The sequence below is a fragment of the Notamacropus eugenii genome, chromosome 4 (assembly GCF_028372415.1).
Source record: "Notamacropus eugenii isolate mMacEug1 chromosome 4, mMacEug1.pri_v2, whole genome shotgun sequence".
Lineage (NCBI taxonomy): Eukaryota > Metazoa > Chordata > Mammalia > Diprotodontia > Macropodidae > Notamacropus > Notamacropus eugenii.
In genome coordinates, this window is record NC_092875.1 from 425927411 (window position 1) to 426071589 (window position 144179).

A 144179-nucleotide genomic window follows, 5' to 3' on the forward strand; every position below is an offset into this window, starting at 1 on the left:
TAGAAAGATAGACTAAAAATTCATTGGAAACTAAGCAATCAAATCCTAAAGAATGAGTGGGTCAAGCAACAAATCATAGAAACAATGAATAATATCATTAAAGAGAATAACAATAATGAGAAAACAGACCAAAACTTACGGGATGCAGCCAAAGCAATTCTTAGGGGAAATTTTATATCTAAATGTCTACATGGATAAAATAGAGAAAGAGCAGATCAATGAGTAACTGGGCATGCAACTTAAAAAGCTAGAAAAAGAAGAAATAAAAAATCCCCCGTTAAATACCAAATTAGAAAATCTGAAACTCAAAGGTGATATTAATAAAATTGACAGCAAGAAAACTATTGAACTAATAAATAAAGCTAAAAACAGATTTTTTGAAAAATCAATAAATCAGATAAAGCTTTTGGTTAATTTGATTTTTAAAAAGAAAGAAAAACACCAAATTACTAGCAGCAAAAATGGAAAGGGTGAATTCACCACCAATGAAGAGGAAATTAAAGCAATAATTAGGAGCTATTTTGCTCAAGTGTATGCCAATAAATCTGATAATCTCAGTGAAATGGATGAATAGTTCCAAAAATTTAAATTGCTCAGATTAACTGAAGAGAAAAATACTTAAATACCTCCATTTTAGAAAAAGAAATCAAACAAAGCATCAATGAATTCACTGAGAAAAACATTCTCTAAGACCAAATGGATTTACAAGTGAATTCTACCAAACATTTAAAGAACAATTAGCTCTAATACTATATAAACTATTTGGAAAAATAGATGAAGGAGTCCTAGCAAATTCCTTTTATGACACAAGTTTGGGGCTGATAACTAAACCAGGAAGAGCCAAAACAGAGAAAGAAAATTATACATCAATTTCCCTAATGAATATGATGCAAAAATTTTAAATGAAATATTAACAGAGATTACAGCAATTTATCATGAAGAGAATATACTATGCCCAGTTCAAATTTATACCAGGAATGCAGTGCTGGTTCAATACTAGGAAAACTATCACCATAATTGATCATATCAATAACAAAACTAACAAATCATATGATTACCTGAATGGATGCAGAAAAAGCTTTTGATACAGAACAGCACCCTTTTCCCTTAAACTTCATTAAAATGATAAAAATTACCTAGCTTAAACCATTAGTACACATTATTTGTAGTAGAGATAAGCTCAAACCTTTCCCAGTAAAATCAAGGGTGAAACAAGGATGTCCATTATCACCACTGCTATTCAATATTGTACTAGAAATGTTAGCTTTAGCAACAAAAGAAGAAAAAGAAATTGAAGGAAGTTGAACAGGCAATGAGGAAACAAAACTATCACTCTTTGTAGTCAATATGATGGTGTACTTAGAGGATCCTAGAGAATCAACTAAAAAAACTACTTGATGTAATTAACAACTTTAGCAAAGTGACAGGATATAAAATAAACCCACATTGCCAGCAAAGTCCAATAGCAAGAGATAGAAAGAAAAATTTCATTTAAAATAATTGTAGATAATATAAAGACAAACCCAGGAAATATATGAACACAATTACAAAACACTTTACACAAATAAAGTGAGGTTTAAATAATTGGGAAAATATAAATTGCTCATGGGTAGGGTGAGATGATACAATAAAAATGACAATTCTACCTAAGTTGATGTACTTTTTCAGTGTCATACCAATCAAATGATCAAAAATTATTTTATAGAACTAGAAAAAAATAATAAAATTCATCTGGAAAAACAAAATGTCAAGAATATCAAGGGAATTAATGAAAAAATGCAAAGGAAGGTAGTCTAGCTATACCAGATCTAAAACTATTACAAAGCAACAATCTTGAAAACTGTTTGGCACTGGCTAAGAAACAGAGTGGTGGATCAGTGGAACAGGTGAGATACACAAGACTATAGTAATCTATTCTTCAATGAACCCCAAAACTCCAGCGTTTGGGATAAGAACTCATTATTTGACAAAAGCTACTAGGGAAACTGGAAAATGACAAGGCAGAAACTAGGCATAGACAATATCTTATACTATATACCAAGATAAGGTAAAACTGAATACATGATTTAAACATAAAAGGTGATACCATAAGCAAATTAGGAAACCAAGGAATAGTTTAACTCTCTGATCTATGAAAAAGGGAAGTATTTATAACCAAACAAGAAGCAAAGAATATTGTGAAATGCAAAATGGATGATTTTGATTAAATTAAGTTAAAAAGGTTTTGCCTAAAAAAAATTAATGCAGCCAAGATTAGAAGGAAAGCAACAAGATAGAAATTTTTTTTTTGCGGCCAGCGTTTCTGTTAAATTCCTCATTTTATTTTCTCAAAATATGTAGAGAACTTAGTCAAATTTATAAGAATACAAATCTTTCCCCAACTGATAAATTATCAAAGGATATCAACAGGCAGTTTTCAGATGAAGGAATTTAAGTTATCTGTAGTCATAGGGAAAAATGCTCTAAATTACTATTTATTAGAGAAATACAAATGGAAACAACTCTGAAGTATCACCTCATACCTATCAGATCAACTAACATGACGGAAAAGGAAAATGACATTTGTTGGAGAAGATGTGGCAAAATTGGAACATTAAAGCATTGTTGGTGAAGTTGTGAACTGATCCAGCCATTCTGGAGAGCAATTTGGAACTATGCCTGAAGGGCTATAAAACTCTGTCTATGCTTTAATCCAGCAACACCACTATTACATTATTAAAAAGGGAAAAGGACCTACATATACAAAAATATTTATAGCAGTTCTTTTTGTGGTGCCAAAGAATTGGAAATTGAGGGAATGCTCATCAACTGGGGAATGACTAAACAAGTTGTGGCATATGAATGTAATAGAATACTATTCTATGTTCTATAAGAAATGATGAGCAGGTGGATTTCAGAAAAACCTGGAAAGACTTAAGTGAACTGATGCTGAGTTAAGTGATCAGAAGCAGGAGAACGTTGTACACAGTAACAACATTGTAATCAGCAATAACAGACTTAGCTCTTCTCAGCAATACAATGATCTAAGATAATTCCAAAAGACTCATAATGGAAAATGCTATCCACATTCAGAGAAAGAACTATGGTGTCTGAATGCAGATTGAAGTGTACTGTTCTCACTTTTTTTGTTTTTTTCTTTCTTATAGTTTTCCCCTTTTCTTCTGATTCTTCCTTCACGACATGACTAATGTGGAAATGTGCTTAACGTGATTGAACATGTATAGCCTATATCAAATTGCTTTCCATCTCAGGAAGGAGAAGGGATGAGAGGGAAAGAGAAAATTTTAGAACTCAAAGTCTTACAAAAATTAATTTTGAAAACTATCTTTATATGTAATTTAGGAAAAATACTATTAAGAGCATAAAACAAAATGAAGTAATTTGTGGCCAAGTGTTGGTGATCATATCTCCACATTTCTCTCCTCTCTTCTTACAGGTTTTCATTATCTCTCATCTATACTACTGCAAGTTTCCTAATTGGTCTCCCTGCCTCCCTTCTCTCTGTTCTTCAATCCAATATCCATATAGTAAATAATGTAGAAGGAGAATTCTAGATTTTTTACATTATAAATGAAAGGTGAGTCACAGAGCACCAGGAAGCTCTGATTTGAGGAAATGAAAAAGTGGAAAACCTAACTAGGGAAGTGAAGAAAGGAGCAGAAGAGGAAAATCTTAGCAAGGGGTGGAAAAGCCAGCAGTGATGGAGCTGTGTGAAGAAAACCAGCCAACAAGAGGTCTTCAACTTCTGACTCCTGATTGTCTGGGAAAAGGCTGAAACTTATTGGAAAACACTTGAATTGCCTTCTAGAACCATCTACAATTTGACAGGGGAAGCTTCTCAGAAGTGCTTTTTGCTCTCTGCTGCCCTCTCCAGTTTTGATAAGGGAAAAATGAAAAGATAAAGTGACTCTGAAGCTAATTTGCTGTTTGTTTAATTATATGCTTGAAAAGATTCATACTTCTTTGGGTTAAAGTGAATTTCTAGCCAATACAACAGCAAAACACTCTCTCAGTGTCTTTTAAAATTAATCACGAGTTAAAAGAGCTTGCAAATTCTTTACCAATTTGAGAGTAGATGAGAAGCATTTCCCATCAAAAAGTTTGAGGATCAGAAGGAGAGAATCTTCACATGGTACAAATTTTTCCAAATGGGTCAATAAACAGTGAATGAGCTAAAGCCTAGATTCTAAAGATGTATACCCCAAGAATATGTTTTTCTCCCTTATGTATAGCCTGTGTTATATTGATTATTAGCATATTTGATTATATTCAGTATCTGAGGTGTTATTATTTATTTTGCCTTATTATGAAGTAAATGATTATGCTTAAAATCTAATATTGTCATAATTGTGAGGGGCTGGAGTTTTTCTTTCGCTTTTTATAAATGGAAGCATATGAGTGGGGGCTCAAGGATTATATCATTGAATAGAAGGTATATATCCCCGACAAGGTCATCCTAAGAACCTGAGAGAACTTGAATGTGGATCAAATGGTGGTATTCCTCCACTGAGAGCTCAATTTCACAAGTGTTAGTCATTCCCCAAGCATTTATGAGCCAGTCCAGAGAGAGTAAATGACCCATGTAACATATGATGAGTTGCACTGGAGTACACTAGGCACATTTCACATACCTGTTAGGTGAGAGATATGAGAAGAGAACTTTTAAGGTTATGTTTTGCTCTACTGAGTGGATTTTTAAAAAAATTTTGATAATTATAAAGCACAGTGAAATCTGATCTTTTATTTCTTTCAGGAAAGCATAGATTATGCTAAAAAATCATATGTGAAAGTTTACCTGTTCCTATCTTACATTGTCACCATGGATACCTTTGATATATACAAAAACCATTTAAAAAAGGTTGAATAGAATCTATATATGCGTATTTATTATGTACATATTAGTTATGCATACCTTATATATGAATATATACATATGTATGTACATAAGTGCATGTGTATAATCACAGAATACTAGATTAAGAACTGAAAAAGACATTGGAGATCATTCAGTCCAGCCTCCTAATTTTTGCAGATGACAAAACAGGTCTCAAATGGTAAAGTGAATTACCCAAAATCAAAATACAGTAATTCACAAAAAGTAGGATTGTAACCAGGCCTTCTGAATCCATATCCATAGCTGTGTATGCTTTGTGTGAATACATAGACACATACACGTAAGAATATATATGTATGTGTATGTATGTGTGTATACACTTTGGCATAAATAAAGACGGTGAACATGCAAGCACACACATATAAATATCAACTTTACTTTTCTGCATCCACTGTTTATGGAAATCAGGAAAGCATGCTCAGAAAATAACTGAAAGATGTTTTTTTGCTCTGGTGAATCTTGCAATAGCAGAAGCTACGAAACTGGCATCTGACTATGCAAAAAATGATTTGGAATTATTTTTTTAAAACTATAGATCTGATTGTTGAATCAGAAAGTGGCTATGCATTATCTACCAGTATTTTAAAATTATCCAACAAACTTCAGAGCAAAAAGATGAAGAAGGAAGCTGAACTAGTGCTCCAAATGTTTGTTCAGGATAAGTGACTTTCAGGGAGACATAGGAAATACACTTTACACACTGGCTGAATCCAATCAGTCCAATCAGTATGTATATGAGACATAGGGCAGCTAGGTGGTGCAGTGGATAGAGCACCAGTGCAGGAGTCAGGAGGACCTGAGTTCAAAACTCACCTCAGACATTTGACCCTTACTAGCTGTGTGACCTTAGGCAAGTCACTTAACCCCAATTGCCTCATCCTGGGTCATTTCCAGTCATCCTGATGAATATCAGGTCACTGAATTCAGATGGCTCTGGAAGAGAAGTGGGGCTGGTGATCTGCACAGCCCTCCCTCACGCAAAACAAAGTCAAGTGCAAGTTATGTCATGAGTTCTCTGATGGCATGGTCTTCTTCAGCAATGAAGGAGGAACACACACACACAGAGTCAAGTGTAGGCAACGAAGGATGAACACACACACAGAGAGCCAAGTGTAGGGTAGATATTGTAATAAGACAGGGTGTGCCCATCCTCCAGCTACTTTACATCAAGCCACTAATACCTTCTTTGTCTTGAATTTTAGCCTTGACATTCTCAATGGTATCACTGGGCTCCACTTTGAGGGTGATGGTCTTATCAGTCAAGGTTTTCACAAAGGTCTACATCCTATACCTGAAATGAAGGACTAAGTAAAGATTTGATTCTTTTCTAGATTCTTTTCTAGATATGTTCCAGCTGCTTGCCAGCAAAGATTAATCTTTGCTGGTCTAGAAGAATGCCTTCCTTGTCTTGGATTTTGACCTTGGCATTCTCAGTGGTATCACAGGGCTCCACTTCAATGGAGTCAATGCCAATCAATGTCTTCACAAAGATCTGCCTCCCACCCCTGAGACAAAGGACCAAATTCAGAGTAGATTCTCTTGGATATTGTAGTCAGACAAGATTCATCCCTCTTCTAGCTGTTTCCTAGTAAAGATTAATCTCTGCTGATCTGGAAGAATGCCTTCCTCGTCTTGAATTTTGACCTTGATATCCTCAATGGTATCACTGGATGCCACTTCAGGGGTGACAATCCTGCTAATCAAGATCTTCACAAAGAACTTCAGTGTCAAGCAGTGTCAAGCAAGGTAATGGTACTTGCTGAACAACAGTCAATTCCTATCCTCAGTGGATTTCCATGATCTTATTTTCCTAATCTGTCCCAAATATCTCTACGATACTCATGCTCCTATGCAAATGTTTAAGTTCCATAGTTTGTTTGTTTAGCTATCATCCTAGAAACCTTCTCCTTCTTGGTTAATTTCTTGAGAAAAAAATATCTTCATAAGTTGTGTCCATTTGCTCTCCATTCACTCTCTTCTAAACCTTTTGCAGTCTGGCCTCCAGCCTCATCGTTCAACTGAAACTGCTTTCTCCAAAATTATTAATGATCTCTTAATTGTGAAACTCCTAGAACTTGACACAACACCTGGAACAAAGTAGTCCCTTAACAAGTGCTTCCCGATTTGCAATTTTATAGAATCACTGAAAGTAAGAGCTCAAAAAGACCTCAAAAGTCATCTAACCCAATCCATGGCTGACCAATTCCCACTTCTGCTACATATTCAACTACTCATCCAGCTTTTTCTTGAAACCTTACAATGAAGGAGAATGTTATCTACTACTGCCCAAATCTGACCATTCTACTTTTGAATGATTCCAACCATTAAAAAGCTTTTCTTTACATCAAGACTTAATCTACTTCTCTGTAGCTTCCAATCTGTTCAGGGGCAAGTCAATCTATACTATCTGTTCTTCCCTTAATAGCCTTCTAAATATTTTCAATAGCTGTCATATCTCTAAGTCTTTTTCCCTTAAATCATGTTTTCCCAAAAAATGGTGCCCAGAACTAAGCTTGTAGACTAGATGGTTTGGTCAGGGCAGAGTATAATATGAAATCCTCCCACCTTGTTTAACCTTGTCATTGTTCTCCACAACATGCTTCCCGGGACACCATGCTTTCTGACTCTATTTGGAAGCTGAGGATTAACTTTTTGAAGCGTGATGAAGATGACATAGAAGAAAAGACAAGAACACACAATAACGGAGAAAGGTTTTGCTCTGGCACTAGCATGATAAATCAGATATTTCCTAGTAGCCTCAATTAGGACATCATGACAACTCCTTAGAGAAAATGGTGGTATATATGAAACAATAATAATAATACTTATTTCTCAAGCACTTCTCTTAAGATTATAGGACCATACATATAGAGCTAAAATTGGCCTCAGAGGTCATCTAGTTCACCCCCTTTATTTTATGTATGAGGAAACAGATCCACAGAGATTATTTGACTTGCCCATGCTTACACAGCTAGCAGCTGTCAAATTTGGCCCTCCAAAAGGCTCTTAATTCCAAGGCCATCTTTTGTCACTGTTTTTTCTCATACCAACCCTATGAACTGTCTAATATAAGTATTAAACCTCCTATTTGCAAATGAAGAAAGACTCTGAAAGGTAAATTATTTGTCCACATCCACACAGTTGTTAAGCATTAAAAAACAGGAACAGAGCCCAGGTCTTTTTCTGATTTTAGGTCCAGTGTTTGAACAGCTAAGACATACTGCCTCCTTGTATCCTAGCAAAGCATGAAATTTGAATTTGCTAATATCCATGGTTAGGACTTTTTAGCTATGGCTATGGTTAATCTGTGAGAGAGTGCCCAAATCCTCTTAATAACAGAAAATGTTCGTAGGTCAAATTTGTTGTTGTTCAATCATGTCTGCCTCTTTTTTACCCTATTTGGTGGTTTATTCTTGTTTTTGGTTTTTTTTTTTTTTTTGCAGAGATACTGGAGTGGTTTGCCATTTCCTTCTCCAGATCATTTTACAGTTGCCTAAACTGAGGCAAACAGGGTTAAGTGACTTGCCCAAGGTCACACAGGTAACAAGTGTCTGAAGCCAGATTTGAACTCAGGAAGATGAGTCCTCTTGTCTCCAGGCCCAGAGCTCTCTGCACTGTACCAACTAGCTTAGGTCAAATACCCTGATATTATAAGCAGGCCCACGCTTGGGAGCCAGGTGCTAAAAACCAGCATTGTTGTATCTTGTCAGAAAGAATATATGAGAATACAGTGAGACTATTTCTGTAGATTTACTTGGGTTGGGTCTTTCCTCCTTTTACACCTTCAATTTAACTTAATTTAAATGTAGCACTTAACTGAACTGGGCAGGAAAAGGAGAGATCTGAGTTAGAAGGACCAAGTAATTTTTTCTGCTGCAATTGCTATAGACCATTTCTCTCAATGAGGTTCATCCTAGAAAGCTTTGAGTAAGTCTTAATATGGTAGCACTGATTATATTCTTGCCCCAGTGACACCCATTTTAAAATAGAAACAATACTTTTCTTTCCAGTTGCTCAAAATATATGGCAATTGTAGCCATATTCATAGTCTTGATATAAGTAAGAGCTCTTGCCATCCCTAATTTTTAGATGGGGAGACTGAGATATGGGCCACAATGGCCAGATTCTGTTTCCCCACGCATTGCCCTTTTGACCTTGTGATAAGGTGTTCTAAATCAACACAACTCTTCTGGTACCCAGACGCTATCTGGGCAGGAGGAAACTTGAATGAGGATAATCTGAATACTTCTGAACTGGGGCTAGATTATTTTCAGCCCGTTCCTGAAATCAGATGCCAGTTTATTGTAGATTCTTTGCCTTTACTTGTCAACAGAAAGTCTTTCTACTTCTTCGTGTTACTACATAACTCCTAACTTATGCTGCCAATTTTGTAGATATTAAGAAACAGATATACATTTCTAAGGCTCACCCCCAAAGAGCACAAAATTTTTAACATATGTGCATATAAAATTCTTGATGGAAATGATAAGGGGTGAAAAGTAATATTGATATCTTGCTGAGGCATTGAATCCTGCCTGAGCACACTTACTAGCTTTGTTATATATATTATATAACCCTTCATAAACACAGTATTCTCATCTGCAAAATGGGAAAATAATAATATAATTTATAATTATATATTATGTAATATGTAATGATATTATATATATGTATATATATATATGATACTATATTTACAAAAAATAATCCTGCCTCACAGGATTATTGTGAGGAAAGTACTTTGCAAACCTTTAACTTAATGTTGTTGTTACTGTAAATATTATTTTCTTTAGCAAAAGAGTTCAATAGATCACCATGCAGTAGTTGATAGACCACATTGAATCTTTCTCTGTCATTGTCTGAATTTAGACAAGTCATTTGCTCTTTCAGGGTCTCAATTTTTTCATCTGCGAAATGAGCTAGAGGAGCCCACCTGGCCTCTAAAAGCTCTTCCTGCTCTACATCTTATGACACAGTCCTTTAGGGAGACAGTTTTATGTTTCTGCTTGTTTCCTAACTAGCGTCTTCCCACCAGTTACATCAGAATCCTCAAGGATAAATTTATAAAACTCAGGGGTGAATTCAACCCAAACTACCCTTATGTGTTTTGCAATCATGTTTTTGTATTCAGATCAGGCATTTCAAATCTATGACTTTCAAGGCCGGCCTGTAAAGCAAATTGTCTTCATTTTCAACAGATCCTATATTTCCTCACTGAGTACCACAACAAAGGCTGGCCTTGCAAAGGGCAATCAGTTTAGTGCCTGCCCTGAACGAGACATCTGAATTAATTTTTATGGAGTTTGCAGGGGACTGCTGGGACTGTGTGAACCAGATTTAGGGTGACTATTTCAAAATAGTCTCCCTTTTAGGAGGAAACAAGCCTCTTTTATTCCTTTGTTCTTTTAGCCAAAAAATGCATGTTTTCATAATCAGAGTTGCTTAAGATATGCCTCCTCCTTATGTATTCAACGTTCTCTTGTTGGTTGACCACAGCAAGAAATATGGCCAGAAAACTGAATTAGCTTCAGATTCCACCTCTGATGCTTTCTAACTATGTGGTTACTGGCAAGCCACTAAACCTCTCTGAGACTCAATTTTCTCCTCTATAAAATGGGCATAATGACATCCATTGTCCCTATCTCACTGGGTTAGGGTTAGGGTCATTGTGAGGTTCAAATGACAATGTGTGAAAAGCACCTTGCATATTTGAAATCGTTATGTAAACATTAATTATTACTGTCAGTCCTGGTCTCAGAGACTTATTTCCATAGTTTTGGTTTGATTAAAATTCCCAAGGGCTGAAAAAATAGTTCTCAAGTTAAAAAAAAAGCCTTGTTTTTTTAATAGCTTATTCTTCCTTAATTTCAAAATATCCATCTCTTAAGGGAAATATAACCTTTTGTTTTCTATTCCTTTACACTCAGATCTTCAGAATATCATTTTAAGTGCTCACTGATGTTTGAGAAGGTATAGCTTAGCTGTTTAAATGAACATTTTAGAAATGTTGTAAGTGTGTTTGCCAAAATTAAATGCAATGTCTCACCTAAAAGTTTGCATTTGGGTAGTAAGCAGGGCACTTTCAATTATCTTTTGGGTGTGTTCATACCTTTTACCTCTCATGGAATTGAAACATCACATTCTCTTTTCTCATTCCCCATTTACAATCCCCTATCAAATTTCACCACTACCACCTTGTCCCACATCATAGGTATGTTTGGTATATGACAAACCATAAAGGACATGACCTGCATCAGGAGCCTGGAGACATCAACAACATTTTCAGATAGGAGCAATCCAGCTGTTCCTACTTTCGCTTTAGAGGTTGTATAGTTTATTTTTCACGATGTCCTCTGTCAACTTAATGAGAACCTTTAATAGAGCAAAAAGAAATACTTCAGAAGTGAAAACGCAAACCAGAAAGTTGACAAAGACTTGTAATGTTGGAGACTGACAAGGTCAAAGACTTTTATATTCTTGTACTTCATCTTCTGTGTATGTGTGTGTGTGTGTCTGTCTGTCTGTCTTTGTCTATCTCTGTCTGTTTGTCTGTTTTTGTCTCTCTCTGTTTCTGTCTCTTTCTCTCTCACTTTCTCTCTATCTCTCTCCACTAATGCTTCTCCAGATTTTCTGTCTCTATATATGTCATTCTCTCTCTTTCTTCTTCATCTCCAAGTGCAGAGGAGGAGACTTTTCCATGGATGAACTTCAAAGACATGAGAGGCACAATTGCATGTCCCATCATAGCATTTTAGGCTTTAGAGCTAGAAGGCATTTCAGGGTTCAGCTAACCCAACTCTCTCATCTTATCCATGAGTAAAATAAAATGGGATTGAAGTAACTTACCATGGATAGTTAACAGTGGAACCAGATGGCAAATCTTTTTTCCTAACCTCAAATCCACTGCTTTTTCTGATAGACTAACGAGTCTTTTGAACTCTTTCTAAAAAGTTATTGCCATATTTTATTTTTCTGTCATCTATATTTCCTAGTGAATTCATCTCCCTCCAACACAGCTATTCCTTGCAATAAGGAAGAAGAGAACAGAAGAAAAGTTCATAAAAATTAACCAACATATACCAAAAAGTTCTGCATTATATGCATACCCACAGTCCTCCACTTCTGCAAAGAAGTCTAGGGGGATTGGTGGGGAGAGGAACAAGCATGTTCTTCTCTCTTGGGCCTAAGCTTTGTCATTATAATTAAAGAATGCTTGGTTTCAGCTTTGGTTCTTGTTCAGTTGTACTTTCCATTCATTTTATTATTGTATGTATTATTTCCCCAGTTCTGTGGACTTCTCATTGAATCATTTCACGTTTTTCTTTTTTAAAATTTTTATTTTATTTTTAATTTATGGAATAAAACAAGCATTTCCGTAAGAGTATAGTTTAAAAAAAGATGATTGCACATGAAACTGCAAATCTATTATGTGCAATTTGCTATTCCGTTAAAATATGTAATAAATAAAAATAATAATAAATAAATGTATAATTTTTCTTCTTCCCCTGCCCCAGAGATGGCTATTATTAGACACAAATATTTATACGCATGTAAAATCATTGTATACATACTTGCATTTATCAGTTCTTTCTCTGGAGGCAGATGGCATCTTCCTTCATATGTCAGGATATAAAGTAAATACACATATAAGTCCTTCCATGTTCCTCTACATTCATATCATGCTCATTATTATTTATACCTTCGTAATATTCTATTACATGCATGCAGTTTCAGTTTATAGAAGGACTTGAATGCCAGGCAGATGAACTTGACCATGTTGGGGCTTCCTCGCAACCTCTGGTGCATTTACTACAAAGGTGAAAAAGGGTGAGGGAAGAGAATAAGCATGTATTAATATCTACTGTGTGCTAGATGCTGTGCTAAGCACTTTACACATATCTAATGTGATGCTTACAATAACCCTGCGAGGTAGGTGCTGTTATTATCCCCATTTTACAGTTGAGGAAACTGAGGTAGGCAGAGGTTAATTGACTTGGCTTGAGTCATATAGCTAGTAGAGAGGCAATTCTTACCATTTGGCCCCTCAGTTCCACAGTGTAAATCGTTTAGTTGTTCAGTCCCTTTTATGGCTCCTCTCCCATGATAAGAGGAATTTGTTTTGTATTTACTGCCCACATGTATCCCTTACTTAACAGGCTGTGATTCCCCTCCCTAAATCATTTAAAACTGGCAAGCTTTTACAAGCCTTTCACAGCACAGCTTTGAATAATTGGCTCATGATAGTCTATTTTAACCCCAAGTATTGATCTTGTTTTTTTTTTTTTTTAATTCCTGACAGTTCTCAGAAACTTGACTCCTCCAGGGCATTTGCACTGAACCCTCATGTTGAGTGTTCCAGTCATGTACAGTTGATGGAGGCTGGATTCTAAACAACTGCCATGTTGTTGTTTGTCCAGTAGAAGAGGACCATGACAACAGGAAGGTTATGGCATTTCTTGCAAGTGTATTAGATTTAAGTGAAGGAGAGCTGTGCAGTCACCAGCCTCACTTTCTCCTCTGGAGCCATCTGGGTCTGGTGGATGGATATGGATCAGGACATTAGGCAAGGGACATATAAACACAGAGAAGGCCTATTTTTGGAGGGGAAGTTCTAGCTCAGAACAAAAAAGACATTTGTAAAGATCTCACGTGTGCAGTACATTGTACAAGGTCCTGGAGGAGACAAAAAATTTATATAAGATGTGAAGCTACCTTCAAAGGACATGAGGTAGCGAGAGGCAAGACATACCAATGCAATAATAAGTAGATAATGGAGTTATGAAACCACATTTGGCAGAGGGTTATATGACCTGAAGATAACAGAAGACTTGCTACAGAGGTTGGGGATTGAACTGAGTCTTAAAAGATGATTAATTGGGAATGGGAAGATAAGGGAGGGATCTTTGGAGGGGATGTAGGTTAAGTAATAGAAGGACAAGTGAACAGGTAGAAGTAAAGTAGAGAAGTCAAGAAGGATAGGAAATAAGAGATACACACAAACATAAAAATAAAGATTAGGAGTAGAATCTGTTAGGGAAGTACGTATTTATATAAGTATGTATGTATATGTATGTTTATATCTATATATAAATATATTCATATATATATACATATCCATACTTAATTGTAGCTGGGGAGGGAACAGGGAAGAAGGTAAAAAGTATACAGCAGAGAACAAAAGAAAACCTACAAGGAAGCAAAGAAAAGAGGACAGCTTTTAATACAATGTACAGTATTTAATATACATCCTTTCTTGAAAGGAAATTTATTGCTATATATTTTTAATTCTCTCACAGTCTGTCATGCACATAGCATTTTTTTCTTATATTAAGCTAAAATTTTTAAGTTTATAATATTTCTCTTTCTTTTCTTATTATGTAGTTAAGTTTTAGTATTCAATTTTAAAGAAAAAAAAGATTAGGAATAAACAAGTAAGAATTGAGATAAAGGATATCCTAGGCTTGAGGACATAAAGGCACAAAGGCATGGGACCACTTCAGGCATTTAGAGAATGGCCTCTAGTTGGATGGCACTGAATGCAATGATGTTGAAAAGAGTGATTTCAGCTTACAGGAGGACTTGAATGCCAGGCAGATGAACTTGAACTTTACTCTGCAAGAAAGGCAAGAAGGTACTTCTGAAGAATTTTTAGCAAGGGAGTGACATGTCCAGATCTAAGCATAAAAATTATTATTCTGGAAGATGTATGAAGGATAAAAAAATATTGAGGCAGAAAAGACATATGAAGAGATTGTTGTAATAGTATAGACGGGAGTAGTAACTCTGTACCAATACAGTGGTTGTGGGTAAATAAGAGAAATATGTATAAGCGATACTGTAAAAGTGGAAGTAACAGTAAATGGCGCCCAAGTGACAGGCATGGGGCATTAGGTGAATGGTGATACCACATACAAAAATATTAAGCCAGAAGAAGTAAGAAGGTGAGGAAAAATATAATGAGTTCGGTTTCCAATGTATTTATTTTGAGATTTTAGTGGATCTTCCAATAATAAAGAGGAAATGAAAGTCTGAAACTTAGAAGACAGGTGATGACTGGATATATTCAAAGCTCAATCAATAACCATTTATGACGTGCCTACTATGTGATATTTGGGGGTCATTTGCATAGTCATAGTAAGGGAATAGGAGTGAATGATATTAGCAAGTATAGAGAGGAGAGGTCCACGACCTTTAGAAAATGCCCGGACAAAGGGATCAGGAAAAGCATAAAAAGATATAGAATTTAAAGAAGAACCAGGCAGAGTGTAGTGTCTTTGAAGCCAAAGAGAGAGAGAGAGAGTATCAAGTGAGTGTCAGTGGCCATGAGCCCCAGAAGCTGCAGAGAAGATGAGGGATGAAAAAAGTTCCTGAATCTAATGACTGAGAAGTGACAGGTAACCTCTGAGAGTACGATCTGAATACAGCAGTGTGGGCAGAACCAGGTTACAAGAGACTGAGGAGACAGTACATAATGAGCAAGTTGAGCTATTGAGCAAAGACAGAAGAAATTTAGCTGTGACTGGGGAGAAAGAGATGAAATCATAGTCATACAGGTTTGTAGGGATGATGAGAAGGCATTTTTAGGACTGGAGAGACCTGAGCATATTTGGAGATAGAAGGTACAAGAAGGTAGGGGGAAGGGGTTGCTGCAGCAGCTCCTTAAGGAAGAAGGAAGTGAATAATCATTTATTGAGCACCTAATATGTGTCAGTTACTTTACTAAAACTATATAAATATTATCTCATTGGATCCTCATGACAATCCTTAGCAGTAGGTGCTGTTATTTTCTGCATTATGATTTGCCCAGGGTCAGACAGCTAGTAAGTGTCTGAGACTAAATTTGAACTCAGGTCTTCCTCGCTGTAGATCCAGCACTTAATCCGCTGCATCTCCTAGCTTGGAATTGTGGGGGGAAAATGGGTGACTATTCTTTGAAGAGTAGGAATACCATATCTTGAGTAGTGAAAGCAAGTGGCACAAGCAGGAGTGATGATGCTTAGAAGTTATAAATTATGAAAGAGTGAAGCCTTAGGAATCTCATTGACTCTGGAGTCAGAAAATCTGAGTTCAAATTCTTCCTCTCTCCTTTACTACCTATGTGACCCTGGGCAAGTCTCTCAGAGTCCCAGTCAACTCTCTAAGACTAATTTGCAGAGTGAGTGCTAATCTCTACTGGTAAAGGGAGATTCCTCAGTGGGAGTTCCTTAGATCAATGAAACCATACATCAGATCCAAAAAGGAAAAAAAATTCTGAGTAAAATGAACTCGCTGTTATTGTAGTGTGAGTGTACATACCAAGATGTATAACTGAAAATCTTTTTTTTAACTTATTTAATATTTTGTTTTTTCCCAACTACATGTAAAAACATTCTTTAATTTTGAGTTCCAAATTTTCTCCCTCCTTCCTTCCCCCCCAAGAGAAGGCGCACAATTTGACATAGATTACGCTCACGTAGTCATTCAAAACACATTTCCATGTAAGTCATACTGTGAAAGAAAACACAGACAAAACACCCCAAGAAATATAAAGAAAGTAAAGAAAAAGTAACTTTGATCTACATTCAGGCTCTAATAGTTCTTTCTCTGGAGATGAACAGCATCTTTCATCATATATAATTGAAAATTTTGACAAAAACTGGCTCTATAGCTCTGATTACCCCTAATCTCACAGACTGACTGAGCTCTGGGTCACATTAGAATGAATGGTCTTTGATTAAGCTGACTCTCTCAAGCTTTTTGTGTCTTGACACATTGAGGCAATTTTATGTGTTCAGTGTTTTTTTTGTGTAGTTCTGTGTCTTCTCTGCTCAGTTGTTTTGTGATTGAGGGGTTACATGAGGGCAGGAACAGGGCAGGAAAAGATGAGCAGGTCTGTCTACAGCCATTTTGGCCTCATTTCTTACCTTGTGCTGATTTCAAAGGGAGCTTGAGACTCAATTAAGCCCCAATGGAGTTGAGATGATGAGAAATTGGGCTTTAATGAACTAAACAATCAGAATCATTACTGTGCTGCTGGGCAGCGTCATGGTGTGATTTTGATAAGATCTTATAAATGCAGACAGGTTTTGTTCACTACCAGCTGCAAGGCCCAAAAGAAGCAGAAGTCTGAGAAGCCCTAATGTATTTTACTTGAATTCGGAGGTTGGTTCTCAACCATGTAAAGTGTGGGAACCTCTTTCCATTAACTAAATTTTTTTATTGTAAACTTAATAAAAATCAACAAATTATTATTTACAATACCTAAAGATGAATTAGAAAGAGGCTTGAATATATAATCAAGCTTATGTCATGTTCAGTTTTTTAAAAGTATGTCTATATAACATTTTAAAAAGTAATCACAAAACTATTCTATTTGTCTCACTTTTGAACTTCTTTTTCTCCATGACTTTTAGAAAAATATTTTACTGATACCTTTTTTTTACTGTCTTTATCACTGTTAACCAACCTACCATCTCTCTTCTCCCAGTAGAATTAAATATGATCCAATTTGAACATTGATCCCAATATCAATATGAATCTGACTTAGCTTTTGTCCAACTTCCCTCCTCCTCAGTAGAAGTTCTCCCTTGTAACAAACATGTATCACCCAATAAAACAAATCAACACTTTGGTAATGCCTAAGAATGCATGTCTTATTCTGCATCTCAAAGTCCATTATCTCTTCACCAAATATCAAGGACCAGCTCTCCCTTGCCCCCCCACACAGGTGATAATAGTTGTTGTGTTAGTATGCAATGAAAAAATACATCATGACAAAAAGCAATGGTGAGTTCAGTAACACTTTTCAGTGAGCTTGTGGGTTTTTGTTTATTGTTGGGTTTTTTGTTGCTGATAGCAGCGTTTGCCAACATTGGGAAATGCAGTCATACATCTGATGTATTATTTCTTCAACCCATCAATGATACTGTCAATGTTTGCTATCTTTGGGATTCAGAGAAGGCATTCCTATCCTCTTATTATAATCGTGGGCTTTGCTTTGATCTCCAGCCCTTAAGAGTTCATAGCCCAGTGACTGAGAGCTGGAGGCATTTCAACCCTTTTTCTGAATTTTATTATGTCTGCCCTGAACCTGTCCCAAGATGATTACTAAATTTTATTGGAAACCAAACAAAGTGTAGGGCAGATTTATTTTGGCATTAAAACAAAAGTTCAAATTGAGTCACATTGAATTCTTTTCCACTAACATAGAGAGACAATATAACATAATAGAGAGAGGGATGACTTGGGATTTATGAAGTATGGGTTCAAGTCTTAATTCTGGCATATGCCAGTTGTGCTGTTGTATATGACATCTATAATCTCATTTGATTTCCACGATAACCATTTGATGAGGTAGTACAAGTGTTACTATTCTTATTTTACAAATGAAGAAACTAAGGCACAGAGGAATGAAGTGATTTGTCACAGGTCACATAGCTAGAAAGGGGCATAACTAGAATTTGAACTCAGGTCTTCTAACTGAGGTTAGTTTTATTGGGTGCCAAAAGAAGCAAGAAAAATTAAATGAAATATTTAACAGTAATATGCAGCATTAATATAATATTTGAGGTATACAAAATGTATTGCATAACGTATTTCATTTGATCCTCAACAATTCTGGAAGGAAAGTATTTTTATTGCCTCCACTTTACCAATAAGGAAACTGAGGCTGAAAAAGTTTAGTGATTTGCCTAGAGTCACAACACTCAGAAGTGTTTAAGGCAATATTTAAATTCAGATCTTCCTGACTCCAAGTCCAGCACTCTGCTCTTACCTACTATACCACTTTTTTGTTGTTGTTCAGTTGTTTTCAGTAATTCCTAACTCTTTTGTGACCATATTTGTGGTTTTTTTGGCAATGACACTGGATTGTGGTTTGCTATTTCCTTCTCCAGTTCATTTTGCACATGAGGAAACTGAGGCAAACAGGGCTAAGTGACTTGCCCAGGGTAATGTGGCTAGTAAATGTTTGAAGTCAGATTGAACCCAGGGAGGTGAGTTCCTGACTCTAGGTCAACCACCCTTTCCACTGCACCACTTAGCTGTCTCTTAAAGTAATAATATTGAGGAGAAGCACGTGGGAAAAGGGGGAGTTATGCTAATTGTATTAGAAATTCATCCTAATCTTTCAATGCTACCCTCAGGACTCTTAGGGAGATATATAGCCAGACTAGCACTGGAAACCTGACTCCACTGTGAAATTTGAAGTTGAAGATAAGGATACCTCAGATCTTGTATGGGCTCCATTTGGTCAAAGTTGTGCAGCAATCATGATAAGAATATGCAAACAGAACACCATGAAAATAATTGTGACTAATCCTCCACCATTTGTTGTAGATGATGAATCTCAAGAGATATTCATTGATTGGTTAGAGCAAAGGTCAAATTGGGTACTGACATCAAATGAGAAGAAAGAACAGAGACTTGAAGAAGATGCTCTATGTGATTATATCATCTGCAATCTGCTGTATTTAAAGAAATTGTCTCTAAAAACGAGAAATAGATAAAAGCGAAGACATTGATTCTATCACTACTCCTTAAGAGAAGTTTGATCAATGAGAAACATTTACACAAGTCAAAAATTAACTAGAAACTGCCTCAGCCAACAAACACTTGATTTTTTAAGCAAAGATATATGGCACTCAAGTGGAACCCTGAGTTCTAGTACAAATTCATTTGCAAAACATCACAGGGAAGGATAATGGGAGGTATTAACAACATGGTTTTACAAAATAGTTGTAGTCTGTAGAGGGGAAAAACAAGCTTGCAGAAAACTTTACATGAGATCCAACTAATACTGCTAACTTGAAGAACACATAGATCTGAAATGCTTTAATCTCTCCTCAACGTTTCTCCATACTTAACATTTTGCAGAAAGAAGTGAATGAATGCAAAAAGTGTTTATTAAACATTTGCTATGTGCATGCATTTTGCTAAGTGTTGGGATGACAATAGAAAAAAAGCAAGGTAGTCCCTGATCACAAGAACTTCACATTATAATTTAAGGGTTCTTCGTGTTTTTTGGTGGTTTGGATTCTTTTAGTAATGTAGAGAAGTCTGTGGACTTCTTATCAGAATAATATTTTTAAATGCATAAACTAAAATAAATAGCATGAGAAAAGAAACTGTGTTGAAATGCATTTAGCAAAATAAAAATTAGATTCATGGACCCTATGTGAAGAACCCTTTCTCTAAGTGGAGGAGAAAACACGTTAAAGGAGTTTCAGCTAGAGGCCAGATGGATAGACCCAGAAGTTCTAAAGGTGCAAACATGGAGCAGGTGACAATGCCTAATGTTCTTAAAGTGCCTAAAGTCACATCAGTAGATCAAGCGAGAGTGCCATGGATCTGGAGGCTATAGAGACAAGTCAGACAGTAAGTCCTAGAGACTCTTAGGAGGCAATGGCAGAGAAAATGGTAAGGTTTGGTTATCCTCCTTTTTAACAGAAGGAAAAGAATTTATGATTCCATGTTAGGAGGCAATGGCAGAGAAAATATTAAGGTTTGGTTATCCTCCTTTTTAACAGAAGGAAAAGAATTTATGATTCCATGTTATCTAAACCGTGTGAGCAGTCAAGCACCCCAGATGGGTTCTGAAAAATTGGTGACTGGGAGATGGAAAAAAAGGAAAGCAAGGGACAAAGTTAGTGACCTGCTATCTCCTATACATGTCCCCCCAACTCTGCTAATTGAGTGCTTATCCATCCACTAAAGCTCAGCTTAATTCCACCTCATCACAGTCTTCCCAGTCAATTCTGATCTTTACCTCCTTGAATCTCCTCTAACACTTTGTTTTATACCTTTCTGGTGTACTTTTCCTATTTTTTTTGTATTTTAATACAATCATTTGTCCCATCCAGACAGTGAACTCTATAAAGTCAGGGATCATATCTTATCAAAACTTCATAGTTCCCCTAGCATCTAGCATAAAACCATGCACATTGGTACCTAAGAGATGCTTATTAAATTGGATTGAATCTATAATATTTACTTCAACGTAGACTTGCCTTCAACTCCCACTTCATTCAGTTAATATGGCTCTCCCAGGTGCTCCCATAAATTAGCCACAGACGAGGTCCACCCAACATAATAGTGGCCTTTCTTGGATTCTTTAGACCTGATGGGGATACCAATGAAGCAATAATATACTAGGGATAATAAAGATACAAACTGCCCATGACCCAGGGCTGACATGAGGATCAAATGAGAGAAGAGATATGAAGGCACTTTGGAAAACCAAAGTGGCATACATTTGTAAAGTCTTCTTCTGTAGTTTCAAATCATTCTCTCTCAAACATTTGAATTGAATGTCTTGCAGTCGTTGCAAACTCAACACATCTGAAACCAAATGAACCAACTTCTCCCCCAATTCCCCTCTTTTTCTGGGTATTCCTATTTCTGTCAAGAAAAATGATACCACCGTTACTCAGGCTCCTTGCCTTAGAACTGCATTTGATGCCTCATTCTCTCTCCTCCCACATACCTAATTTACTTCAACAACATCTCTAGTATCTGTTCTCTTCTTTCTCTGTCTCCTCCCAATTACTTTGAATTTATTTTGTAGAGACTTATTAGTATCATAGTTCAATGGGAGAGAACCCTGTTCTTGACACCAGCAAACTCTGAGTTAAAATCCTGTCTCTGACACATACTTGATCTATATCCCTGAGAAAGTCACTTATCCTCCCTTAAGGCTCTAAGTTGTAGAGACTGTGCTGATATTGGTAGAAGTTGGGTTTTGTTCTTGTTGTTGTTTTTTTTAACCTGGAGATTCCGTACACAAATAAAATCATAGGTTCAGTTTCCATCCCTATTCCTATCCCTACACTATTAGTTCATACAACTCTTCCCGCGTTTCTCTGAAACTATCTCCATGATTTTTTACAGCACAGTAATATTCCATAACATCCATATGCTATAACCTGTTCATCCATTCCTCAATTAAGGGATATTTCCTCAGTTCCCAGTTCTTTGCAGTTCTAAAAAGAGCTGTTATAAATACTTTTGCAAATATGAGTCCTTTGATCTCCTTGGGATACAGACTTAATACTGATCTCATTGGCTCAAAGGGAATGCATAAATTAACAGCTTTTTGGCTAGAATTCCAAGTTTTTCCAGAAATAATACTCTCACTTTAAAGATGAGAAAACTAGGGCCTCAAGAGGCAAGGTAACTTCTCCGAGATCACATTGGTAATAAGTGACAGAGGCAAGATTTGAACCCAGGTTCTCTGAATCTAAAGCCAGTGTTTTTTTCACTGTACCATGGCTGCCTTCATATATGCACATATACATACACACACACATACACACCCATATAAATGTATATATATTATCTCTTCCTATAATAATATAATTAAGGCAAGGGACTCTTTTCTATACTATAAGAAATTCAGTAACCTCCACAATTCATTAAATGAAAAAGGCCCGGTGAACCTTAAAAGCACCTGACAAAGAAATCTAGTAACGCTATCTTAGTAAGACCAGCACTAATTTCCCAAAGCCCTTTTTTCAGGCAAAGTGCTTTTTCCAGTCCTAGGGCACTTAAAATATCAACGACTTCCAATTCGCCAGGAGCCTTCCCTCTTTCCTACTAGTGTAAATCAGCACCAGTCCCCAGGTCCAGCCTTCCTCATCCTCTTCGGGTGTATCAGTAGAATGCCCAAATCCACTAAGGCTCCCAGCATGATACACAATTCGACCTGGAGCCCAGTGGATCTAATCAGTTTCCATCATTTTCCCTGACTGCCCTATATTTTGTGACTATCTCTCCTTGGTAAAACTTGTTATAAACTCCAGTTTTCTTTGTACTAGACTGGATTCTCCAAATCTTATAAAGCTCATGTTAAGAAATATACTCAGTGTCTAGCACAGCAACTGACAAGTATTAGGTACTTGGTAAATGGTTGTTGATTGGTCAGTTGAAAGATAATAATTTGCGGTTGTGGGTTTCAGTCCTTACAAGGAAAGCCTATGTATCTCTTGTCCAGCTGATGACCTGTGAAGACTTCTGTCCTAGTAAATTCATAAGCTTCTTTCTTTTGAATATAAATAAAACAGTTTGCTGAATCTTTGGCATCTCTCCTCAAAGAACTAAAACTACTGATTTTGTGCAAGGAATGTTGAAAGTATCAGTGGTCTGAGGAATTATTGACAAGCACAATGTGGCTTTAGCCTTCTGGCCCAAAGACAAACTTATTTCCATTAACATATTCAGTTCTTCTCTTCCTCTGGAAGTTAGTGTGTGAACACATAGCACTTGGGAAGAAAAAACTTTTTAGAGAAATATATCATCCCAGTGATAGGGGTGGGAGAAAAAGACTTTCAAATGCCAAATGCTGAGATCACAGCTTTTCGTTACCTAATATGCCTCCAGTTTTGGAAAAATAGGTCTGTGTCCGAAATAAGATTTGGAATAATTACCCACATTTGCTAAACGTACACTCAATGTAGTTGTTCCCATAATGAAAATCTATCATTTCTATTTTGATTCTGAGGGACCCATAATTAAGTGGGCTTGCCCAGAGGTTTCTAATCCTTGTACCTTACAAGAAAAAGTATACACTTGATCCAACAAGGAGGGTATGATTTGTATTTGAAAATCAGTCATTTTGGAGTTTCTTATTAGGAAGTAAAAGGCTTTTATTCTCACTTGGACCAAAGAATACTTGTTTCCAGAAAACATTGTTCAATGGAACTACATGACTGGTAAGTCCTGGAAACTGTGCATCTCTCCACAGTGATTACCATTTTAATTGTTTCACCCAAATGTGTTTTACAGGTATTTGTTATTGCTGTTCTAGTTATACGTTTAAACAGCAAAAGTATTTGTTTTTACAACATCCACAGAATACTGTCAAATGTTAAATGATATAATTTAATTAAAGCTTTAAAAACATATTTTTTCTAAATGCATAACACATTCCCTGTCAGAATAATGGATTTCTATTACCACGTACATGTATATGCCATGTGTAGACTGGGCAGAGAACAGTTCTGGGGGGAGGAGGGTATGTATGTATGTATGTCAGAGAATCTGGTAGATTAACTGTCAAAGGAGATAAGCACTTTCACAAGTGCACACACACACAATATTCATACCATCTAAAAGTTTCCTTGTCTTTTACTGTAGCTTTGATATTAATTAAGATTATCTGTTTCAATCTACTTGTTTAATTGAGAAAGGTATATTCAGATTACTAGAATTTATAATGACTGATATAAGAAGTCAGGAATGTAAAGATTAAAATAACAACAAGACACACAAACTGGTCTATAATAGGCTTTTAAGAAGTTCTGGTTTGCATTGGACGACATCGATCCAATAGTTGTATTTAAATTTCAATTTGGAAGAAAATAGATAGCACGGGTGTAGTGACAGCACTGATTTTTGTTTTTAAATGGGACTCTATCCACAATTAGGTTGTGCCATGGATAGAGGGCTGGGTCTAGAATAAAGAAGATCTGTGTTTAAATTCTACCTCAGATACTTACAAGAAGTATAATCCTGGGAAAGTCACTTACCCGCAATAGCCTCAGTTTCCTCAACTGTAAAATGGCATCATTTTATACTTAGAACTGTAAAATGTGACCACCTAGGGTTGTTGTGAGGATCAAATATGATAATATTTGTAAAGTATTCAATATGGTGCCTGGCACATGGCAGGTGTTTAATATATGTTTCCTTCCCCATAGATAACTTTTGTCTTTTGACCTCTGGTTATAACAGTTTTGTGGAGATTTTCTAAGGCAGACTTTGCCACAAGTCTATTGTAATTAGGTCACATAATCCAAACTGCTTAAGCCCTTTAATCCACATCCTGTAATACTGGGGGAAGTACGTTAAGTGGGAAGAGTGAAAATCAGAATCACAGTAGGCAGTAATGTATGCCAGCTTCTGAATATCCTTAGGTCATTCTTAGATTTGGACCAGATTTGATTTGAACTGAGATTTTCTTTCATTACATGTTAAATACGTCAGAGAAATAAAGAAAAACTCACTCTGCTAAACTTCTCTAGGTGTTGAACAGGTAATGCGGTTAGCTAACAGTGAACATTTTCTTCCATCATGATTAAAAACAAGAATCATCTCTGGTGCTTTCTAAATCCAGAAGCAGAGCTGCGATTATTTTGGTGTGGACTCTCAGGTCTGGGTTGGAGATGGGCTTAGTTTCTGAAGTTGATATAACTCAATATATCTTAAGACATACCAGTCCTTTGGCATAATACACTATTTTGTTTTTACTTTTCGAACCAAATTTGACTACGTTATTCTTTTTTAGTTTGATTACTGCTTTTTTATTTTACATTACAGTTGGTTTTCCCTAACCCCCAAATGTGAGCCTCCCTTCTCCTTGTAACAAAGGAAAACATTGAAGTAAAACCAGATGATAAAGTAATCAGGTCTAACCACACATACTCCAGTTCCATTTCCACAGTCCCTCATCTCTTTACTGAGAAGAAGTAGATAGGCTTCATTATCACTTCTTTAGGACTAGGATTTGATCACTGCAATTACTCAAAGTGACAGCTTTTCAACATTATTTTCATTGACATGATTGGAGCTATTATATGTGTGTATATACAAATTTTATGTGTATATATGCAAACACAGTATATATACATATGTGTTGTTGTTTAGTTATTTTTCGGTCATGTCACACTCTTTGTGACCCCATTTGAGGTTTTCTTGGAAGAGATATTAAAGTGGTTTGCCAATTTCTTCCTTAGTTCATTTTATAGATGAGGAAACTGAGGCTAGCAAGGTTAAGTGACTTGCCCAAGCTCACACAGCTGGAAAGTGTCTGAGTCCAGATTTGAACTCAGAAAGAGAGGTGTTCCTGACTCTAGGTCAAGTGCTCTATCCACTGTGCTATCTTGCTTTCCCAGCACATGTGTAAACACACATATGTCATTCTCTTCATTCTGCTTACCTCACTCTAAGGATCATAGATTTAGTTCTGGAAGAGATTGCTGAGGTCATGTAGAGAACACTGAGGCCAAGAACAATGAAGTAATTTGTCAAATATCACATAGATAGGAAGTTTCTGAGGCAGAATTTGAACCCCATTACCCTGCCTCCACATTCAGTGGTCTAAGCAGTCTATTATAATTCCTCCTTTCATCTGTTCTAACAAGTCTTCCCATATCTCTCTGGGTTCCTCATATTCATCACTTCTTACAGCATAATTAATATTAATAATGATATACTCCTTTGATATGCTCAATTTGTTCAGCTTGTCCCCTGTGATGCAGTATATTAAGATATATGAGATACGGCTACAAAGTAATAAAACTTCTTTTAGATAGATCAGAAATGAGATATCTAAATGAGTATTACCCTATTCAAAGTGTCCACTTCAAGCCAGTTTTCCTTATTGATATTGCCAAGGCTGAAACAATCTTATTTCCTCTTGAGAAATATTTCAGGCGCAGCAGAAAAAAAATGTTGTCTCCTCATTTTAAAATCATATCTTGTTTTGGACCCAAGGCATTCTTAATAGAACTTCACCATGGATCTTACCCATCAGTTTTGGTCCTAAATAAGTTGAGACTGCTTTCAGAAATCCAATGCATACTCAAAGGGTCAAGATTCACCACTTCACAAGAATGTACCAACACAAACTTTAAAGGCAGCTCCAAAATAAGTGGTCCATAAACATTCGCAACAATTGGGATTGGGAAAGGCAATGAACTTATTATTTCTTTGACATAAGAAATTCTCATATGAGAAAACTTCATCAATCAATGTAGGTTGACATCCATAGTCTTGGAGAGTTGTGTAAAGCACAAAGGGGTGAGACGACTTTCTCAGATTCACCAAGATGATCTGTGTTAGAGGCAGGACTCAAACCCAGGTCTAACTGGTTTTTGAGACAGGCTCTCTTTTTTTGCTGTCACACTGGCTCCTCTTGTAACAATGACATCACCATTTTATTAACCATAATATTGGTAGCCCTTAGGAGTCAACAGAACTCAAGGAAAACCAGGCCACATTGAGTGAACCCTGGGGGTGAATAAATAAGGTGAAATAGATAAGACGAGCAGATATGGCATTAGAAAGCAATGCTCACATGGATGAGGTCATCGATTCCTGGGTGTATATGCTTCTAAAGCAGCTACTTTAACAAATAACATTTATTTAGACGTTTAAGACCTGTTTAGTAAATATTAGAACCTTAAAACTACAGATTGTGTATTAATTATTTTATTACATGTGGGTCAACAGAATTCTAAAACAAACAAACAAATATCCAAAGGTATGAGTCTGGGAAAAATTAATATATGATCGAAGAGATGATAAAGCTAGAAGTTCTGTCTCAGAGGTCCTGGGGAAAATTAGGGGCTGAGAGTAGATAGGTGTTAGAGACCAGCAGCAAGTTTTAACAAAGGGAGCAATCAATCGACAAGTATTTATTAAGTGCCTAACACATGCCAGTCACTGGGCTAGATGCTGGCACACTAGCACATAGAATGAAATAATCCCTCCTTGCCAGAGAAAGAAAGCAGTTGGAACTGGCTATATGGCAAGTCCTTATGTGGAAATGTTGGTGAGGCTTTCGGAAAACACGGTTGATGAGCAGTAACCAAAGAGAGGCAAAGGGAAAAAGAAGCACGAGGAATTCAAAACAATAGAAGCTTTGTCTCTGAGGGAAGGAGACAGAAAGAAGAGATACAGGGAAGGTGAAGAAAATTTTGCTCAATGAAGTGACTAAAAAAACAGGAATGGAAAAACTGGGAATTAAAGAGCTTGAAAGAAAGAAATGTGGTGGTGGTGCAATAGGGTGATGCTGGGGGAATGAGGCAATGAAGTTAGGTCAATATACAGATTCTCTCTCTCTCTCTCTCTCTCTCTCTCTCTCTCTCTCTCTCTCTCTCTCTCTCTCTCTCTCTCTCTCTCCCTCTCTTTCACCTGTGCCCTGTCCTACCTTCATCATCTCATTTCCCCTTCCTTCCTCTCTCAACATTGTTTCAATTTTTAACATTTTTGTTTTACATTACAGTTGTTTTCCCTTAACTCACCCACCCTAAATTTAACCATCTCTCCTCTTTGTAACAAAGAAAAACATTGAAGCAAAACCAGCTGATGAAGTTATCAAGTCTAATAATAGATACCCCAGTTCCAAATCCATAGACCTTCATTTCTCTCTCCTGAGAGGAGGGAGATAGGCTTCATCATCACTTCTTTAGGACTAGGATTGGTCATTACAATTACTCAAAGTGCTTGGCTCAGCACCCACAATGGAGATGGCAAGGGTGCTCTCAGCATTTAGCAATGTTGGCCCATGGGACAATGGGAGGTGGAAAAATCATAAAATGACGGTTGCTTCTATGCTCCCACCAAACAATGAGTCAGAAAGTCTTACAATGACAAAATGGATAGGGACAAGCTCCAGTGCACTCCATTAAAAAATCTTCAGTGACCCAGACACCATCTCAATTGATCTTTGGAGGAAAAAAATTTTAAAAGCACCTATTGTGTCCTATTACATAATCCTAGGAGCTGATGATATGAAAATAAAAGCAAAGTAATGTTTATAATCTACTGGAGGAAAACCACATGTACACACATAAGTAAATACACATACATATTAACCCAAAGTAATTGCAGGGAGAAGGGTAGCAATAGAAGCTGGAGGCATCAGGAAAGCCTTCATAAACTAGAAGGCACTTGATCAGAGCTTGGAGTGAACTAGGCATTTTGATAGGTAGAGGTAAAAAGAGAGGGCATTCTTATAGATGGAGGACAACTTTGTAAAGGCAAAGAGAGGCAGCAAGTAGCATGTAAAGAAGAGTAATGAACTTTGAACAAGAGAAGTAGACTAGATCCAGATCATGAAAGAGCTTGAATGCCAAGCAGAGAATTTGTATTTTATCCTGGAATCAAGAGATAACTACTACAGTATTTGGGGGGGGGGTTGTTTGTTTTTAGCAAAAGAGTGATGTGATCACTCACAATTTTAGAAAATGGAAGCTATACAGAGGAAGGCTCAGATGATAGAAAGACTTGAGGCAAATAGACCATTTAGGAGTCTCTTGAAATACTACAGGTAATGTGGACTCAAACTAGGGTGGTGGCCAGGTGAAGGAAGAGAAAAGGATAGATACAAGAGTTAGAATGGGGATAAAATTGACAAGACTCATTGATTGAATTTAGAGGGTGAAGATGAATGAAGGGTCAAGGAGGAATTTGTGATTGCAAACTCAGATGAATAGAAATATGGTGGTTATTTTAAGAGAAAAAAGGAAATTTGGAAGAGTGATGGTAGGTGAGGTGTGAAGATAGTGAGTTTGATTTTGGACATGTTAAAATTGAAATGTCAATATCACATCCAGCGAGAAAGTTTCAATAGTCATTTGGTTGTGTAGGATGCAACTCAAAAGACATACAAGGGCTGGATAGGTAGATTTGCAGGTGATTTTCATAAAGTGATCATCAATCTCATGGAGATAAGGTCACCAAGTCAGAGAGTGGAGAAAGAACAAGGGAAGGGAACAAGACAGAGGCTGGGAGACACTCACACAATAAGAAGGCTAGATGTAGTTAATGAACTCTGAAAGGAGATGAAAAAGATGTACCAATTAGATACAATAAACTGTGTTAGGCAATGAGGCACAAACATATGGAGGGCTCTTTCCCCCTAAGTTTACAGTTTTGTTCTCATTTCTCCCAGGACAAAAATAATGAAAGCAATTTAAGTATTTTTCTGTTGTTGTTTTAACTGACTGTTCAAAATGTTCTCACTCGATTGTGTAACTTTAAAATCTATCACTGAAACAAGTTCTGAAGAAATATTCTTTCAGAGGAAGTTTGTCCAGGCTAGAGGCAACCTCAGTGAAGTGGGCAACAAATCAGGATCCATGGATTTCACAGGATCACAGGGATCTTGAATGGGATCCTGGCAGTCATCTCATCTGACCATATGCAAAAGTAACACAGATCATGCCCCCTCTCACTATAACATTACCTGACCAGTGGTCACCCAGCTGCTACTCAAAGATCTTCAAAGAGAGGGGATCTCACACCAGCCCTTAAGTCAGGCTATTCTGCTTTTGAAATTGTAGCTGTAGAGGGCAGGTAGAAGGTGCAGTAGATAAAGTACCAGGCCTGAAGTCAGGAAAATTCATCTTTCTGAATTCAAATTTGGCCTCAGGTACTTAACTAACTATGTGACCCTGGGCAAGTCATTTAACCTTGATTGTCTCAGTTTCCTCATCTGTAAAATGAACTGTAAGGGGGCAGAGCCAAGATGGTGGAGTAGAAGGAAGGATCTGTAAAAACTGCCCCCATAGCATAAAATACCTGTAAAAAAATGACTCTAAACAAATTCTAGAGCAGCAGATGCCACACAAGACAGACTGAAAGAGATTTCCAACTCAAGGTAACTTGAAAGGCCGACAGGAAAGGTCTATCATGCTGGGCACAGCCCAGCCTTGGTTGTGCAGCACGAACAGGAGTGGAGCAGACCTCAGGACTCACAGAATCCCTGGCAGCAGCTTTGGTTACAAGATCTCTCAAACAACAAATGACAAAGACAACTGCAAAGGTTAGTGAGAAAGCTCTTTCACCTGCTTGAGAAGGGAACACAGTCTGGGCCTGGTGGACCCAGGGCAGCAGTGGTCACTGCAACACAGCATCCATTTTAGGAGCCCTCAACCTAAAGCCCCTGGGGGAATCATGCAGCTTATCTGGATCTCAGCCCTGACTGGAAGCCTTGGGGTGAGGAGGAGCACTGGCTGTTGGGGGAGAACTGGTGAAGGCTATGGAGAGAGAATTCTACACATAGATCCTGGGCAGAAAATAGTGCTTGTGGCTGCTCCCAGACCAGAACATAGCCCAGGAGAGGAGTAAACTCCTTTCCCTTGATTGTGTCACCTTGGAGGAACTGAGAATATACAGGTCCCCAGAGTATACCTTCCTCTTAACAAAGGACTGAAAAGTCAAGTGACTGGCTGGGAAAAGGCCCAAAAAAGGGAAAAAAATAAGGCTATAGAAGATTACTTTCTTGGTGAACAGGCATTTTCTTCCATCCTTTCAGATGAAGAAGAACAATGCATACCATCAGAGGAAGACCTAAAAGTCAAGGCTTCTGCATCCCAAACCTCCAAAACAAATATGCAATGGTATCAGACCATGGAAGAGCTCCAAAAGGATTTTGAAAATCAAGTAAGAGAGGTGGAGGAAAAATTGGGAAGAGAAATGAGAGTGATGCAAGAAAATCATGAAAAGCAGGTCAAGAGCTTGCTAAAGGAGATCCAAAAAAATGCTGAAGAAAAATACACCTTTAAAAATAGGCTAACTCAATTGGCAAAAGAGGTCCAAAAAGACAATGAGGAGAAGAACTTTTAGAAAATAGACCTAGCCAAATTAAAAAAAGAGGTTTAAAAGCTCACTGAAGAAAATAGCTCTTTAAAAATTAGAATGGAGCAGACAGAAGCTAATGACTTTATGAGAAACCAAGAAATTATAAAACAAAACCAAAAGAAGGAAAAAATGGAAGATAACATGAAATATCTCATTGAAAAAACAACTGACCTGGAAAATAGATCCAGGAGAGACAATTTAAAAATTATGTGACTACCTGAAAGCTATGATCAAAACAAAAAGAGCCTAGACATCATCTTTCATGAAATTATCAAGAAAAACTGCCCTGATATTCTAGAACCAGAGGGCAAAATAAATATTGAAAGATTCCACTGATCATCTCCTGAAAGAGATCTGAAAAGAAAAACTCCTAGGAATATTGTAGCCAAATTCCAGAGTTCTCAGGTCAAGGAGAAAATATTGCAAGCAGCTAGAAAGAAACAATTTGAGTACTATAGAAATGCAATCAGGATAACACAAGACCTAGCAGCTTCTGCATTAAAGGATCACAGGTCTTGGAATATGATATTTCAGATGTCAAAGGAACTAGGATTAAAATCAAGAATCACCTAACCAACAAAACAGTATAATATTTCAGGGGAAAAATAGTCATTTAATGAAATAGAGGACTTTCAAGCATTCTTCATGAAGAGACCAGAGCTCAAAAGAAAATTTGACGTTCAAACACAAGAATCAAGAGAAGTATGAAAAGGTAAAGAGGAAAGAGAAATCATAAGGGACTTACTAAAGATGAACCATTTACATTAATACATGGAAAGATAATATTTGTAACTCTTGAAACTTATCTCAGTATTTGGGTAGTTGGAGGGATTATATGCACATACATATATAGACAGAGAATACAAGGTGAGTTGAATAGGAAGGAATGATATCTAAAAAAATAAAATTAAGGGGTGAGCGAGTAATATATTGGGAGGAGAAAAGGAGAAATATAATAGGGCAAATTATCTCTCATAAAAAAGGCAAGAAAAAAGCTTGTTCAATGAAGGGAAAAGTGGGGAGGTGAGAGAAAAAAGGTGACACTTTCTCTCATCACACTTGGCTTAAAGAGGTAATAAAATTCACTCTCAATTTGGTATGAAAATCTATTTTACACTACAGGAAAGTAGGGGTGAAAGGGATAAATGGGTAGGGGGAAGGATAGATAGGAGGGCAAATGGGAGGAGGGGGTAATTAGAAGTAAACACTTTTGGGGATGGACAAAGTCAAAAGAGAGAACAGAACAAATCGAGGGCAGGATAGGATGAAGGGAAATATAGTTAGTCTTTCACAACATGGCTATTATGGAAGTCTTTTTCAAAACTATACATATATAGCCTGTATTGAATTGCTTGCTTTCTCAGTGGGGATGGGGAGGGAAGGAGGAAGGGAGAGAAACTGGAACTCAAAGTTTTAGGAACGAATGTTGAGAATTGTTTTTGCCTGCAACTGGGAAATAAGAAATACAGGTAATGGGGTACAGAAATCTATCTTGCCCTAAAGGAAAAGAGAGAAGATGGGGATAAGGGAAGGGAGGGGTATGATAGAAGGCAGGGCAGATTGGGGGAAGGGGTAATTAGAATGCATGGCATTTGGGGGGGAGGGGAGAGATGGGGAGAAAATTTGGAAATCAAAATTTTGTGGAATTGAATGATAAAAACTTAAATTAAATAAATGAACCTTTTAAAAAAATAAAATAAACTGTTAAAGGAAATGCTAAACCACTCTGATATCTTTGCCCAGAAAAGTCAAATAGGGTCATGAAGAGTAAGGCATGAATGAAAAGTGTCTGAAAGACAGCAATTCCTAGAAAGCTTTTGAACACATTAGACCTAAATTTGTTAATTTGCAAATTGCTTCCTTTGTTCTTGGTTTTATCCTTGGAGTTCAAACAGAACAAATCTAATGCCTTTCCACATGACAACTCTTCAGATATTATATTAAGTACTCGCTGAGTCATCTCTTCTGCAGGATAACTATTGAAGACACAGGGAAAAATGTTGAATGGCTTCTTTTTAAAAAGAAAAATAGGATAAAAAAGGAAGAATGCTGAGGCAGTACATTGCAATATGGTGATGGTTTGTTTTGTTTTGTTTTTTATCTCAAGCATATCAGTAGCCTCCCTGTGTTTATAGATTTCATCCCCTCTCTATATTTTTCCACAAATTCTCCATTGACAATCCAATCATTGTACTAGAGAGCTTTTTGTGTTGATTTTAATAGCATGAGGATATCAGCATATTACTCAGTTAGCTATAGTTTAATTCTCACAACATGACTAGCCTACATCCTTCCTTAATCACAAACATCCATGATGATGGAATTATTGTTCATCATATACTATTGCCTACTGACACACATTCTTCCTCTTTTCATTGTCCTTTGGATTACCTGTCATTTTGATTCCTCTGAGATCATGATATTTCATGTCATATTGTAGTATACAAAGAATTGATACAGTTAAAACTAGATATGTTCACTCTTTGCTGCAGGTTTCATATAACTTCTCATAAATGTCTTTTATTATGATAAATAATTTTTAGTAAAAAAGAAAACATACTTTTTCATATATGTGAAGATTCACTTATCCACTGGTAAAGGTGTAAAACTTCTGGGGCCATTTACCACCCCCTTATCTTAAGCCTTAGGGATCAGAAGTGTATTTATTATAAGCCCACAAGAAGACATGGTGAGACATGGAGAGAAGTCAGGAATTTGCCTGAGTTCTCCCCATTTTCCCTTAGAAATGAAGTTAAATCAAGCCTCTAAAAGGATTCTGGAGTGACGTAACTTATAGAAAGACAGAGTGAAATAATGTTCCATTTTAAGATATCTTAGAAGGGTTCAGGAAAGGTCTATCTCACTTGAGCAAAAGGGAGGTGCAACCCAGTGCAGATGCTGTCCAGACAAGCCAAAAGGAGGCTCTTAGCCACACCACAGATCAGCAACCAAGACCCCCTTGGTCCTGGATCAACAGGTTAGCTGTGAGGCCTCCAGTCCCAGCACAGAAGGCAAGTTGCCAGCTTTGGAAAACAGGCAGTAGCAGAAGTGAATAGGCTGGGGCATCCCAGCACAAGGAGCAAGCAGCTAGCACCTGAGGTCCTGGCACACAAAGTCAGTGCCCAAACCCCTGGCCCCCAGAACAAGAATCTTGAGATAGTGCTCACTGTACTCTAGGAGTAGAGTTCAATTTTAAAAGACACAAAATAGACCAAAAATGAGCAAGAAGCAAAAATGAGCATTGATCATAGAAAATTACTATGGTGACAGGTAAAATCAAAACAAAAATTAATAAGAGGACAATATTGTCAATGTACCTACATGTGAAGCCTCAAGGGGGGATGAGAATTTGTCTCATGTCCAAAAAGCCTTCTTGGAAGAGTTCAAAAAGGATTTTAAAAGTCAAATAAGTATAGTAGAGAAAACTTGGAAAAAGAAATGAGGGGTTATGCAAAAGAGAGTCAACAGCTTGGAAAAGGAAGGGAAAAAATAGTTCCTTAAAAATCACAATTGGTCAAATTGGGGGGGTATCCTCTGAAGAGAATAACTCCTTAAAAAGTAGAATTGGCCAAATGAGAAAGGAGGGACAAAAGCTAGTTGAAGAAAATAATTCCTTAGAAATTAAAACCAGGTAAGCAGAAGCTTAATGAATATAAGAGACATCAAGAATCAGTCAAACAAAATCAAAAGAGTGAAAAACATGAAGAAAATGTAAAATACTTATTGGAAAAACAACTGACCTGGAAAATAGATCTGGGAGAGATCAGTTAAGAATTATTGAATAACCTGAAAGTCACAATCAGAAGGAGGACTCTTTCAAGAAATTATCAAGGAAAATTGCCCTGATGCTGTAGAACCAAAGGCTAAAATAGTCATCGAAAGAATCCACTAATCACCCTTAGAATGAGATCCCAAAATGAACACTCCAAGGAATATTGTAACTAAATTCCAGAATGATCAGGTCAGGGAGAAAATACAGCAACCAGTCAGAAAGAAACAAATTAAATATCATGGAACCACAGTCAGGGTTACACAGGATTTAGCATTTTCTACATTTGAGGATCAAAAACTTGGATTATGATATTCCAGAAGATAAAGGAGCTTGGATTATGACCAAGAATCAATGACCCAGCACAATAGACTATAATCTTTCAGGGAGGAAGATGGACATTCAATGACATAGTGAATTTTAAATAATTTCTGATGAAAAGACCAGAGCTGAACAGAGAATTTGATCTTCAAATAAAAGACTTCAGAAAAGCATAAAAAGGTAAAGAAGAAAGAAATACAAGCATGTTATTCAGTAAGGTTAAACTATTTACATACCTATATGGGAAGATGACACTTGTAATTCTTAAGAATTCTATCTTTATTACAATATTTAGAAGATGTGTCCATAGACAGAGGGTGTGAGTATAAGTTGACTTTGATGTGATAATACAAAGATATTTAAGGGGTGAAATAGGATTGTGCTGCAAGAAGAGGAAAGGGGGCACAGAATAGGGTAAATTACATCACATGAAAAGATGCAGAAGACCTATTACAAAAGAGGGAAAGAAGGACGGATGAGCATTGTTTGAACCTTTTGATTTGGCTCAAAGAGGTAATAATACACACATTCAGTTAGACATAGAAATATTTCTTATGCTATAAGGAAGTAGGAGGAGCAAGTGGGAAGAAAAGTGGGATAGAAGGGAAGGCAGATTGAGGGAGGTGGTGGTCAGAAGGAAAACACTTGTGAGGAAGAGAAGAGTGAAAGAAGAAAGAAATATATAAACTGTGTGTGGGGGGAAATAAGATGGAAAGACACAGTTAGTAATCATAATTATGAATGTCAATGAGATGAACTCTCCAATAAAACAAAAGTAAATAGTGAAGTAGTTTAAAAACAATATTTTGTTTATAAGAAGCACATTTGAAGCAGAGTGATACACATAGAGTAAAGGTTAAAGACTGGAATAGAATATATTATGCTTCAGCTGAAGTAAAATAAAAAAGACAGAGGTAGCAATCCTGATCTCAAATAAAGCAGAAGTAAAAATAGATCTAATTAAAAGAGATAAGGAAGGAAACTATATCTTGCTAAAAGGTACCATAGACAATGAAATAATATCAATATTAAACATATGTGCACCAAATGATATATCATCCAGGTTCTTAGAAAAGAAGTTAAGTGAGTTAGAGGAAGAAATAGACAACAAAACTATAATAGTAGGGGACCTCAACCTAACTCTATAAAAACTAGATAAGTCTAGCCATAAAAGAAACAAGAAAGAAGGAGATGAATAGAATTTTAGAAAAGTTAGATATTATATACCTCTGGAGAAAACTGAATGGGGACAGAAAGGAGTATACATTTATTTCAGTGGTACATAGCACTTACCCAAAAATTGACTATGTACTAGTGCATAAAAGCCTCATAACTCAGTGCAAAAAGGCAGACATATTAAATGCATCTTTTTCAGATGATGATGCAATAAAAATTATATATAATACAGGGCCTAGAAAGATAAACTAAAAATAAATTGGAAACTAAATAATCTAATCCTAAAGAATGAGTGGGTTAAACAACAAATCACAGAAACACACAATAATTTCATCAAAGAGAACAACAGCAATGAGACAATAAACCAAGACTTACGGGATGTAGTCAAAACAGATGTTAGGGGAAATTTTATATCTCTAAATGTTTATATGAATAAAATAGAGAAAGAGGAGAACAATAAATTAAACAAGTAACTAGAAAAAGAACAAACAGAAAATTCTCACTTAAATATTAAATTAGAAATTTTGAAAATCAAAGAAGAGATTAATAAAATTGAAAGTAAGAAAACTATAGAACTGATAAATAAAATTTATCAAGAGCTAGTTTTATGGGGGGGAAACAGTAATAGATAAACCATTGGTTAATATGATTTTAATAAAGAAAGAAGAAAACCAAATTACCAGTATCAGAAATGAAAAGGGTAAATTAACAACCAATGAGGAGGAAATTAAAACAATAATTAGGAGATATTTTGCCCAACTGTATACACATACTTCTGGTAATTTAAGTGAAATTAATGAATATTTGCAAAAATATCAATTCCTTAGATTAATGGAATGGGAAATAAAATTACTTAATCACATTTCAGAAAAATAAATTGAACAAGACATCAACGAACTCCCTCAGAAAAACATCTCCAGGACCAGATTGATTTATAAGTGAATTCTACCAAACATTTAAAGAACAATTCACTCCAATATTATATAAGCTATTTGGGAAAATAGGTAAAGAAGGGGTCCTACCAAATTCTTTTTATGATGCAGCTATACTGCTGATACCTAAATTGGAAAGAGCCAAAACAAAGAAATGGAATTATAAACGAAGCTATCTAATGAATATTGGTGCAAAAAAATTTAAATAAAATATTAGCAAAGAGATTACAACAACTTATCATGAGGATAATAATATGACCAGGTGAAATTTATATCAGAAATGCAGGGCTGGTTCAATATTTGGAAAATTATCAGCATAATTGACCTTATCAATAATAAAACTAAAAGAACAGCTTCAGAAAAAGCTTTTGAAAAATGTAGCAACCATTCCTATTAAGCACACCAGAGAACATAGGAATAAATGGAACTTTTCTTAAAATAATAAGTAGCATCTATCTAAAAGCATCAGAAAGCAATATAAAAATGAAGATAAACTAAAAGCTTTTGCAATAAGATCACAGGTGAATCAAGCTTGTCCATTATCACCACCGTTATTCAATATTGTACTAAACATGTTAGTTTTAGCAAACAGGAGAAGAAAAAGAAATTGAAGGAATTAGAATAGCAGTGAGGAAACAAAACTATGACTCTTGGCAGATGATAAGATGGTATACTTAAAGAATTCTAAAGATTCAGATAATAACTACTTGATAAAATTAACAACATTAGCAAAGTTGCAGGATATAAAATAAGCTCATTCTTCATCAACATTTCTACACATTACTAACAATGACCAGCAGCAAGAGATGGAAAGAGAAAATCCATTTAAAATGATTGTAGACATTATAAAATATTTGGGAGTCTACTTACCAAGACAAACCCAAGAACTACATAAATATAATTATAAAACATTTTTCACACAAATAAAGTCATATTTAAATAATTGGAAAAAAATTTGTTGCTCATAGGCAGACCAATCTAACATAATAAAAATGTGTGACCCATAAGCAAATTAAGAGACCAAGGAATAGTTTACCTGTCAGACCTATGGACAAGGGAAGAATTTTTGATCAAAAAAGAAATAGGGAACATTATGAAATACACAATGGTTAATTTTGATTACATCACATTAAAAAGGATTTGCACAAACAAAATCAATGCAACAAAAATTAAAAGAAAAGCAGAAAGCTGGGAAACAATTTTTGCTAACAGTGTTTCTGAGAAAAAGCCTCATTTCTCAAATATATGGAGGAACTTAGTCAAATTTATAAGAATACAATTCATTACTCAGTTGATAAATGGTCAAAGGATATGAATAAGCAGTTTGCAGATAAAGAAATTAAAACTATCTGCAGTCATATAAAAATGCTCTAAATCATTATTGACTAGAGAAATGTAAATTAAAACAACTCTGAGGTACCACTTCACATCTATCTGATTGACTAATATGACAGAAAAAGGAAATGACAAATGTTGAAGAAGATGTGGGAAAATTGGAACGCTAATGCATTGTTGATGGAATTGGGAACTGATCCAACCATTCTGGAGAACAATTTGAAACCATGCCCAAAGGACTATAAAACTATGCATACCCTTTGATCCAGTAATAACACTACTAGGTCTGTATCTCAAAGACATCATGAAACGGGGGGTGGGGGAAAGAACTCTCTGTACAAAAATATTTATTGCAGCTCTTTTTGTGGTGGCCAAGAACTGGAAATTGAGGGGATTTCCATCAATTGGGGAATGCCTGAACAGCTTGTGGTATATTAATGTGATGGAATATTGTGCTATAAGAAATGATGAGTATGTGGATTTTAGAAAAACCTGGAAAGACTTACATGAACTGATGCTGAGTAAAATGAGCAGAAGCAGGAAAACACTATACACAATAACAGCAACACCAATGCAATGATTAACTTTGATAGAATTAGCTCTTCTAAGCAGCACAATGATCTAAGACAATTCCAAAGAACTCATGATTGAAAATGCTGTCCACGTCCTGAGAAAGAACTATGAAGTCTTTATGAAGATTGAAGCATACTCTTTTCTCTTTTGTTGTTGCTGTTGTTTTTCTTTCCCATGGTTTTTCCCTTTGGTTCTGATTCTTCTTTCACAACGTGACTAATGTGGAAATATGATCAATTTAATCATACGTGTATAGCCTAGATCATATTACACAACACCTTGGAGAGGGGCAAGGAGACAGAGAAAAGGAGAAAAAAATTCAGACCTCAAAATCTTATGAAAGTAAATGTTGCAAGCTATCATTATATGTAATTGGAAAAAATAAAATAATATTAAGTGGAGAAAAAAAGAATTGACTTACCCAGTAAAACCTCCGCTTCAGAAAAAAGTAAAAAAGAAAAGGTGGAGAATCCCTGGCTCTATTTTCATTTCCCCTACACTTTACAACCTTTTGCAATCTTCAAGGTTTAAGGTCTCTCTATCTCTCTCTCCACACACACACACACACACACACACACAGACACACACACACACACACATACACACACACACACACACACACACACACACATGAAAAAAATTCCTCTCTCCAAGATTACCAATTTTCTCAACTATGTTAAATTAATTGAAGCCTTATCTCTTTGACCTGGCTGAAGTTTATGATACTGTTAACCAACCCTTCCTCTCTGGGCTCTCTTCTTGACTGTCATCACAGTGCATCTTCCTGGTTCTTCTCTGACCTGTCTGAAAACTCCTCTGTCTCTATTGCTAGATCATCATCCATCTTCCATTCCAACAGAATGGCCATTCCCCAAAGTTCCTATCCCAGGATAGATGATAGATAGATAGATAGATAGATAGATAGATAGATAGATAGATAGATAGATAGATAGATAGATAGATGATGGATAAAAAGAAAGAAAGAAAGATGATAGACAGACAGATAGATAGACAGAGTCAACAGAATTTTCAATTCAGTTCAGACTGGACCAGTATCTAACCTGGAAATGACTGGAGCTGAAACCAAGCAGGCCAGAGGCAGGTGTGTCAGAAATCAAATAGGGATTTAATTAGTTTCAGAGTGAGGAAAATACTTGCAATTGCAAGTCCTCCTGAGTAGGAGGACTTAACATGCTGAGGTACAGAGAGTACTTATACATATATTGGGTTGAATTATGACATAGATATTTTTAGGTCTTAACTCACTATTCCCATGAATCCTGTGGGAATAATATTCTCCCAAGTATTGAGAGTTGTGATTACTTTGTGGGGTACAGAATCAAAGTTCTATGATGAAAACAGGGGTATAGTGCAAGGAACAGGAATTGTGAGCATGTCAGAGACATGACAGATGTTGGTTCTCAGGTTCCTGGGATATAGGGAGAAATGAACATCTTGTGCAATACACTTTATCAGAGAGTGAGATCATCCAGAGCAAAAGGGATTGTTGTTACACCAAGCTAAAGACACAGCATGCTTGCTGGGCTTTAGCTCCGAAAAACAGGACATTTCCAAAATATTATATCATTTTCCTCTTTTGGCTGAAGGGAAGGGGGTCTGAAAAAACCCTATTCTTACGGCCAATAAAGGAGATGCAGGTATATGCCTTGGGATATTGCCCAGGGGCTTAGTTCCTTAAAGGGACCTATTGGAGCAGTGTGACCCAGGTGTCATTGTTAACCATTATTTGAAAAGAGAGAGAGGGGTGGGGCCAAGAATGTCAGAGTGAGAAAATGCCAACACACACTTGAATCAGGGCATTTGTGGTTGGGCACATAACCAAAAAAAGGAGAGAGAAAAATCAGGGCAATAGATTCAGCCCTCATCCAGAATCTTAGGACAGCTGTCTCATCTGGATGTCAGCTGCTTCTGGGTCTGTCCACTGAGGAGCAGGAACTTTTTTCAGATGATCTAGTTTCCCACCCACACGGGGTTAGGTTTAAACAGTGCAATAAAATTTTTCTCACAATTCCCATAATTGTATAATTACATGAAGTCAGGTACAGATCAAATTACTTATGGAGTTCACAATGGACTAGTTTTAAAAAGGGAGATTTATACTCAGGACAGCTCTAAAAGGGGCTTCTCTGGTTCCAAATCAGAGGTTGCTGGATACCACAGTTTAGTACAATCACTTAAATTTGTTTCTCCAACTTTAAAAAGGCAGAGAATTTCAGTTTATATATCATCTGCTATTTTTACCTTACCTAAATCCTGTACCTAATATAAGAATCTTTTGAAAGTTTATGAGGGTCTAACTGTTCTTTAAGATTATCAGATAGATACTGCAGAAAATGGAAAAATAATTTTCTGTACCATTATCAATACAATTTTTGTGTAAAATCCAAAATTAATCCTTGATGAATAAATCCTTAATCCAATTTTGAGAACTTATTACCAAAACATGCTACTAAACTTAAAACTAAAACTCAAAATCTGAATTTCCATGATAGATAAACTTTGGAAGTCGATCACAGATATATACATATATATTTGTGTGTGTATATATATATATATATATATGTATACATATATGTATACATATATATAGTTCTTTAAAGAAACAGTCTAGAAAGCCAAGAGCCAAAATGACAGAGTAAAATCAGGGACTTCCTTGAGCTCTCCCCCAAAACCCTCCAAATACCTGTAAAAAATGGCTCTAAACAAATTCTATAGCTACAGAAGCCACAAAATGACAGAATGAAACAAATCCCCAGCCTAAGACAACCTAGAAAGTTGACAGGAAAAGTCTTTTGCACCAGACAAGGAGTGGAACACAGGCCTGCATAGGCCACACCTGCACAGACAGGCCACAGCAGGCCTCAGGGGACTGAATCACTGGCAGCTGTGGCAGTTTCCAGACTTCTTAACCCACAAATGCCAAAAAGGTCAATGGGAAAGCTTTGTGGGTGCTGGGTGAAAGAGGAGCACCTGGTCTGACCAAGTTGGCTCCAGCCTCATGGTGGTGGGGGTGGTGGCAGTGGTAGCTGGTGGTGGCAGTGGCAACAGCAGCAAGAGAGAGTGCTTCCAGAGCTCTGGGCTCACACACCACAGGTGATCGCACAGCTGATAAAAATCGCTGAAGCTTGGAACAGTATACCCATCTCCACCCCTACCCCCACTGGAAGCAGAGTCCTACCTTGACAAAGAGTTAAAAAGTCAAATGTTTGACTGGGAAGATGAATAAACATCATAAAAGACCTCAGGCTATAAAATTTTACTTTGGTGATAAGGAAGATAAGGGCATACAGCCAGAGTAGGACAGCAGAGTCAAAAATACTACATTAAAAGCCTCCAAGAGGAATATCAATTGGTCCCAGACCATGGAGGAGCTCCAAAAGGATTTTGAAAATCAAGTACGAGAAGTGGAGGAAAAATTGGGAAGAGAAATGAGAGGGATGCAAGAAAAGCATGAAAATCGAGTCATCAACTTGCTAAAGAAGACCACAAAAATATTGAAGAAAATAATACGTTAAAAATAAACTAACTCAAATGGCAAATGAAGTCCAGAAAGCCAATGAGGAGAAAAATGCCTCAAAAAGCAGAATTGGCAAAATGGAAAAGGGTGTCCAAAGGCTTACTGAAGAAAATAATTCCATCAAAATTAGAATGGAACAAAAGAAGCTAATGACTTTATGAGAAATCAAGAAATTTTAAAACAGAACCAAACGAATGAAGAAATGGAAGACAATGTGAAATATCTCTTTGGAAAAATCATTGAGTTGGAAAATAGGCTCAGGAGAGATGATTTAAAAATTATTGGACTACCTGAAAGCCATGATCATAAAAAGAGCCTAGACATTGTCTTTCAAGAAATTATTAAGGAAAACTGCCCTGATATTCTAGAAAAAGAGGGTAAAATAGAAATTGAAAGAATCCACCAATTGCCTCTGGAAAGAGATCCTAAAAGGAAAACTCCCAGGAATATTGTAGCCAAATTCCAGAGTACCTACACATCAAGGATAAGACACAAGCAGTCAAAAAGAAACAATTTGAGTATTGTGGAAATACAATCAGGAAAATGCAAGATATAACTACTTCTCCATTAAGGGATCAAAGGGATTGGAATATGATATTTTAGAGGTCAGGGGAGCTAGGATAAAAATCAAGAATCACCTACCCAGCAAAACTGAGTATAATCCTTCAGGGGAATAATGGATATTCAATGAAGACAGAGGAGTTTCAAGCATTCTTGATGAAAAGATCAGAGCTGAATAGAAAATCTGACTTTCAAATACAAGAATCAAGAGAAATATGAAAAGGTAAACAGGAAAGAGATCTCATAAGAGGTATTTAGTATTATTATTATTAAAGTTGAACTGTTTACATTCATATATGGAAAGATGATATTTATAACTCATGAGACCTTCCTAAGTATTGGGGTAGTTGGAGGAAATAGATATAGATAGATAGATAGAGAGATAGATAGATAGATAGATAGATAGATAGATAGATAGACAGATAGATGGATAGGTGGATGGATGGATGGTACAGGGTGAGTTGAATATGAAGGGATGATGTCTGAAAAATAAAGTTAAGGAGTGACGGGAATATATTGAGAGAACGAGAAAGGGAGAAATAGAATGGCTTAAATTATCTTACATAAAAAAGGCAAGACAAAGATTTCACAATGGAGGGAAAGAGGGGGAGGTGAGAAGGAATGAGTGAATTTTACTCTCATCAGATTTGGCTTAAGGAGGGAATAATATTTTCACTCAATTGAGTATCTTATCCTACAGGAAAGTAGGGGAAAAGGGATAAGAGGGAGGGGGATAAGAAGGGAGGATAGATTGAGGGAGGGAGTGATCAGAAGCAAACACTTTTGAGAAGGGACAGGGTCAAAGGAGAATGTAGAATAATTGAGGGGTGGGATAGGATGGAGGAAAATATAGTCTTTCATAACATGAGTATTATGGAAGTGTTTTGCATAACTATACATGTGTAACCTATAATGAATTGTTGCTTGCCTTCTCAGTAGTGGGTGGGGAGGGAAGAAGGGAGAGAATTTGGAACTCAAAGTTTTAAAAACAAATGTTAAAAATTGTTTTTACATGCAGCTGGGAAATAAGGCATACAGGCAATGGGGTATAGAAATCTATTTTGCTCTTCAAGAAAGTGAAAGAAAGGGGATAAGGGGGGGATGATAAAAGGGAGGGCAGACTGGGGGAAGGGATATTCAGAATGCATGCCATCTTGCGGTGGGGGAAGGAAAAGATGGGTAGAAAATTTGGAACTCAAAATCTTGTGGAAATGAATATTCAAAGCTAAAATAAATACATTTAAATATTAAGGAAAAAAGAAAATTATCTAATTCTGTTGCTTTCTCAAAATTTACCATTCCATTTAATTAGAAAACTTTAACATTACATCTTTGCCTTACTGTTTTGTCTAATCATTTCTTCCTTTGGAAGATATAATCCCTATATTATAATTTCATGGCAAATATACCTTAAATTATAAGACATTCATGCTTGCATCCTATTAAAACTTGGAGATGTCCCAGTATCAATCTATTACTTAGTAGATTTAGTGTGCTACTTACAAAACTTCTTGATTATAGAAATTTGCTATAAATTTGCCAAAAAGAGGGACATGGTTATATCATAACAGGAAGATAAGCTACCTTAGCTCTGTTTGATTCCAGGCATGAATTATATCTGACAGTCAATCATGTAGTCACACAGTGTTAAAGGCAAGGCTTAGGATTAACCAGGTGGGGACTTGTCCTTTTCAGCAAGGAACTGATGGGAAAATTGAGTCAGGAGGATCTTACCTATGCCATATTCTAAGCCATACCCACAACCCTTCTCAGGCAGGCACAGATATTTACCTTAGCAGTCCTGAGACTACCACGCATGTCATTTTTTACTATTGACTTCATGACAATTCAGACAACTATCCTGTTAATCAAAGCTCAAAACAATAAGTTACAGTCCCAGAAATCTTTACCTTAAATAGCAAAATTTCACTAATCTAAACTTAGAGTTTGAATATTTTTCCTGATGATTCCTAAACAGCTAAAATTTCATTAACCCTTCACTTACAAATTAAAGCTACCCATATTCTAGGGCTCCAGACATACAGCAAATATTTAATAGCTGACTCATCATTAATATGTTAAAGTTACACCTTTCAACCACCTTATATACTTTCATAATAATGCAGATTTTCAATTGAAAACCTGGAATTATAGTAAATATTATTATCATTATCAGTAGTATTACTATTATAACCTGTTTTATAACTAAATATACCTCATTATATATTTAACATTTTCATCATTTCTTTTTAAAAGTACCATTCATGTGTTACAACATCCAGATTAACAATTATTTTGTCTAACAGCACTTCTATTACAATAGTTTCTCAAATTTAGAATTACAATATAATTTAACAAAACAATAAACTTTAGGTGGTATTTATTGCATTTCCATATTATCATATATAAAAATCATAGATCTTATTAGCTTTGGCATTTTAAAACCACTTTAAGTTATCAGGTATGGAACAGTTACATTAAATTAGAGAAAAAAAAATACTGTAGTGCTTAGCATATGACAGTCACTGTGTCAAGCACTTTCCAACCATTATATCATTTTGATTTCACAACGACAACCATTATTATTTTTCTCTTTACAAATCAGGAAACTGGGACAAACACAGATAAGATGATTTGCCTAAGAATATACAGTTTCTACAGCTGAGACAGAGAAGGGTAGGCTTACCAAGGGCAAAAGCTGGCTGGCTCCCCCACTTTGTACTGCCATGGTAGGTACTTCTCTCCTAGGCAGTAGCTGGGTGGGACCTGCCACAGGTTGGCTCTGTCCTGGTTACACTGACTGACTAGGCTCTGGTGGGGTGCAGCAGAGGGTACTACCTAGGGAGTGGGGCAGCAGGTACCAGGACCTTTCCATTGGTGGTAGTTCCTGGTGGCAGGACAAAATGAATGCTGGTCTTGGGGTCTGACCACCCTGCCCCCACCACAGCTGTAGGTGGTCCTAGGGCTGGGGCAAGTTGCAGCTGCTAGAACACAGTGGGCAGGATGTGGAGGTAGAGAGCTTCCACACAATTCTCTAGCATTATCTTTTTGCTTGCCCAGGTTCTGGATAGTGGACAATGCTCTTGTGCCTTTCTGGTCATCAATGGAGTGAAACAGGGCTGTGTGCTTGCTCCCATGCTTTTCTGCATGATGTTTTCAGCCATGCTATCAAATGCTTTCAAGGAGGATGAACGCGGCATTAAGGTCAACTATCTTACTGATGGTAAGTTCTTCAATTTGAAAAAACTACAAGCCAAGACCAAAGTGGAGGGAGTGTTGGTGCATGATTTTCTGTTTGCAGATGATCGTGCACTAAGTGCAGTCTCTGAAGCTGAGATGCAGCAAAGTATGGATCAATTCTCTGCTGCCTATGCTAATTTTGGCCTAATAATTAACACCAAGGAAACACAGATGCTCCATCAGCCACCACTATGCCATCCATACGTGGAGCCATTGGCTACAACAAATGAAAAAGTTTTGAATTTTGTGGATAAGTTCATTGACCTTGATAGTGTACTTTCCAGGAATATATACATTGACAATCAGGTTGATGCATGCATTTCCAGAGCTAGCTCAGTGTTTGGGAGGCTCTGAAGAAAAATTGGGAGAGAAGAGGTATTACACTGACTACCAAACTAAAGGTCTATAGAGCCATTGTATGCTTGTGAAACATGGACAGTCTACCAGCACCATGCCAGGAAACTGAATTGCTTCCATTTGAACTATCTTAGGAAGATTCTGAGGATCCCCTGGCATGATAAGGTACCAGACTCTGAAGTCCTTGCTTGAGCTGAACTGCCAAGCATTCAAACTGTGCTTCAGACAGCACAATTCCCATGGGCTGGCCATATTGTTCAAATGCTAGCAAAAAAGACTATTTTATGGAGAACTCACTTGGGCCAGACAATAGTATGGTGGTCAAAAGAAGCGATACAAGGACACTCTCAAGATCTCTCTCAAGAGCTTTGGGTTTGACTGTGCAATATGGGAAACACTGACACAGGACCACTCCACATGGGTGCCCACATCAGAAAGGGTGCTGTGCTCTATGAACAAAGTAGAATTGAGACAGCACAAAGTAAATGTAGGATGTGCAAATTTGGAGTATCCACCCCAAATATTCATGCAGATGCTCGGTGCCCAACCTGTGGTAGAGCATTCCAAGCTCAAATTGGTCTGATCAGCCACAGTCAGACACACTAAAATTTCACTTTACCGTGGTGATGTCATTTTGACCCTCTTCAAGAACGAAGGACAACAACCAAGGTCTTGGGGGTGGAGTGAAGATGGCAGAGTAGAAGGACTGACCTGTAGAAACTCCCCCAAATAACCCATAAAATACCTGTATAAAATGACTCTAAACAAATTCTAGAGCAGCAGAAGCCACAAAGTGACAGAGTGAAAGAGATTTCAAGCATAAGGCAGTCTGGAAGGTTAACAGGAAAGGTCTATTGCACCAGACATGTAGCAGAGTGCAGTCCAGCCTTGGCTGCTCACACGGCAGGGACAGGACCAAAGCAGGCCTCAGGGCATGTGGAATCCCTGGCAGTAGCTGCAGTCCCCAGATCCCTTAACCCACAAATGTCAAAGGTAGCTTCAAAGGACAGTGAAAAAACTCCTTCACCTGCATGAGAAGGGAATGTGGTCTGGCTGTGGTGGCCCCAGAATGGCAGCAGTCACTGCAGCACAGCGTCCATTTTAGGAGTCATCAGCCTAAAGCACCTGGAGGAATCACACAGCTGATCTGGATCTCAGTCCTGACTGGAAGCTCTGTGGTGAAGAGAAGCTTTGCTTGGCCTGGTGGAGCTGATAGAAGCTCTGGAAAGGAAATTCTACTCACAGATCCTGGGCAGAAAAAAGTGTTTTGTGGTTGCTCCTAGACCAGAGCACAGGCCAGGAGAGCAGTAAGCTCTTCTCCCTTGATTGTGCCAATTTGAAGGAATTGAGGACTTACAGGTCCCCAGATTATACCCTGCTCTAGACAAAGGACTCAGAAGTCAAGTAACTGGCTGGAAAAATGGCCAAAAAGGGAAAAAAATAAGACTATAGGTTACTTTCTTGGTGAACAGGCATTTTCTTCCATCCTTTCAGATGAGGAAGAACAATGCATACCATCAGAAGAAGACCCAAAATTCAAGGCTTCTGCATCCAAAACCTCCAAAATAAATATGAAATGGTATCAGGCCATGGAAGAACTCCAAAAGGATTTTGAAAAGCAAGTAAGAGAAGTGGAGGAAAAATTGGGAAGAGAAATGAGAGTGATGCAAGAAAATCATGAAAAGCGAGTCAACAGCTTGTTAAAGGAGACCCCAAAACATGATGAAGAAAATAACACGTTTAAAAGCAGGCTAACTCGAGGGGTGGAGCCAAGATGGTGAAGTAGAAAGATGCACATATTCTAGCTCTTCCTCCACAGCCCATAAAATACCTGTAAAAAAAAAAACCAAAACTTTAAACAAATTCTAGAGCAGCACAAGCCACAAAATGACAGAGTGAAAGAGATTTCCAGGCCAAGGTAGCCTGAAAGGTTGGCAGGAAAGATCTGTCATAGGGACACAGAAGGGAAGGCAGTCTCAGAGACCAGCCCAGCCTTGGCCATGAGACTCTGGCAGGAACAAGACAGGAACAGGCCTCAGGGACAGAATCCCCAGCAGCAGCAGTGGTTCTCAGATCCTTCTACCCAAAAATGCAGAAAACAGCTTCAAAGGTCAGTGAGAAAGTTTTTCCAACTGGATGAGAAGGGAGTAGGGTTACAAATACAAAGTGGGAAATTAAAGTGTGGTTACCATACCATTTACCTATTTTTTTCCTTCACTTTCTTCAGTCTGGGCTTTCTTTCAAGCTAGTTACCTTCATTGCCCTAGAAAAAATACAAATTTTGACCAGTTCCAAAGGCACACAAACCAGAAGCATAAGCAATGAAATAGACCAGAGGCTTTTGTAGATTCAAAGTTACCAGATGCATGCAAAAAAAGAGGGATAGGGTGGGGAAGTATCCCTGTCAGAGTGATCCAGAACAAACCGGGTCAGAAAAGGGGAGCCCTGGAGTTTTTTCTCACAAAGAAATGTGAGAGCAATCAAGGGTGAACCGATAATGGAGCAGGATCAAGAGCAATGAAATTTCAAGATGAAGGGAGAAGAAGGGGCACATTTTGAAGAAACTCCAGTGACACTTTGTCCATCCAGGACAGGAGAGCTCAAGGCTTCACATCCATCCCTTAAGACTTCCATCACCAATTAATGTCAACACAATTCTGAATGCAGTCAAGACTGGATCTGTCTCTAATCTGGAAATGACTGGAGTTGAAACAGAGGAAGCCAAAGATAGGTATATCAGGAATCTAGTAGGGGTTTAATTAGTTTCAGAGTGAGGAAAACATTTGCAAGTGGAAATCCCCCTGAGTAGGAGGGCTTAACATGCTGGGGTACAGATAGTGTTTATACACATATTGAGCTGGACTGGGACATAAACATTTTAGATCTTGACTCACTATTCCCATGGGTCCTGTGGGAACAGTATTGGCCCAGGTCTTGGGAGTTGTGATTACTCTGTGAGGTACTCTGTGATGGGAACAGAAGCATAGTACAAGGAAGAAGAGATTGTGAGCATGTCAGAGACATGATGGATGTTGATTCTCAGGTCCCTGAAAAATACAGGGAGTAAATACCTGATGCAATACACTTTGTCAGAGGGTAAGATTATTCAGAGCATAAGGGATTGTTGTTACACCAAGCTCAGGACACAGCCCACTTGCTGGACTTTAGCTCTGGAAAACAGGGTATTTCTGAAACATTTTTATGATAGATAGATAGATAAATGATAGATAGATAGATAGATAGATAGATAGATAGATAGATAGATAGACAGACAGACAGATAAATATATAGAGACTCAATATTCATATTTATTTCTATGTATCTATGTATATGTGTAAATTTTTTTCACTCTCTTCTTCGGTGATCTCATCTGTTCCCCTAGGTTCAAGTTTTGTCTGTTGTTAAATGACTCTAAAATCTGTGTCTCTAACCCTAATTCCTTACCTGAATATCCCTATATGTCTTTTAAATGTTTCTTCCTGTCATCCTTCTCATCCATAGGCATCTTTTACCTAATATGTTAAAAATAGACTTTCTTATCATATTCAACAAACCTTTCCCTCTTCTAAATGTAACTGTTTCTGCTCAGGGTATCCCCATCATCTCAGACACTCAGTTCATAAAGCTGGAATCTTTCCCTACACTGTTTTTCCTCATACTGAATAGTCAAGAAATTCCTAAGACTTGTCAATTCTACCTCCATAATAGCTCTTGCTTCTGTTCCCATTTCTCCATTCAACCCTCCAGTCAATCATAATTAGAGTGTAGAGCTCTAACTTACCCTGCTCTAAGATTGATCTGGATGGCACCAAGAGAAACAGACCCGAGCAGGCTTCAGGGACGGGATCTCCAGCGGCCGCACAAGTCCTTCCGCCCACAGGTGATGGCGGTTGGTGAGAGAGTCTCTTTGGCGGGTCGAGAGGGGAGTGGGGTGCCCCCATGATTCGGGTCCCCCCCGGGAGGTAGAAGCTGAGAGGCGGCTGCAGGCCTGGGCTCCCCAAGCAGGCGGGAGCCTGGATCCATTGTGGAAGGTCTGTGCATAAACCCCCTGAGGGAACTGAGCCTGAGAGGTGGCCCTGCCCCGACCTCAGCACCTGAACTTAATTCTCACACTGAATAGCAGCCCTGCTCCCGCCCAAAGCCCTAAGGCTGGAAGCAGCATTTGAATCTCAGTCCCCAAACGCTGGCTGGGAGGATCAGGAGGTGAGGTGGGTGTGAGGAGAATATTCAGAGGTCAAGTCACTGGCTGGGAAAATGCCCAGAAAAGGGAAAAGAAATAAGACTATTGAAGGCTACTTTCTTGGAGAACAGACATTTCCTCCCTTCCTTTCTGATGAGGAAGAACAATGCTTACCATCAGGCAAAGACACAGAAATCAAGGCTTCTGTGTCCCAGCCCACCCAATGGGCTCAGGCCATGGAAGAGCTCAAAAAGAATTTTGAAAATCAAGTTAGAGAGGTGGAGGAAAAACTGGGAAGAGAAATGAGAGAGATGAAAGAAAAGCATGAAAAGCAGATCAGCTTCCTGCTAAAGGAGACCCAAAAAAATGTTGAAGAAATTAACACCTTGAAAACTAGCCTAACTCAATTGGCAAAAGAGGTTCAAAAAGCCAATGAGGAGAAGAATGCTTTCAAAAGCAGAATTAGCCAAATGGAAAAGGAGATTCAAAAGCTCACTGAAGAAAATAGTTCTTTCAAAACTAGAATGGCACAAATGGAGGCTAAGGACTTTGTGAGAAAGCATGATATCACAATACAAAACCAAAAGAGTGGAAAAATGGAAGATAATGTGAAATATCTCATTGGAAAAACAACTGACCTGGAAAATAGATTCAGGAGAGACAATTTAAAAATTTTGGGACTACCTGAAAGCCATGATCAAAAGAAGAGCCTAGACATCATCTTCCATGAAATTATCAAGGAAAACTGCCCTGAGATTCTAGAACCAAAGGGCAAAATAAATATTCAAGGAATCCACAGAACACCGCATGAAAGAGATCCAAAAAGAGAAACTCCTAGGAACATTGTGGCCAAATTCCAGAGTTCTCAGGTCAAGGAGAAAATATTGCAAGCAGCTAGAAAGAAACAATTCAAGTATTGTGGAAATACAATCAGGATAACACAAGATCTAGCAGCCTCTACATTAAGGGATCGAAGGGCATGGAATAGGATATTCCAGAAGTCAAAGGAACTAGGACTAAAACCAAGAATCACCTACCCAGCAAAACTGAGTATAATACTTCAGGGGAAAAAATGGTCTTTCAATGAAATAGAGGATTTTCAAGCATTCTTGATGAAAAGACCAGAGCTGAAAAGAAAATTTGACTTTCAAACACAAGAATGAAGAGAACCATGAGAAGGTGAACAGCAAAGAGAAGTCATAAGGGACTTACTAAAGTTGAACTGTTTACATTCCTACATGGAAAGACAATATTTGTAACTCTTGAAACATTTCAGTATCTGGGTACTGGGTGGGAGTACACACACACACATGCACACACGCACACATACATAGAGACAGAGTGCACAGAGTGAATTGAACAGGATGGGATCATATCTTAAAAAAAAATGAAATCAAGCAGTGAGAGAGAAATATATTGGGAGGAGAAAGGAAGAAATTGAATGGGGCAAATTATCTCTCATAAAAGAGGCAAGCAAAAGACTCATTAGTAGAGGGATAAAGAGGGGAGGTGAGAGAAAAACATGAAGTCTACTCTCATCACATTCCACTAAAGGAAAGAATAAAATGTGCACTCATTTTGGTAGGAAAACCTATCTCATAATACAGGAAAGTGGGGGACAAGGGGACAAGCAGGGTGGGGGGGATGATAGAAGGGAGGGCATGGGGAGGAGAATGCAATTCGAGGTCTACACTCATGGGGAGGGATAGGATCAAAAGAGAATAGAAGTAATGGGGGACAGGATAGGATGGAGGAAAATATAGTTAGTCCTATACAACACAACTATTATGGAAGTCATTTGCAAAACTACACAGATTTGGCCTATATTGAATTGCTTGCCTTCCAAAGGGAAGGGGTGGAGAGGGAGGGAGGTAAAGCAGTTGGAACTCAAAGTGTTAGGATCAACTGTAATGTTCTTACCACTAGGAAATAAGAAATACAGGTAAAGGGGTATAGAAAGCTACCTGGCCCTACAGGACAAAAGAGAAGACGGAGACAAGGGCAGAGAGGGATGATAGAGGAGAGAGCAGATTGGTCACAGGGGCAATTAGAATGCTTGGGTTTGGGGGGAAGGAGGGGATAAAAGGGGAGAAAATTTGTAACCCAAAATTTTGTGAAAATGAATGTTAAAAGTTAAATAAATTAAAAAAAAAAAAGATTTATCTGGCTTCTTCCAGTCTCCCCTCCTCAATCTATCCTCCATACAGTCACCAAATGAACTTCCCAAGGCATATTCTGACCATGTCACTTCCCTACTCAAAACCTTTTCATGACTCTCCACTGCATATGGAATAAAATAGAAACTTCTAAATCTGGCATTTAAAACACTCTTCAATATTTCTAGTGTCAACCTACTTTGCTAGTCTTACTTTATACTCTTCTCTTTTATATACTCTACATTTCAACCAAACTAGGCTGCTAACTAGTTCTCCAGTTTGACAATCTAACTCCATCTTTGTCCTTTCATAAAACTCATCCTTCCACCCACCTCCACCCCCATGCCTGGACAGCATCTCTTTCTCTTGAAATTTTTCCCTTTTCTCAAGGCTAAGCTAAAGTATCACCTCCTATCGGAAGCTTAGACTTCTCTCTGCCAAATTATTAAACTTTGAAGTTTATGACACCATTAACCATCTCTTCCTTCACTCTATCTTTAGCTTTCATAATACTGTTCCCTCCTGGTTCCTCTTCAACCTCTCTGACCTTTCCTCTGTCTCTATTGCTGGATCACTATCCATATCCTATTCCAGTAGCATGGATATCTGGTTCTGGGCCCTTTCACTCTTTGTCTCTCTCTTCCTTTCTCTCCTTATCTCTCTTTCTCTGCCTCTGTCTCTCTCTGACTCTCTCCCCCTGTCTCTCTCTATTTCCCTATCTCTCTATCTGTCTCTGTCTCTCTCTCTATGTCTCTGTCTCTCTTTCTCCTTCTCTTCTGTGTGTCTTTCTCTGTCACTCTGTCTCTCTGTGTCCCCCTTCCATATAGAGTTACTTTTCAGTTTATTTTTACTTGTATTTACTAATTTGGATTAATGTTACACCCCACTATAAAATGCTAACCCCTTGAGGGCAAAGTCATTTTAATTTTCCTTTTGTATCCCCAGCATCTGGCAGTGTTTTACTCATATCAATTAATTAATCAACCAACACAATTAAGAATCTACCATGAGCCAGACCTGTGCTTTCTTTGTTAGGTACAGGGGCTACAAATGTAAAAAGACAGTTCCTGTTCTCTAGGAGCTTACATTCTAATGGGGGATACAAATGCAAGGCAGTTTTTATCTGAACCAGTGCTCTTAAAATTTTTTGTGTCATGGACACTTTTAGCAGTCTAATGAAGTCTATGAACCTCTTTCCAGAACAATGTTCTTAAATGCATAAAATAAAATACATGATTAGTAAAGAAATATAGCTATCAAGGTGTCATTCTTTTTTGAAGTTCAGACACCTCAAGTTAATAACCCTGGCCTAGATGATCACAAAGACTGTGAGTGATTCCATAGTGCCACAGATGACCATGCTCTTCCCAGGAACAGTATTAGCACTGGTTTGATTATAGTCTTAAGAGCACAAGGTAGAAAATAGAGATGTGAGAGAGAGAATATGCATGCCACTATAAATCAGATGGCAAGATGCCAACAATGGAAAGGCCCTGGTATCTTGCTGAGTGGCTAGATGGTATATAAAGCATAGTCTGGGTCATAGATAAAATTGGTAAGAGTTTTCATTGGTCCCCTCCCAATCAGGGCAGCTTGGCCACAGGACAGAATCTCAAAGCTGATCAGGTCAGTTCCATGATGAGAGGAAGGAGCATCATTTCTGAAGGTCTAATTTGGAGGCTCACTCTTTTTGGGGGCCACAGTTGATCTGAAAAACTGAATTGAATGGGATGTTCTGCTTACTTGAGGGAGACACTTTGATCAGAATCTGCAAACAAAAGTTATGATCTCTGTACTACTTATAGGATATAAACAGTGTGTTCTGCCTTGTAATTTGGGAGTTTATATCTTTTGATCCTGGAATATAGTGTGAGAGTAGTACAGAGTCATTATTAACCAGAAAATGGCTCACATTTATATGGCATTTTAAGTCTTCAGAGTATTTTCCATACATTATCCTATTTGATCCTCCCAACAACGCTGTGAGGAAGGTAGTGTTATTATCCCTATTTTATTGAAAAATAACCTTCTGAGAGGTTGTAACTTGCCCATGGTTATACAACTAATAAGTGTCTAAAGAAGGATTCAAACCTACATCATCCACAATTCAAATCCAGCCGTCTATCCACATTGCTGACTTCTAATTTTTTTTAAAAAAGTAGATAATAGGGAAAGAAAGAAGACAATTAGATATAGTAGAAAAAAATAGTAGACATAGCAAAAAGATTTTTAATATCACTCCTTACATTTAAATCAAGTAACCATTTTTAACTTATCTTGGCATACACTACAAGATAGTGGTCTATGCCTAGTTTCTTCCAGACTACTTTCCAATTTTTCCAACAGTTTTTGTTAAATAATGTGTTCTTGCCCCAATAACTGGGACCTCTGCATTTGCCAAACGTTAGATTATTGTGTATATTTGCTTTTGAGTATTGTGCACCAAATGTGTTCCAATGATCAAACTCTCTTTCTTATTCAATGTTAATTAGTTTGGTGATTATACCTTTGTAGTATACTTTAATATCTCATATTGCTAATGCCCTTTCATTTCAATTTTAAAAATGATTTCCTTGATATTCTTGACTTTTTATTCCTCTACATGAATTTTCTTATGATTTTTTTCTAGCTCCATAAAGTAATTCCTTGGCAATTTGTTTGATACAGAACTGAATGAGTAATTTAATTTATTTAACATTGTCATTTTTATAACATTGGCTCAGCCTTTTCATGAGCAATTAATATTTCTCCAATTATTCAGATTTGTCTTTATTTATGTGAAGATGCTTTACAATTGTATTCATATAAGTCTTATATGTGCCTGTCCCCAGGTATTTTATACTATCCACAGTTATTGTAAAAGGAATTTCTTTTTCCATTTCTTCTTGCTAGATTTTTTTTTTTGGTAATATACAAAAATGCCAATGTTCTGTGTGGCTTTACTTCATATACTGTAACTGTGCAGAAGTTATTAATTACTTTTATTAGTTCCTTAGTTGACTCGCTAGACTTCATTAAATGAATTGTCATATAAGCAAAAGTTTTGTTTCTTGTTTGTCTGTGCTTAGTAATTCAATTTCTTTTTTTCCTAATATTCAACCAACCACATATTCCTGGCATAAATCCAACCTGATGAGAGTGTAAAATTGTTGCATCAATATCATTAGAGAAATTGGCTTATACTTCTCTTCCCCTGCTTTGACTCTACCCAGTTTAGGTATCAAAACCATACTGTGGGCCTAGCACATATGCAGAGCAGAGCACAGCCCAATGTGGGCCATGCCACAGCAAGGACAGGACTGGAGTGGGTTGCAAGGTGCCATGCCACCAGTAGTACCTACGGGTCCCAGATTCTTTAACTCACAAACACCAACAGATAGCTTCAAAGGAAGACTGAAAACTCAAGACTTCTGCATCCAAAATCTCCAAAATAAATATGCAATGGTTTCAGGCCATGGAAGAGCTCAAAAAGGATTTTGAAAATCGAGTAAGATAGGTAGAGAAAAAATTGGGAAGAGAAATGAGAGCGATGTAAGAAAATCATGAAAAGCAAGTCAACAGCTTGCTAAAGGAGACCCCAAAAGATGCTGAAGAAGTTAACACCTTTAAAAATGGACTAACTCAAATGGCAAAAGAGATCCAAAAAAACAATGAGGAGAAGAATGCTTTAAAATTTAGAATTAGTCAAATGGAAAAGGAGATTCAAAAGTTCACTGAAGAAAATAGTTCTTTAAAGATTAGGATGGAGTAGATGGAAGCTAATGAGTTTATGAGAAACCAAGAAATTACAAAACAAAATGAAAAGAATGAAAAAACACAAGATAATATAAAATATCTCATTGGAAAAACAACTGACCTGGAAAATAGATCCAGGAGTGACAATTCAAAAATTATGGCACTACCTGAAAGCCATGATCAAGAAAAGAGCCTAGACATCATCTTTCATGAAATTATCAAGGAAAATTGCCCTGATATTCTGGAATCAGAGGGTAAAATAAATATTAAAAGAATCCACTGATCACCTCCTGAAAGATATTCGAAAAGAAAACTCCTAGGAAGGTTGTAGACAAATTCCAGAGTTCCTAGGTCAAGGAGAAAATATTGCAAGCATCCAGAAAGAAACAATTTGAGTATTGGGGAAATGCAATAAGGATAAAAAAAGATCTAGCAGCTTCTACATTAAGGGATTGAAAGGCTTGGACTATGATGTTCCAGAAGTCAAAGGGACTAGGACTAAAACCAAGAATCACCTACCCAGCAAAACTGAGTAATGAATATTTCAGCGGGGAAAAAAATGGACATTCAATGAAATGGAGGGATTTCAAACATTCTTGATGAAAAGATCAGAGCTGCATAGAAAATTTGACTTTGAAACACAAGAATCAAAAGAAGCATGAAAAGTTAAAGAGGAAAGAGAAATCATAAGGGACTTACTAAAGTTGAACTGTTTACATTCCTACATGGAAAGATAACATTTGTAATTCTTGAAACTTTTCTCGGTATTTGGGTAGTTGGAGGGATTATACACATATATATTGAGAGAGGGCACAGGGTGAGTTGAATATGAAGGGATGATATCTAAATAAATAAAATTAAGGAGTGAGAGGAATATATTGGGAAGAGAAAGGGAGAAATGGAATGGGGCAAATTATCTCATAAAAAAGGCAAGAAAAAACTTTTTCAATGGAGGGGGAAAAGGGAAAGTGAGAGGGAAAAAGCAAAGTTTACTCTCATCACATTTGGCTTAAGGAAGGAATAACATGCACACTCAATTTGGTATGAAAATCTACTTACATTACAGGAAAGTAGGGGAGAATGGGATAAGTGAGGTATGGGGGGTGGGTGATAGAAGGGAGGGCCAATGAGAGGAGGGGGATCATAAGAAGTATATACTTTTGGGGAGGGATAAGGTCAAAAGAGAGAATAGAATACATGGCGGGGCAGGATAGGGTGGAGGGAAATACAGGTAGTCTTTCACAACATGACTATTATGGAAGTCTTTAGCAAAATTACGCATATATAGCCTATATTAAACTGCTTGCCTTCTCAGTGGGGATGGGTTGGGAGGGAGAAAGGGAGAGAAGTTGGAATTCAAAGTTTTAGGAACGAATGTTGAGAATTATTTTTGCATGCAACTAGAAAGTAAGAAATACAGGCAATGGGGTATAGAAATCTGTCTTGCTCTATAGGAAAAGAGAGAAGATGGGGCTAAGGGAAGGAAGGAGTGTGATAGAAGGGAGGATAGATTGGGGTAAAGGATAATCAAAATGCACAGCCTTTTGGAATGGTGAAGGGGAGAGATGAAGGGAAAATTTGGAACTCAAAATTTTATGTAAATAAATATTGAAAACTAAAAATAAATAAATAAAAACAAAAAAGAACCATATTGTGTCATAAAATAAACTTGATAGTATCCCTTCTTTACTATTTTTTCAAACTCTTAATATAGTATTGGAATCAATTGTTCTTTAAATGTTTTGTAGAATTCACTGGTTGAGCCATCTTGTCTTGGAGCATTTTTCTTTGGGAGTTCATTTATGTGTTCTCAGATTTCTTTTTTCTAATATAAAGTTATTTAAATATTTTATTCCCTATTCCGTTAATTGGGCCACTTATATTTTTATAAATATTTGTGCATTTCATTTAGGTTGCTTGTTGTATTGGCATTTGCTTAGATGAAACAGTTCTTAATAATTGCTTATATTTTTCTTTATTGGTTATGAATTCACTTTAAAAAATTTTTATATTGGTAATTTAGCTTCCTTCTTTCATTTTCTTAATTCACTTACATAATATATTTTGTGATACATTTAGTATTTCTACTTTTTGAATTTGTAATGTTTTTATGTCCTGGTATATGGTCAATTTTTTTTATTGTACTTTGCACAGGGAATAAATAGGTATTCTTCTTTCTATTGCCCCTCAGTGTTCTCCAGAATTCTATCTTTTCAAACTTTTCTAAAACTCGATTCAGGTCCTTAATTTTTTGCTTTTGTTTTGTTTGATTTATCTAGATCTGAGCAGTAAATAGAAGTTCTTCTTTATTATAGTTTTACTATTTATTTTTCCCATAACTTATTTAACTTTTCCTTTAAGAATATAGGTGCTATGCCACTTGGTAGGTGCGTGCACGCACACACACGTATATATACATATAAACATATATATAATATATACATATATGTGTAGTAATGATATTAATTCACTTTCTATAGAGCCTTGTAACAAAATTTAACTTCCCTCCTTTTCTCTTTTAAGTATATTTTTGCTTTGTCTGAGATCATGATTACCACCCCTGTCATTTATTCTTCAACCAAAGCAAAATGAATTATACTCTAATCCCTTATTTTCACTCTTCATGTATCTTTTTTTCTTGTAAATACATATTATTTGATTCAGATTTCTAATCTAGTCTGCTACCCTTTTCCATATTATGGATGAGTTTGTCCCATTAGCATTCACAGTTATAATTGCTGGCTAGATATTTCCTTATCTCCTATTTTCTTATACTAATCCTTTTTTATTCCCTTGTCACTTCTGTTTTGCTCCTGACTAATGTTTCCCTTATTCTACCTTTCTCAATCAGTTCAGATAAAAGTAAGTTTCAAGTGTCATCTGCTTCCTCCCACTGCTCTCTCCTTGATGTATAAACTCTTCCTTTTGCACCCTATTTTTGTCAGATAATTTTCCTCATTCTTCCTCTTTTTTTAACCTTCTCCCAGTGCATTAATTTCCCCACCTGTTCCATTCTTCTTTTGAGATCTTTCAAACACAAATCATTTTCAGGCTCTCTAGCTAATTAATTTCCTTTATGATCCCTGGTAACAATAAAGTTTTGAGGGATTACATGAATCATGTCACAATATAAGGATGAAACAGTTTAACCATATTTAGTCTCTTACTATTTTTCACTCATGTTAATGTTTTTATGTCTCTCTTGACTCCTGTATTTGTATATCAACTTTTTTACTCAGTTCTTATTTTTAATCAGTAACACTTGGAAGTCCTCTATTCCATTAACAATCCTCCCCTCCTCCCTTCCCAGAGGATTATCTTAATTCTTTCTCGATAGGTTATTCTTGGTCATAAGCCTAGGTCCTTTACCTTATGGAATATTATGTTCCAAGCCCTCTGCTTCTTTACATTGGTGGTTGTTAAATCTTGTTTTATCCTGATTGTGGCTTCTTTGTATTTTAATTCTTTCTTTCTAGATGCTTTCAATATTTTTTCCTTAACTTTAGAGTTCTGGATTTTGGTTATAATTTTCCTATGAGATTTTATTTGGGGATTTATTTCAGGAAGTGACTGGTGGATTCTTTCAGTTTCAACTTTCTGGTTTTATGAGAGGTGGGCAATTTTCTTTTATGATTTATTGAAATATGATATTTAAGTTCTTTGTTGTTGTTGTTTATGGCTTTCAGATAGCCCAGTGCTTCCTAAATTATCTCTCCTTCATCTGTTTTCCAGCTCAGGTGGTTTTCTTATGAGATATTTCCATTTTTTTCTCTATTTTTAGGTATTTTGGCTTTGATTTACTATTTCTTGAGTTTTTGTAGAGTACTTAAATTCTACACCACCAAATCTAATTTTCAAAGAATTATTTTATTAAATTATTTTATTCAGCAACATTTTATACCTCTTTTTCCAAACTTTAATTCTCTTTCTTTATCATTCTTCCCTAGTTCTCACCTCTTTTTCCATTCTTTCTTTTACTGTTCTGAATTTGTTTTTTAAAATCATTTCTGATTCCTTTAACTCATCTAAGAATTCTTGTTGGGCTTGTATCCAGGCTGAATTTTTCTTTGAGATTCTTCTTGTAGATATTTTCAAGTCATTTTCTACTGTGTTTATGTCCTGAGCTTCCCTGTCACTATGATAGCTCTTCAATGATAGGTAAATTTTTGTTTGCTTGTTTATGCATTCTTCCTGTCTACTACCTGACTTTAGATTGCATGTTAATTTTATTGCACACTTCTGAAGAGGCTGTCTGGTTTGAGCTTCTACTTTCTTGTGTCCTTCTATTGCTTTCTTACTGGAGATGGGGCTCTGAAAGTTATCAGTGCTTTCAAAGGAGTGTAATGCAGGGTGAGGTCTTTTCACTGCCCTTGTGGTCTGAGTTTTGCATGTTCTTGGCCCAGGTTTTGGTCTGTCAGCTTGTTAGAAATTGGAAGATTTAGTACATTGCTTCTTGAATCAGCCACTATTTGCCCCCTGGAAAGCTCTGAGGGTTCAGAGTGTCTGGCTCCATTTTTGCCTGGGATAAGGCACTCTGATCCAGAAATCAGAGTGACACAGCTGGAGTATGTTTCCTGGAAGTTCTTCCTAGAGCAGACAATGGTAAACACTCCTCCCTGGATGTGTGACCCAGCACATTACCAGATAGTATGCATTCCTACACCAGTGCTTACTTAAGGACCTCCTGAGATTTCTTTCTGATGTCCTGTCTAGGTCCTTTTCAGTCCCTGGGAACTGGAATGTTCCTTGCCACTGCTGCCACTGCCCTGACTTTCACAATACTCTAGTTGGGACCCCATATCCCAGTGTATGTAGACCTCTCTGTCAATCTCCTGAAGTAGTCTTGGGCTATAAAAATTATTCACTGAGACTTCTTGGCTTTTTTTGTCAGAACTCAGCCTGCTAAATACACTGTTTTTGTCAGGATTTCAGGAGAGATCTCAGACCATGGGAGAGCTCAAAAAGGATTTTAAAAATCAGAAAGGAAAATTCCCAGAAAAATTGACAAGAAAACAAGAAAATCATGAAGAGTCAACATCTGGGTAAAGGAGGCACAAAAAATTGAAGAAAATAATACTTTAAGAATAGGATAGGCCAAATGGTAAAAGAGGCACACAAATCCAATGAAGAGAAGAATGCTTTGAAAAGCAGAATTGACCAGATGGAAAAATATATACAAAAAATCACTAAGAAGAACTTCCTAAAATGTAGAATTAGCCAAATGGAAAAGGAAGCATCAAGGGTCACTGAAGAAAAAAATTCCTTAAAAGCTAGAATTGGGCGATTGGAAACTAATGACTTTATGAGACATCAAGAAACAATCAAACAGAATAAAAAGAATGAAAAAAATAGAAGAAAATATGAAATATCTCATCGGAAAAACAATAGACCAGGAAAATAGATTCAGGAGAGATAATTCAAGAATAATTAGACTCCTTATGTAAGTCATGATGAAAAAAAGATATCATTTTTAAAGAAATTATAAAGGAAAACTGCCCTGTTATTCTAGAATGACAGGGCAAAATAGAAATTGAAAGAATCTAGCAATCATCTCCTGAAAAAGATCCCAGAATGAAAACTCTCAAGAATACTATAGCCATATTCCAGAACTCCCAGATCAAATTCCATACCTCCAGACCTCCCACAGAAAACACTGCAAGCAGACAAAAATAAACAATTCAAATATTGTAGAGACATGTTCAAGATAACACAAGATTCAGCAGCTTCTACATTAAAGAATCAGAGGGCTCAGAATGTCATACTCCAGAAGGGGGAAAAAAAACTAGGATTGCAACCAAGAATCACCTGCCCAGCAAAACTGAGTATAGTCCTTCAGAAGGGAAAATGAACATTCAGTGAAATAGAGGACTTTGAAGCATTTCCAATAAAAAGACCCGAACTGAATAGAAAATTTGCCTTTCAAATACAAGATTCCAGAGAAGCATATAAAAGTGTTCATGAAAGAGAAATCATAAGAGATTCAATAAGATTAAACTATATTTCTATGTGGGAAAATAATATTTATAGCTCCTAAAATTTTTCTCATTATTAGGGCAATTAGAAGGAGTATACATAGACAAAAAGCAGAGGTGTGAGTTGAATGTGATGGTATGGTTATCTAAAAAAATTAAAGAATGAAAAAGAAGAATGTACTGGGAGAAGGAGAAAGGGAGAGGTAGAATGGGATAAATAATCTGACATAGAAGAGGTCTGAAAGATCTTACAGTGAAGGGAAAGTGGGGCAAGTAGGAAAGAGAGCGTGCAAACATTATGGTCATCATAATTGTCTCAAAGAGAGAATAATACACATTCAGTTGGGTGTAGAAATCTCTCTTATAAGAAAGTAGGAAAGGAAGGGGATAAGAGAAGTGTGAGGGAGTTGACAAAAGGAAGGGCAGTTTGGGAGAGATAAAATTTACAAGTAAAACATTTTTGGGAATGAAGAAGGTAAAAAGAGAGCAAGAGTACTATATATGTGGGAAAACAGCATGTAGGGAAATGTGTACATGGTAATCATTAATGTGAAAAAATTTTTACAGTAAATTTCTCTGATAGACTCCATTTCTCAAACACACAGAAAAGGGAGTCAAATTTATAGAAATAAGACCCGTTCTTCAAATGATATGTGGTCAAAGGTTATGAAAAAAGCAGTTTTCAGGAGAAGTAATCAAAGCTACCAAGAGTCATATAAAAATGCTTTAAATCAATATCCAGGAGAGAAATGCAAATTAAAACAATTCTGAGCTACTACCTCACACCTGTCAGATTGACTAATATGACAGAAAAGGAAAGTGACCAGTGCTGGAGGGGATATGGGAAAATTAAAACACTAATGTACTATTGGTGAAGTTGTATACAAATTTAACCACTCTGGAGAGCAATTTGGAACTATGCATAAAGAGGTATACCCTTTGACCAAGCAATACCATTACTAGGTCTGTATCCAAAAGAGATTAAAAAATAAAAATGAAAAGGTTTTGTGTGAACAAAAACATTTATAGAAGCTCTTGGTGGCAAAGAATTAGAAATTAAGGGGATATCTATTAATTGGGGAATGACTGAATAAGTTGTATGTGATTGTGATGGAATGCTATTGTGCTTTGAGAAATGATAATCAGGATACTCTCAGAAGAACATGGAAAGACTTATACATACTGATACACAGTGAAATGAACAGAATCAAGAGAACATTGTACACATTAACAGCAATATTATATGAAGATCTACCATCAATAACTTAGCTATTCTCAGCAATACAATGATTTAACATAATGATGTAGGACTTACAAAGAAGTCCTATTAAGTATGACATCCAGCTCCAGAGAGTCTGAAGGCAGATCAAAGATACTTTTTCTTTTATTTTCTTTATTTCTCTTGCTTTTTGTCTGTGTTTTCTTTCACAGAATGACTTACCTTAAAATGTTTTGTATGACTATGCATGTATAAACTATGTCAAATGGCTTGCTTTCTCAGTGGAGGGGAAGGGTTAGGAATAGAAGGAGAGCACTTGGAACTCAAAATTTGAAAAAAAAGGAATATCAAAAATATTTTTGCATGTAATTGGGGAAAATAAAGCATTAAATAAGATTTTTAAGAATATATTGTATTACTTAAAATAAAAAGATGTCAGGAGAGAGGTAAATCCTATTGCTTCCTCTCATTCTGGCATCTTACATTTTATGTAATTTCTCTAATTGATTTTTAAAATCATTTTTTCCATCACCTTTCTCCTTTCCATCCCAGTCCACACCTAACTGAGAAAGAAAGAAAAATAAAACATGTATACAAACATGAAAAGTCAAACAAAACAATTTTCTGAGATGGTGACATTTTTTTTAGAAGTCTCATTCTGCACTCTGAGTCTTTTACTTCTCCTTCAAGATGTGGGTAATTTGGTTCCTGATTAGTTCTCTGGAATAATGGTTGATCCTAATGCTGATCAGAATTCTTAAATATTTTGAAGTTGTTTGATTTTCTAATGTTATTGTCATATAAATTGTTCTAATTCTGCCCAATTCATTCTACAACAGTTTATACCCCTTGGAGTTTCATTAGACTGCTACTAGACTCATTCACTATACTCCAGCTAGAAATCTCTGCTGGTTCAGAGTGACAAAACTATGGACTTCCCTTAGTCTGGAATTCTTGCCCTAGTTATTCCTTTATAGGCTTCCAATTGGACTGGAAGCTGGAACACTGACCCTACTCTACTCCTGGGGCCTGAGCCACACAGCTACTGTCTACTTCTGAATTTGCTCCTTGCTCAGACTGCTCCTCACCTGGAATACCATCCTAAGGTACAGGTGCCTTCTTTAGTCTACCCTGGATCTATGACCTAGAACTAGGAATCTAGGAAACTGGAACATATAATCTTCTATGCTGTGTCTAGAACTTCTTCTTCCCCTGGTTCAGTTTCTTTCTTCATTGGAACGCTCTGCAAATGCTCTTCTGGACAGATTTCCACTTCATTGTCTGCAGACCTCTCTGTCTCCTTATGCTGTTCTGGGCTGGAAAAATAGCTCACTGTGGTGTGTTTTTATATTTCCCAATCAGTATTTGGTCTGGTGAATTTTCTAGATCTTTGTGTAAGAGTTGGGGGTGGAGGTGGAATTCAGCCGTATTTTTTGTAACTCTGCCATCTTGGCTCCACCTCTCAACATGCCCATCCTAGAAGTACTGATTTACAAAATTGTGCTTGTTTTATTTAACCAAAGGTTCTAATCTCTCATATTTCAGCCCACCTTTGGATTTGAAAGGGCAAATTTGAGTAGGTTGATAAGCAGACTCCTCACTTTATAGAGTTTACCTTGGAAGTTTTGCACAAACAATAATCAGATCTGAACTAACTAGTTCGAGATAACCTCTCAGTAAAGTTTCTAAAAACGGTCTCCCTCCCTTTCCCAAGGGCATATTTTAGAAATTTGTAACACAAACACTATTTGTTTTAAATTAATTTATAGCCTTTGGAATCGGTTGGCTCAAGTCCAGTTACACATCAGACATTGCCTGAAGAAATCAAGAGAACAGGCATCATACTGAACCATCATACTGTGATTACCAAAAGCTTGAATAAATGCTGCTGTGGGAGAGGTGCAAGGCCAGTATCTCTTATTGTGTGTCTGCTTTAACTGCCAGGTCAAGTGAGAAGACAGCATCTCAGCTGTTCCCATGAGTTATATCAGCTTTGAGTAATATCAGTGTTTCTTCCTCCAACTGGGAATGAGGTAAAAGGGAAGCTGGACCAGGGTGAGGTGTGGGGAGTGCTTTCAGAAGATGGATGTGTATTTTCTACAGCAACAGTTGGAGTACTTGGAGACGATGTCCAAAAGACATAAATATACTGGCGTCCTAGTTTAGTCCTAACCTCCCTCTTCATGTCTGTTGGTTTGACTTTTATTCTTCCTTTTATGATGGATTTATATGTGGTTTTCTTTTTTCTTGTTTTTCCTCTGGCTGCTTTTTCCCTAGCAAGAAAGGATGGGCAATGGCTTATCAGCAAAAAAGCAGAATTCTTTGTGTTGAAATCCAAGGGATTCCTGAATATAGAGTGAACCTTGCTCTCTTTTGACATTCCATGATGGCATTTGCAGAAACCATATTTGATAGGCCCTTTAAAGCAGTGCCAAAGGTCTCTTTTGGCCTTGGTGACTATAAGCCTCCTAAGATATGCACCAGTGATTACCATTGCACAAATTCTAGATCTTAGTCCAATCTGTGACACTTGGGGTCACCATGCTATGACTCTTGAAAGAAAGCAGTAAGAGATTACTTGGATGGAACAAGGGGAAGGGGAAAAGCATTTATTAAGTGCCTACTATGTATCAAGCACCACAATGAGTGATTTATTGATATCTCATTTGAATCTCACAATACCCCTAGGAAATAGGTGCTATTATAATCCCTATTTTACAATTGAGAAAACTGAGGCAGACAGAAGTTAAGTGACTTGCCAAGGAGCTAGTAAGTGTCTGAGACTGGATTTGAACTCAGGTCTTCCTGACTCCAGACCCAATAATCTATTACTCTATCCAATTACAACCTCAATGTATACATTTCAGTTGCTTTCGGTGTACCCCACCAGGCCATTCAGAGCAAAAGACTGTCAGGGGAGAGTCCTTCTTTAAAAGAAGCTCTCATCAGCATGCATTACTCTGAGAAAACTTATAGCCAACACTGTTCTCATGGCATTACTTCCCTGCATGAGGTGCTTTGTCTTTCACAATGAAGAACTTGAAGCCAACCTTACTATCTATTAGTTAATTCATCATCAAGAATATCAAGTACCTACTATGTGCCCGGCACTATGCAAGGTGCTGGAAATACAAATAAAAAGAATAATAGTTTTGGACCAGAATGACTTAGAGACCATGTAATCCGACTCTGTCCTCATATAGAAAGGAAGTTGAAACCCAGAGACGATAAGTTTCTTGCCCAAAGTTATAGATGTTGTAAAAATGCTGTTCCTCTGATTCCAAAGTTAACACTCTTTCCACTGCACCATGCTCCCTCTCACAGATTCTCAAAGATGGTGGAATTCAGAGGTCATCTCATTTAATCCATCTGTGAATCAAAAATACTCTTTAGCATCCCAGCAAATGGTTATTTAACTTTTGCTAGAGGACCTCCAGAGACAACTCCTTATCACTTGAAGCAGTCTATTCTACTTTGGATAGCTTTGATTACTACTAGGCTTTTCTTTTATTTGGATGAAATTCAATTCTACAACTTTCACCAACAGCCCCTGTGTGACCCTTGAGAGAAAGAGGAGCAATCGAACCCATCTTCCACAGAGAAGCAACAATTTAGAGCCAGAAGAAACTTTGAAGAATCCAATCTTCCCATTCTAAAGATAAGGAAATAAAGTCCCAGGGTAATTCCAGTGGGTATCGTGGTTGACAGTAGAACTGACCTTCCTATGTTTTATTCTTTCTGTTCTACCATCCCTTTGGGGAAGAGTGAAACTGAATCCTTTAAAAGCCTTGCCTATCTTCTTTTGGAGGATGGTTTAGAACAAAGGTGGAGAACCTGTAGCCTAGAGGCCACATGTAGCCCTCTAGGTCCTTAAGTGAGACCCTTTGACTAAATCCAAACTTCACAGAAAAAAATTATTGTATTAATCCTTAACAAATAATAATAATATTCCAACATAACAATTATAACGTTAACATAATATAACCTAAATAATAATAATATTCTAACATATGATATAATTATATTAATATAATTATATAAAATTAATGAATAATTCTTAATTAAATAATAATATTCCACTATATACTATAATTATATTATGATGTTAGTATAACTATATGATATAACAATAATAAATAATCCTTAAAGTATTTTTTCTAAAGTTTGGGTTCAGTCAAAGGACTGCCCTTGTGGGCCTCGAGGCCACAAGTTCCCCACCCCTAGTCTTTTTTTTACTAATCTGTCTTGTCTTTTTTGCTCCCCTTTCTTCCTTTCTCTTCTCTTCTCATCTAATCAGCCACATCTTATGGTGAAAATTAGCTTTTTTTAGTCCAGGGCCAAAGCAATTTACCCCAGGTCCATGTAGTTTCTTCTTCATAGAGTTTATATCAGAGAAAAAAAATGCTATTAAAATCACAATAACAGAGCCCCCAGACAGGAAAATTTCTAACTTTTTTTCTCTCTGTCCTACTTCAAATTTTGTATTTTTCACTAATCCCCTGCTTCCTTCATTCCTGTTTTGTCAACAAGGACTAAGTATACAGCACAAACCTTCATGTATAACCCAGGTTTCTGCATATGTTGGGATTGCTATTCATTCATTCAATTGTGTCTGACTCTCTGTGACTCCATTTGGGGTTTTCTTGACAAAGGTACTGGAGCGATTTGTCATTTCCTTCTGTAGGTCATTTCACAGATGAGAAAACTGAGGCAAACAGGGTTAAGTGACTTGCCCTGGGTCATACGGCTAGTAAGCATCTGAGGATGGATTTGAACTGAAGAAGATGAGTCTTTCTGACTTCAGACCCAGCACTCCATCCATTACACTACCTAGCTAAAGAAAAAACCAGGATGGAGGAAACGTTTAGACAAAAGACAACAACAAAGAGTGCATAATAGTGCCTGTTACTGAACAGGAAAAGGCAAACATTTTGGAACTTCCCTCAGTCCTTGCAGAAGTGATCACAACTAGCCATTTCAGTCTGACTTTTGTGTTTTAAGATACTTGTAGGGATCCGAGAGTTCACCTCAATCGCTTCCTCTCTGCTATAGCTCAACTTTCCTTTTTTTTCTTTTTCTTTGCCCATTGTCCTTACATCACTGTTTCTTACCAAATTAGCTCATTAAGTTCCAGATGAATTAAAAACACCATGACCCCTCCCCTACAATTGCCACTACTCCTCAACTCATGTATTTCTCACTCCTTTCTCTCAATTTGTCCTCTCACAGACTGCCACTTTCTCAAAACTACTGGAAGTGACTCAAGTCTTATCTTCTACCCAAAGATCCTGATACTGGGCTGAAAGGAAATGTTTGTCCTTATGAATTACAAATCCCAGAATTCCAGCAATTCTCAACACCTTATTATACAGTTATGTGGTTTGCCCACCACGGAACAGAATCAGCATTCAAGCCCAGGTTCTGTTACCTGAATCTCAGTGTTTTTTCCAGTGAGCGTGTATCTCCTGAAGACAAAACTTCATACACTTGCAGGCAGCCATCCTAGCTTAACCCTTCCTGAGTCTTCCCATTTCCAAACTAAGCAGCCCTAGGTCCTCCAACTGATGTGCGCGTTGCACCTTTCACCATCCTGATTCTCCTCCTTTGGGTAAGTGCCAGCTTGTCCTAAAATGTGGTATCTAAAACTGAATACAGACCTTCAGATGTTTCCCGATCTGAGCAAAGCACAGCAGGATTATAACTACCCACATCTGGATAATTCACTTTTGTTGTTGGAGCCTAAAGTCACATTACTTTTTTGGCTTCCATATAGCCCTGTTGACTCATAAAGACTGCAATCCACTAAAACTCTTAAGCATTTTGCAGGTGAATAATATATTGCCTAGTCATGCCTCCCACACTTCTGCAATTAACTTTTTGGGTTGTTTTTTTTAAACCTAAATACAGGACTTCATATTTTTCCCAATTCCATTTCACTAGATTAATTTTGGCTCATTATTCCAGCATGCTGAGATCTTTCTTACAGCATCATTTTGTTGTCTTTATAGCTTTTTCTCACAGTTTCACAGTTATCTGCAAATTTGATCAAGTCTATGCCACCTATTAGAGAGAGAACGTTATAGGAAGACCACCAGACTTTGAAAGAAGATATAGGTTCAAATCCTACTCTGGACTCTAACAAGTCATAATTATGAGCAAAATACAACCTCTTTGAGCTTCAGTTTTTCATCTATAGAATGGAAATGTTAGTATCTGTAATATTTACTTTACAGGGTTATTATTAGCATCATATCAGATACCATAGGTATGTTTACACATGACAGCGTATGTTTACCTATATAAATAGAGTTTCATAAAATTTAACATTCTATATAAATGTCAGTGATTGTTGGTATCATCAATCTCTTCAAATCATTAACAAAAATGTTTAAGAGAATGTAGTGTGGTGTGAAAAGAAGAGCATTCGATTCAACCTCAGAGAAATTGTGTATTACTATGATCAAGTCAATTGACCTCTCTGGCTTTCTGCATACTTATATGTAAAATGAGGATGTTGGACTGGTTGATTTCTAATATTTCTTCAAGTTCTAAATCCTATTATCCCACAAACAAGTCCAAGGATGTGTCTCTAGCATATCCCACTAGAGCTCCTCTTCCAAGTGGGCAGTGATTTACTAATCAAATGTGTTTGAGTACTATAATTTCAACCAATTCTTAATCCATCTAACTATTCTACCATCATCTTGTTCACAAACATATCATTAGAGATTTTGTCAAATATCTTGCTAAAATGCAATTTTTTTTGGTGTTTCCTAAGTTACGTGCTTCTTAATCTAATAAGATAGATTTATCAGTCTAACATGACCTCTTCTTTTTTAAAATTCTATTTATTTTATCCTGAACTTAAGAAACAAAACAAGCATTTACATAACATAGCAAAATAGAAAAGAGATGATTATACATAAAACTACGAATCTATTGTATACAACTTGCAGTTCTTTTTAAATATATAATAAATTATCATGCAACTTCCTTTTTTTCTCTCTCCCCCCACCCTAGAGATGGCTACATTAGACACAACTATGTATATATAATATACACATATATGTGTATATGTAAAATCATTGTATATGTACTTCCCTTTATCAGTTCTTTCTCTGGCTGCAGATAGCATCTTCCTTAATAGGTTCTTTGTAGTTAATCTATTTCCTCTTTTGTTAATCTAGGTAGTTTGTATTTTTGTAAATATTCTTCCATTTCATTTAAATTGTTTAATTTTTTGGCATATAGTTTGACAAAATAACTCCTTATAATTGATTTCATTTCTGTTAGTGGCATATTCACCCTTTTCACTTTTATTATTAGTGATTTGATTTTCTTTTCTCTCTCTCTTTTTAATCATATTAACCAATGATTTATCTATTTTATTTTTTCACAAAACCAGTTCCCAATTTATTTTTTTTATTCAATTATTTTTCTACACTCAATTTTATTAATCTCATTTCTATTTTTTAGGATTTCTAATTTAGTATTTAATTGGGGACTTTTAGTTTGTTCTTTCTTTAGTTTTTTTATTTCCATATTTGCTCTTTATTTCATTGATTTTGAGATATATATTTTCATCTGATTAATACTTTTGCTGTATCACATAGGTTTTAATATAGTGTTTCATTATTATTATTCTCTTTAATGAAACGATTGTTTCTATGATTTGTTCTTTAACCTATTCATTCTCTAAAATTTGGTTGTTTAGTCTCCAATTAGTTTTTAATGTGGTTCTGTGGCTCCTTATTAAATATAATTTTTATTGCATTGTGGTCTGAAAAAGATGCTTTTAATATTTCTGCTTTTCTGTTTTTGACTATAAAATTTCATGCCCTAATATATGGTCACTCTTTTTAAATGTACCATGAACCACTGAGAAAAAGATTTAGGTCAAAAAGATTTAAGCTCTTCTGTATAAACTTTCCCATGCTCTCCTTCCCTATAAAGGACAACACCATCCTCCGAGTCCCTCAGACTCAAAACTTAGAAGTCAACCTTAATTCCTCACTGTAGATCACCCCTCATAGCCAACTGTCACCTGAGTTTGTGGATTTCACCTTTTTAACATCTCTCAAATATGCTTCCTTCCCTCTTTTGTCACTACTACCACTCTAGTACAAGCCCTCATCCCCTCATGCCTTGATTACTGCAGTAGCCTGTTGGTGAGTCAGCCCACCTCAAGTTTCTCCCTGCTCTAATCCATCATCCATTCAGTCAACAAAGTAATTTTCCTAAAGCCATAGGTCAGAATATGTCACTAGCCCTACTCAATAAATTCCAGTGGCTCTCAATTGCCTCCAGGAGCAAATACGAAACAGAATTCAAAGCCCTTCATAATCTTTCTCCTCCTACTTCTTACCTCCTATCTTTCCAGTCTTCTCATACTTTATTCCCTGCCACTTTTTGATTCCAGTGACACTAGCCTCCTTGGCTGTGCCACAAACAAGACATTTCATTTCTTGGTTCCAGGCATTTTCTCTGGTTGTCTTTCATACCTGGAAGGGTCTCCCTTTTCAGCTTTGCCTTCTATCTCCCTTGGTTTCTTTTAAAGTCCCAATTAAAATCCTTTCTTTTATAGAAGGTCTAATGCAAATCCTCTTAATTCTAGTGTCTTTCCTCTGGTAATTATTTCCTATTCATCCTGTATATGACTTGCTTTGTATGTATTTATTTGCCTGTTTTCTTCCCCATTAGATTTTAAGATCCTTGAGGACAGGGACTATCTTTTGCCTCTTTTTTGCATCCTCGGAGTTTATCAAAGTACCTGGCACATAGTAGATGTTTAATAAATGTTGATTGATTGATTGATTGATCAACTGTGAACCTCAGGAGATAGAGTGTAGACTTTCAAATAATATAGTTTGCCTGAAATAGAGTTTGTGAAGGAGAAATAAAGCTGGAAAGTAGGGTAAAAACCTAGGTAAGATTTTTATACTTTATCCTAAAAGCAATGAGGAGTCACTGATGGTTTTTAAGTAAGAGAGTGTCATGTTCAGGTCTAGAGTCATCTCTCCTTTCTAATTTTTCTTATGGAGCCCCAAAGAAAAATAATCCGCTGACTCCCGTCTCTCCCCTCCCCATTCTACCTTCTCTACAACTCTTCCATACAATATTCTGCATGTAACAATTCTTCTATAAATCAATGATTTTTGTGGTAAGTAATCCAACACTACAGAAAGAAAAAAAATATCCCATTCACAGAAGTTATGTATCCTTATGAGGTTTATTGAATAATTTTTCTTTATTCCTAACGGAGATTTTAGGAGGGTTGGAGATGGAGGTCTGTGTCTCATATTAGGTCTTCACCAGTTCTTTGGATAGTGCAGAGGCCTACAGTCTCATCTCAACACTTTGAGGGTGTTTCTGAGAGTTCCCAGCAACATTCAAGATGGTTCATGGAGTTGGTAGCACCAATGATGATATTCCCTTTCTGAACAGGAAAGGTCTCTGTGCCGGTGGTGTTCAGTTTTCCAGTTCCCTGGGATTCTAGGGTAGTCATTAGGTAAATGAGATGACTGAAGTAGGATTGAAACATTCATCTGTCTTGTCTGTACTCAAAATCTCTTGAGAAGTTACAGAAATCCATTTTATATAGTCTCAGAAATCAGGTGGACAAAAGACTACTCCATTCAAGTTGAAATGAACATTATCAATTTAGTCCTTATTTTGGGAAACATGGAAAGCACTTTTAACCAGTTCAAGATGTAAGTCAAAATAGTAAAAAGCAAAGAATTACATAAGTAAGCAAGAAAATAAACAATTGGTAGCAACTCAGACTCGTGGAGTTTTCTTTATCTCTAAATAGCTTGACTACTAACAAAAGAAATGTCCTGAAGGAGCGTCATTTGGTAAAAAGACTAAAGGGCATTTGCTTAAGGAGTTTATAGTTTTCTATTGATACATTTTCTAGGCAGTAATGCCAATTCATCCGCAAAGTATAGTTTTTGCTGTCACAAAACTCCTAAATTGCAAATATTTATCCTTGGTATGAAAGAAAGTGTGGCAAGCATAAACCAGGAATTATGGGATGTATCGTATTAGTTAGAATTTAGCTTAGACAAACTGGAACACAAATTTGAAATAGGAGATGAATAAAGTAGTACTGAGAATAGGTAATGAGGGCCTAAATGAGGAAGATGAGCATGTTAATGGAGAGGAGAGAGGTAGGAGGTATTGTGGCAGTAGAATTGACTTGGCACATTTAGATGTGGAGGCTGAGGGATCTGAATGAAAACTTTTCACCCTCATAAAACCCACTTACGGAACCTCCTTTTTCCCTACTCCCTCAGCTGAAGATTTTGCTTCATATTCCCCACCCCACTCCCAAATAAGGTTATTCATTTAGAGATTCTTCTCTACTCCTTATCTCATATTCCCCCTCCATCTCTTTCTTCATCCTTATCTCACTTGAAGAGGTGGCCCTTCTTGTTGCTAAATCAGACTTCTTTATATACACAAGTAATCTCATTCTATACCACCTTCTTGAGTAAATTGTCTTTCTATCATCCATCTTTCCCTCTCTATTGGCTGTTCGCTGTTCCCTAAAACGTGTTCATGCCTCGTCCTCCCCTCTATAAAAACTCCCAACTAAAGAAAGGCTCTTCTTAATTAATGTGTATCAGTTCCTTAGTTATGTTAGATATTATCTTCATCAAAAATTTTGCTGTCAAGATTTTTTCCAATTATTTGATTTATTTTACTTGTGCAGAAGATTTTCAATTTTCTATAATTGACATAATCCAGTTTATCTTTTATGAGCATCTTTATCCCTTATATAAGTAAGAATTATCTTTCTAGTCATAGTTTTAAAAAAAACCATCTTTTCCCCCCTCTATTTTCAAAAATATGACATTTCATATATATGTATCCATTTGGAGTTCATTGTGATTTATTCAATAAGGTGTTCATCTAAACTTAGTTTCTGTGACTACTTTCCAGTTTTCCCAACATTTTTTGTCAACTAGAACATCCTTATCTCATAGTTGTTATCTTAAAGTTTATGGAACATTTTTCTACTAAGTTCATTTTTTCTGGGCCTTTTTGCATTCGTCTTTCCTTTTTTAACCAGTACTAAATATTTTTGAAAGTTGCTGCTTTTTAGTAGAGTATAAACTTTGGTACTTCTTTCCTGACTTCCTTTTCCTTTGTGAGGTAGTTAGGTGACTTGGTGGACAGAGTCACACTTTAGTCACTTAACCTCTACCGGCCTCAGTTTCCTGAACAATAATAATGAGGAAAATAAATAGTCACTAACTACCCCACAGTGTTGTTTTAAGGATCGAATGAGAGTGCCTGACACATATGTAGTATTTAATAATGTTTATTTCCTTCCTTTTAAAAAAGTATTTCCGTCATGGTTTTTGGTCCTTTGTTTTCTCAGATGAATTTTGTTATTACTTTGTCTAGATCTATAAAATAACTCCTTGGTAGGATGATTGGTATGGCACTAAACCTATAAATCTATTCAAATATTATTATGAATTTAATTGTATTGGAATGGCCCAACTCTAAGCAATTAACATCTCTTTAATCATTTGGGTCTTCCTTTATTTCATGTCAGTCCTAGGTGTTGGATGCACAGAAATTTTTATTAATTTTATAGTTGTTTTGAAGGGAACCTCTTTCTACTATGTTTTGTTAGTAGTATGCAAAAGGCTGAAGGTGTTTATGTTCCTTTTTTGTTTTATATCCTGCTACTTTTATAGCAGTTATTATTTCACTCGATTTAATTGATCTATAACAGTTCTCTGAGTAAACCTTTATATCACTCACAAATAACTTAAACCATTATAGCCTCTATGTGTGAAAGTCAGTAAGACTGTGCAGCTCCATGCTCAGATTTTACTGTTGTCAAAGGTCTATTTGTTTTCTTCATAAAGTATACAGAGAAGAGGGCAGCTGGGTGGTGCAGTGGATAGAACACCAGCCCCTGAGTCAGGACCTGGGTTCAAATTCAGCCTCAGACACTTGACATTTACTAGCTTTGTGACTTTGTGCAAGTCACCTAACCCTGATAATCTTGTCAAAAAAATATACAGAGGAGAGAGAGGAAGGGCAAAATGACTAACGAGGTTGCAGGAACGGTCTTAAGATCCTGAAATGAAGGCAATTATCCTCCCCTCTATTAATAGTGTGACAGGCAGAATAAGACCTCATATGTCTATTCGTATATGGTAAATCCCATCTAGGCACTGATCCCCAGCATTATATTCCTGAAAACACTGCCTAGAAGAGAAAGGTAATCTGTCAAGAATGTCAGAAGGTGGTTGATTGCTGAACGTTCTATTGCCTAGTCTGGATCCTTATTAAACTTATTAAGAGTTTCCTGGATAAGATTTTATGCCTGCTGGGACTTAGAGTTCTCTTATTGTCTGCTCCTCCCTGCCTTTGCTGGCCTTTATGAAATTACCAGGTAAAAAACAGGAAAGGTGCAGGACAGGCCCTGGTCAAGTGTGTTTTAAATACATGTGTGTGTGCTTACTGAGTGGTGAAGAAACCAAATGAAACAACTCTGGGTTGTTCCGAGGTCCTTTCTTAGCCGCTCCCCCCCCCCCCCCCCCCCCCCCCCCCCCCGCTCCACAAGGGGTATTTTGAATTTGTTCTCCCCCTTTGCCCTTTTTCGGATACTTAAGACTCTGCTAATGGGCTCCGGCTACTTATCATCAGCAAGCAGAGCACCTTCAGCTGTGGCAAGATTCCATTTTCTGCTCTTCCTCACTTCAGGGCTGATTCTTCAGGTGAATTTTTTTTGGTGGCTTCTCAAAGCTCGCAAATAAACACCCTGAGCTCCTGGACCAGAGGAAGAATTAAATTTGCTGAAAAGAAACATTCGTGAGCCAAGATGGTGCAACAGAGGCAGCAACACAGCTGAATTCTCCCAACGTTCCCCTGCAAATAACTTCAAATCAAGTTGAGGGAGCAAAGTCAATGAAAGGTCAGGCAGAGACATTTTTCTAGACCAAGACAACTTAGGAGGTCACAAGGAAAGGTCTTGTGGGTGGCTGCTGACCTGGAGCCTACATATGGCAACACCAGCAATGGGCCATGGTGCTGGCAGCAATAGCAACAGTGGCAGCTTCAGGAACTCTCAGCCCAGAGGTGGTAAGAGGATTGAAATAGTGGTCAGAAAGAGTTTATAGGGGACCCTGAGGAGATCCTGGGCACAGGGCCAGCAGTTGCAATTTCATTGTCCCTATGAAGTTCTGGATTGCTGTTCCAAGGCAGAGAGAGGCCATAGCACTTGCAGCTGCAAAAGAGAACTTGGTCACAGTTCCAGGGCCAAGAAATGCACTAACTCTTATTCCTACAAAGGAGCAGAGGCCCCTCTGGGGTATAGACCAGGAGAGCAGTGATGACATGTCTCCCAGAATCACTCTATCTTGGAACTACCAAAAACTTTCAGACTTCCAGACCTAGCTCTGAAAATAGCAGCATAAAAATTTCTGAAGCTTGGGAGAATATCTCCCCACTTCCAAGGGAGCTGAGACCAATTTTAACATGAAATTCAAAGTGAAGAAAGAGTCTGGAGAAAAGAGTAAACAAGACCAACAACCAAAGAACCTGACCATAACAATTGTCTGTGGTGGCAAGGAAGATTAAGACACAAACTCAGAAGAAAACAACATAAAATAGGTACAAGTAATGATGCAAATTAGACACAAGCCAAACTCTTGGAAGAGTTAGAGATAAGAATGATAAAAGGAAAAAATGGAAAAATAAATGAGGGTGATACAAGAAAATTGTGAAAAGAAAATTAAAAACTTGGTAAAAGAGGCACAAGAAATATTGAAGATAATAATAATTAAAAAAAATAGAATATGCCATCAGTTTGTATGGAGCCCAGCTGAGAGCAGGATGCCTGAAGCTCCACCTGGCCAGCTGCTATGTGAACACCAGGTGCAAGGACCTAGTGTTTTTCGGAATGGGTGGAGAAGTCCAAGGTGAGCAAAAACCCTGAGATGCCTTTTGAGAGCAGCACCTACAGTATCACAGCCACCTCTCAGGGCAAGGAGGTGCGGCTGACTGAGCCTACTGCTGGAGGCCCAGCCCACACAGGCACCCCTAGACCTTGTGTTCCCCTTTGGCATGTCCAGCTCCTTTCAGCTGGTCCCAGTGGACTCTCTGCCCAAGCATGCCCACCTGCACTTCTACACAATCTCTCCTCTGCCTAGCCAAGCCCTCTGTTTTGTGGACATCTGATGCTTTGGTCACTGGGAAGTTCAGGGCACATGGTAGCCTGGGCGAGGCCCCTGTTTTCTACTGGAGTATGAGAAATTCAGGGAGAACGTGCTCCAGAGCTTGGCTGACAAGACTTCTAACAAGCCCATTTGAGCAGCTCTCCTAGACCATAAATTCTTCAAAGGCACCAGCAACTATCTTTGGGTAGAGATTCTTCACCAAATGAAGACCCCTCTCTTGGAGAAGGCCAGAACTGTCTTGGAGGCCCTGAAGCATCAGAAGCCAAACTTAGAACCGACCTTGAGCAAGAAGGTCGAGGCAAAACTAGAGAACCCAGATTTGCTGGAATTGTGCCACTTGGCACCTAAGGAGGTGATCCAACTAGGGGATAAGGGTCCAACAGGAAGGATGACTTCTCAGCTTTCTGGGTGCAGCTACACTGGTACTCTGTGTCTGGCATGAGTTTCCTCCAGGATAGGCATGGAAGGACCATTTGGTTCCAGGGAGATCCTAGACCTCTGGCCCTCAAAGGAGGGAAATCCCATAAGAAGCATGTAAAAGAAAAAATCTATCCCTGATGTTACTGATTTAGAGGACCCTTTGTCTATGCCAAAGAATAAGAGCCCCACTAGAGCAAGGAAACCAGGCAAGAAGTCACAGAGGCAGTCTCTTGACTCAGGAGCCAAAGGAAATGTGGAATCAGTCAGAGGCCTCAGATGGCCAACTAAAGACTTCTGCTCCAACATCCCTGGAGAATGATCCAGGAGTTCTGGAAGGAAAGCAGTAGTTGGTGACTGGAGTAGGAAAAGACAGAGTCAGGAAAGGGAAAGCAAATTCCAAGGCCGGGCTCTTTCCACCTTTCTCGCTGCCTCCATTGCACAAGGGAGCTGGTGTCCTTGGTGTATCTCCTCCTTAAACCCCAGGGAAAGCCTGGGGAAAGCTCCCCTCTCCTGTTCTTAGTCCCTCCCAATGTTGGGGATAAGAAAGTGTCCATGGCAGGATCAGGGCAGCTAGGAGACTCTAGCACAAGCCATGTGCTTCAGATTTTAGAACATTCAATGCTTTTCATATGATGCTCCATCCTGCCCCTAATGTTCAATAATTGATGTCTGAAAATGATTGATTCAAGAGCTGAGAGAAATGGGCTGGTGTCAGTTGAGGCAGGGAGAGCTCAGCACCTAAAGGTCCTGGACAGTCAATTCCTCTCCTTCAAGAAAGACCCTCTGCCACACCCCATCCCAAGGTGGAAAGGAAGCCCAGGTGCCTTTCACCCCTCTCCTTTCTATCCCACCCCAATCACACTGACTGCTTCATCTCCAGCAGAGATAGGAATACAGGGTCATTTTAGAACTCTTGAACCAGTCTGGGAGATGCAATATGTTTTATATCAATAGCAAAATCCAACTAGAGACCCTAAAAAAATAGAATATGCCAAATGGAAAAAGAGGCACAAAAAATTCATTAAAGCAAAGAACTCCTTAAAAAGCAAAATTGACCAAATGAAAAAAGAGGTACAGAAGCTCTTTGAAGAATAATGTCTTAAAAAGTAGAATGGAGGAAGTGGAAAGTAATGACATCATGTGACATCAAGAAACAATAAGACAAAGTCAAAAGAATGAGAAAAATAGAAGAAAGTAGGAAATATTTCATTGGAAAAACAACTGAACTAGAAAATAGATTAAAGAGAGAGCATTTTAGAATTATTGGACTACCTGAAAGCCATGATAAAAAAAAGAGCTTAGACATCATATTTCAAGAAATTATAAAGGAAAACTACTCCAATATGTCTGATCCAGAAGGTAAAATAGAAATTGAAAGAATCCACTGATTACCTCCTGAAAAAGATTGCAAAAATGAAAACTCCCAGAAATATGATAGTCAAATTTCAGAGTTCCCAGGTCAAGAAGAAATTATTGCAAGCAGCCAGAAAGAAACCATTCCAATATCATGGAAAGAAAGTAAGGATCACACAAGATTTTGCAGCTTTCATATTAAAGGAACTGAGAGCTGAGAATATGATTTTACAGAAGACAAAATAGCTAGGATTACAGTCAAGAATAACATACCCAGCAAAACTAAGCATAATACTTCAGGGGGAAAGTATATTTAATAAAAAAGAGGACTTTCAAGCATTTCTGATGAAAAGACCAGAGCTGAAGAGAAAATGTGACATTTAAACACAAGATTCAAGAGAATTATGAAAAGATAAACGAAGTAGAAATCATAAAAGATGCAAGAAGCATAAAATGTTTACATTTGTGTATGGGAAGATGACATATGTAATTCCTAAGAACTTTATCATTATTAAGACAGTTAGAAGGAATCTATGTAGATAGAGGATATGGATATGACTTGATGATGTTAGGGTGATCTCAATGCACTAGGAAAAGTAGGAAGGAAAAGGAAGAATGGGAGAAATTATCTCATGTAAAAGAGGCATGCAAGGAAGAGCTTTAATGAATGACAGAGAAACTGATGGGGTGGTGGGTAACACTTGAACCTCACTTTCATCAGAATTGATTCAAAGATGGAAGCCTGCATATATACACATTGAGTTGGGTATAGAAATCTATCTAATTTAATCTAACCCAGCAGAGAAGAAGAAGGAGAAGAGAAATCAGAGGAGGTAATAAAGGGAAAGGCAGATTAAGAAAAGCAGTGGCCAGAAGTAAAATAGACTTTTAAGGAGGCGCAAGGTAAAAAGATAGAGGATAAATATAAAAAAAGAGGTTGGAGAGAAATTCACAGTTAATAGTCATTACTGTGAATGGAAATAGGATGAATTCATCCATAAAACAGAAACAGATAGCAGAATGAATTAGAAACCAGAATCCTGTGGGAGGGGCAGGAGGGGTGGAGCCAAGATGATGGAATAGAAGGACAAACCTGCTCTAGCTCTCCCCCCATAGCCCATAAAATACCTGTAAAAAATGACTCTAAACACTTCTAGAGAACCAGAAGCCACAAAACAACAGAGTGAAAGAGATTTCCATCCCAAGGCAACCTGGAAGGCCAACAGGAAAGATCTATCACACTGGGCTCAGAGCAGGTGCAGCCTAGCCTTGGCTATGTGGTGCGGCACTGACAGGACTGGAGCAGCCTTCAGGATGCAGAACCATGGGCAGCAACTGGGATTCCCAGATTTCTCAACCACAAATGCCAAAGACAGTTCAAAGGTCAGTTAGAATGCTCTTTCTCCTGGGTGAGAAGGGAACATGGTTCACCCCAGGTCCAGCCCCCAGCCTCAGGGCAGCAGCAGCCACTGTGGCACAGCATCCATTTTAGGAGCTCTCAACCTAAAGACCCAAGGAGAATCCATCAGTTGATCTGGGTCTCAGCCCTGAGTGGCAGTCCTTGGATGAGAAGGAGCACTGGCCTGCCGGAATAGTGGAGGCTCTGGAGAGGGTATTCTACTAACAGATCCTGGGCAAAAAAGCTTATGGTTGTTCCCAGACTAGAGCACGGGCCAGAAGAGGAGTAAACACCTCTCCTTTCATTATACCACCTTGGAGGAACTGAGAACTTACAGGTCCCTAGAACATACACTCCACTTGACAAAGGGCTTAAAAGTCAAGTAACTGGCTGGGAAAATGCCCAAAAAAGGGAAAAACTAATACTATAGAAAGTTACTTTCTTGGTAAATAGGTATTTCCTTTCATTCTTTCAGATGAGGAAGAATAAAGCATAGCATCCGAGCAAGACATAAAAGTCAAGGCTTCTGCATCCAAAACCTCCAAAAAGATATACAATGGTCTCAGGCCATGGAAGAGCTCAAAAAGGATTTTGGAAATCAAGTAAGAGAGGCAGAGAAAAAATTGGAAAGAGAAAGGACAGTGATGCAAGAAAATCATGAACTGTGGGTCAATAGTTGCTAAAGGAGACCCAAAAACTGCTGAAGAAAATAACATCTTTAAAAATAGACTAACCTAAATAGCAAAAGAAGTCCAAAAAGCCAGAGGAGAGGAACACTTTAAAAAGCAGAATTAGTCAAATGGAAAAGGAGGTTCAGAAGCTCACTGAAGAAAATAGTCCTTTAAAAATTAGAATGGAGCAGATGGAAGGTAATGACTTTATGAGAAACCAAGAAATTACAAAACAAAACCAAAGGAATGGAAAAATTGAAGACAATGTGAAATATCTCATTGGAAAAACAACTGACCTGGAAAACAGATCCAGGAGAGACAATTTAAAAATTATGGGACTACCTGAAAACCATGATCAAAAAAAGAGCATAAACATCATCTTTCAAGAAATGATCAAGGAAAAACTACCCTGATATTCTAGAACCAGAGGGTAAAATAAATATTGAAAGAATCTAACAATCACCTCCTGAAAGAAATCCTAAAAGAAAAACTCTTACGAATATTGTAGCCAAATTCCAGAGTTCTAAGGTCAAGGGGAAAATATTGCAAGCAGCCAGAAAGAAACAATTTGAGTATTGTGGAAATACAATAAGGATAACAAAAGATCTAGTAGCTTCTACATTAAGGGATGAAAGGGCTTGGAATATGATATTCTAGAAGTCAAAAGAACTAGGATTAAAACCAAGAATCACCTACCCAGCAAAACTGAGTATAATACTTCAGGGGGAAAAAATGGCCATTCAGTGAAATAGAGGACTTTCAAACATTCTTGATGAAAAGACCAGAGCTGAATAGAAAATTTAACTTTGAAACACAAGAATCAAAGAAGCATGAAAAGGTAAAGAGAAATCATAAGGGACTTAAAGTTGAACTGTTTACATTCCTACATGGAAAGATAATATTTGTAATTCTTGAAACTTTTCTCAGTATTTGGGTAGTTGGAGGGATTATATACATATATATTGGCAGAGGGTACAGGGTGAATTGAATAGGAAGGGATGATATCTAAAAAAAGTAAAATTAAAGGGTGAGAGAGGAATATATTGGGAGGAGAAAGGGAGAAATGGAATGGGTTAAATTATCTCTCATAAAAGATTCAAGAAAAAGCTTTTATAATGGAAGGGAAAAGTGGGGCGGTGAGAGGGAAAAGGTGAAGCTTATTCTCATCTCATTTGGCTTAAGGAGAGAATAACATGCACACTCAATTTGATATGAAAATCTATCTTAAACTATTAGAAAGTAGGGGAGAAGGGAATAAGTGGGGTGTGGGGGGCATGATAGAAGGGAAGGCAAATGGGAGGAGGAAGTAATTAGAAGTAAACACTTTTGTTGAGGGACAAGGTCAAAAGACAGAATAGAATAAAAGGAGGGCAAGATAGGATGGAGAGAAATATAGTTAGTCTTTCACAACATGATTATTATGGAAGTCTTTTGCATAACTACACATGTATAGTCTATATTGAATTGCCTGCCTTCTCAGTGGGGGAGTGAGGAAGGTAGAGAAGTTGGAACTCAAAGTTTTAGGAACAATGCTGAGAATTGTTTTTGCATGCAACTGGGAAATAAGAAATATAGGAAATGGGGTTTAGAAATCTATCTTGCCCTACAAGAAGAAAGAAGATAATGATAAGGGAAGGGAGGGGTGTGATAGAAGGGAGGGCAGATGGGGGAAGGGGTAATCAGAATGCACAGTGTCTTGGGTGGGGGGAGAGGGAAGAGATGGGGAGAAAATTTGGAATTCAAAATCTTGTGGAAACGAATGTTGAAAACTAAAAATAAGTAAACAAATTTTTACAGAAAGAAACCAGGATCCAACAATATGTTCTTTACAAGAAACATACTTGAAAAAGAAAGACAGAGTTAAAATAAGAGACTAGAGCACAAACTATTATGTCTCATCTGAGGTAAAAAGGACAGGGGTAGCAATCATGATCTCAGATAAAGCAAAAAAAAAAAAAAGAGGCAATTAAAAGAAATAATTGGAAAACTACTTTTTGCCAAAAGTATCATAAACATTGAAGAAATATCTAAACATTTTGCAAATTTCACTAACAAAAGCTTCATTCCCCAAATATATAAGGAACTGAGTCAAATTTATAAAAATAACAACCATTCCCCAATTGATAAATGATCAAAGGGTACAAACAGGCAATTTTCAAAGTATATCAAAGCTAGCTATAGTCATGTGGGGAAAATCGCTCTGACTCACCTTAATAATTAGAGAAATGCAAATTAGAAGAACTCTGAATTACTGCCTTATACCCATCAGATTAACTAAGATGGCAGAAAAGGAAAATGACCATATTGGAGGAATGTGAAAAATAGGGACACTAGTGCACCATTTTTGGAGTCATGAATTGGTCCAACCTTTCTGGAGAACAATTTGGAACTGTACCCAAAAGAGTATAAAACTGTGCATGCCCTTTGACCCCGCAATATCACTATTAGGCTGGTATCCCAAAGAGTTAAAGACAAATGAAAAGGATCTATGTGTAGAAAAATATTTATGGCAGCTCTTTTTGTGGTGGCAAAAAATGGAAATTGAGAGGATGCCCATCATTTGTGGTGTATCTGACAAATTGTGGTATATGATTGTGATAGTATACTATTTTGCCATAAGAAATGATGAATAGGATGGTTTCAGAAAAACCTGGAAAGATGAATTGATACAGAGTGAAGTGAGCACAACTAAGAAATCATGGTACATTGTAGCAGTATTGTAATTGTAATCAACTGTAAAAGACTTAGCTAAAATGACCAAGAAAATTCTGAAGGCATCATGGTGAAAAATGCTATCTATTTCCAGAGAGAGATATTACTAACTTTGAGAGAAAATTCAAATTTTTTTCACTTTATTTTTCTTTTTTACAACCTGGCTAATATGGAAATATTTTATACGATTTCACATGTGTAATTGATGTTTTATTGCTTGCTTACTCAATAAATGGGGAAGGAGATAAATAATGACAGAGAATTTGGAACTCAAAAAAAAAATCTTTAAGTGTTAAAAAGAAAAGAAACATTTACCAAAAATGGATTCAATGCCAAGTTTCAGTTTAAATAATCCTAAAATAATAGAGTAGTTGGATTGGAAGGGTCAAAGAGGCTGTCTGAATTGTGGATGGTCAATACGGACTTCTTGTTGTTCAGGCATTTTACAGCTGTGTTCATCTCTTCATGACCCCACTTGGAGTTTACTTGGCAAAATACTGCAGTGGCCTGCTATTTCTTTCTTTTCTTTTTTTTTTTTTTTGAAAGTAATATGTTTAATCATTATAGAAAAGTAAATGGAAAGAACATAAAAAAATTAAAATGAATTTTGCAAAATTAAAAAGAATAAAGTTTAAAGAAGAGAGATGAAAATTTCCATTCTTTTCCTTTAAAGAGGTATGGAATATTGCATATATTTTCAGATTTTTCGAAATTTGATAGATTTTCCTGATTTTTCTTTTTTCTTTTTTTTTTTTTATTAATTTTTAACATTTATTTTCACACAATTTTGGGTTACAAATTTTCTCCCCTTTTATCCCCTCTCCCCCCCCAAACCCAAGCTTTCTAATTGCCCCTGTGACCTATCTGCTCTTTCCTCTATCCTCCCTCCCTGCCCTTGTCTCCGTCTTCTCTTTTGTCCTGTAGGACCAGATAGCTTTCTTGACCCCTTAACCTGTATTTCTTGTTACTCAGTGGTAAGAACATTACATTTGGTCCTAACACTTTGAGTTCCAACCTCCTTAGCTCCCTCCCTCTCCACCCCTTCCCCTTGAAAGACAGGCAATTCAATATAGGCCATATCTGTTTAGTTTTGCAAATGATTTCCATACTAGTTGTGTTGTATAGGACTAACTATATTTCCCTCCATCCTATCCTGTCCCCCTTTACTTCTATTTTCTTATGGTCCTTTCCCTCCCCATGAGTGTCGACCTCGTATTGCATTCTCCTCCCCATACCCTCCCCTCCATCCTCCCCCCATCCCTGCTTGTGCCCCTGTCCCCCACTCTCCTGTATTATGAGATAGGTTTTCCTATCAAAATGAGTGTGCATTATATTCTTTCCTTTAGTGGAATGTGATGAGAGTAGACCTCATGTTTTTCTCTTGCCTCCCCTCTTTATCCCATCACTAATAAGTCTTTTGCTTGCCTCTTTTATGAGAGATAATTTGCCCCATATAACTTCTCCCTTTCTCCTCCCAATATTTCTCTCTCACTGCTTGATTCACTTTTTTTTTTTAATATATGATCCCATCCTCTTCAATTCACTCTGTGCACTCTGTCTTTATGTATGTGTGTGTGTGTGTGTGTGCATGTGTGTGTGTGTGTACTCCCACCCAGTGCCCAGAAACTGAAATGTTTCAAGAGTTATAAATATTGTCTTTCCATGTAGGAATGTAAACAGTTCAACTTTAGTAAGTCCCTTATGATTTCTCTTTGCTGTTCGCCTTTTCATGGTTCTCTTCATTCTTGTGTTAGAAAGTCAAATTTTCTTTCCATTTTTTTTCTTTTCATCAGGAAAATTTGAAAATCCTCTATTTCATTGAAAGACCATTTTTTTCTCCTGAAGTATTATACTCAGTTTTGCTGGGTAGGTGATTCTTGGCTTCAGTCCTAGTTCCTTTGACTTCTGGAATATCCTATTCCATTCCCTTCTATCCCTCAATGTAGAGGGTGCCAGATCTTGTGCTATCCTGATTGTATTTCCACAATACTTGAATTGTTTCTTTCTAGCTGCTTGCAATATTTTCTCTTTCACCTGGGAATTCTGGAATTTGGCCACAATGCTCCTAGGAGTTTCTCTTTTTGGATCTCTTTCATGCGGTGTTCTGTGGATTCCTTGAATATTTATTTTGCCCTCTGGTTCTAGAATCTCAGGGCAGTTTTCCTTGATAATTTCATGGAAGATGATGTCTAGGCTCTTCTTTTGATCATGGTTTTCAGGTAGTCCCAGAATTTTTACATTGTCTCTCCTGATTCTATTTTCCAGGTCAGTTGTTTTTCCAATAAGATATTTCACATTATCTTCCATTTTTTGAATCTGCGCGGTATGTTCTGAGATATCTGTCTTTCTCATAAAGTCCTTAGCGTCCATCCGTACCATTCCAGATTTGAAAGATCTATTTTCTTCAGTGAGCTTTTGAATCTCCTTTTCCATTTGGTTAATTCTGCTTTTGAAAGCATTCTTCTCCTCATTGGCCCCTTGCACCTCCCTTGCCAACTGAGTTAGGCTAGTTCTCAAGGTGCCAATTTCTTCAAGATTTTTTTGGTTCTCCTTTAGCAGGGAGCTGATCTGCTTTTCATGCTTCTCCCTCATCCCTCTCATTTCCCTTCCCAGTTTTTCCTCCACCTCTCTAACTTGATTTTCAAAATTCCTCTTGAGCTCTTCCATGGCCCGAGCCCATTGGGTGGGCTGGGACACAGAATCCTCGATTTCCGTGTCTTTGCCTGATGGCAAGCATTGTTCCTCCCCATCAGAAAGGAAGGGAGGAAGTGTCTTTTCTCCGATAAAGTACCCTTCAATAGTTTTATTTCTTTTCCCTTTTCTTGGCATTTTCTCCAACCAGTGGCCTGACCTCTGAATGTTCCCCTCACACCCACCTCGCCTCCTGGTCCTCCCAGCCAGCGTTTGGGGACTGAGATTCGAATGCTGCTTCCCGCCTTAGGATTTTTGGCGGGGGCAGGGCTGCTATTCAGTGTGAGAATTAAGTTCAGGTGGTCAGGGGCAGGGCCGCCTCTCAGGCCCAGTTCCCTCAGGGGGTTTATGCACAGACCTTCCATAATGGATCCAGGCTCCTGCCCGTTTGGGTATCCCCCGCCCGCAGCCGCCTCTCAGCCCCCACCTCCCAGGGGGTCCCGAGCCATGGGGGCACCCCACTCCCCTCTCAACCCGCCAAAGAGATTCTCTCACCCACCCCCGTCAGTCACCTGTTGGTGGGGGGGCCCGTGCCGCCGCTGAAGATCCCGCCTCCGGAGCCCTCTCAGATCTGTACCTCTCAGAGCCATGGCTGCCGCCGCCGCCGCAGGTCCGGGCTGGGCTCCGCGTCTGCAGCGCGATGGACCTTTTGCGAGAGGTTTGCAGGTCCCTCTGTGGGTGGGGGGACCCGCATGGCCGCTAGAGATCCCGTCCCCGTAGCCCTCTCGGATCTCCTCCCCTCAGTGTCGTGGCCGTGGCAGGGCCGCACTCCGCTCCCCGTCATGGCGCCCAGTCGGCGGCGCGAAGGACCCCCCGCGAGAGGTCCGCAGGTCTCTCTGGAGCAGAAATCTCCCTCGCTCCAATACTCCGTGGTCTCTGGGTGCAGAATCGCCCTGGCTTGGTCCCCTCTAGCCGTTCTGTGGTTTGTGTGTTCGGAGCTATGTGTATGTGCGTCTTTCTACTTCGCCATCTTGGCTCCGCCCCCTATTTCTTTCACTGGTTCATTTTACAGATGAGGAAGCTGAAGTAAACAGGGTTCAGTGACTTGACCAGGGTCACAGCTAGTAAGAATCTGAGGTCAGATTTCAGCTCAGGAAGATGAGTCTTCCTGACTCCAGGCCCAGCACTAGATTCACTGCACCAGCACACTATTTTTCTCAAAATTTCTTCTATCAAGATGGCACAGAATAACAATAAAGATTAAATGATTTTATAAACATTTCTTTTAGAGCTGGAGGGAAGAGTGTAGTAAAATGGAAGGAACACTGGATTTAGAGTAGAAGAACCTTGATTCAAATTCTGGCCCTACTCCCTCACTCCTCGTTTATTCTCTCTAGCCTTCAGTTTCCTCATCTATATATAAAGGAGTTGTATTAGATGTTCTCAAGGGTTCTTTCTAATTCTAAATCTGTATTTCTATGAGGATCATGAGATCTCTTCCCTTCCTTTTACAGAGGAGGAGACTAAGACCCACAGAAGTAAAGGGATTTGCCCAAGATTTATTGTTCATTCATTCAGTCATGTCTGACTTTTCATGACCCCATTTGGGGTTTTCTTGGCAAAGATACTGGAGTGGTTTGCCATTTCCTTCTCCAGCTCATTTTACAGATGAGGAAACAAGTTAAGTGACTTGACCAGTAAGTACCTGGAGCCAAATTTGAATTCAGGAAGAGATGTCTTCCTGACATCAGACCTGGTACTCTGTTCTCTGCACTATCTAGCTTCCCAGGATTACATAGGTAACAAAGAAGCCAGAATTTTGACCAAGGGCTACATGATTCCCAAACCCATCCCATTTCCATTGTCATGCTGCTCCAGGGCAGAGAAGAACCTGAGGACTTGCCACAGGGCAAACGTGAACCTAAAAAAATCAAAGAACATTCTTTCTCATTCTTGGTCACCAAACCAACTAGGGCCAGGCAGCAAACCACTTAGGTCTCTAGATTTTTAATTCATAGCATCCTTTCCGTAGAAAATAAAATAACTCTGAACTCTTCTGTCAACCAATAATCTAGGCCATATTATCTCTATTAGGTTGAAGTCTGTCGCTTACTGGGACTTCTCTCATACTTTTCTGAATTTGAACTAGTTCTTTCAATCTAGCAATGCTGCCAATCATCGTTCACTTTCTTAAACCATTATAAAATAACATGACTTTTTATGTCTTTACTAAGATTCTATTTTCAGAACTACTTTGTCCAATTCAGATGAAAGGTAGGATTTTTCTTATCAAGAATAGCAACCAAAAGTGGGCCCCTGAGGCCCTTATGCTCTAGGGAAAGGGGTCATAAGATGCTTGTTTGGAAGCTGAAAAATGCTGTTTTCCTTCCTTCCAATAATAAATGTTGTAATATAACGTTTTGCTAATAAAAAAGTCTTCATAATGGTATATTAAAAGATAAAGGTGACAGCAAGCATTTTTTTATATTTACCACAAAGCTAGGAGAGGAAATTGTTTCAAAGATTTTCTTCTCAGTGTTTTAATTATTTCAAATAATCCTCGGTAGTTAAAGACTTCTCTTTTCAATAGTGTCTGCACTTAAATATAGAACAACTAGAATCCTTCACCACTGACTTCCTATTCACCTGAGGGAAAAGCAGGAATTATTTTAATGCAGTTTATGACTGGGGTTTGGTGCCTGTTCCCATCCTGTCTTACTGATCAGTCCTTGATATAGTTAGAAAAGTTATCCTATTGACAACAGTAAGGCTTTTAAGAATTTACTTAGGCACACTACCTTACTTTCTCTTCATCCCTGATACAGTCTGTTCTCTAAGATTTTTGTCAAAGAAAAATATTTAATACTAATATTGTACATTTGTGATATTATTATAATACTGTGATTTAGGTTCATGTAGCAGAAATAATTTAATTTATCATTAACTACTTATTATCTAGCTATACGTAGACATATGTGTATGTTTGTATGCATGTATGTATGCATGTATGTATGTGTATGTACACTCCTACACAAATACAACATACGTCATTTCTAGCTTAGAGGGAGAGTCAAACTGGCATGGTTCTCCGTGCCCTCTGACATGATCTTCAATCCCCAAGAAGTGAACAGTCTGAGCTGCCCCACTGGGCACAATTCAAGGAGAACAAAGGCAGTCATTTTTAAAGAAAAAAACTGGAGAAAACTGGAAAATTCTGACAAAGCAGTAGAAAGGAGAGAGGATGTTACAGGCACAGGGATCAACCAATATACTGGTCCAGTGAAAGGAGACAGAACTGTGTGAAGGTCAAGTCGATCAGTTTGGCTACACAATGGAATATGACCATAGGAGTAAATTTAATGACATTGGAAAGGGAAGCTGGAATCAGGTTGGGAAGGATTTCCCAATTTGATTTGATTCTCAGGGGTAAGAGGGGTCTACCAGAACTTCATGAGAAAGCCTGTGTTTATAGAACTTCATCTCTGCCTTCCTTTTGATACAGGTGATGTAGTCTCACAAGGAATTTTGGATACCATCACTGTCCAAAATACAAGCAAAAGAGAAACCAAGTACGCAGGTAAGGTTAAATACATCAGTACCTTGGAGGCAGGGAGCTCTCAGCTCTCAAGCCTCAGTTTATTTCAAAGTGGCTTCCTTATTGAGGAGAAATGGAAGGGGAGAGGGAGTGATTTCCCCCAAAGGGGAAAAGTGCAGGGAAACTACAAGTACCTTTGCAAAGCTAAACTTACTTGAAATTCTATCTCGTCCCATGAATTGCAACACTTTGTATTTTCTGTTCCTTCCCAGAGTTTAACAGATAACAATTTTGCATCACAAATGCACAGTGTAGAGCTTTGTATTCAAATTTTAGACTGGCCAACACCTAGAGAATTATCATGTCAAATTAAGGTGTAAAAGGAGTCATTGATTCAGTTTTATAATTAGGAAATTTTATGCTTGGTTTGAGCAGTGGATAGAATGCCAGGCCTGGAATCAGGAAGACTCATCTTATTGAATTCAAATCTGGCCTCAGAAACTTACTAGCTGTGTGATGCTGGGCAAGTCACTTACTCCTGTTTGCCTCAGTTTCCTCATCTGTAAGATGATCTGGAGAAGGAAATGGCAAACCACTCCAGTATCTTTGCCAAGAAAACCCCAAATGGGGTCATGAAGAATGGGACATGACTGAAAAATGACTGGACAACCACAACATGATCAATAATCAACCATTAAGTCTTTTTAGGCACCTGTTATGTGCTGAGCTTGGTGCTTAAGCACTGTGGGAGAGTGCTGGACTTGGAGTCAGGAAGACTCGAGCTCAAGTCTGGGCTCCGAAGCCTGAGAGCTCTGTGATCCTGAGTAATCTGCTTAACCTCTGTTTGCTTCACTTTCTTCATCTGTAACGGGAAGATAGTGATCGCATCTATTTAACAGAGTTGTGGTGATCAAATATAACATGAAAAATGATAGCCTTTTGCAAATTTTAAACTGCTATATACCAACTATTAATATTATCAGCAGAATGAAACAAGTACGTATCAACATACACATATATGTGTGCATACTGGTATATCATAATAAAAAGTGAAAATATATTATTTTTCAGTCATTTTTCAGTCATGTCCAACTCTTCCTGAGCCCATTTAGGGTTTTCTTGCCAAAGATATTGGAGTAATTTTCATTTCCTTCTCTAGTTCACTTCACAGATGAGAAAACTGAGGCAAATAGTGTTAAATGTCTTGCCTAGGGTCACATAGCAAGTGAGTGTGGGGGACTTGAAGTGTGGGGGATTTGAACTCAGAATTCTTGCATATTGGATGCTAAAAGCTGATGTTTCTGCCCTGTGGAAGGGCTATAGGTGTTCATGATGCCCTCTAAATTCACTCCCCTGGGACAAAGTTCTAGTCTTCTCATCTTTGTTATAACTATCCATTAATAATAATTCACTGAGTTAAGTTTAGATATCAGTTCTCCAGAATGCTCAGCCTGGGTTCACATCATTAGAACACATTAATAATTATGAGAAAACCCATAACTTAAATTTGTACATTTAGTACAAGTGTTATGAGTTGTGTGAGTCTTGTTTGAAAATGTTTCTGTCAGATGGCTAAATAGCTAAAGGTCTGAATACATATTAGGTTATATGCCTGTGAATCAGTGATGCTTAGAAACTGGTCTGATTTCACAAAAAAAGGCTATAAGAGAGGGGAAGTCACCATCTAATAGTCATAGGATTTGAGTCAGCAGGGATCTAAGAGATCACCTACTCTCAAACCTTCATTTCACACGTTAGGAAGACTGAGACCCAGGAAGAGAAGTGACAAAGGTCATGTGAAGTCAGTAATCCAACCCAGGTCCCCTAACTGTATACCTGGTATTCCTTTGCTTATGCCAAGATACCTTTTACCTTAGTTTCCACATCTGTAAAATGAGCTAGAGAAAGAAATAACAAAACACTCCAGAATCTTTGCCAAGAAAACCCCAAATAGGGTCACAAAGAGTCAGACACAGCTGAACCAAAACCTCTTAGTTCTGAGCACCCAAATACACTGTTAACAAAAGAATCTAACAAAGGAAACAAACTCTGTCCACTGGATGTCAATGTGACACCTCCCTCATTCTCAATTTTAAATACTACTCTCGAAAGGGTAATGGGGGAATTCCCCTAACTGGTCTTGGGGCTGTCCTGAGAGAGTGGAGTTGCAGACTTGAACAACTGTTTGGGGGAGTTTATACAGACAGGGAGCCAAACTCCCTTTCTCCCAAAGTTAGGACCCTGGCTTCTCTCCTTCTAATCATTGTAAAACACCCAGCCCTTAAACCATCGAATGAGAAGCCCTATCTTTACTCATTGAAGCTTAAACAAAGAAAGAAGGAAAGAAAGAATATTACTAAGACTTCTCAACCACAAGAAAATCCTACCACATTTCTTTATTTTTCTTGTTTTGGTACAGTCTACCTGAGGGCTACCAGAGGAAAAGATTTGAGAATCTTCAATAAAGAACCCAAGGACAGTCCCAGAATATGCTCAAAGGTAAGACTTTTATAAATCTCTATCTATCTATCTATCTATCTATCTATCTATCTATCTATCTATCTATCTATCTATCTGTATATATATATATATATATATATATATATATATATATATATATATATATATATATATATATATATATATATACACATGCAAACATTCCTTACTATGTTCCCTCTCTGTGATCTGGTGACCATTTTGATAATTTTATGCATCTTAAGCCTCTCTCACTTCTAAAGTTTGGAAATGGGGGAAGAAAAAAGAAAGTTAACCTTAGCATTGATAAAGGTTTACAGTTACACCTGCCTTTTTAAAGAACAGTCCTGCTTGTGAAAATCGAAACTCTTAAAACATATAAACTCCAGACAGTTTATTCCCATGATGAAAGGAAGTTTAAATAGTGAATACTGAACTAGTGAACTTCAGTGTTTGTTTATGTAGAAGAGGATGAGATACTTGACTGGAGGGTTAAGGTATTTTCTTGTTATTTAGTCTTCTCAATTATGTCCAACTTTTTGTGACCCCTTTTGGGGTTCTCTTGGTAAAGAATTTTCTTCTGCAGTTCATTTTACAGATGAGGAAATTGAGGCAAACAGCTACCCTGTCTTTCACCCAGGTGTCTGAGGCCAAATTTGAACTCAAGGAAGATAAAGTCTTCCTGAGTCCAGGCTAGGCACTCGGTCACTGAACCACAGAGCTGTTTCACCTCTAAAGTACTTTTGCTTTAAGTATGTTACTTTTTTTGAAGGGAAGGAAAAACAAATAGAGACAGAGAAACAAGGAGAGACAAGATTCAGGGAGAACAAAGACAATAACTTTTTAAAGAAAAAAAACCAAGGGAAAACTGGAAAATTCTGACCTTAGAGTAAGGACCTTCAGAGTTGAACAAAGTCCTACAGATGCTGTCTATTTTATTATTATTTGTCTGTTACTATGTAATTTGATCATTAAATCAGCATTAAATGTGTTTCCAACAAACTTTTATCAACATAAGATGTTTTTTGAAGTCCATGGAATCTCTCTGTTATATCTACTGGTCATTAACTAGTTAGAGAAAGACGGAGCTATGTCCATTACATTTGGAAAACTGAGATTATGAGGTACTCAATGTCCCCACCATTTTAGAGAGTAGCTTTTATTTTCTTTTAGGTCGATTGATTTACTTCACCTTTTCATTCTCGAGACAGTTTATTCTACTAGCAAAAGAGAAAATTCTGTGATTTAATCACCCTTCTGTCTAGCCTGTCTTCAATCTTGTTGACATTCAACAAAGTCGTCAAGATAAAATGTTTGTTGAAGTAATTTGACCCCTGGTCTTAGGTGAAGAAGTAAATTAATATTCCATCAACCCTTAGGACCTCAGAATTTGGCAACCCGGTGGATCAATCCCCTTCTGTTGCAGTCTGCCTAAGTATAGCTCTTCCGATGGGCCTATCCTCAGATCAATGACCTGCATCTCTAAAGTTCTCTCATTAGTAAAATGTCCTGAACAAAGCTGAAATATGCAGCCTGTGGAAAGGTAAACTAAGGAAGCCTTCAAATAAACTCATGGGTTCCTTAGAAAACTTTAAATTGTGATGAGATGAGCTAATAACTGATTATATCTCATCAAATCTTAGCTACTTTTCTTTTAATCTCATTTTGCCAGAGGAAGCCTTCTTTGGAAACCTGTTCACATTCATTTCAAAGGTTTCTCCATTTCTTCCAGTGCCAGCTCTGTTCAACAAGCATTTTTGCTGTTTAGTTGTTTCTCTGCTGTGTCCAACTCTTTATGACCCTATTTGGGGTTTCCTTGGCAAAGACACTGGAGTAAGTCTGCATTTCCTTCTCCAGGACATTTACAGAGGAGGGAAAAGGGGCAAACAGGGTGAAGGTCACATGGTAAATATCCAAGGTTGGATTTGAACTTAGGAAGATGAGTCTTTCTGACTCCAGGCACAGTACTTTATCCACTATGCCATTTAGAAGTGCCAATTATGTGCCAGGCACTAAACCAGGTGCTGAAGATATACCAAAACAAAAAGAAAAACAGTCTCTGATCTCAAGGAGGTGATGCTTTGCTGACCATCCAATTTGCCTCACATTTCTCCCTCTCATCTTTATTCCCTGGGAAGCTAATTGGAAAGTTGGGAGGCAAACCACAATAGCAGCCAAAAACTGCACACTTCACCTGTAAGGTAGATTTCTCCTAGACACATTTCCCCAACACATGACACAGTATCTGGCACATAGTAGGTCTGTGATAAATGTTGTTTGGTTTGGTTTTGGTTTTGTTTGTTTTATCTGTAATAGGAACCCAATAAAAATGTTAAATCATAGATCTGCGGGTAGAAGAGACCTCAGAAGTCATGTAGTCTGACTCTTTCCTTTTCCAGATTAGGAATCAGGACCCAGTAAGGTTAATTGATTTTTATTCAAGATCAGAAAGGTAGTAAATGGTAAAACTGATTTAAATTCAGGTCCTTTGACTTCAAAGTCAGCCTTCTTCACATGGTTCCAAAGTGCTACTTATAATGATGCCCTTGTCTGTTCATCTACCTTTATATTCAGCCAAAGAAGGACCTAAAACCTTGACTCCTTTTCCCCCCTCTAGATTATTAAAGCTTAACCTGAAACTGGTAACACTGGAAGGTCATGGTCAAAGTCACCTGTTGCATGGATCCAGCACTCAGCATCCTTGACTTGTACCTAGTAAGTGTGCATGATTTATATATGTTGAATATGAGCTTGAGCCTTTTTCTACCCTCCTTTTTTGGGAGAGGGGGAGAAATACAAATAACAAGGCAGGCAGATATATGTGATAAGATGACAGCTTTCTTTTTGAGTGAGTGATTAAGTAAATTGTTCAGTAATTTAGAGAGACCACAACCCCACCCTTCTCACCCACCTTTACCCTGGGTTCCAGTCATTCTGAAATTTGGTGGAATGTATGTACAGGTTAACAAATAAACATCAAAAAACCCCATGTGAAGCATCTTGTTTCTCAGACTCTATTTTTGGTAGCTTTCATTATCAAGGGGCTGCACTGATTTGATCAAGATGACAGCAGCCAAGCCAAGGCAGTCAGCCACAGGCTGAGATTCCCCAACTTGAAGTCCCTACATCCCAAATGTCATTTTTAAAGGAGTTTGTGGAAAGAGTTCACCCGGTATCCTTTCAACTCATTAAAGACTGAAAGAGAGAAGAGCTGCTTTTGGGGCCCAAGCTTTGGCAAGAGTGTCACCAAAAAAATAAAAACAAAAACAAAACATCTCCTCTGTCTTATTCAGTTAGCAGAACTTGCCGAAAGCAGCAGACAAGCTCTGAGAGGGATCTGGGTTGGCAGTACCATGGCAACATGCGTGCTACAGGTTGGTAGGGGAGAGAAAGCCACAGAACAGTTTCTAGATTCTCACCAAGCACTCTGGCGAAGAGGTCTCTGAAAATGCTAGCCCAAGCCCAATTTCCAGGGGGAATCACTGCCCATCCCCCCACTAACTCTGACATTAACTGGTATTAACAAAAGAAGGCAAAGCGGATTTTAGATAAAACAGTATGATGAAAGAGACTGGGGGGAAAACACCGAAGAAATCATGGGTGGTTCCTTCCTGGCAAGTGGGCAAATCACTCTCTGGTGATTCAGGTACCTACTTCATGCTGAGCTTTGAGAAGGAAAGCAGGAGACTCTGCCAAGAGACAGACCAAAGAATGGGGCCAACTGAATGGTCATTTAGAAATGCTCTTCTATAGAAGAACATAAGAAGAGGAAGAGTAGTGTAGTGAGTGTGGCTCTGGACTTGGAATCAGAAGATCTAGTTCAATTTCCCCCTCACACACTTACTAGCTTTATGAGCCTAGAAAGGTCACTTAATTTCTTGGGGCCTCGGTTTCTTCATCTGTAACAGAAGGACATTGGCCTTGACCTCAAGGTCTCTTCTAGATCTAAAACTATGATCCTACAAGTAGAGTAATTTGAGATTGCAACCGACTCTGTACTGATCCCTCCACTCTCCACCAAGGTAAAATGCTTTCTTTCATTCTTTCTTTGGTGTATTCTTCCTTCCTTTCTTCCTTTAATTCTCTTTTCTTTCTTTTGTACTTCTTTCCTTTCTTTTATGCTCTCTTTCTTTCTTTTCCAAAAAGCATGAGGCATTAGGATTCCAGAGTGAAGTAGGAAATTGAACATATCAGGTGTCCCAGGTCAAGCAGTTTCATCATGAAAAAAAGTAACTCTGAAAGACATGGACCCAAAACTCAAAACATGGCCCGAAGTAGTGGCCAGACAGTCTACATGGCAGGAATCAAGAATGGATGCAGAGGCTTGATGGGTGGTCAGCAGCTACTGCCCCAGAAACATTGGAGTTATCGGTAGCCCTGAAAGCTATATTTATAGTGCCTTACCCAGAGTAGGTTCTCAATACAAATTTGAAATTAATTCATGATGAAGTACATCAGATTCCTGTGGCAGATGAAAAGAGTCCTGACTTGAGAATCAGAGGACCTAGGTGTACAAAAATGTGACCTTGGGCAAGTCACTTCTCTACTATGGGCTTCTGTTTTCTTACCCATTCCTTTGAAGACTCCTTATACTCTCAATCTATAATCCTATGAAGAATTGAATTGAATTTAGAAGGTTGCTGCATGATGCAAGCAGGCTTACCAGCTCCATCCTATCCTCAATGGCCCTCCTCCTTTGGTCCCAGAGAGTCCTTACTTGTCTGTGAACAAGGACACTCACTGTCCATGTTAGTGCTTGGCCGATGGAAATGGAGGAAAGAGGACCCAACTACTGGTGAGTTTGGTTGCATTGCCAAGGGTGTGCTGGTAAATGTTTAGCAATCTGTTCTTACAGGGAAAAAGAAAGTGTGCCACACATCTTTAAATTTAATTTACATTATTAACATTTCTCCACTTTCTTCAATCTATTAAATCAACAAAACAATAAATTAAGTTCTGATTTGGAGCATTTGCTGATTTCCAAGATATAAGTGCTCACACTGAACATTTAACAATTGGTTCCAGTGAGCTCTGTCAGAACCAGCTCCAGAAAACCATAAAGTCTGCATCTAACAGGAGGCCCAGCTAGGCAAAGTTGCTCAGACAAGGACTTTCAACATCTGTTTGGAAAACATGGATCCAAAGCTTGAGTGACTCTGAATAGTTCTCTAAGATTCTACAAGGTAGAATCAGGAAGGGAGTCAGGAAGGGAGGCAAAGACTGATGGACAGACTTGAAAGAAGAACACATCACCTCTAGGCTCTCTGTCATCTCTACTTAACATTAACTGAGTTGAGGAGATTCTGGTGCTTTCAACAGGATGGGCCTTGGATGGCAATGTCATGGAGTTTAGTTTGTAGCAAAAAGGTTTGCAGCTTCATTTAGTAACTGAATTCAGTAAAATCTTGACTTTTTTACAAAATCACTTTAGAAAGGGACCCTCCCCATTCATTCCCACCAACTTACCACCTAATTCAAACAATCTTCTTTGAAAGAAATATCTGCTATTTTAATTTGCTAGCCATGGCTTGTCCTCAGCTGAAGAGCTGATGAAAGTTTAGGAAGAAAGAAGCTGTTAGAGTTGGAGGTGAGGAGGAAATTCACCATGAGCAACAAAAATAGATGACAGGCTTCCAGTCAACCAATCAGAAAGCATTTATCAAGCACCTACTATGTGCCATACACTGTGCCAGGAACTGGGATACAAACTTTAATAATATTAGTTAGAAATGCCCAGAAAATACTTCATCCACAGTTGGACTGGAACAGCTTCTAATGTATCTCTCTATAATAAAAAAAGGATTCATAAGCTTTTGGGGGTCATAAACCCCTTTTAGTGGTCTAGTAAGGCCTATGGACCCCTTCTCAGAATCAAATTTTTAAATGCTTAAAATAAAATGTGTAGAGATATAAAGAAACAAATTATATTGAAATACAGTTCTCAACATTTTTTAATTCATGAATATTAAGAACTCCAGTCAACACTGAGGCTTTCTAAAAAATTATCAAAAAATAATTAATTAATTAAAAGAAATGATAAATAAATAAATAAATGTTCTATTTTTCAAAGGCCTCCTGAGAAGAGGTTTCTGCAGTCTCCACTGTCAAACTATTCTCATGGTTAATGTCACTTATTTCCACAAGTTTTCTTGGGTAGACCACAAAATTTTGAGCCCAATTTCTCATGTGCATCCTCTTCTCCAGGTCTAGAACCACTCCAGCTCAGAAATATGTCCCTCATAACACCTTACTTGTCTTCACAGTCTACTATTTAGTGAGTAGTCTTCCCTAGCTCATCAAAGACCCAGGTTAGATTTGTTGTCTGATCTATTCATATGTTCCTAGATAACTGCTCAGGCCTTACTGAGATGGTCAAGTTTACCATGATTTAAGCAGAAGTGAATGTTGAATTTTGATTCTCAATTTCAGTTTTCATCTATCCCTTTTCATAAATAAAGGAGTAGATCAATATTTCATAGCCCTCAGGTACAGAAGTGATTCCATTTCACCAATAGTTGTCTTCTAGGTTCAGCCACCCTAGAAGGTGACCAATAATTTTTGTGCCTTTCTCTGGGGACAGGCAACAAACGATATGAAAGGGGGTGTCACTTTTTTTTTTTTTTGCTTTCCCTTTATTTTTATTTTATTAGTCATGTTGCATAGAAGAATTAAAATGAATGGGAGAAATCATGAGAAAAACTCAGGCTAAAAGAAAAACAACATAACACAACAGAAATTATTCTGCTTCATTCTGCATTCAAATTCCATAGTTCTTTCTCTGGATGTGGATGGCATTTTGCCTCCAGAGTCCTTTGGGAATGTTTTAGGTCTTTGTGTTTCTGTGAAGGGCTAAGTCTACCAGAAAAATTCCTTGTACACTGTGGTTGTTACAGCATACACTGATCTCCTGGTTCTGTTTCCTTCACTTAGCAGGAGTTCATATAAGTCCTTCCGGGCCTCTCTGAAGTCTTCCTGTTCATCATTTCTTAGAGCAAAATGTATTCCATTACATTCATATACTACAACTTGTATAGTCATTCCGCAATTGATGAGCATCCCGTCAATTTCCAGTTCTTGGCCACCAAAAAGAAAGGTGGTATAAATATTTTTATACATGTGGGACCCTTTCCCATAATTATAATGTCTTTGGGATATAGTCCTAGAAGCAATATTGCTGGATTAAAGGGCAAGCACATTTTTTGTAACCTTTCGGGCACAGTTCCAAATTGCTCTCAAGAATGGTTAGATTAGCTCACAGCTCCAACAACAATGAATTAGTGTTCCAACTCTATCACATATTCTTCCTTTTTTGTCATGTTAGTCAATCTGATAGGTGTGACGTGGCACCTCAGAGTTGTTTTGATTTGTATCTTCCTAATCAATTGTGATTTAGAGTATTTTTTCATATGACTATAGATAGCTTTAATTTCTTCTTCTGAAAATTCCCTGTTCATATCCTTTCACTATTTACCACTTAGGTAATGACTTGTATTTTTGTACATTTGACTCAGTTCTCTATATATTTTAGAAATTAGGCTGTTATCACAGACTCTAGTTGAAAAAAATTCTTTTATCAGTTTTCAGCTTCCCTCCTAGTCTTGGTTGCATTAGGTTTGTTTGTGCAAAACCTTTTCAATTTAATGTAATCAAAATTATCCATTTTGCACTTCATAATGTCCTCTATCTCTTATTTGGTCATAAATTTCTCCATTCTCCATAAATCTGACAAATACACTATTCCTTGCTCCCCTAATTCGGTTATAGTATCAGTCTTTATATCTAGATCATGTATCCATTTAGATATTATTTTTGTTTATGGTGGCAGGCATAGGTCTATGCCCAGTTTCCACTGCATTGTTATCCAGGTTTTTTCAAATAGTGAGTTCTTATCCCAGAACCTGGGGTCCTTGGTTTATCAAACAGTAGATTGCTATATTCATTGACTAATGTATCTTGAGGACCTAACTTATTCCACTGCTCTACCCTTCTATTCTTAGCCTGTACCAAGTGTTTTTGATGATTACTGCTTTATAATACAATTTTAGATCTAGTAGTGCTAGGCCACCTTTCCTGGCATTTCTTTTCATTAATTCCATTGATATTTTGGACCTTTTGCTCTTCCAGATGAATTTTGATATTCATTTTTTCTAGCTCTAGAAAATATTTTTCAGACAGTTTGGTATGACAGTGAATAAATAAATTAATATAGATAGAACTGTCATTTTTATTATATTAACTCAGCCTACCCATGAGTAAATGATGTTTTTCCACTTACTTAGATCTGCCTTTATTTGTGTGAAAAGTGTTTTGTAATTGTGTTCATATAGTCCCTGGGTTTGTTTTGGCAGGTAAACTCCCAGATATTTTGTAGTGTCTACTGTAGCTTTAAATGGGATTTCTCCTTCTATCTCTTGCTGTTGAGCTTTGTTAGTAATATATAGAAATTCACGTGATTTATGTGGGTTTATTTTGTAACCTGCAACTTTACCAAAGTTGTTTATTATTTCAGGTAATTTTTTACTTGCTTCTCTAGGATTCTCTACGTATTTCATCATGTCATCTGCAAAGAGTGATAACTTAGTTTCTTCTTTGCCTATTCTAATTCCTTCAATTTCTTTTTCTTCTCTTATTGCTACAGCTAACACTTCTGCACCATATTGAATAACAGTGGTAATAATGGACATCCTTGTTTCACCCCTGATCTTATTGGAAATGCATCTAGTTTATATAATGCTTGATGATGGTTTTAGGTAGATATTTCTTATTATTTTATGGAAGGCTCAATTTATTCCTATACTTTCCAGTGTTTTCAATAGCAATGGGTATTGTATTTTGTCAAATGCTTTTTCTACATCTATTGAGATAATCATATGGCTTCTGTTAGTTTTGTTGTTGATATGATCAATAATGCTAATACTTTTCCAAATATTGAACCAGTCCTGCATTCCTGGTATAAAACTCACCTGATCATAATGTATTATTCTCTTGATAAGTTGTTTCTTTTTGCTAATACCTTATTTAAAATTTTTGCTTCTATATTCGTTAGAGAAATTGGTCTATAATTTTATTCTCTGTTTTGGCTCTTCCTGGTTTAGATATCAGAACTATATTTGCATCATAAAAAGAATTATATGGGATTCCTTATTCACCAATTTTCTGAAATAGTCTATGTAGTATTAGAATTAACTTTTCTTTAAATGTTTGACACATTTCACTTGTAAATCCATCTAGCCATGGAGATTTTTTCCTAGAGAGTTCATTAATGGCTTGTTCAATTTTTTTTTTTACTGAGATGGGGTTATTTAAGTATACAACTTTCCCTTCTGTTAATCTGGGCAATTTATATATATTTTTAAATATTCATCCATCTCACTTAGATTGTCAAATTTATTTGCATAGAGTTGGGCAAAGTAATTTCTAATTATTCTTTTAATTTCCTCCTTGCTGGAGGTGAATTCACCCTTTTCATTTTTGATATTGACAATTTGGTTTTCCTCTTTCTTTTTTAATCAAATTGACCAAAGGATTATCAATTTTATTTGTTTTATCATAAAACCAACTCTTAGTTTTATTTATTAGTTCAATAATTTTCTCAATTTCAATTTTATTATTATCTTCTTTGGTTTTCAATATTTCTAATTTGGTATTTACTTGGAGATTTTCAATGTGTTCTTTTTCTAGCTTTTTCAGCTGCATGCCCAATTCACTGATCTCCTCTTTTTCTGTTTTATTCATGTAGGCCTTCAATGATATAAAACTTCCCCTAAGAACTGCTTTTGCAGCATCCCATAAGTTTTGGTAGGTTGTCTCATTATTGTCATTCTCTTGAATGAAGTTATTGATTGTTTCTATGATTTGTTGTGTAACTCACTCTTCTTTAGCATTAGATTATTTAGTTTCCAATTAATTGTTGGTCTATCTTTCCATGGCTTTTTATTATCTATAATTTTTATTGCATTATGATCTGAGAAGGATGCATTGACTATCTCTGCCTTTTTGCACTAGATTGTGAGGTTTTTATGCCCTAGTACATGGTCAATTTTTATATATGTGCCATGTACCTCTGAGAAAAAGATATAACCCTTTCTATCCCCATTCAATTTTCTCCAGAGATCTATCATATCTACCTTATTCAGAGTTCTATTCACCTCCTTAACTTCTTTCTTGTTTGTTTTGAGATTAGATTTATCAAGTTCAGAGAGGGGGAGGTTGAGGTCTCCCATTAATATAGTTTTGATGTCTATTTCTTCCTGTAACCCTTAACTTCTCCTCTAAGAATTTGAATGCTGTTTAGTAATGATATTGCTTCATTATCTATGGTGCCTTTTAGCAGGATATAGTTTTCTTCCTTATCTCTTTTGACTAGATCTATTTCTGCTTTTGCTTTATCTGAGATTAGGATTGCTACACCTGCTTTTTTTTACATTAGCTGAAGCATAATATGTTCTGCTCCAACCTTTAACCTTTGCCCTGTGTGTATCCCCCTGTTTCAGATGTGTTTCTTGTATACAGCATATTGTTGTATTATGGTTTTTAATCCATTCTTCTATCCACCTCCATTTTATGGGAGAGTTCATCCCATTCACATTCACAGTTATGATTACTATCTGTGTCTTTCACTCCATCCTATTTCCCCTTGCTTATGCTTTTAGTCCTCCCTTCTATTAGCCCCCTTCCCTTTATTTCCCCTTTTTCCCTCTATCAGCCCTCTTCCCTTTATTTCCCTCTTTCCCTTATTATTTCTTCCATCCCTTTTATCCTCCCCTTCCCTTTATTTTCCCTTTTCCCTTCTAGCCTATAGGGCTAGTTAGATTTCTATACTTAACTGAGTTTGTTATTCCCTTTTTGAACCAAATCAGATGAGTGCAAATCTCAAACAATGCTCATCTCCCTCCCCTCTTTCCCTCTACTGCAATATGTTTTTGTGCCTCTTCCTGTGATGAAATTTACTTTTTTCTGCCTCTTCCTTTTCACTTCTGTTACCCCTTCACATCCTTAAATCACATTTTTTTATCACATCATTTAATTTATACTCACTCACTTTATCTGTGTATGTCCCTTCTATATATCATAATAAATATGCAATTCTTAAAATTAACAAGTATCATGTTCCCTAATAGGAATGAAAACACTTTGCCCATATTGAATAACCAATTGTTTTCCCCCCTGTTTACCTTTTATGCCTCCTCTGAGGCTTGTGTTTGAAGATCAAATTTTTGATTGACTTCTGGTCTTTTCATCAGGAAGGTCTGGAAGTCTCTTATTTCATTGAGTGTCCATCTCCTTGCCTGAAATATTATGCTCAGTTTTGCTGGGTAATTGATCCTTTATTGTAGTCCAAGCTCTTTTGCCTTTCAAAATATATTCCAGGTCCCTGATCTTTTAATGTAAAAGCTGTGTGATCCTGACTGTAGTTCCTCGATATTTCAACTGTTTCTTTCTGTCTACTTGCAGTATTTTCTCCTCTACTCGATAGTTTTGGAATTTGGCAACAATATTCCTTGGTGTTTTCTGTTTGGGACCTCTGTCAGGAGGTGATTGGTGGATTCTTTTGATTACTATTTTGGCCTCTGGATCTGGGGGTGTTGCTTTTGAAAATTTTTGCTTAGTGTCCTGAATTCATTAGACTTGGTCTCATTTATTTAGTGGAGATTATGCAATTCTGGTTAAAGATTAACATTTCTCAAAAGTTCATGAACTCATGTAAGAGTTCATGACTCTATACCTCCTTTGTAAGATCAAACTGGAAAGGACCTTAATGTCCATGCAGTCCAACATCAGCATTTTATATATGAGGAAAATGAGGGACAGAGAGATTCAGTGGTTTGTCCAAAGTCAAACTGCTGATTCAAAAGGGCTTTATTTGATTATATTCAATGCCAGAACTCAACAGTGAACAAAGGAGATACCTTCTTCCAATAATATCTGTTTTTACCCCTGATATAAACCATTAATCTTGACTCTGTAGTTATGAAATGGAGGAACTAAGTTATCTTTCTGCCCTTCAAATAATGTCTTATTATAGATAGTTAACATGAATAGGATAAATTAATCAGGTTTGACAAATGCCATCACAATTGGTTGCCTTCTAGGGTGGTCCAATCTTAAAGATATGGAGCAAAAGCATGTCACCTCTGTATGTCAGAGCAAGATATCAAATGTATCAAGCATTACTTGTACTAGAAAGGACATTTGGAAGCCACCTGAAGCCAAATAATTCCTAATAATGACCATGGATCTCCTTATACAACCAGAAGACTGACTTCAGTATGTTCATTCATGGATGCAAATAATCCAGTGAACTTTCTTTACCTTCCACGTGATAGCATCCATATCCCCCAGGTTCACATTTAAGGGTTTCCATGAAATATCCTGTTAGTCATAAGGAACATTCTTAGAAAAGCTATAGCTTTAATCATGAAAAATTGTGAAATATGAATGACTCCACCCTTATTTGATAAATTTCCCTCACATGGCGCTTGTTTTGGTTAGAAGTTTCTTAGGCTTAAAGTGTGCATTCCATTATCCTCTGTTCCATCAAAGTGGTTCTAACCTTCTTCACTGTCACAGGGATACTCCAAGCATGTGCCGTCAAGGATTTATAATCACCTTTTAATACTGTACATTGTTAAACTTGAAGCAATTTCAAGAGAAATGTACTAGGCAACAGGAAAAGAGTGGAAAATAGTAAATGAAGAGGTTAATTCCTCCCTGACTAGTTTAGCAGTTTTAGTAACCCTTCTTTTTAATAACATATGGGACCTTTGTGTCAATAGCTGTCTTATGTTTTGAAAGGTCCAGGTCTACTTGGAGGTATTTGTGTATAGATTCCATCCAGAAAAACTAGGAAATATAAGCATAATGTACTCTTCCTTCCCACCTCTGTGAACCCCAGAATATTGACTCTCTAGTGGCAAACAAAAGACCAAAGTATTACAAAAGAAAGTTTTATTAAGCCAAACCAACTATTAAACCGAAACGAAACTCTTGCCAAAGTCATCCCTCCCAAAGACATCTTTAAATCCCTAGTCACTTACCATCCAAAATAAGGGACTTTTCTGACAGAAAACTGCCAGACCCCTTCTTCTTTCACCTCTCTAGTATTTCCCAATTATCATCCCCATTCATCTATATATTTGTATCTATCTATCTGGTTATCTATCTATTTGTCTATGTATATGTACATAGATATAGCTATATATATATATATGTGTGTGTGTGTGTGTGTGTGTGTGTGTGTGTGTGTGTGTGTGTGTGTATCTTAAAGTGAACATACTTCATTTTTCATTTGAAACTATAAACATGCATTCTATACCTAATTGTAATATACTAATTGTAATGTACTGGAGATACAAATCCAATACCTTACTCAAATAAAAACATGAGTCACTGATGGAGAGAAATGTATGGATGAACTCACTAACTATAGTGTCAAAGCTATGAAGAGCAGAGAATGAGGCCAAAGAAGGAATAGTGTATTAAACAAACAGGGAAAATCAGAGGAAATGGAGATCATAAAGAAGCTAAGAATAGGTTTAGAAAGAATGATGCAGAAGGAGAAATGGAAACCTAGTGTATTAATCCAAGGATTCTGATAAACTTAATGATAGTAAAGGGACAAAATATTAATCAGAACTCCAATTATCTTTAAAAGACTGTATCTTTTAGAGAAATGTTTTGCATCTATGTGGATTAATTGAGTAGGCATAAAGTCTTTGATTAAATATCCCTATCATGGGATAGCCAGAGACATCTCTCTCATCTAGAGAAATTTCATGATAGGAGTTGAAATCCTTTGTGCCAGAATAGACTCTCTTGGATTGCTAGCAGAAGGGGAGAGGCAGCATGTTGGTCATGAAGAGAGAAAGAGTTTACATTTTTGAGAGAGCAAAGAAGCAAGTTTTAAGAGAGAGAATGAGAGGGAGATTGAGAAGGAATGAAAGTTAGATTGGGAGCTTAAAGTCTTTAAGCCTTGAGGCAGCTGGTTGGTTAGCTATATATCTGAATATATGCAATCACCCTAGCCTGAGCAGTCTCAGAGGAGGAGTGTGTCTGCAACAAATTAAAGCTTTTGAAACTCTTCTCTCTAGAAGACCACATAAAGAATGTTGGCATATGCTTTTTTGCCTTCATCTCCTCTCTTTATCTGCCAAAGATGGAGGACATACCCTCCAAAGTATTTTTTCCCTGTTCTTCAAGTCTGTTCATAATTCCTGTTTTAATTAGTGTATAATTACTGATCTAATTAGTAATTCTGGCTTAAGCTCGATGAAAATATGACTGATCATGATTTCTTTTGTATGCTATTTTATTTGTAAATCTGGATACAGGCTAAGGACCTGTCACGTGGGAGCAATATGATAGAAAATGGAATTGATTAATTCATTTTTATAGATGTTCCAAGGTAAGTAAAACTAGATCTAATCTAGGGTTTTGCCCTAAAGTCAAGTGAGTCAGTTGCCATGTATATGTGATAGGAGGATGGGCTGGCAGGTCTCACTTCTTTCTCTATTGTTTACCCTCTCCACCCATACATGCACAGAGATATCTCTATGGAAGTGTGACAAGAGAAGAGGTCATGACCAGTGGGAGAAGAAAGGAAGCCCATAATGCCTCCATTCCAAGGGTTGGGGATGGTGGAAAGAGTAACTAAGTGAATATTCATTCCTCCCTTTCACTTCCTGTCCTCCACCTCAAAATCTAGGTGGCACAAAGAATACAAAAGGATTGTACATATCCTTAAACTCTTCACTATGGAAAAGTGAGGCTTAGATAGTTATAGATCAAAGTCACTCCTTAGTAATAGGAAAATAATGGGAACAAATAGACTTATGGACCAATTATCAGTCATTCAGAGAAATCAAGAGAGATTCCAATCAGAGACCTGATGTGGGGCAGGTCTGACTCAGGCCAATACCCTGTTAGTTGAGATTTCATGTTGGAATGAAATGAAGCACTTGTAGCCACTTAGAAGTTAACAAAAGGTGATTTACTTAGCCCAAATATGGAAAGATTTAACAAGGAGACAGTGGTGTTTAGCTCAGGTAGACATGGTCCCCCTCTTCTCCATATAAAAATGTATCTGGTGGGGCAGCTAGGTGGTTCAGTGGATAGAGTACCAACCTTGGACTCAGGATGAGTTCAAATTCTGCCTCAGATGTATACTAGCTACATGGCACTAGGCAAGTCACTTAACTCTGATTGCCTCCACATTAACAAAAAAAAGTAAAAAAAAATATATCTAGTCAATAGGATAGGGCAGTGACCCAGGTAGTCTTGGGACATCATGTCAAGTTCATCACCTTTTTATGCTTTTAAGTCATCTATAAGCCTCATCAGTATGGCCAAAGGCTACAGGGAGGTTGAACCCAAGGATGTGCAAGGCCTTGTCTGACCTCCAGGCCAATTAAAGAGGTCAAAGGGATATCAGGATGAATATTGAAGTCATCAAGAATGAGGATAGGAGTGGGATTGGGATGGAAAATTGTGAGTCAGTTTCAGAAATGGTAGACAAAAAAGGCAAATGATAAGGAAGTCAGTAGCTATTAGCAATAGGGATCTACGTGGAGTTATACAAGAAATAAGCCTCAAAGAAGGAGAGATTGTTGAGTGGGGGGGGGGGGCTGTAAAAGAAATGTCTGGAAATGGCAAAGAAGAACATAGAGTATGCTGACTTCTTCTCCCACTCTAGAATGTTAGTTGGCCTGAGATTAAGGAACCCATAACTGGAGAGTATGGCCAGGAATGACATGTTTACTGATGGAAACCATTTCTATGACCACAAAATTATAGAGAAAGCATGAAATGGAGTGATGTAGGATAAGGCAAAATTGCTACTCTTAAAATGGGGGCTTTAGAGGATACAGTAGAAGGGAAAGATGGGAATGAATAAGGACTGGAGAAAATATAAGGCCATGTAAAAGAGCAAGTGGAGAAGAAAGTCATTAATCCTGGGTAGTACTTGGTTGGAGCAAACAATTCTATTACAAACCTTGAGAGGTGTGGATTTTGGGGCTGACATATTTGGTAATAACATGGGAGTGGTTATATTGCCTGGAGAAGACGAACTCTAGCACTTCCTTACAGCATACCACCCTTCCACTTGGTTAAAAATCTCTTCCAGTGAGAAGCTATGACCAAGTTCGGGAGAGAAACATTGGTCCTCAGAAAACTGTGCCTTCTCTTTTCTCAGTGACATGGTTCCCTTCTTCTCTGAATCATTGACTGCAGAGGGCTGAGTAGAAGCCTGAGCAGGGAGGGGCTTCTCTCTCTTCAGCACAGTCTCCTAACCTATTTGGGTCCTGTGGTGTGATAGGGGTTGAGAAAGTACTGAGTTTGTGGATGATAATGGCAAATACCATAGTCAGGTGATAGGGAAGTACTCTTCACTTTTCAAGGTCTGATTTTCAAGCAGCTTTCAAACTCTCCAATCAAGTAACAGCCGTGGTTGGTCTTTTCTCTTATTTTTTCTCTTATCTCCCCAAACAATGACATCAGTCAGGTGGACAAGACGATGTGTGGTATATGTATTAGAGGACAGTCTGATGAACTTGAAGTGAAGAAAATGTGGGTTGGAATGTAGACAGACATTTACTTGCTGTCTGCCCTTGGTCAAGTTATTTAATCTTTCTCAGGCTCAATTAACTCTCAGTTGACTCACCTGCAAAATGAGGATGATAGTCATAGCACCTACCTCATAAGGATGTTGTTTGGATGAAATGAGATAACATATATAAAATATTTTTCATACTTTAAAGTGTGCTATGAGTTACTATTGTTATTATGTTAAAATTGTGGCTTGTTCTGGTCCCCCTGAACACCATCCCCTCCTTTTTTAGTGAGTATTTGTTGTTCGATCCTTTTCAGTGGTATCTGACTCTTCATAACTCCATTTGAGGTTTTCTGGGCAAAGACATTGGAGTAGTTTGTCGTTCCCTTCTCCAGCTCATTTTACAGATGAGGAAACTGAAGTAAATGGGGTTAAGTGACTTACCCAGAGTTGCACAGCTAGTAAGTGTCTGAAGCTGGATTTGAACTCAGGTCTTTCTGATTCCAGGCCACTTTATCCACTGTGCCACCTAGTTGTCCTTTAGTGAGTATAGTAAGTTTATAAGTAGCCAGTATAAACTGGCAAAAGCAAGAAGTAAGATTGCAAAAGGGAAGCTAGAAGTCACTTATATTGACCATCCGAAAGGTCAAAGGAGTATTACTTTTAAATTTTATCATCTATTAATCAACAATCACATCCTGGTAATATGTACTGAATCAGAGGAAGCCATCTGCTGCCATAGCCTTTTGGTGCTATGATATGTAAAGCTCTGATAAGGTCCAGATATTTTCAGTAACACCAGCAGAACATCAAATGGTGCTCGTAACTTTGAGATGATGTAGCTGGATGTGTTAAAGTTTTACCAACAACTTTGAGATGATTTGAATATGCTAATGAAATAACCCAAGGTGGCATAGATAAGATAATCTGTTCCCAATAACACTCTATAAAAATGAGACCTTAAATTCCTGTGGCCCAACCCCACCCCATCCACCCCCAGCACTCAATCATCTCCTAAGAGTTCATGCCCATCAGTTGCTCCAACTCCAATCTGCAGTTAAGGAAATGATTCATTCCCTCCCCATCCTGTCTTCACTCTGCCTGACTTCCTCCACCTTGCCCTGTGCACTCATCTCTGTACCCCTTTTCATTGCTTGTCTCTGTACTGTCTGTGCCTGTTCAATCCCTATGCCCTCTGTGCCTTATTAAAGCATGATTGCAACCTCATTTCCAGATACCATTATCTTTCCAAAGAATCAAGCTGACATGTTTGCACCATTTTATAATTTCACAAATTAAGTAGCAGTTTAATTATTCTCCACCTTTTTTCTATGAGCTATGTAAAGTGGCTATTGCCGCAGAATACTCATTAGCATCTTCTTATAGTTAATAAATATAGAGCAGGACTTATGCAGTTTGGTGGTGTAGTGGATAGAGGGCCAGACCTGAGGTTAGGAAGACCTGGGGTCAAATGCAGCCTTTAGACACTTCCTAGCTCTTTGATCCTGGGCAAATCATTTAACAATGTTGGCCTTGGTTTCCTCATCTGTAAAATGAATTGGAAGAAGGAAATGGCAAATCACTCTAATACCTTTGCCAAGAAAACCCCAAATGGGATCATGAAGAGTCACACAACTGGAAATGATTAAACGATAGAAACAATAAAATGAACATGACGTAGAATTCAAGAAGCCTATGTTGAAATCCTGCCTCACACGTATTTTTGGTGTGTAACCCTGGGCAAGCCATGTCACCTCTCTCAGTCTCAGTATCCTCATCTACAAAATGAGAGGGATTGAATTTGACAATCTCTAAGGTCTCTTCCAGCTCTAGATCTAGGATCCCACGACAGAATTGGACAGGGCAATGGAAAGCTACCTTCTCTCTCTCTTCCTTTGTTGTGATAGCAGGAGGGTTTGTACCCACCGCGAAGGAGTCAGAGTGAAAACCACCCACCAGAATGTCCATGGGATCTCGAATTTGTGACTCGGTGTCTTGACTCATCTTGATTTGGTTATTCACACTGTGGTAGCCCACACCCAAACTACTGCTATGACCTTGGACAAGTGATTTTTCTCATCCACGAAATAAGTAGATTGGACTATTTATATTGCCTCTCTTTCTAGGTTCCTATAAGCCAGCTCTACATTGTATTTGTCTAGTATTCTTAGGTAGCTCAGTAGTATAGAGAAGAGGTGTCAAATTCAAACAAAAATGGATTACTACAGGTCACATATTAACCTACAAAGCCATAAACTGACATGATTTACGTTGTATTTAATTTATTTTGTTAAACATTTTTGCATTATATTTTAATTCAGTTTGGATAGTGCTTGAGAGCTTTGCGGGCCTCTGGGAGTTTGACACCTCTGATGCGGAGAAGCAATTCTCAGACCTTTTGGTCTCAAGACCTTTTTGCACTCTTGAGGACCCCAAAAGAACTTTTATTTATGTGAATTACATCTATTGAAAACTACCATATTGGAAATTAAAATTGATCATTTAAAATTTTTTATTAATTTATTTTAAAATAGTAATATATAATAATAAATGTTAACATGACACATTTTTATGAACAACTATATTTTCCAAAAATCAATTAGTGAGAAGGGTAACATGGTTTTATATATTTTTACAAATCCCTTTAATGTCTAGTTTCGTAGAAGAATCTCATATTTGCTTCTGCATTCAATCCTCTGTGATTATTTTGTTCTTTGGTTGAAAGTATATGAAGAAAATCCAACTTCATACAGGCGTATAGTGGAAAAGGGAGGCACATTTTAATAGGCAAATAACATCTTAGTATTATCATGAAAATATAATAATTACCCTCATGGGTCAGAAGAGTGAAAGAGTCTTTGAGATCCTCAGGGATCTAAACCTCTAATGTAAAAGATAAATGCTAGACTTAAGACTCAGGAAGACTTAATTTCAAATCCTACCTCAGACATTTACTGTGTGACCCTGGGCAAGTCACTTAACTTCTACCTGTCTTGGTTTCCTCAACCATAAAATGGGTATAATACTAAGCCCTATCTCACTGAGTGGTTCTGAGGATCAAATGAGAAAATATCTGCATGACTGCTTTGCAAAACTTAAGGTGTTATATAAATATTAACTACTCTTATCGTTTTATTACTTTGAACAATAAATAGGTGCTACCCAATTCAGTAATAATACTACTCATTAGAGGCTCTTTTAGACAGTGCCTTAGTTTCTCCATAGAGAATAGGCAGACCCCTGTGGGGACGGAAAAAGGAGTGTCCACTTTCCAAGGGTGGGAGTCAGAGGAGCGAAGGAGAATCCCTCCCTTTCACTTTCAACCTAACAAAGCTTCAACCCTCACAGATACCATGACTTCATATATACATTAGGAGATGTGTGGAATTGCCTTCTGAAAGAGGGCAACTCCTTGAGAATGTTCTTGGAATCATTGGCCATCATGTAAGAGAAACATGAATATAGTTAAATGAGTATATTATCTATCCCATTTAGTGAAAATATTCCATCTTTTCATTCCCCTAAACTGCACTGATTCCCTATTACTTCTGGTGTCCAATACATACTCCTTTGCTTGGCATTTAAGGTTTTTCATAATCTGGTTCCAACTTATTTTTCAGCCTTATTATAAATTTTTCCCATTTACATAGTTTACAATCCAGCCAAACTATTCATTTTAGTTGTTTTTATTCCCCAATTAGCAAAAAATCTGCCTTCTTTCCCTCCTGTTGTAACTCCCTCATTCCAATTAAGAATGAGAGAAAAACAAGTTACAAAGTTGTATTATCACACAAAACAAATTTCTCCATTGGCCATCCAGTCCACCATCTTCCTTTTCATCTCTAAGCTTCTAAGCTTATCCAAGCATTTACTATGTACCAGCCATTATGCTAAGTGCTAGAAGTACAAATACCATCCAAAAAGACAGCTGCCTATCCAACTGCGTATTGCTGTTTGAGTAATAGGATTCTCTATGTTCATGGGCTTGGGCTTATGGCTTATAAAGTCAAGTTCTCTTGAGGGGCTATGGATCTCAGGGCTCCAGCATCCCAGGATTTGTCCTTTCTCCTTTGCTCCCATTTTTTATGTCCTCATTTAGCTTAATGAGGTCTGGGATATTAGAGTCTTGATGTAATGGTTCTAGTCCATATTAATGGAGAAAATCATTTGTAATACAAATAGTGATAAATTGGTTCTTTTTTTAGGGCTTTGGGTTTTTTGTCTAGTTGTTTCCTTCCAGTTTCATCTTTAATACTCTTGAGATGATGTGGCTTAACTGGGGTCTACATTAAGCTTTCTGCAACCTCCTTCTTCCCTCCACAGTTTCTGGCTATGAGGAACTGATACTACTCAGAGTCTTCAACCAAGTTTCTCCATAATGTTTTGCAAATAAAGTCATGATATTAATCAGTTGTATCCCTGGCTACTGAAATTCTCTGCTTAGCAAGGAGAATCAGTTACTTGTTACAGAGGATGCTTGTTGGGTTGTTTTGGCCTCATACTTGTGATGACTGATATATAATTAAGTTTCCTTAGAAAATAGTGACAGCCCAAGCTGAAATGTTTCTTACTCATTCCCTTTCTCATCTGGGGCCATCAATAGCTTGTCTGAGTATGTCAGGAGCTATTAGAAGTGCACAGAGTACTTTCTTTTCATCTTTATCTTTCTTTTCAATTTATTCATCTTGATCTTTGTTCTTACAAACTGATGGTATGACTACACAAACAGGTAATTTAGAAATTACACCTACATTTGTAACCAGTAGCTGCCTGTTAGACTATAGACAATTTCATTTTTTGTGATGTTTGGAGCTCACCTTGTCCAAAGCCTTTTGACTAGCTCATTAATATTTTCCATAAGTCTTGCCCCGAAGAGAGCATAGGGAAAGATATGTGGAAAATATTCAGGAATGAGAAAAAAAGGTGGCCAAAGGCTCGTGGATTACACAGAAGCTTAATGCCTATATGTCATAATTATTTTCCATCAAGGAAACTTTGGCTCCTGTTTGAAGGTGCTGAACTTCCTTAATGTGCAGGGGTAGAACACTTTGTTCTGCTGCCATAACTTGAGGAAGAGGAGGCAAGATGAAGAGTATGAAATGCTTTGCATTGAAAACCAGTTTAGGACCTTGTCCTACCACTTTCATGCTGAAATACTCAAGAATTACTTTAACTTTAGATATATTAAAGGAGAAAAAAATAGACAATAAGAATTCAAAGGGAATCACAATTCTAGATGGTGGACATTGTAAAGACCTCACAGTTAGAGTACCAACAATTGAATTAATTTGTATTGGGAGTCTAAATGTTATTTTTGGCACTTTTCTCCTATTTTTTTCCTTTAGAGGCCTGGTACCTAGTATAGTGCTTGGTACATAATAATATCTTAAGGTATATTTACTGATTGATTGAAAATTGAATTAGTAATAGTTCCACTTAATGCTTCAATTCAGAGGTCTACTGGAGTGCCTTTCTCTTTTGACAATTGATTTTACTGTTTAGTCCTTTTTCTTTGTTGATCAATTTTATCAATGGAGAATTAACTGGATACTTGGTCTTGTTTTTCCGAAGACCACAGTGGCCACAAATTATTTTTGAAGGTTTCTTTGAGAACTTAAGCAAGCCCATGATGGCTCATGATCTTTAGAATCCCTGCCCTTTTAATAACTACTTTCTGAGATACCTTTTGTAACCTCCATATATGACTGGAAACTTTCTCAACCTTCTGGACATTTTCCCCAGTGGTCTCCATCTGCTCAGGCTCTGAAACTTCTTAAAGATCCTTTTCAATGATCACAGTTCAAGGTCATTTTCCAAACTAACAACTATTGGCACAGTCCAATATTTCTAACTTGCACATTGTTACTATATAGAAAGTAGATGCATGGTACAATGCTTTGAAAATGGAAGCCTGTAAATTTGACAAAGATCCCAAATCATGTTTTAGACAATTTCAGTCAACTGACTAATGCTGTTAAAACAAAATACTCAACACACCAGAAAATAAAGGATTAAAAAACATTCTATCACCAAATATACCTAATATTTACTTTCCCCTTAAGAATACAAGTAAGGTTCCTTTTAGCCTTGGAACAGATACTTTTGCCTATGATGATCTTGACAACTACTGCACAGTATCTGATGTCCTCTGCTAGAATTATACTTTAAGAAACCCATAGTTACAAGAGTCATCTACTGTGACACCTAAAACTTCCTTTATGGCTATCGTTACTGAACTCACTTGTCTTAAACAGTGAACAATTAAAGATGGCCTCATGTTTCCTTTTTAATAGGTTTATGTTAGTCTTTCCCAGGAGACCAGTCCTTTAACTACTTAGAAACCTCCATTGTCTTTAGGAGGAATACAATGCTCAGATTGTTTATATAATCATCATTATACAGGTAACCTTCCATATGTATATTACCTTCATTCCCAAATAAATCACTCCTTCCCTCTTTCCAAAGAGCCATTTTTTTGTAAGAAAGATTTTTTTCAAAAAAGAGGAGAAAAGGCAGTAGAGAAAAGGCAGTAGAGAAAAATGGATTGATACATCGACCGAATCTGACAGTATATGTAATATTCCATACTCATAATGCTCCACCTTTGCTAAGAAAGGATTGAGAAGTTTTGACTTTTCTTTTTCGTGGTTAAGCTCAATCATTAAAATCACATGGCATTCATTTTCAGGGTTTTGTTGAATTGATTCTATTGTCAATTAACCACACATATACACACACCCATGCACAAACACACACAGTCCTGTGACTAGACAACATTATGGTTAAATGGAAAAAGTACTGGACTTGGAGTCAGAGGACCTGGGTTTAAATCATGGTAGCTTACTTACTTTCTGGTGGGGAAATGGACAAGGAGCTTCACCTTTCTGAGCTTTAGTTCCCTCAGCTAAAAAAAAAAAAAAAGAGCTTTTGGGGTCCTTCCAGCTTTGACATTCTATGAATTAAAATCTTTTATGTTTTACAACCTGATGAAACTGTCAAGCATTTTAAGCCGTTTTTAGGTGTTTGCAGATGTGGTCTCCTTTAAAGCACTTTGGGAGTTCTGCTTTTAAACTTCTAACTGGCAGTCACTGCAAGGAACCTTTCTGAACTCTGATGTTCATTTAAGACAAGCAAATTTTGTTGACTTCCCATAATGAAAATTCATTTATCTGTATCCATCGCAACCTGGTCAGGTTGTGATAGTCAAAGGGGAATGAACACCACTATAAAGGTGATTATTTGGACAAATCAGCAAAAATAAAGTAAACTTCAAGACCAAAACAAACCTGGATTATTTGGTTAGTCAGCTTTTAAGTCTCTAATGTACTCTGATTTTATACTCAGTGATGAGTTCAAGAGAAGAAGCTTTGGACACCATGGAGGTGTTCCCACTGGGAAGTAGTAAAGGAAGACTTAATCATATTAATTTACTAAAAAAAGAAAAAGAATCCTCCTACAGATATCACTGTGGGGTGATCCCTTAGGACAGCCTAATGACATACATGACAAATATAAGTAAAGTCAAGATACAAGCAGACCTTCAAAAAGATTGTATTACATTGCTGCAAAATGACTGAGCAACATTCCTTCCTAAGGAAAATATTACAGCTTGTAACTACTGAGCCTACGTAGGAATGAAAATGACAAGAGCATAGAATGAACATGTTAGATATTGCTACACATACCCTGGCATCCATATATTTGTCTGTGAAGGCTGGATATAAAGGGAAAGGATTACTCACTCCCTCCTTTGGGTCTAGATTTTGGAATGTGAGAATGTAAGATACTCCCAGTTACTCATTTTTTATCTTCCCACCAGCCTGTATCTATTCTCTGAGTTACAACCCTGAGTCCCTTCCTCTACCAAAAGATTTCTCTATGAACACATGGGAGGGTGGAGAAAAGCAATGTGACCCAAAAGTACCCATCCCCCCTCAGCAGAGTAGCATATGATTGTCTTACTTCTTACCTAGAGAAAGGGGCCATATCCAAGCATCTTGATCTATATCTGACCACTGGACCAAGATGGCTTCAGAGGAGAATGTGAGCTGGTAGCTTTGCACAACCCTGTGTCACTCAAATCCAGTTCACTTGCAAGTTATAGCATCACCTCCCTGATGTCATGGTCCTCTTCAAGAACAAAAGACAAACAGCAATCTGTGAGTAGTTCGAGCTCCCCCACTGGGCCAACTGGTTATTTCCAGTTGGACGATGCAGTTCGTTCGTTCGTTCGTTCGTTCGTTCGTTCCTTCCTTCCTTCCTTCCTTCCTTCCTTCCTTCCTTCCTTTCTCCTTCCCTTCTTCCCTCCATCCTTTCCTTCCCTTTCCCTTCCTTCTTACATACCACTATATACATACATACATACATACTACATGCGGCAGCTAGGTGGTGCAGTAGATAGAGCACCAGTGCAGGAGTCAGGAGGACCTGAGTTCAAATCTCACCTCAGACACTTGACACTCACTAGCTGTGTGACCTTGGGCAAGTCACTTAACCCCAATTGCCTCATCCTGGGTCATTTCCAGTCATCCTGATGAATATCTGGTCACTGGTTTTTCTGGAAGAGACGTGAGGTTGGTGACCTGCACAGCCCTCCCCTACTCAGAACAAAGTCAAGTGCAAGTCATGTCATTATTTCTCTGATGGCATGGTCTTCTTTGGCAACGAAGGACATACACACACACATGTACTACATACTTCCCTCTACATACTTGGAGAAGTTTATTTTTTTAAAATCAATAACCTTAAGATTTGCTTTAACCTAAACTAGAAAAGAATCCTGGCATTTTGGATCAACATTTGGAATCACTTTTTTCCCCTCATCTCTCACTATAGTGTGCCATTTACTTTCTGTTTTCTGCCTCCCCCTTAATGGATCATGGAGCACACAATTGGGAGGTCAAGATCAATATTTTATCTTTATCTAAATTATCTAGCTTTAGTTCAGCAAGAACAAAGACAAAGTTGGCATTTTGCTTTTGACCTCTCAGCAGTGAAGGGAGGGAAAAAGGAGGGAAGATGGCTTCCCTATATGCATAAATTATTGGTAAAAGAAAGGCTCCACACTGATCAGACAGTCCCTTTTCTCCAACCTTAGCTACTCATCTGACTGATGGCCAAAGTAGAGCCCAGGCAGCCCAATATCAGCCTTGGCTAGACACACTTCTTTTCTGTGTTTCTCCATTATACAAATGGAAAGAAAACTCCAGCTGTTGTAAGCTGGCACCTAGTTCTACCTCCCAGCCAGCTTTTCTTCTACCCCTATTGTTACCATTCTATATCCACACAGGCGGTAGGAATTGGGTTCCTACCATGGCAATGGTTGCAGCAATACTCAAGGCAACTTGACCTCTAAGCATTCTGAAACTCTTCTCTCCCTATTGAACTATATACTTCTCATCTTCTCCCAGCCTTGTATTTCCATCCCCAAAGTATCTCAGTCTCTCTTAGGAAAGGAAGAACTCTGTTTGGGAATACTTTGCACAGAAGTTCATGGATCTAAGCTTTGAGAACCTTCATCCTCAGCCTGCAGAAGAATTAGCCTTCCCAAAACCTGACTACATTTATATAATAATTCCCCCAACTTCTCACCCAATAAGGAGATATCCTTTTGTAATCTGTAATTATATGTGTATATAAAGAAGAGAGATAAATATACAATTGTTCTAGGAAATATGTCACTCCACTTCAATAATTGTGGTCCCCTCTTCTCTGTTTACACTTCCACTATCATAGTATAAGACCAAATTACCATCCACCTGGACAATTGCAATAGTCTCCTTATAAGCCATTTTACTTTTAATTAATTAACTAATTACTTTTAACTAATCATTGTTAAAGTAGGTAAAAGCTATGGGATGATCACAAACTGTTCCCTTCATTCACTCTATCTTCCAATCAAATAAGACAATTCTTCGTCCCCCAAACATGTTCAGAACTCTAATTCCTCTGTCTTCACTACTACCATTTCCTATGTGTGAAATGTCTTTCTTGATCATTTCTATCCATTAACTCTTTACTACTACTACTACTACTACTACTACTATTTCTGCTACTACTACTACTACTACTACTACTACTACAACCACCAACAGTAATAATAGCTAGCATTTACATAGCATCTACTGTACATGAGGCACTGTACAAATATTATCCCATTTGTTCTTCACAACAACTCTGAGAGGCAGGTGCTATCATGATCCCATTTTACAGCTGAGAAAACTGAGTCAAATAAAGGTTAAGTGATTTGCCCATTTACTACACAGCTAGTAAGAGTCTTCGACCTGATTTGTACACAGCCCTTCCTGACTCCAGGCCCAGTACTTTATCCACTGTGTGCCTAGTTGTGATTATTTAAAGCCCACCTCCAGTTCCATCTCCAGGAAGTTTTCCCTTATCTCTCTGACTGATAATGACCTTCCCCTTCTGAGGCAGAATCTTGGGTCATATGTCTAGAGCTGGAAGGGACCATAAAGGGCATCTAATTATGACCTTTCATTTTACAATAAATCAAGTGAGACCCTTCAATACACCAAAGGTCTCACAATTTCTTGTTGTTGAGGCATTTCAGTTATGTTTAACTCTTTATGACCCCATTTGGGGTTTCCTTGGCAAAGATACTGGAGTGGTTTATCATTTTCTTTTCCAGCTCATTTCACAGATGAGGAAACTGAGACAAATAAGGGTAAGTGACTTGCCCAGGGTCACACAGTAAATAAGTGGCAAAACTGGGATTTGAAGTGAAGTGGTATAAACCTAAATCCTGTTGCCTAGTGCAGGGGAAGAGTTTAAGAAAAGGCAAATAGGTAAAGTGGAGGCAAATCTTACCATTTGCCCCAGAATGGGGCTGAATGGCTCAGAGCCAGGGAAGAAAGTAGCAAGGAAAGAATGATCAGAATATTTGCCACATGTACACTATGAATTTTTGCTTAAAGTCCATATACAGCATGAAAGAGTCATCAGTGCAAAATTCCAAAAAAAGGAATCATATCAGGAGGATGAACCAACAGTTAAGGATTCAGGACACACATATCATACCATATAATAAAAAAAATGTGCAAGCACAAGATTATGCTTGATTTGTCCAAGGACTGCTGGGGAAAGTTAGCTTTTGAAGTCTATCTCCAAGGAACATCAGCTGGCACTCACAATTTGTTCAAGGGAGCTGGAGCATCATGGCAGCAGCTTGCAAAGGTCCCTGCCTGCCTCTTTAAATTTAACTGAGATGTGTTAGGAGATTCCTAATTCTGTGACTATTAGAGCACACTAAGTGACCATTTAGCTCTTTGAAGAGTGGGATATGGTGCATAATAATGTAATCTGACGTTACTTAGTTCTGACTAAAAGAGTGGGCCCTGGAGAAGGGGATGCCAGGAGCCATGTGATTGTAATGAGGATTTGCTTTCCTGTTAACAAATCTCATCTGTATCCTGAAAAACAGGCGGCACCACCCAAAATGAAATATAAAGCCAGGATATCTGACAACAAGCTTGGAATGTAGATGTGGTCCACTTTTGTTCCCAGTCTTCAGGAGCAGTTGAGATCTGAATCTCAATATCCACCTGATGCACTGTCACCCAGGCATGGGGTCTCTGATCCCTTTTAGTCAGAGGGCAGGAACTGAATGACTTGGGAGAGCTTGGCCACATTGACTATCTCTGCATTTCATGAGATCAAGTGCCTGGAGGACCTACTGCCTTTTAATGTGGTCACCTGAGTGGGTAGTACCTCTTGAGTACTTAACATTAAAGAGTGCCAAGTTTTATTTAAACTCTAAAAGCATTCTTCCTCTCACTCAACGCAATCCAAAACAGTAACATGAGACAGAAGGACCACAGCAAGAGACTTATTCCTTAAAGGAGAAACTTCTTAAGAGCTTAGCTAATCACTACTGATACAAAAGACTTGTTTAGATAATCAGTGTTAAGTGATTAATCAAGAAATCCCAGTTCCTTCCTAAAAATATCACCTTCCCTAGGCTGTCTCTATATCCCACTGAATCAGGCAAAGAATATATTAGAAGGTCATGGCCATGCCTCCTTAATTTGAGCCCCATTCCTACTGGTACAAGAGGTACAAGGATTCTCTCCCCCACCTCATAGGTAGGACATCAAAGTGGCCTTTTAATAGGGGATATTTGGTTAATTCTCTCAATTTTTTAAAAATTCAAACTCAGTAAATAAATTAGTACCTGTTTATCCGCATCCTTTTTTTTTTTTTAAATCCCATTGCCCGTAAGTGAGTCATCCAAGTCTATAAAAGACTCCTTCTCCTTCTGGCAATATTTAACACACCTATCTTATTTCTTTTCTATAACTCCCGAATCTCTCCTAATTCACTATATCTTCTCAGAACACACCTTGTGGTGGTACTTGGATAAACCATCTGAGTCTCAGTCTTTGGGGAAATCTGGAACAGAGTCCAAGATGAACCTAAGGCACCTACACGAGAATCTTACTCCTTTTCCCCCTCTCCTATCTTGATCCTTCTCCCAAATTTATTTTCTCATGACTTGAATTTCTTATAGCAACAAAGTTAGATGCTTCTGGGTTGAAGTGAAGCCATCCTCTCCTTCAACGGAGCTGTCACAATGTCCATCCGTTGGCCTTCTCTTCATAAGCAACTAGTTCAGCTGCATTTAATTTCATTTTTGTTAATTTAGTGGCCAGCTTTTGAACAACAATGAGTAATAGCCAGGGAACAGTGAAGCAGGCAGGGTCTTTTTAAGCATTGTTTCCTCTCCCATGAAATTTATCTGGCCAGTGCAAGCTACAGACTTATCCTGCTGGTGAAAGCTTTCCAACAGAACCCATAATTCCTGTGTCACTAAATAAGAGGAAAAATTTTCAGTTCAGCCCAATAACACGAGAGCCCCCATCTTTCTTTCACCTCTGTGATTTCTTCTAGCAGTCCACCAACCCACTATCTGCCTCACCCGATCCAGCAGCTACTTCAAATGTCCTAGGCCAGGTACATGTCGGCCCTTAGTATAGACACTGAATAAATGAGACAGAATTTCAAAAAAAGCTAGAGAGATTGAATTGATAAATATTTTTCTAAAAAACTAATGTTTTTACCAAATATAAACACTTACTAAAGAAGGGTATATGCCAGGCCTAGAAGCCTGTGTGGGCTACCCGAGTCTTCTTACCTCACCTCCGAGGTCTTCGGCTGGCCACGCCGGATGCACATATGAGAGAAAGGACGTTCCAGAGTCGAACAAGGGTTGAGCTTTATTTCAGGGTCTAGTTACAAGTGCAGGGGGTCTTCCTTAGGAGGAAGAGGGGGAGATTTCCTAAGGAGGCTAAGATCTTAAGGGATTGGAAGTAGAAGTACAAGCGGAGAGAGAGGGGGAGGGGAGAGAGGAAAGAAAAGAAGCGGAGCCTACTGTCCTCTTGGCTCCTCACGTGCTAAGAGCTTTCAGGCTTCCTCAATCCTACTTAACCTTCAGCCGCACAGTTTGCATCTAAATACCGTGCTGTTAGGTAACTAGGTGTGCTCCAATCCGGGACAATCTCGAGGGCGGGGAGAGCTCTCTCCCATCACGTTTCTCACGGGAAGAGGCGGAATTACTCGAGATAGCTCGGTTCACCTCGATTCCCTGTCGTTTCCTGGGGGGGTCTCGTGAGAGCTCTAAGATTTAGAAGCTCCCACCTTTACCCATCGGAGACTGTCCACACGGAATTGAGCTTCCAATCCCAACAGGTATAGAACGGTTGTATTCCAGGTCCCTATGTTCTTTCTCTCTCTCTCTCACCCCCTTTCTCTCTGTCTGTCTCTCTGTCTCTCCCTTTCTCTGTCTCTCTCTCTCTCCTTCTCTCTCTCTCTCTGCCCCCCTTTCTCTCTGTCTGTCTCTCTGTCTCTCCCTTTCTCTGTCTCTCTCTGTCTCTCTCTCCTTCTCTCTCTCGCTCTCCCCTTCCCTCCCCTGGCTCTCTACCATGCCTGACTGTATCTCTGTTTCTTTTCTTCCTTCCTTCTCCCCTGCCTTTCGATCTTCCTTTTGAGATCTGGAGTCAGTAGCCTGCTTGACCTTGTGTGATATGAGCTCAGTGTGGCTTAGAAAATATACTGATATTGATTTGTAACCTAATGCCATCCTCTTGGCAGGAAAACGTGTATTAATCTCTTGTTTACTATTGGAAATATGCATATGAATTCTCATTTTATAGAAGTTATTTATTTTATAGTTATCAGACACTCAAAAAACCTCAAAATTGAAAGGGAATTCCAAGGCTAGCTGCTTTCCCCATTCCTAAACAAAAATCTTCTCCACAACATGCCTGCCAAGAAGTCATTCAGCCTCCACTTACAGGCACCAAGTCAGGAGGGACTTTATACTTTCTGAGGAAGTTCATTCCATATTTGGACAACTCTATCATTGGAAAATATTTTTTTTTTTTTACAAAATACCTAAATTTGCCTCATATAATACTTAATTATTGTCCCTGCTTCTTCCCTCTGGTGCCATGCTAAATGACTTGAAGCCCTCTTCGATGTAATAGAATTTAAACTTTTGTACTTAAAGAACTTAAAACTTTAGTTCCTAAATTTTTCTATCATGTACTCCTAAATTGTATCTTCTCAATGCTAAATACTCTCATTTTCTTCAACAGTCCTATTAAGAAACCATCTCAAATTCTTTTGCTATTCTGTTTGTCCTTCTTTAGAAATCTGCCAGTTTACTAATATCTTTCCTAAAATTAGATGCTCCAAGGTGAACCCCATGCTTCAAATGTCTTTTGAGAAGAAGGAATAGCAGAGCAGGGATGCATCCTACATTATCTTGGGCACTAAGCCTTCTCTTAATATAGCCTAAGTTTGCATTAAGATTTTTGATTGCTCTATCACACTATTGATTCACAATGAGCTTGTGGCCAACCCACACTAGACGATCTTCTTCAGGTAAAAGCTAGCCATGCTTCTCTTGTGTTGTACTTATGAAGTTGATTTTTTGAGCGCAAATGTTAGGCAAGGTAATTTTTCTATTAAAAGGGGCATTCTTAATGTAGATATGACTCCTGTTGATTATATTATGCCTGCCTTGAATTCTTCCAGTAGTTTCTCTATCAGTTACTCCCTTGTAAAGGCAGTTCAAGACAAGAACCAATCTGATATGACATGTAGTTAATCACGCAATTTGAACAACCTGAAAGGTGAGTCAGGGGTGTCCTCTGTTTCTAGTTTCCAATGGAGGTGGTGCAAAACAGTCTAGATCAGATTTACCGGCAAACATCTTAAAATTTGGATATAGCTCTTCTTGGTTCCTAGGCATTCATCTAAACACTAATAAAAGGACTCCAGAGCTACATACGTGTTGAGATGTGGTTAAGAACAGAAATTAATCCTCAGAAGAAAAAAAAGCTTGCAATCATTATAACTTTTAAAGGCACAGCTCTAGAAGTCACTGTTAAACTTGAGTTGGTTTGTATTTGCTGTCTCCAGGGTCATACATTTAGAGCTGGAAGAGAGGGTAGAAGCAGCTAAAGCTCATCCGGTTTAATCCCCTTGTCCCTCAGCCCCTAAAATGAGTCATTTAAAAATGGTTATTGATTGCTTCTGTTTTTACAGCATCTTCATTTACAAATATGTCCCTCTTCTAACACCCAGGGAGCCACCCCTTGTGACAAAATTAAAAAGAAAGATGGAGAAAAATCAGTTCAGCAAAATATGCAGTACTTCAGCCTGTTTTGACAGTCTACACCATGTTCTACACCTCTGAAAAGAAGGGAGAGAGTCTCTCACCTTTGTCTCCACTCTTCTTCTATTATAACAAGCTTTTCACTTTAGGATTGGTTTGTTTCTCCATTTGCAAGGTTGTAGTCATTGTGTATACTGTTTTCCTGGTTCTGCATACTTCACTTCATTTCAATTTATAAAAATCTTCCCATGCTTTTCAGTGATGATCTTCTGCATTGTTTCTCATAATCACCTCATTTGGTAAATGAGGAAACATTTTCACAGACAGGTGAAATCACTTTCTCAAGGTTGAGCCAGTAAGAAGCATCAGATCCTGAGATGGAACTCAAGGTCTGTGGTTCCACCTTTAATATTCTTCCATTGTACCCAGTGCCTTTAATACTCAAGAAGTACAAACAAACCTGTTTGTTATTGATGCCTCTACTTTTCATTTCACAACTATTTCCCCATATTTCTCCTCTCCTCCCTTTACTGCAAACACAAAATGAATCTACACTGGTGAAAAAAAAAATTAGTTCATCAGAATCAATTATCAAAGTAGCCTCACCAGACAGCACATGTCATATTCTGAACAGGTAGTCCCCCAATCCCTCTGCCCAGTTTGGGAAGTAGGTTTCCTTCTCTGTTCTCTGGCTCTGATGGTCTTCATTTCTGTTCATCACAATTTAGCAGTGCCAGCCACACCTCTGTGGTTCCATGCTCACAAATAATCATACTGGAGCTCTGCATACTGGATTTGTACCATAATAACATACATAATTGTAGTCATTATATATAATATTCTCTTGGTTCTGCTTGTTTTGCTCCATATTTGGCCATGTTCTTCCAAATTCCTTATATTTGTCATTCCTTATAGTGCAATAATGTATTGATGTTATTATATATTTACATGTTATGCTTTGCTTAGCTATTCCCCAATCGTTGGTTACTTGTTTCAGTTTTTGTTAAAAAGAGATGATGAGGGGAAAAGCAGAAGAAGCTTTATGTTCTAAAATTTGTGTAACAGTTCTTTTTGTGGTGGTAAAGAACTGGAAGCTGCAGGGATTCTAATCAATTGGGAAATGGCTGAACAAGTTGTAGTATATGATTGGGATGGAATACTACTGTGCTATGAGAAAGGATGAGCTCAATGATCTTAAGAAAACATGAAAGACTTGCAGGAAACTATAAAGAATGAGCAAAACCAAGAGAACATTGTAGATAGTAACAGTAATATTGTTTTAAGAAAGACTTTGAATGAATAAGTCATAAATACTCAAATTAGCCCTAAAGGACATATGAAGAAACATGCTATCTGTGTCCAGAGAAAACTGATAAATACAAGTGTGTATAGAATAATTTTATGTACTCTCTCCCTACATATATGCATTTATACACACATACACATACATATGCACACACACACATACACACACACATATATATATATATTTGAGTGTAATGATAGCCATCTCTAGAATGGGGGAAGGGAGGAAAAAAAGGGGCAAAAAGAAATTTTCATGATATCTTTATTATATATTTAACAGGAATAGCAAGTTGTATTAATAGATTCATAGTTTCATGTGCAATAATCTTTTTATTATACTATGTTATGGAAATGCTTGTTTTATTTCATAAATTAAAGATAAGAAAAATTTTTTAAAGTATTGCTATGAATAATTTGCTACATCTGTATGAATGTGTTTGTATACACACACTTGTATATACATGTGTAATATACAACCATGTTGGCACATGCGTTCATGTATATGCATTGTGTATACATGTATGTATTTACATACATTTATATGTGTTGTCTCATGTATGCATGTGTGTATGTACATATATAGATTATATAGTGAGTAATAATGTTGCTGTTTAGTTATTTTCAGTCATGTTTAGTTCTTTGTGACCCCTTTTGGGGTTTTCTTGGCAAAGATACTGAAATGGTTTGCCATTTCTTTCTCCAGCATATTTTACAAATGAGGAAACTGAGGCAAACAGGGTTATGTGACTTGCCCAGGGTCACACACTTAGTACATGTCTGAGGTCCGATTTGTATTCAGTTCTTCTTGACTCCCAGTGCCCAGCATTCTATTTACTTTTTTTTTCCAACTCATTTGTGGATTTATATGGAGTTCCATTCTGTGGACACCAGTGTTTTTGAGCAGTAAGCTATTGGTGCATTGATGGTATTGTGGGTAAACATGATTCCAGAGCTCTAAATTCAAGTTTCAGTGGCAAGAAGCAATAGTTCATCTCAGGAGATGCCAACATAGACTCAGAAGTTCTTAGCTGTTTGGAATTCTAAAAAGCATCATCATACTGTTAAGGTCAATGCCCAGAGCATCTTTTCTAGGTAGTGATGAAATGGCTTAGCCATTTTTGCATTGTGCGGAGAAAAAACATGGTAGAAACTGGGCAGTCCTAGAAAACCTTGAGGCTTACTTTGCTTTTGGAGCAGGTACATTCAATTCAATTTCTTAAGCATGTATTATGTATCTACTAGGTACAAGGCAAAGTGTTCAATGTGGGGTAAGGGAAGGCTGTGCAAAGGCAAAAAAAAAAATACAGTCTTTGCTCCAAAAGAAGGTGCACTCTCTTGGGAGTTTACAATTCAAGCCTTCAGTTGAGCATAGTTGGCAGGCTATGTTTTTTGATGTAATAACCTCAGACAGTGTCACTGAAGTTCTGGTTCTGCATTTTTCTTTTCTCATTCAAATATCTAATATATTGACATGAGGTAGGAACTCTTGAAATCTTTTTCTGATGTTGATGTCTCGATAATGACATGATGGAAATATGACAGCATATCTGAAATTCCAGAAAGTAGGTCTCCACACACAAAACAAAATTTCCAAGCCAACAGAAGGTTGCATATTGAATGCCTTGGACAGATTATAATTATTTAATACCTGTGGTAGTATCAATAATAATTGGTTGTTGCCAAACTCAGGGCAGCTGGATGGCATGGCGGATTGAGTGCCAGACCTTCGGTTAAGAAAATTCATCTTCCTGAATTCAAATCTGGTCTCAGACACTTACTAGCTATATGATCCTGGGCAAGTCACTTAAGCCTATTGGCCTTTCAGAGCTGGAGAAGAAATGGTAAACCATTCCTGTATCTCTATCAAGAAGAACCCAAAAGGGGTCACAAAGAGTCAGACACGACTGAAAATAACTTGACTGGACAGCAACACACTTGGTCAAGGGAAAGATTTGCAGAGACCATTTTGTTAGCTAGGACAACAAAGGGCTACCAACCCTCAATGTGGTATTGAATACCAGCATAAAAAGCACAATTATTCATGGGTCATTTATTCATGGCATCCCAAACAGTATTTATAAATGCCTAAGAGTGCAAGATGGAAGTTAGTTCTAGTGGTAGCAGTTTTGTAGCTTGTAAATATATCTCATTGATATGTTTTTCAGAAGCCTCCTTCAAAATTCCAGCCATCATTTAGGCAATATGGGAAGTAATTCTATTATATAAATGTGGTGAACAAACAAGGGGGTGGGCTTGCCTGCTGATAGTCACCAAATCATACACCAGCAGAGCTAGGAGCAGAATCCAAGTTTACTGATCCCACTGAGTTTTGACCTCTTTGATTTGTCTCTGAATTTATTTGAGGCTTTAACCCAGCTCCTTTCTTCCTTTCATATTTATGTTCAGTTTCCCTAAATGTGCATCTTTCTGACCTGAGTTCTGTGTTTCTCCTCCAAGATTTCAATTCTCACTGGTATAAGTCCTTATATAATTTTTCACAGCAGTTCTTACTCCAAGCCCCCAAGATAATTTGCAAACTGTGGTTTTGGACAACAGCCCCACATAAAGAGCGTGTTTTTTCTACCAGAATTCCTCTGTATAACTTGCTGGGTTTGGACAGCTTCCCTTGATCAGGGTGAATGTTTTCAATTATGCTTCTGCTGCTTTTTCTTTCTTTCTTTCTTTTCTGGCCATGGTATCAGTTTAAAGTTTGCCCCCAAAGTATCTGGTAATAGTGGTTAGATTTTTTCCCTATTAAAACAAAGCAAAACTAGCTAATTTTAGATATGTGACTATCATTCTTAATCTCAAGAAGCAAATATCATCCCCTATGCTTCTTTGTATTTGTATTATATATTATATTTATGTATTTATTACATATAAATAAGTTTATATTATTATCATGATATGTGATACTGGAGAACAATGAGATGGTGCAGAGCCTGGAGTCAAGAAGACCTAAGTTCAAATCCAGCCTCAGATACTTATTAGCTGACCCTAGGCAAGTCACTTAACCCTATTTACCTCAGTTTCCTCATCTGTAAAATGATCTGGAGAAGAAAATGTCAAATCACTCCAGTATCTTTGCCAAGGCAACGCAAATGGGGTCACGAAGAGTCCGACATGACCAAAATGACAGCACAACAGTTACAACATGAACAACAGCAGCAACGTGATACTGGAATGCTATATTTCAAAGGTCAAATGTCAACGTAAAAAGGAGTATCCTACATTTTGTCTTAAGAGTCTCCAAAATGAGGTCTTCTAAACCAGAGAAGGTATTCTATAACAAGAGATGACCTCGGAACACATCATGCCTCATGAGAGAGAGATGTGCTCCATCTCTGCTTGATTTGCATAAAAGTTGGCACAGAAGTGGTCTTTAAGAGACCTGGGCCCAACTGGCTTAAGTATTTCCGAGCTAATTGGCACTTTGATCACTCTCCAAAGTAAACACACAGTCAATTCATAAGAGAATAGTTTTCAAGTCAGAGGTGTGGAATGTTGACTGGAAGATGTTTTTTGTGGTCAGAACCACAGAAATCCCTTTGCTTTATATATACAGCTGTAGGTCCTGGGAAGTATTCTGAGAAGCCCCATGTAAAGGTCAGTGTAATACCATAAGCCAGAGGGCACTATAGAGAGCGTAGACAAAGATGGGGAGGTCTGTATCTTGGAGAAATAGTTGCAATTACTAAAGAAGAAATCAGAAAAGGGCCACAGAAGGTATTGATGAGGAACTCATCATACCATTGGCAGCTGATAATAACCAGCACATTTGCCTCACTTTAGAAGATGCAGTGAATCTTTACTTATTTGGAATGATTAGTGAATAGGAAGGTAAAGGCAAGTGACATTTTCTGATTCTTCAGGAATTCCCTTTTACTTCAAATAATCATGTTAAATACCTTTCTATAAAGCATTACCCCACTTTTATTGACTAACTACAATATCTTGAGCCTGATTTACTCTTGACCTTGTTCAACATTTTTATTAATAACTTGGATGAAGGACAGATGTTGCCTCAGTTTTCAAACATAGGAAGCAAGTGAACACTATTATACACTATAGCCCAGTGTGGCTGATATTGATTCTTAGGGAAGAAAAGAGTCTAGAACGGTGATGACAATCTCAACTGGAAACAGCAAGCCACTCATTAGTATATAAGGATCACAAAGGGCTGCATATTAGTTTTCTTTTTTCTTAATATAATGTAATCTAACTTTTATTGTATTTTTGTTAATTTCATTAAATATTTCCCAGTTATATTTTAATATGATTCAGGCTGTACTCCCATGAATGATAGAAACATATGGCCCTGGTCCTGTGTTTGATAGCTATGGTCTAGAACAAATTATTAAAAGTATTAGAGGTAGCGTCATTCTCCCAATCACCCATGTTTGACAATTTGTGTCATCCTTGACTGCCTCTGTCACACACACACACACACACACACACACACACACACACACTCACACAGCTCCCTGACCTCTATATCCAATCTGTTGCCAAAATCTTCTTCCTTTTATTTTTATATAATCTTTTAGATGCATGCCTTTCTCTCTACTAACATGACTAACTTTTGGATTTAGATAGATAACTTTTTTCACTCAAGTTCTCCACTTCTTAACCAGGGCCAAATTTTGTTGGTGGTTACAGCTTTGTAATATATTCTGAGATCTAGTACTACTAGGCCTCTTTCTTTTCTAGTTTTTTCATTAATCCTAGTAAGATTCTTGACTGTTTGTTGGTTAATTTTGTTATTTTTCTAGCTCTGTAAAATAATTCTTTATTTATTTTGATTAGCATGGTTCTGAGTAAGTAAACTAATTAAGGAAGTATGGTCAATGTTATTTTATTGACATGACCTATCCATGAACTATTAATATTTCTCTAGCTATTGAGCTATATCTTTATTTGTGCAAATGTTCTGTAATTATGTTCCTATGATTCCAGTGTATATAATAGAAAATACTTACCCAAGTATTTTACATTTTCTTTAATTAATTTATATGAAAATTCTTTTTCTGGCATTCCCTAGTGTGTTTTAATATAATTTATTGATTTTCAATTTTCAACATTCACTTTCACAAGATTTTGAATTCCAAATTTTCTACCCATCTCTCCCCTCCCCCCATCCCAGGACAGTGTGTACCCCAACCACCCTTATCCCCAATCTGCCCTCCTTTCTATCACTCACCCTTCTCCCATCCCTTTCCTCTCTATTTTCCTGTAGGGCAAGATAGAGTTCTATATGTACATTGGCTATACATCTTATTTCCAGTTGCATGCAAAAACAAATTTTAACATTCATTTTTAAAGCTTTGAGTTCCCTATTCTTTCCCTTCCTCCCTCCCTACCCACTCTAATTGTGAAAGCAAGCAATTTGATATAGGTCATAAATTTGTAACCATACAAAACACTTCCATAAAAATCATGTTGTGAAAGACTAACCTCATTTCCTTCTATCCTGCTCTGCCCTCCATTTATGCCATTCTCTCACTTACCCTGTCCCCCCCCCAATAGTGTTTGCTTCTGATTACCCCTTTCCCCAGTCTGCTGTCCCTTCTATTATCCTCCCTCTTCTATCCCCTTCCCCCCTTCCTTCCTGCAGGGTAAGAGAGAGTTCCATACTCAATTGAGTGTGTGTTATTCAATTCTTAAACCAAATATGATGACAGGAAGACTCATTTATTCCTTCTTACCTCCCCCCTTTTCCCCTGTACTATAAAAGCTCTTTCTTGCCTCTTTTATGTGAAATGATTTACTACATAATACTTCCCCCTTTCTCTTTCTCCCAGTACATTCCTCTCAACACTTAATTTTATTTTTTAGGTATCCTCCCTTCATAGCTCACCCTGTGTCCTCTACATATATATACATACATATATACTTATATGTATATACATACACATATATATTCATAGATACACATATATATACACATGTATACACACAAATATATATATATATATATATATATATATATATATATATATATATATATATATATGAATATATGTATATATTTCCTCTAACCACCCTAATACTGAGAAAGGTCTCATGCGTTAAAAATAAATATCATCTTTCCATGTAGGAAAGTAAACAGTTCAAATTTAATGAGTCCCTTATGGATTCTCTTTCCTGTTTACCTTTTCATGTTTCTCTTGATTCTTGTATTTGAAAGTCAAATTTTCTATTCAGTTCTTGTCTTTTCAACAACAATGCTTGGAAGTCCTCTATTTCATTGAAATTCCATTTTTTCCCCTGAAGTATTATACTCAATTTTTCTGGGTAGGTGATTCTTGGTTTTAATCTTACCTCCTTTGACCTCTGGAATATCATCTTCCAACCCCTGATCTCTTGGTGTAGAAGCTGTTAAATCCTGTGTTATCCTGATTATGTTTCCACAATGCTTGAATTGTTCATTTCTGGCTGCTTGTAATATTTCCTCCTTGACCTAGGAACTCTGGAATTTGGCTACAATATGCCTAAGAGTTTTCCTTTGGGAGTCTTTTTCCAGAGGTGAAAGATGGATTCTTTACATTTCTATTTTACCCTCTGGTTCTAGAATATCAGAGAAATTTTTTCTTGATAATTTCTTGAAAGATGACATCTAGACTCTTTTTTTTTTTATTATAGCTTTCAGGTAGTCCAATAATTTTAAAATTGTCCCTCCTGGATCTATTTTCTAGGTCAGTTGTTTTTCCAAAGAGATATTTCACATTGCCTTCTATTCTTTTCATTCTTTTGGTTTTGTTTTATAGTTTCTTGATTTTTCATAAAGTCATTAACTTTCATTTGCTTCATTCTAATTTTAAAAAAATTATTTTCTTCAGTGAGCTTTTGGACCTCCTTTCCATTTGGCCAGTTCTGCTTTTTAAGACATTCTTTTCCTCATTGGCTTTTTGACTGTCTTTTGCCATTTGGGGTTAGTCTATTTTTTAAGGTGTTATTTTCTTCAGTATTTTTGGGGTGTCATTATCAAGCTGTTGACTTGTTCTCCATGATTTTCTTGCATCACTCTCATTCTCCTCCCAGTTTTTCATCTACTTGATTACTTTACTTTCAAAATCTCTTTTGAGCTCTTCCATGGCCTGAGACCAATTCATATTTTTCTTAGAGGCTTTGGATTGAGGAGCCTTTATCTTGCTGTCTTCTTCTGGTTATATCATTTGATCTTCCTCTGCTTGTATGCTTTGATCTTCCTTTGGTTGTATGCTTTGATCTTCCTCATCATAAGAAAATACCTTTTCACCAAGAAAGTAACCATTTATAGTCTTATTCCCCCTGCCCCCATCATAAGAAAATACCTTTTCACCTCAAACACAGTAAATTTCCAAGATTTTAGGAAATTCTTTTAGATCGGATTTTGGAAGGTAAGTCAGTCTGTAAGCATAAATCAAGTTTTGTTTTTTTTAAAAAGAGGTTCCCCCGGTGAATTGAAAAAAACTGATTCAACTATAGATAGATACATCTCATTTATACCATAGTCCCCACTCTTAGTTTGAAATTATATGTACTTATTTAATAATGGAAACTTGATAAAAAATAAATTAGATTAGAAAAATAGATTAGAGTGAATATATCCTATCCCAGAGTTTATATAAGATTAGGAACACTGAAAATCTTCTTGCACCTTGTTTTCTTGCATCTTAATCTGATTATAGCAACCACAAGAGCGATAAAACCTGGCTACTAATGTCTTAAGTTTCCTGTTTTATGAGGTGACTACTTCTATACCAGTTTGTGAAATCCTCTTCAAGTAAGAGAAAATTGGTCATTCAACAGATATAAAGAAATATTTTGGAAGACTTATGTTTTCATAAATGTTTGAGCTGATGTTATGTTACAAGGATTCAGACACAATAAAAGCATTGTAAAAATAACTATAAGGGCAATATAGTGGGTAAAGAAAAGAAAACTCTACCTCATTCTTCTTTAAAGGTTTTGTAGAAACACAATTACACTCTTATAATGACTTTGTTACCCATGAACCATCTGGTGTGAACAAACACTTTATATATGTATGTCTAAATAACCTGTAATAATTGTATTTTACTGGCAATAGATACATTCTTTATTGTTTGCATTTCCCTTATCCAGTCTGTGATTATGCAGTATTTCTCTCTTCAATAAAGCAATTTAAAAGAAAAAAAAGACAATACTTTTTCACGAAGAAAGTAGCCTTCTGTAGTCTTATTTTCCCCCTTTTTAAGTCATTTTCCCAGCCAATTGCTTGACTTTTGAGCTCTCTCTTAAGTGGAAGTTGTAATGCCCTAAGTGAGGTTTATGAAGCTGTCTTCAGAGATATCTCTAGGGACCTCTAAATTCTTAGTTCCCTCAAAGTGGTATGGTCAAAGTGCTTATCCCCTCCTGGTCTGCACTCTGGTCAATGAGCAACCACAAGAAGCACTCTTTTTTTGCCCTGAAACTTCAAGTAGGTTTCCCTCTCCACAGCTACCACCAGCTCTGCCATACCAGTGCTCTCCCTCACCCTAGGACCACCCCCTAGGACTGCAACCCAGATCAGTCACTCAATTCCCCCACCATCTGCAGGCAGAGAGCTCCAGAAACAGTGTTCTACTTACAATAGTAGTGGTTGGGGCCAGACCACGTTCCTCTCTCGCCCTGGTAAGAGAGCTTTCCCATTGACTTTTGAAGCTGTCTTTTGTGTTTGTGGGTTGAAAAAGCAGGAAACTGCTACAGCTGCCAGTGATTCAACGCCTTGATGTCTGCTCCAGTCCTGTCTGTGCTAGTGTAGTCCATGCTGGACTGTGCTCCACTCCAAGCCCAGTGCAATAGACTCTTCCTGTTGGTCTTTCTGGAAATCTGTTTCACTTTGTCGTTTTGTGGCTTCTGCCACTCTAGAATTTGTTTAGAGACCTTTTTACACGTATTATGAGGGATTTGTTGGGAGAGCTCAGGCAGGTCCCTGTTTCTACTCTGCTATCCTGGCTCTGCCTCCCTGCTGTATTTTTGGTAATATACAGAAATGGTGATTTATGTTCTTTATTTTTTATCCTGCAAATCTGTTGAAGTATTTAGTTTTTTTTTTTACTTGGTTCCCTAAATAAACCTTTATATAATCTATAAAAAGTAATGATTTTGTTTCCTCTTTGCCTATGCTTATTCTTTCAGGTTTTTTTTTGTCTTATTGCTATAGCTCACAATTTGAGCACTATATTGAATAGGAATTGTGATCCCTTTTATCTTATGGGAAAAGCCTCTGGTTTAAGGGTGATGGATTTTTCCCTTGCATCCATTAATAGATGTGATTTGGGATCATTATGTTTTTAAGATAATTATAATAGTTGCTTATCTAGTGTTGAATGATTTTTCATCATTAGTATAAATGCAGTTCAATTACAGTGAATGATATCTTTAGATAAATATCGACAGTCTTTTGCCACAGCTTTATTTATTTAATTTTTTAAAATTTATATATATATATATATATATATATATATATATAATATATATATAATAATATTATTTATATATTTATTTAATTTTCAGACTGGTGTTTATTAATGATATTTGTTGATAGTACTTTTTCATTGCTTTTTTCTTCCTTAGATTAGATATTAAGCATTAAGTATAGGAGTAGCTTGGTGACACAAGGGGTAGAGTGCCAGACCTGGAGTCAGGAAAACTCTTCTTTCTAAGTTCAAATCTGGCCTCAGAAACTTACTAGCTGCGTGATCTGGACAAGTCACTTCACCCCGTTTACCTCAGTTTCCTCACCTATAAAATGAACTGGAAGAGGAAATAGCATATCACTCCAGTATATTTCCCAAGAAAACACCAAATGGGGTCACAAAGAGTAGGACACACCAGAAAATGACTAAACAACAAAATTAGGGCTATATTTTCACACAACAGGAATGTGGCTAAAAGAGTTCTCTGAATTTTTTTGTGATTTGTGTAGTATAGACACTGTTTGTTCTCTTTAAAATTTAGTAGAATTCTCTTGTAAATCCATTGAAATAGTTTTTATTCCCCACTTTGATGATTTCTTTATAGCTAGCATAATTTCCCTTTCTGAAATTGGATTATGTAAGATTTCTATCTAGTGTTTTGTTGATTTAGATATTCTATATTATTTGTACATAATCCTGTTTCTTTTTTAATTCTGTTCTGCTGCCATAAAACTATGCAAAGAAGGTTCTGAATTAAAATGTGAAGATACTGATGTAAAACTTAAACTTAATGGTATCTAAAACCTAGGAATGGTTTTGATTGTTTTTTTTTTTTCAGTCCAGTGCCTTTTGGGAAGGTGTTAATAATAAATGTGTACGTATGTGTGTGTGTGTGTGTTTATCCTTTGTTGCCGAAGAAGACCATGCTATCAGAGAAGTAATAACATGACTTGCACTTGACTTTGTTTTGAGTGAGGGAGGGCTATGCAAGTCACCAGCCTCACTTTTCCTCCAGAGCCATCTGAATCCAGTGACCGGATAGTCATCAGGATGACTGGAGATGACCCAGGATGAGGCATTTGGGGTTAAGTGACTTGCCCAAGGTCTCACAGCTAGTGAGTGTCAAGTGTTTGAGGCTAGACAAGTAGATGCTCCACAAATGAACAGTTGCATTAACAGTGAACTGAATTACAGAATTTCAGGGTAGGAAGGCCCCACACAGGTCACGTAATCCCATCCATGTACAAACAAGAATTCTCTATAAAATACCTCCAAGTAGTCAATCAGGCTTTTAAAAGACAACAGGAACAAAGACAACCCACTACCTTCTAAAGAAGGCTGCTCAACATGTGGATGGCTTCATTAGAAAGCTTTCTCCTACATCATCAAGCCTAAATATGCCTTTTTGCAAATCTGCACAATGTTAGTTGTTCTGCCTTCTGGGGCTGGGTAGAACAAATATAATCCATCTTCTAAATGACAGTGCATTCAATGTTTGCCAACAATTCCTTTGAGTCTTTGAGACTTCTAGCTCGACATTCTCAGTCACTTCAGCTCATCTTCACGTGGAATCTTAAGTCCCATCACTAGTATTACTAGCTTTCTCTGGACACTATCCAACTTATCAATGTTCTCTTTAAAATGTGGTGCTTAGAACAGAATGAAATATAATAATAAGTAATAACAATAGCAACACGACAATAATAGCTAGTAATTATATAGTGCCTACCATGTGTTAGCATTGTGTTAAGTGCTGTACAAAAGAATCAAAGAGGCAATGTCTCCAAAGAAAGAAGAGAGAACAAGAGTTTGGAAATGCAAATACAAGAAACACAGAGAAGCAAAGAAGAAGAAGAGAAGCAAAAGCCAACGATGTTGAAAAAGTAAAACCAAAGCATATGATCTCCAAAGATAGATAAAACATGTATTAAGCACTTCCTATATGCAAGACATAGTGCTAAGAGTTAAGAAAACAAATACAAGCAAAAGAGACAGTACTACGTTATTAGACAGCTTACACTCCAATAAGGGAAAACAAAACAAAACAAAACAAAAGAGGTGAAAAGTAGAAAGGAAGAAGTAGAAACAAAGAAGGGAGGGAATAGCATGGTAGAAAAGTAACCTGGGATCAGGGGCTAAGATGGGTTAGAAGTATGGGTGCTTCTTTAGATGGAGGAACACTGGAGAGGAACTCACCAATTAGAGGCAGAAGCCATAGGGATAGAAATGATGCACAAACAAGGATATATGGACATGGCTCTGATGTATGACCCAGAACACCCAGCTCTGGTCTGATTCAGACAGACCCTATCTGATTCTAGGAGCTACCCTGAAAACATTAGTCTTGCTTTGGTTCATTACCTTTCCCCCATCCTAGACTTTATCTTGAGAAAATTCTCTGCATGTAGCTTGAGTGAAGCTGAAGGTCTCCTTAAATGTAACACGATTCTTAAACTCCTGTAGAAACGCACAATAAAGATGTATGTATCAGAGGCAGGGAAACCTTTATTCTTCCTATGGAAAATATAGAACACACAGAGCATTGCATAAACAAAAGCAGAAAACATATAAAGGACTCACCATAGTGCACAGGTTTTTGGTTTAGTTTTGCTTTTCTTCCAAATTTTCCTTTACTTTGGTATGTTTGTATTCCCAATCTATAGTTCTGTCTTTTGCTTCTTTGGAGAGATTGCCTTTTTAGATTCAAGTTTTTCTAATTCATTAAACACAATTCTCTTTCTTCAGTGAATCCTTCTTTCCATTAGTGTTCTAAGGTTCTCAAGGCACAGCTTCTCCAGGCCCAATTGCTACCCTTTCAGAATGAGTTAAATTACCAGCAGGACAATGCTCTGACATCCTGAAGTCTTGCTTTCCACAGGGAGACAAGTATAGACAATGCCCTCTAGACTCATACTGTCCCCCTGTGGGGTATACTCCCTTCAGAAGGAAAACAACTTTGGAACTGCTGGACAGACAAAAACACCCCAACATTCCTGAGTCCCTCTTTATAAACTTAGTCTTAGAGGTTTGAACTCTCAGAGGAGGACTCCTCTTGTAAGAGAAACACACTTCAATCTTCAAGTCAGAAAGTTTTTCTCATCAGACCAACATCACCTGAGTGGTCTTTATAGAGGACAAATCCTAAATCCCTTGTTTGCCTTCATACCTTGCATTTATTTCCTTGCCACTAATCCATTCCAGCACTGGGAGGGAGCCTCTTCTTAACAAATCTTCCTGTTCAGGACATTCCTCTTGTCTCAGGAGAATCAGATTACCAAGCTGTCAAACTGGAATTACTTGTAAATCAATTAGAAGGTAAGCTCCTTCAGGGCAGACTGTTGTCTCACTGTATCCTTGGCACCTAGCAGAGTACCTAGAATATAATCGGTGTACCTAAACACTTTTTCTTTAGTACATATATTGCTTATTTTTATTTTTCTCTATTACATGTAAAAGAAATGTTTAACATTCATTTTTTTAAAATTCTCTTTCCCCTTCCCTACAATTCCCCCTCCTCAAAAAGCAGGCAATGTGATACAGAATAGACATTCATAGTCATTCAAAACATTTCCACTTCAGCCATATTGCAAAAGAAAACACAGATCAAAAATGAGAAAATTATAAAGTTTTTTAAAAGTATGGTTCAATCTGCATTCAGGCTTCATCAGTTCTTTTTCTGAAGGTAGAATTTTTCATCATAAGTCCTTCAGATCATATCTTGCTAAAGCATTCACATTTGATGCCCATATAACACTGCTTTTCCTATGTACAATGTTCTCCTGGTTCAGCTCAATTTGCTTTGTACCAGTTCTATCATGATCATGTATCACAACTTGTTCTGCCACTCCTCAATTGATGGACATCCCTTCAATTTTTGGTTGTCTACTGCCACAAAAAGAGTTACTATAAATATTTTGAACATATAGCCCCTTTTTTAATTTGATCTCTTTAGGGTACAAACCTAAAAGTGGTATTGCTGGGTCAAAAGGTACACATAGTTTGATTACCTTTTGGGTATAGTTACAAATTGCTCTCCATAATGGTTGGACCAATTCATAACCCCACCAAGGGTGCATTAGGGTCCCAGTTTTTCTATTTCCTCTCTCATATTTATCACTTTCCTTTTCTGTCATATCAGTCAATCTGACAGGTGTAATGTGGTACCTCAGAGTTGTTTTAATTTGCACTTTTCTAATAATGTAATTTGGAGCATTTTTTTTCATATGACTATAAATAGCTTTGATTTCTTCTTCTGAAAATTGCTGTTCATATCCTTTGACCATCAATCAAGGAATGACTTGTATTCATATAAATTTTACTAAGTTCACTATATATTTGAGAAATGAGGCCTTTCTCAGAGAAATTTGCTGGAAAAAAATGTCCCCCAATTTCCTGCTTTTTTTCTAAGCTGGGCTGTATTGGCTTTCTTTGTGCAAAAATTTGTCATAATCAAACTTATACATTTTACATTTCATAATGCTCTCTATCTCTTGTTGGTCATAAATTCTTCCTTAATCCATAGATCTGACAAGTAAAATATTCCCTGCTCTCATAATTCACTTATATTACCCTTTAAGTCTAAATCATGTATCCATTTTGACCTTATCTTGGCATATGGTGTGAGGTGTTGATCTCTACTCAGTTTCTGACAAAATTTTTTTCCAGTTTTTGCAGTAATTTTTGTTAAAAAGTGATTCTTCTTCCAAATTCTTGGATCTTTGGGTTTGTCAAACACCATATTACTGTGGCCATTGTGTTGTGTACTTTTTCCACTGACCCACCCCTTTATTTCTTAGCCACTATAAGATTGTTTTGATGATTTTACTGACTTGAAATACAGTTTGATACTTGGCACTGCTTAACCACCTTGCTTTAATTTTTCCCACATTAATTTGTTCTTTCAGATGAATTTTGTTACTATTTTTACTAACTCTAAAAAGAGGGTTTTTTTGGCAATTTGATCATTATGGCACTACAAAAGTTAATTTAGGTAAAACTACCATTTCGTTATATTGTCTTGGCCTACCCATGAGCAATTAATATTCCACCAATTGTTTAGATCTGAATTTATTTTTGTAATTTATTTGTGAAGTGTTTTGTTATTGTGTTCATATAGCTCCTGGGTTTGTCTTAGGAAGTAGACTCCCAAGTATTTTGTATTGTCTGCAATTATTTTAAATGGAATCTCTCTTTCTATCTCTTCCTGTTGGACTTTGTGAATAATATATAGAAATGCTGATGATTAATGTGGATTCATTTTATATCTTGCAATTTGCTGAAGTTGTTAATTATTTCAATTAGCTTTTTAGTTGATTCTCTAGGATCTTCTGAATAGACATCATGTTATTTGCAATGAGAGGTAGCTTTCTTTCCTCATTGCCTATCCTAATTCCTTCAATTTATTTTTCTTCTTATTGCTATAATTGGCATTTCTAGTACAATATTATATAACAGTGGTGATAATGAGCATCCTTGTTTCACCCCTGATTTTTTTGAAAAAGCACTTAGCTTATCTCCATTATAGATAATGCTTGCTGATAGTCTTAAATAGATGCTACTTATCATTTTAAGGAAAGCTCCATTTATTCTATTCTTAATAAAACTGAGTGCTACATTTTGTCAAAAAGCTTTTTCTGCATTTAATCTTATGCTTTTTGTTGCTTTTGCTATTGATATGGTCAATTATGCTGGTTGTCTTTCTAATATTGAACAAGTCTTGTATTCTTGGCATAAATCCCTCCCAGTCATAGTTTATTTTTTCAATCTTTTGATATATTGCTGTCATCTCCTTACTAGCATTTCATTCAAAATTTTGTGTCATTATTCATTAGGGAAATTGGCCAACAGTTTTCTTTCTCAGTTTTTACTCCTCTTGGTTCAATGCCACATTTGTTTTATAAAGAAATTTGTAGACTCCTTCTTCACCCATTTTTCCAAATAGTTTATAAAGTGTTGAAACTGATGGTTATTTAAATGTTTGGTAGAATTTGCTTATGAATCCATCTGGCCCTGAAGAATTTTTTCTTGAGAAATTCACTTATGGTTTATTTAATTTCTTTTTCTAAGACAGGGTTATTTAAGAATTCCATTTCCTGGAGGAGCCAAGATGAAGAAGTTAAAACAGAGATTTGCTAGAGTTCTCCCCCCAAACCTACCCAAATTCCTGTAAAAACAATGACTAAACAAATTCTGGACCTGCAGAACCCCATGGAATGATGGAGTGAAGCAAATCGCCAGTCCAAGGCAGCCTGGAAGGTTGACACTGGGAGCAGAACATAGTCTAGCATGGGCCATGCCAGCACAAACTGAGTAGGTCTTGGAGGGGAATGAATCAGTGTAACCTGTGGCAGTTTCCAGACTTCATGATCCCCAAATGCCAAGAACAATTTGGAAGGTCACTGCCAGACCTGTGTGAGAGAATAGAGTGGTCCAGCCCCACTCAAGGCAGCAGAGCAGGTAGAGGAGCCCGTGGCAACCACAGCAGCAGGAGAAGGAGCAGCAGCAGTGGCAGAGCCTATTTTGGGAGCTCTAATCTCACACATTGTAGGGAGATCAAGTGGCTAACAGCACAACTCCTACCACCAATGGAAGCCTTGACAAAGAGCTCAAAAGTCAAGTAATTGGCTCGGGAAATCAGCACAAAACAGAAAAAAAAATTAGATTATAGAATTTTAATTTGGTGACAAGGAAGATCAAAGCATACAACCAGGAGGAGAAAGCAAAGCCAAAGCTCCTGCACCCAAAGCCTCCAAGAAAAATTTGAATTGCTCTCAGGCCATGGAAGAGCTCAGAAAGGATTTTGAAAATCAAGCAAGAGAAGCAGAGCAAAAATTGGGAAGAGAAATGAGAATGATGCAAGAAAATTATGAAAAATGAGTCCACTGCTTACTAAAGAGGAACCCAAAAATGCTGAAGAAAATAACACCTTAAGAATAGACTAACCAAAATGGAAAAAGAGATCCAAAAAGCCAATGAGGAGGAGAATGATTTAAAAAGCAAAATTGGTCAAATAGAAAAGGGGTTCCAAAAGCTACTGAAGAAAATAATTCCTTAAAGATTAGAGTGGAGCAGATGGAAGCTAACAGTAGGTTGAAAAATCAAGAAATTATGAGACAAAACCAAAAGAATGAAAAAATAGTACTCAATGTGAAATATCTCATTGGAAAAAACAACTGACCTAGAAAAGAGAACCAGAAGAGACAGTTTTAAAATTGCTGGACTACCTGAAAGCCATGATCAAAAAAAGAGCATAGACATCATCTTCCAAGAAATTATCAAGAAAAACTGTCCTGATATTCTAGAACCAGAGGGTGAAATAGAAATGGAAAGAATCCATTGATCACCTCCTGAAAGAGATCCCAAAAGGAAAACTCGTAGGAATATTGTAGTCAAATTCCAGAGCTCCAAGGTCAAGGAGAAAATATTGCAAACAGCTAGAAACAATCTGAATATTGTGGAAACACAATCAGGATAACACAAGATCTAGCAGCTACTACATTAAGGGAACAGAGGACCTGGAATGATATTCCATAAGTCAAAGGAGCTAGGATAAAAATCAAAAA

General features: G+C 37.4%; 1 long non-coding RNA gene and 2 pseudogenes across 1 annotated transcript; 1 reads left to right on the forward strand and 2 right to left on the reverse strand.

Moving 5' to 3' along the window:
- Positions 1-5268: 5268 nt before the first annotated feature.
- Positions 5269-6619, reverse strand: LOC140502678 (polyubiquitin-B-like; annotated as a pseudogene).
- A 3053-nt stretch (positions 6620-9672) lies between these two features.
- On the reverse strand, positions 9673-105336 carry LOC140501841 (uncharacterized). Its single transcript, XR_011966390.1, has 3 exons — positions 104879-105336; positions 12466-12703; positions 9673-11266 (listed from the first exon to the last, which is right to left on the reverse strand). It is a non-coding gene; the product is annotated as an uncharacterized lncRNA (long non-coding RNA).
- LOC140498778 (endonuclease 8-like 1 pseudogene) lies at positions 77345-79272 on the forward strand (annotated as a pseudogene).
- Positions 105337-144179: the final 38843 nt, after the last annotated feature.